Source organism: Hyla sarda, unplaced genomic scaffold, assembly GCF_029499605.1.
Source record: "Hyla sarda isolate aHylSar1 unplaced genomic scaffold, aHylSar1.hap1 scaffold_369, whole genome shotgun sequence".
Lineage (NCBI taxonomy): Eukaryota > Metazoa > Chordata > Amphibia > Anura > Hylidae > Hyla > Hyla sarda.
This window is the reverse complement of record NW_026610388.1, coordinates 1-122,032: the sequence shown is the minus strand read 5'-3', so window position 1 is coordinate 122,032 and position 122,032 is coordinate 1. Positions and strand designations below refer to the sequence as shown.

The following is a 122,032-nucleotide window of genomic DNA, read 5'->3' as shown; positions in this document are numbered from 1 at the left end:
AGATATTCTGCTCGAGCGTGCATTTCAGGGGTTTAAAAGCTCTAGAGGAAAAAATAAAATCGATTCTGGAGCTCACTCTTCCATTGGACCATGTGGCGCCCGGGTCCTCCGGCAAGAGATCCTTCCAGCAATCTTTCAAATTAAAATCATCAATAAAATTTTTAAGCAGGTAAGAAGTGCGGTCTTTACGATTAATATCCCCACCCTGCCGGTGTTCCCCATCACGTATGCAGTTAAAATCACCTCCCACCAGCAGGGGAGAAGACCCAACACAAAACAGTGGTAAAATTTCAAATAGTTCTGCCCGATCCTGTTTATCAGGAGGGGCATACACATTTAAAACACGAATTAAAAGTCCATTAAAATATAGATGAATTAAAAGAGCTCTGCCAGGCACAATCTCAGTTACTGTATGAATAGAAAAGGACTGGCCTCGGCAGAGCAGCCCAACACCCACAGAACGACAGTCATTTGCACCGGACCATATGGATGGGCCCAGCTTCCAGTCTTCTTTTAAGTCTTTATAGTCCATTTTACTAGGGATTCCACATTCTTGTAGCAGGCAAAGGTCAAAGTCACATGTCTCTAGATAAGAAAATAAAGCAGCCCTGCGATCAGGGCTCTTTAAGGACCTCACATTGAGTGAGGCAATTTTTACAGGGATAGGCATAGTTTATGGAGAGTCCGTGCTTGGAGAATCAAAGTCAATAATAAGCTGCGTACCGTCATCCCCCGCCTGCGGGGTCATCAGCTCCTTGATGTTCTGAGGGTCGGAGCTTGAGATCGATGATGCCCCGACCCTGAGCTCGCTCTCGTCCGAACTACGGCACGCCGCTTTCCTTTGAATGTCTTCCTCTTCTTCTTCTCTTTGTCTTTTAAATGTCACACTGCTGTCCATATCCTCTGTGTTGCTCTCACTCGATGTAATCTCTGGCCCCCGGCTGATGGATCTGCGTCTTCTTTCATCATTTGACGACTGGAACTGCTGCACAGGGGCCTGTGAGGCCTCTTTTCCGGAACCTTTGCCGCTACCTTGGGAAGTTTTCATCGCTTGTTCCCCAGCAAGCGTTGCTGAGGACTGTTGCTCCAACTTCCCCATCGATCGACGATGGCCAGTTTTACCCACCGGGTCCACTGCTGGCGGGGCAGCAAACCCTGGTTTGGCGCCACTTGTCTTCTTGGCCCTGTCCTGTATAGGCGGAGTAACAGGACCGGGCTCAGACCTGGCCACCTGGCTCCCCTTCCGGCGGGCTTTCACCGGGGCCTCTTCGTCCGGAGCAGGGCGACCCTGGGCCAAGCCAGTACCTGGCTTATGCTGCAATTTTGGGTCCACCTTTGCCCCCACCGAGGCCCGTCGGCTGCCACCCGCCACAGGTGAGCCCCCTTCAGAAGTTTCGGCGGGCTCTTGAGCCAGGTAGGAAGTCGATCGACGTCTTTCAATTTCCCGGGCAGTAAACTCGATTACCCGCCCGGGCTTCGTGGAATCCCCATGGCCTCCCCCTAGCACTACCACCGGTGGGCCCCCCGATGGAGCACCAGAGGTCTTGGGCCTGGACCCATCAGTACCTGCCATCTGGGGTTTGGGCATCTTAAAAAAGGACGTCTTTTGTCCTGTCCCCTCTTTGGGTGGGCCCAGCCTTGACCCACCCATCGTAGTTTTTGCTTTATGGGGACAGGAATTAAAATCGTGATTTTCCTCTCCGCAGAGGTTGCACCTTATCGTATGGCTACATCTTGAGGCTATGTGACCTTCTTGGCCACACCTATTGCAGCGAATCACACGCTCCGCGCCGCAGGTCTCCTGGGTGTGGCCAAACCTCAAGCAATTTCGGCAATACATAGGCATTTGAGGATAGAACAGGAAGCCCCGAACTCTCCCGATGGCAAAATTTGGGGGCGGATGGCAAAGACCCCCAATACCACCGGGATCCTTACGGAGCTTGACCCAGAACTTCCTCTTGCCGTTCCAGAACCGCACGGAGTTCAAGATTTTGTTTGCGAATCGCACCTCTTCGCAGTATCGCCGAAGAAAAGTGGCTATATCCTCCGTGGTCACATAAGGGCTGTGCATAGCCACCACCAACGGTATATGTTCCTCACCATAGAGGAACTGGAACGAAAGACCGTCGAGTCGATCGTCCCTCTGGTCCGCACCAGACAAGGTTGCATAGATGTTATCGCAACACGCCGTGGCCGTGAAGGTGACGGTATACAGGCCACGGCTTTCCTGGTCATTTAGACACAGGATGTCCTCCCTATTGAGGCGGAAGTAGTCAAGAAGAATCACCTCCGCAATGAAGCGGAGGTTCTTCAACTGACGATGGCTCTCCGACACCTCTATGCGGATGGTATTTCGCATCGACATTTCCCCAGAGGGGAAAGCCCAGGAGAACGGCATCTTCCACACCCAGGGACTAAGCCCCTTCCCCAATAGCAGCAGGGGCTCGGAATCCCGCTATAAAAGCGGAACCCTTACCCAAGGCAGAGGTCGGGGGTACCCTAGGTGCTTCCGAAGCTACAGGTAACGCTCAACGTACCGAAAAATGCCTTCTGAGACACAAGGTCCCAGAGACAGGGGGATCGCAACCCGTTGTCCGTGGACTAAGCCCGCTCCCCAATAGCAGCAAGGGGGTGAAGTCCCTCCGTAAGGAGAGACAATCCCCCAAGGCCGAGAAGCGGGGTACCACAGACACCTTCCGACCAGACCAAATGCAGATACTACACTTGATCTTAGCCAAAAGGCCGAGAAGCGATAACCGTGAAAGGGGCGGGCCCAACAAGGTGCCCTTCATGGGCACTATCACTGCTTGCTGTCAGGGAGGCTGCCAGACAATTTTCCATGCACACTCTGGGCTGGGGGGCAGTCAACCACCAGTACACACAGCAGAACCTAAACCCATACCATTATTGCTAAGCAGCAAGACAGGGGCCCATTGCACTCCCACGGGGCCTTTTTAAATGCAATCCATAACCCGGATTTGCCAGGAACCCTTCTTACTCCTCCTACTTGCATGTGACACTGGGCTTAGGATCTGCATAGGAAACACACACACAAGCACACACCTACCTTTGTTGCCTGCAGATGCCTCCTTGGCTGTCCCCAAACGGTATCAAACCAACACCCACGGGAAGCTGTAAGCATAGAGGACATGCCTGCACCCCATTGGACTTACCTGTGTGGGTTAAACCCGGGTTATTTGACAACCTATGGCGGTGATGGTTCTGCTCAGGCAGAGCAGTGCTGATGCTCCTCATAAAGCTGTCGCTGCTGTGAAGGTTCTAGGTGACATCACAAATCCCTATGGTTACATACACAACAAAGCTGGGTTGTTGTTGTTTACACTCTGCAAGGCCTGTGGAAGTGAGTGACATCATAGCACTGTAGTTCTGAGGGTTCTAGATGGATGCAACAATCTCCTGTTGCTTCTATGAAGGCCATAATAGACGACATCACCAAACAGCTCCATAGTCACATACACAGCAAAGGAGAGATGTTGTTTACACCTAGTGATGTCAGTGGTATTGAGTGACATCACAGCACAGTGCTAAGGCTCCTGGGCCTGGACACAGCAGCGGCTGCAATATCTCAACGGAGAATACGTTTATATATATGTGTGTGTGTGCGCGTATATATATATATATATATATATATATATATATATATATTTCTAAGCCGAAATCACTTTTAAACCCATTTCCACCTTTTTTTCCCTTCTCTTCCTCTTACTTTTTTTTCACGTTTTTTTACGTTTTTCTCCTTTTCGCCTCTTTTCTGGGCGTATTATTCTTCTTTTTCTTCTTTTTTTTCGTCTAATGCATACCCCATCAGTGCAGCAATGCTTATTCAATACCGCCAGCAGATGGAGACACTGGGGGATAATTTTCTAAGGATTTATACTGATTTTTCCTGTCTGAATTTGTCGCACAGAAAGTTGCAGGCCAAATATGTGTGACATTTCTGCGACTTTAGCTTCTAGAGCATTTTTACAACATTATACATAGGTGCTGAATACATAAAAAGCGACTGTTCAGCGACAGACAAGTCGCATCGGCTGAAAGTAGGCCAGAATGTCAGTCCATGTTGGAGCAGGTTTAGATACAGTCTAAAGTATAGATCTCAAAGTCTGTGCACAGAATTTAGCAAGGGCCTCGCACCTTCTGATGCATCAGGTAGGTGCACAATAGCATAGCCTAACCCTCTGTACTTTGGTCTATATTGATGCGGGACATAGACAGCCAGCTGATGACCAATCCATTAGTGCAAAGGATGGCTGGAAGCATTTGTCTTTGCCTTTGCAATACCACAGAAGCAATGCATGGTCAATGTACAGCAATGACACACCTGTGTGAACAGCCAGGAGACCCCCCCCCCCCCCCCCCCATGTTATGTTACATAGTTACATAGTTAGTACGGTCGAAAAAGACATATGTCCATCAAGTTCAACCAGGGAATTAAGGGGTAGGGGTGTGGCGCGATATTGGGGAAGGGATGAGATTTTATATTTCTTCATAAGCATTAATCTTATTTTGTCAATTAGGAACATTCAGCACCCACCCGCTATCAAGGCAGCTGCCTATCATGTCATGCCCTACCTGCACAGGTGTGCTGGCTACTCAAATGATCCAATTAAGGAGGCCATTTAGTCAGCAGCAGCAGAAGTCCTGTGCCTGGACGCTCCAACAGCGGCCAGACACAAGCAGAAGCAGAAGCAGCAGAAGCAGCAGCAGCACCACCTTTTGTTTTTTGGCTGCAGCAGCAGCAAGGCCCACAGGGCTGGCTAGCTGGCTAGCCAGCAAGCAGGTAGCAATGAAAGTAGGAATCTTTCTTTTTAACCCTGTAAGGGGGTGGTGCACTGTACCCGAAGATACTGCCATATCGGGTCAATGCATAGGGCGACGGAAGCAAGCTTCGAAATCGGCCCCCGTTCTCAAAAATCCATTTAATATATGGTCCCCAGATAGGGGACGTATCAGATATTAAACTGATAAGAACAGATAAGGTTTCAACAAAATTTTATTGAATAAAAAAGAAACCATACAAAATTTAAAATGCAACATAATAAAAGGTTCACAAAAGTTTTAAAATACAAATAATAAAACCAGTAATAAAAGGAGAAAAAATAAAAATGGCAGGATAAAACATTATACAAATGTCATAAAAACTGATTATACTGTTATTTCGTTCCATAGAGGCAGACACCACATGGATGCTGCCTCGCTGGCCCCCAACTGTTTCTTGTCTCTTAGGTAATAGATGTACATCTCACTCAGGGCCAGCTTTATACAGTTTTTAACATCAATAAAATCATGTTTAAAAAGTAAGATGTTCCTAACTTTCCAGATGGCATTTTTAAAACAATTAATAATCATCCAGCAGATCATCTGCTGTTTAAAATTGGGGCAGTTAAAAAGACCGTAAAAGACACATTCGTGATTAAAATATTTTAGGCCGCAGGCCCACTTCAAAAGTGGGCCTACCTTCCTCCAAAGCTCCCGTGCAAAAGGGCAGTTCCAAAACATGTGCAGCACCGTTTCGTCCACTTCGCAGCCATCTCTCGGGCACTTGGCTCTCGCCACCAGTCCTCGCCTGTGCTGGAACTCACGAGTAGGGAGGCACTGGTGGACGATTGCCCAGGCAAGATCCCTGTGTACATTCGCCAGAAACTTCCCGTACACGTTCCGCCATACCTTTTTGGATCTTGCCTGTGTGAAATTGGACACTGCCAGGGTAACCTCACTCCGCCTGAGGACCTTTGATACCTTTCTCTGGTCCCCCAGTATGTCAGGCTCCAAATCTTGGAGACCTAGGAGCCTGACTGTCTTTTCCAACACCACATAATGTTTTGGGGGACACAGAAGCACCGGAGCGTTCAGAGGGATGCGCAACCATCTTTTAAAAACCATGCCCGCAGCGTACCTTAAAAAGCAGCTAAAAATGCCATCGGATTTAATAATTTTAAAACAGAAACAGAAATACTTTATGTAAAAGAAAGTAAAAAGGTTAGGAACATCTTTCCCGCCATTATCTTTACTTTTGTACATAAAATCACGCTTTAATTTCTCCATTTTTGAACCCCATAAAAAAGAAAAAACAATTCTAGTTACTTTTTTAATGTATAAAATAGATGGAGGAAATACTATGGCAATGTATAGCATAATAGGGAGTAAAACCATCTTTATTATTAAAATCTTCCCCTCCATGGTAAGGTTTCTAAGATTCCACATTAAAATCTTCTTCTCCATCTTAGCTATAGCTGAATCCCAGTTAGGGCTCCCATCATTGACCTGGTTAAAAACAATACCTAAAACTTTAATTTGATCCTGTTGCATTGTGACTCCTGGGGTGATGGATGAATCCCAGGAGCCAATATAAAAACAGTCACATTTATCTGTGTTTAGCTTAAAACCAGAGACCTCGCAGAAATAGCTGGTGTTCCTCAATGCCCCCCTCATGGATGGAGAGTCCGGGCACAGTATGGTGACATCATCCATGTACCCCAACACCTTTAGATGGTTCCCTCCTCCACCAGGTATCGGTACGCCTCTTACTACCCGGTCTTTTCTGAGGAGGGCCATCAGTGGTTCGATTGCGCAAATAAAAAGGAGTGGGGACAGGGGGCAGCCCTGTTTGACACCTGATAAAAGAGGAACACCGCTGGTTAAAAAGCCATTAACAGAGACTTGACTAAAACAGGATCGGTATAAAAGCATGATTCGGCTTAAAATCGTTTCAGGCACTGCCATCTTTTTAAGAACTAAAAACAGGTATTCATGGGAGACCCTATCAAAGGCTTTTTCAAAGTCTAAGGATAAAATTGCTACAGTTTGATTTCTATCCTTAAAATACCATAAAACATCTCTTAAAATATTTAGGGATTCAGCTATAGACCTTCCAGGTACCCCACAAACCTGATTTGGGTGAATTAATTTATGAATAAAAGGTTTAAAACGGACAGCTAATAACTTGGCTAAAACTTTATAATCGACATTTAAAAGTGTGATGGGGCGCCAATTTTTTAGCATATCCTTTTCACCCTTTTTAAAAAGTAATGATACAATCCCCCTCCTCCAGGAAGGGGGAAGTTCATTAACAATAAAAGTTTCTTTATACAATAAAACCATATCATCCTTTAAAATATCCCAAAAAGCTAAATAAAATTCGATGGGTAAACCATCTTCCCCAGGGGCCTTCCCACTAGAAAAACTTTTAAAAACAAATAAAAGTTCATCTAAGTTAAGATCACGGGATAAAACCTCCTGGTCTAAAACATCTAGCTTAAAATCAAGGGAATTAAGAACATGTTCTAAAAAGGATGGATTAAGATCTTTCTTATTAAAAAGAAGCTGGTAGAAGTTAAAAACTGCATCTAACATGCCTTTTGGAGTGGATTCACCCTCAAGGTTTTGGATGATATCCCTCCTATTCATCACTTTTTTAAAAAAGAAACGGGAACATTTCTCGCCCTCCTCCAGGTGCTGCACATGTGAGTTAAAAATGATTTGTTTCCCTTTCTTTTCTATGGCATGTTTTATTTCAGTTTTAAGGTTTAAAATATCATTTTCTACATCCATACCAGCTTCTTTCAATTTAAAAAGTACATTTAAACGCATGTTAAGAACATAAAACCACTGTTTTTCCATTTTTGCCTTCTTCTTACCTGCTTTGATAAAAAAAAATCTGATTTTAGATTTGGTGCCCTCCCACCAGTGCAGCATAGGCTCGTGGGGTTTTCTTTGTGATTGCCAGCATTGGTAGGTCCGCACAAACTCCTCTTTTATCTCAGGGTCCTCTAGGAGTGTGGTGTTTAATCTCCAGAGGCCCCTTTTTGCTTTTTGCTCCCCCTCTAGCTCCAGGCCCACCAAGAGGAGCTTATGATCAGAGAAGATATTCTGCTCGAGCGTGCATTTCAGGGGTTTAAAAGCTCTAGAGGAAAAAATAAAATCGATTCTGGAGCTCACTCTTCCATTGGACCATGTGGCGCCTGGGTCCTCCGGCAAGAGATCCTTCCAGCAATCTTTCAAATTAAAATCATCAATAAAATTTTTAAGCAGGTAAGAAGTGCGGTCTTTACGATTAATATCCCCACCCTGCCGGTGTTCCCCATCACGTATGCAGTTAAAATCACCTCCCACCAGCAGGGGGGAAGACCCAACACAAAACAGTGGTAAAATTTCAAATAGTTCTGCCCGCTCCTGTTTATCAGGAGGGGCATACACATTTAAAACACGAATTAAAAGTCCATTAAAATATAGATGAATTAAAAGAGCTCTGCCAGGCACAATCTCAGTTACTGTATGAATAGAAAAGGACTGGCCTCGGCAGAGCAGCCCAACACCCACAGAACGACAGTCATTTGCACCGGACCATATGGATGGGCCCAGCTTCCAGTCTTCTTTTAAGTCTTTATAGTCCATTTTACTAGGGATTCCACATTCTTGTAGCAGGCAAAGGTCAAAGTCACATGTCTCTAGATAAGAAAATAAAGCAGCCCTGCGATCAGGGCTCTTTAAGGACCTCACATTGAGTGAGGCAATTTTTACAGGGATAGGCATAGTTTATGGAGAGTCCGTGCTTGGAGAATCAAAGTCAATAATAAGCTGCGTACCGTCATCCCCCGCCTGCGGGGTCATCAGCTCCTTGATGTTCTGAGGGTCGGAGCTTGAGATCGATGATGCCCCGACCCTGAGCTCGCTCTCGTCCGAACTACGGCACGCCGCTTTCCTTTGAATGTCTTCCTCTTCTTCTTCTCTTTGTCTTTTAAATGTCACACTGCTGTCCATATCCTCTGTGTTGCTCTCACTCGATGTAATCTCTGGCCCCCGGCTGATGGATCTGCGTCTTCTTTCATCATTTGACGACTGGAACTGCTGCACAGGGGCCTGTGAGGCCTCTTTTCCGGAACCTTTGCCGCTACCTTGGGAAGTTTTCATCGCTTGTTCCCCAGCAAGCGTTGCTGAGGACTGTTGCTCCAACTTCCCCATCGATCGACGATGGCCAGTTTTACCCACCGGGTCCACTGCTGGCGGGGCAGCAAACCCTGGTTTGGCGCCACTTGTCTTCTTGGCCCTGTCCTGTATAGGCGGAGTAACAGGACCGGGCTCAGACCTGGCCACCTGGCTCCCCTTCCGGCGGGCTTTCACCGGGGCCTCTTCGTCCGGAGCAGGGCGACCCTGGGCCAAGCCAGTACCTGGCTTATGCTGCAATTTTGGGTCCACTTTTGCCCCCACCGAGGCCCGTCGGCTGCCACCCGCCACAGGTGAGCCCCCTTCAGAAGTTTCGGCGGGCTCTTGAGCCAGGTAGGAAGTCGATCGACGTCTTTCAATTTCCCGGGCAGTAAACTCGATCACCCGCCCGGGCTTCGTGGAATCCCCATGGCCTCCCCCTAGCACTACCACCGGTGGGCCCCCCGATGGAGCACCAGAGGTCTTGGGCCTGGACCCATCAGTACCTGCCATCTGGGGTTTGGGCATCTTAAAAAAGGACGTCTTTTGTCCTGTCCCCTCTTTGGGTGGGCCCAGCCTTGACCCACCCATCGTAGTTTTTGCTTTATGGGGACAGGAATTAAAATCGTGATTTTCCTCTCCGCAGAGGTTGCACCTTATCGTATGGCTACATCTTGAGGCTATGTGACCTTCTTGGCCACACCTATTGCAGCGAATCACACGCTCCGCGCCGCAGGTCTCCTGGGTGTGGCCAAACCTCAAGCAATTTCGGCAATACATAGGCATTTGAGGATAGAACAGGAAGCCCCGAACTCTCCCAATGGCAAAATTTGGGGGCGGATGGCAAAGACCCCCAATACCACCGGGATCCTTACGGAGCTTGACCCAGAACTTCCTCTTGCCGTTCCAGAACCGCACGGAGTTCAAGATTTTGTTTGCGAATCGCACCTCTTCGCAGTATCGTCGAAGAAAAGTGGCTATATCCTCCGTGGTCACATGAGGGCTGTGCATAGCCACCACCAACGGTATATGTTCCTCACCATAGAGGAACTGGAACGAAAGACCGTCGAGTCGATCGTCCCTCTGGTCCGCACCAGACAAGGTTGCATAGATGTTATCGCAACACGCCGTGGCCGTGAAGGTGACGGTATACAGGCCACGGCTTTCCTGGTCATTTAGACACAGGATGTCCTCCCTATTGAGGCGGAAGTAGTCAAGAAGAATCACCTCCGCAATGAAGCGGAGGTTCTTCAACTGACGATGGCTCTCCGACACCTCTATGCGGATGGTATTTCGCATCGACATTTCCCCAGAGGGGAAAGCCCAGGAGAACGGCATCTTCCACACCCAGGGACTAAGCCCCTTCCCCAATAGCAGCAGGGGCTCGGAATCCCGCTATAAAAGCGGAACCCTTACCCAAGGCAGAGGTCGGGGGTACCCTAGGTGCTTCCGAAGCTACAGGTAACGCTCAACGTACCGAAAATGCCTTCTGAGACACAAGGTCCCAGAGACAGGGGGATCGCAACCCGTTGTCCGTGGACTAAGCCCGCTCCCCAATAGCAGCAAGGGGGTGAAGTCCCTCCGTAAGGAGAGACAATCCCCCAAGGCCGAGAAGCGGGGTACCACAGACACCTTCCGACCAGACCAAATGCAGATACTACACTTGATCTTAGCCAAAAGGCCGAGAAGCGATAACCGTGAAAGGGGCGGGCCCAACAAGGTGCCCTTCATGGGCACTATCACTGCTTGCTGTCAGGGAGGCTGCCAGACAATTTTCCATGCACACTCTGGGCTGGGGGGCAGTCAACCACCAGTACACACAGCAGAACCTAAACCCATACCATTATTGCTAAGCAGCAAGACAGGGGCCCATTGCACTCCCACGGGGCCTTTTTAGATGCAATCCATAACCCGGATTTGCCAGGAACCCTTCTTACTCCTCCTACTTGCATGTGACACTGGGCTTAGGATCTGCATAGGAAACACACACACAAGCACACACCTACCTTTGTTGCCTGCAGATGCCTCCTTGGCTGTCCCCAAACGGTATCAAACCAACACCCACGGGAAGCTGTAAGCATAGAGGACATGCCTGCACCCCATTGGACTTACCTGTGTGGGTTAAACCCGGGTTATTTGACAACCTATGGCGGTGATGGTTCTGCTCAGGCAGAGCAGTGCTGATGCTCCTCATAAAGCTGTCGCTGCTGTGAAGGTTCTAGGTGACATCACAAATCCCTATGGTTACATACACAACAAAGCTGGGTTGTTGTTGTTTACACTCTGCAAGGCCTGTGGAAGTGAGTGACATCATAGCACTGTAGTTCTGAGGGTTCTAGATGGATGCAACAATCTCCTGTTGCTTCTATGAAGGCCATAATAGACGACATCACCAAACAGCTCCATAGTCACATACACAGCAAAGGAGAGATGTTGTTTACACCTAGTGATGTCAGTGGTATTGAGTGACATCACAGCACAGTGCTAAGGCTCCTGGGCCTGGACACAGCAGCGGCTGCAATATCTCAACGGAGAATACGTTTATATATATGTGTGTGTGTGCGCGTATATATATATATATATATATATATATATATATATATATATATTTCTCCGCCGAAATCACTTTTAAACCCATTTCCACCTTTTTTTCCCTTCTCTTCCTCTTACTTTTTTTCACGTTTTTTTACGTTTTTCTCCTTTTCGCCTCTTTTCTGGGCGTATTATTCTTCTTTTTCTTCTTTTTTTTCGTCTAATGCATACCCCATCAGTGCAGCAATGCTTATTCAATACCGCCAGCAGATGGAGACACTGGGGGATAATTTTCTAAGGATTTATACTGATTTTTCCTGTCTGAATTTGTCGCACAGAAAGTTGCAGGCCAAATATGTGTGACATTTCTGCGACTTTAGCTTCTAGAGCATTTTTACAACATTATACATAGGTGCTGAATACATAAAAAGCGACTGTTCAGCGACAGACAAGTCGCATCGGCTGAAAGTAGGCCAGAATGTCAGTCCATGTTGGAGCAGGTTTAGATACAGTCTAAAGTATAGATCTCAAAGTCTGTGCACAGAATTTAGCAAGGGCCTCGCACCTTCTGATGCATCAGGTAGGTGCACAATAGCATAGCCTAACCCTCTGTACTTTGGTCTATATTGATGCGGGACATAGTCAGCCAGCTGATGACCAATCCATTAGTGCAATGGATGGCTGGAAGCATTTGTCTTTGCCTTTGCAATACCACAGAAGCAATGCATGGTCAATGTACAGCAATGACACACCTGTGTGAACAGCCAGGAGACCCCCCCCCCCCCCCCCATGTTATGTTACATAGTTACATAGTTAGTACGGTCGAAAAAAGACATATGTCCATCAAGTTCAACCAGGGAATTAAGGGGTAGGGGTGTGGCGCGATATTGGGGAAGGGATGAGATTTTATATTTCTTCATAAGCATTAATCTTATTTTGTCAATTAGGAACATTCAGCACCCACCCGCTATCAAGGCAGCTGCCTATCATGTCATGCCCTACCTGCACAGGTGTGCTGGCTACTCAAATGATCCAATTAAGGAGGCCATTTAGTCAGCAGCAGCAGAAGTCCTGTGCCTGGACGCTCCAACAGCGGCCAGACACAAGCAGAAGCAGAAGCAGCAGAAGCAGCAGCAGCACCACCTTTTGTTTTTTGGCTGCAGCAGCAGCAAGGCCCACAGGGCTGGCTAGCTGGCTAGCCAGCAAGCAGGTAGCAATGAAAGTAGGAATCTTTCTTTTTAACCCTGTAAGGGGGTGGTGCACTGTACCCGAAGATACTGCCATATCGGGTCAATGCATAGGGCGACGGAAGCAAGCTTCGAAATCGGCCCCCGTTCTCAAAAATCCATTTAATATATGGTCCCCAGATAGGGGACGTATCAGATATTAAACTGATAAGAACAGATACTACACTTGATCTTAGCCAAAAGGCCGAGAAGCGATAACCGTGAAAGGGGCGGGCCCAACAAGGTGCCCTTCATGGGCACTATCACTGCTTGCTGTCAGGGAGGCTGCCAGACAATTTTCCATGCACACTCTGGGCTGGGGGGCAGTCAACCACCAGTACACACAGCAGAACCTAAACCCATACCATTATTGCTAAGCAGCAAGACAGGGGCCCATTGCACTCCCACGGGGCCTTTTTAAATGCAATCCATAACCCGGATTTGCCAGGAACCCTTCTTACTCCTCCTACTTGCATGTGACACTGGGCTTAGGATCTGCATAGGAAACACACACACAAGCACACACCTACCTTTGTTGCCTGCAGATGCCTCCTTGGCTGTCCCCAAACGGTATCAAACCAACACCCACGGGAAGCTGTAAGCATAGAGGACATGCCTGCACCCCATTGGACTTACCTGTGTGGGTTAAACCCGGGTTATTTGACAACCTATGGCGGTGATGGTTCTGCTCAGGCAGAGCAGTGCTGATGCTCCTCATAAAGCTGTCGCTGCTGTGAAGGTTCTAGGTGACATCACAAATCCCTATGGTTACATACACAACAAAGCTGGGTTGTTGTTGTTTACACTCTGCAAGGCCTGTGGAAGTGAGTGACATCATAGCACTGTAGTTCTGAGGGTTCTAGATGGATGCAACAATCTCCTGTTGCTTCTATGAAGGCCATAATAGACGACATCACCAAACAGCTCCATAGTCACATACACAGCAAAGGAGAGATGTTGTTTACACCTAGTGATGTCAGTGGTATTGAGTGACATCACAGCACAGTGCTAAGGCTCCTGGGCCTGGACACAGCAGCGGCTGCAATATCTCAACGGAGAATACGTTTATATATATGTGTGTGTGTGCGCGTATATATATATATATATATATATATATATATATATATATATATATATATATTTCTCCGCCGAAATCACTTTTAAACCCATTTCCACCTTTTTTTCCCTTCTCTTCCTCTTACTTTTTTTTCACGTTTTTTTACGTTTTTCTCCTTTTTGCCTCTTTTCTGGGCGTATTATTCTTCTTTTTCTTCTTTTTTTTCGTCTAATGCATACCCCATCAGTGCAGCAATGCTTATTCAATACCGCCAGCAGATGGAGACACTGGGGGATAATTTTCTAAGGATTTATACTGATTTTTCCTGTCTGAATTTGTCGCACAGAAAGTTGCAGGCCAAATATGTGTGACATTTCTGCGACTTTAGCTTCTAGAGCATTTTTACAACATTATACATAGGTGCTGAATACATAAAAAGCGACTGTTCAGCGACAGACAAGTCGCATCGGCTGAAAGTAGGCCAGAATGTCAGTCCATGTTGGAGCAGGTTTAGATACAGTCTAAAGTATAGATCTCAAAGTCTGTGCACAGAATTTAGCAAGGGCCTCGCACCTTCTGATGCATCAGGTAGGTGCACAATAGCATAGCCTAACCCTCTGTACTTTGGTCTATATTGATGCGGGACATAGACAGCCAGCTGATGACCAATCCATTAGTGCAATGGATGGCTGGAAGCATTTGTCTTTGCCTTTGCAATACCACAGAAGCAATGCATGGTCAATGTACAGCAATGACACACCTGTGTGAACAGCCAGGAGACCCCCCCCCCCCCCCCCCATGTTATGTTACATAGTTACATAGTTAGTACGGTCGAAAAAAGACATATGTCCATCAAGTTCAACCAGGGAATTAAGGGGTAGGGGTGTGGCGCGATATTGGGGAAGGGATGAGATTTTATATTTCTTCATAAGCATTAATCTTATTTTGTCAATTAGGAACATTCAGCACCCACCCGCTATCAAGGCAGCTGCCTATCATGTCATGCCCTACCTGCACAGGTGTGCTGGCTACTCAAATGATCCAATTAAGGAGGCCATTTAGTCAGCAGCAGCAGAAGTCCTGTGCCTGGACGCTCCAACAGCGGCCAGACACAAGCAGAAGCAGAAGCAGCAGAAGCAGCAGCAGCACCACCTTTTGTTTTTTGGCTGCAGCAGCAGCAAGGCCCACAGGGCTGGCTAGCTGGCTAGCCAGCAAGCAGGTAGCAATGAAAGTAGGAATCTTTCTTTTTAACCCTGTAAGGGGGTGGTGCACTGTACCCGAAGATACTGCCATATCGGGTCAATGCATAGGGCGACGGAAGCAAGCTTCGAAATCGGCCCCCGTTCTCAAAAATCCATTTAATATATGGTCCCCAGATAGGGGACGTATCAGATATTAAACTGATAAGAACAGATACTACACTTGATCTTAGCCAAAAGGCCGAGAAGCGATAACCGTGAAAGGGGCGGGCCCAACAAGGTGCCCTTCATGGGCACTATCACTGCTTGCTGTCAGGGAGGCTGCCAGACAATTTTCCATGCACACTCTGGGCTGGGGGGCAGTCAACCACCAGTACACACAGCAGAACCTAAACCCATACCATTATTGCTAAGCAGCAAGACAGGGGCCCATTGCACTCCCACGGGGCCTTTTTAAATGCAATCCATAACCCGGATTTGCCAGGAACCCTTCATACTCCTCCTACTTGCATGTGACACTGGGCTTAGGATCTGCATAGGAAACACACACACAAGCACACACCTACCTTTGTTGCCTGCAGATGCCTCCTTGGCTGTCCCCAAACGGTATCAAACCAACACCCACGGGAAGCTGTAAGCATAGAGGACATGCCTGCACCCCATTGGACTTACCTGTGTGGGTTAAACGCGGGTTATTTGACAACCTATGGCGGTGATGGTTCTGCTCAGGCAGAGCAGTGCTGATGCTCCTCATAAAGCTGTCGCTGCTGTGAAGGTTCTAGGTGACATCACAAATCCCTATGGTTACATAAACAACAAAGCTGGGTTGTTGTTGTTTACACTCTGCAAGGCCTGTGGAAGTGAGTGACATCATAGCACTGTAGTTCTGAGGGTTCTAGATGGATGCAACAATCTCCTGTTGCTTCTATGAAGGCCATAATAGACGACATCACCAAACAGCTCCATAGTCACATACACAGCAAAGGAGAGATGTTGTTTACACCTAGTGATGTCAGTGGTATTGAGTGACATCACAGCACAGTGCTAAGGCTCCTGGGCCTGGACACAGCAGCGGCTGCAATATCTCAACGGAGAATACGTTTATATATATGTGTGTGTGCGCGTATATATATATATATATATATATATATATATATATATATATATATATATTTCTCCGCCGAAATCACTTTTAAACCCATTTCCACCTTTTTTTCCCTTCTCTTCCTCTTACTTTTTTTTCACGTTTTTTTACGTTTTTCTCCTTTTCGCCTCTTTTCTGGGCGTATTATTCTTCTTTTTCTTCTTTTTTTTCGTCTAATGCATACCCCATCAGTGCAGCAATGCTTATTCAATACCGCCAGCAGATGGAGACACTGGGGGATAATTTTCTAAGGATTTATACTGATTTTTCCTGTCTGAATTTGTCGCACAGAAAGTTGCAGGCCAAATATGTGTGACATTTCTGCGACTTTAGCTTCTAGAGCATTTTTACAACATTATACATAGGTGCTGAATACATAAAAAGCGACTGTTCAGCGACAGACAAGTCGCATCGGCTGAAAGTAGGCCAGAATGTCAGTCCATGTTGGAGCAGGTTTAGATACAGTCTAAAGTATAGATCTCAAAGTCTGTGCACAGAATTTAGCAAGGGCCTCGCACCTTCTGATGCATCAGGTAGGTGCACAATAGCATAGCCTAACCCTCTGTACTTTGGTCTATATTGATGCGGGACATAGACAACCAGCTGATGACCAATCCATTAGTGCAATGGATGGCTGGAAGCATTTGTCTTTGCCTTTGCAATACCACAGAAGCAATGCATGGTCAATGTACAGCAATGACACACCTGTGTGAACAGCCAGGAGACCCCCCCCCCCCCCATGTTATGTTACATAGTTACATAGTTAGTACGGTCGAAAAAAGACATATGTCCATCAAGTTCAACCAGGGAATTAAGGGGTAGGGGTGTGGCGCGATATTGGGGAAGGGATGAGATTTTATATTTCTTCATAAGCATTAATCTTATTTTGTCAATTAGGAACATTCAGCACCCACCCGCTATCAAGGCAGCTGCCTATCATGTCATGCCCTACCTGCACAGGTGTGCTGGCTACTCAAATGATCCAATTAAGGAGGCCATTTAGTCAGCAGCAGCAGAAGTCCTGTGCCTGGACGCTCCAACAGCGGCCAGACACAAGCAGAAGCAGAAGCAGCAGAAGCAGCACCTTTTGTTTTTTGGCTGCAGCAGCAGCAAGGCCCACAGGGCTGGCTAGCTGGCTAGCCAGCAAGCAGGTAGCAATGAAAGTAGGAATCTTTCTTTTTAACCCTGTAAGGGGGTGGTGCACTGTACCCGAAGATACTGCCATATCGGGTCAATGCATAGGGCGACGGAAGCAAGCTTCGAAATCGGCCCCCGTTCTCAAAAATCCATTTAATATATGGTCCCCAGATAGGGGACGTATCAGATATTAAACTGATAAGAACAGATACTACACTTGATCTTAGCCAAAAGGCCGAGAAGCGATAACCGTGAAAGGGGCGGGCCCAACAAGGTGCCCTTCATGGGCACTATCACTGCTTGCTGTCAGGGAGGCTGCCAGACAATTTTCCATGCACACTCTGGGCTGGGGGGCAGTCAACCACCAGTACACACAGCAGAACCTAAACCCATACCATTATTGCTAAGCAGCAAGACAGGGGCCCATTGCACTCCCACGGGGCCTTTTTAAATGCAATCCATAACCCGGATTTGCCAGGAACCCTTCTTACTCCTCCTACTTGCATGTGACACTGGGCTTAGGATCTGCATAGGAAACACACACACAAGCACACACCTACCTTTGTTGCCTGCAGATGCCTCCTTGGCTGTCCCCAAACGGTATCAAACCAACACCCACGGGAAGCTGTAAGCATAGAGGACATGCCTGCACCCCATTGGACTTACCTGTGTGGGTTAAACCCGGGTTATTTGACAACCTATGGCGGTGATGGTTCTGCTCAGGCAGAGCAGTGCTGATGCTCCTCATAAAGCTGTCGCTGCTGTGAAGGTTCTAGGTGACATCACAAATCCCTATGGTTACATACACAACAAAGCTGGGTTGTTGTTGTTTACACTCTGCAAGGCCTGTGGAAGTGAGTGACATCATAGCACTGTAGTTCTGAGGGTTCTAGATGGATGCAACAATCTCCTGTTGCTTCTATGAAGGCCATAATAGACGACATCACCAAACAGCTCCATAGTCACATACACAGCAAAGGAGAGATGTTGTTTACACCTAGTGATGTCAGTGGTATTGAGTGACATCACAGCACAGTGCTAAGGCTCCTGGGCCTGGACACAGCAGCGGCTGCAATATCTCAACGGAGAATACGTTTATATATATGTGTGTGTGTGCGCGTATATATATATATATATATATATATATATATATATATATATATATTTCTCCGCCGAAATCACTTTTAAACCCATTTCCACCTTTTTTTCCCTTCTCTTCCTCTTACTTTTTTTTCACGTTTTTTTACGTTTTTCTCCTTTTCGCCTCTTTTCTGGGCGTATTATTCTTCTTTTTCTTCTTTTTTTTCGTCTAATGCATACCCCATCAGTGCAGCAATGCTTATTCAATACCGCCAGCAGATGGAGACACTGGGGGATAATTTTCTAAGGATTTATACTGATTTTTCCTGTCTGAATTTGTCGCACAGAAAGTTGCAGGCCAAATATGTGTGACATTTCTGCGACTTTAGCTTCTAGAGCATTTTTACAACATTATACATAGGTGCTGAATACATAAAAAGCGACTGTTCAGCGACAGACAAGTCGCATCGGCTGAAAGTAGGCCAGAATGTCAGTCCATGTTGGAGCAGGTTTAGATACAGTCTAAAGTATAGATCTCAAAGTCTGTGCACAGAATTTAGCAAGGGCCTCGCACCTTCTGATGCATCAGGTAGGTGCACAATAGCATAGCCTAACCCTCTGTACTTTGGTCTATATTGATGCGGGACATAGACAGCCAGCTGATGACCAATCCATTAGTGCAATGGATGGCTGGAAGCATTTGTCTTTGCCTTTGCAATACCACAGAAGCAATGCATGGTCAATGTACAGCAATGACACACCTGTGTGAACAGCCAGGAGACCCCCCCCCCCCCCCATGTTATGTTACATAGTTACATAGTTAGTACGGTCGAAAAAAGACATATGTCCATCAAGTTCAACCAGGGAATTAAGGGGTAGGGGTGTGGCGCGATATTGGGGAAGGGATGAGATTTTATATTTCTTCATAAGCATTAATCTTATTTTGTCAATTAGGAACATTCAGCACCCACCCGCTATCAAGGCAGCTGCCTATCATGTCATGCCCTACCTGCACAGGTGTGCTGGCTACTCAAATGATCCAATTAAGGAGGCCATTTAGTCAGCAGCAGCAGAAGTCCTGTGCCTGGACGCTCCAACAGCGGCCAGACACAAGCAGAAGCAGAAGCAGCAGAAGCAGCACCTTTTGTTTTTTGGCTGCAGCAGCAGCAAGGCCCACAGGGCTGGCTAGCTGGCTAGCCAGCAAGCAGGTAGCAATGAAAGTAGGAATCTTTCTTTTTAACCCTGTAAGGGGGTGGTGCACTGTACCCGAAGATACTGCCATATCGGGTCAATGCATAGGGCGACGGAAGCAAGCTTCGAAATCGGCCCCCGTTCTCAAAAATCCATTTAATATATGGTCCCCAGATAGGGGACGTATCAGATATTAAACTGATAAGAACAGATACTACACTTGATCTTAGCCAAAAGGCCGAGAAGCGATAACCGTGAAAGGGGCGGGCCCAACAAGGTGCCCTTCATGGGCACTATCACTGCTTGCTGTCAGGGAGGCTGCCAGACAATTTTCCATGCACACTCTGGGCTGGGGGGCAGTCAACCACCAGTACACACAGCAGAACCTAAACCCATACCATTATTGCTAAGCAGCAAGACAGGGGCCCATTGCACTCCCACGGGGCCTTTTTAAATGCAATCCATAACCCGGATTTGCCAGGAACCCTTCTTACTCCTCCTACTTGCATGTGACACTGGGCTTAGGATCTGCATAGGAAACACACACACAAGCACACACCTACCTTTGTTGCCTGCAGATGCCTCCTTGGCTGTCCCCAAACGGTATCAAACCAACACCCACGGGAAGCTGTAAGCATAGAGGACATGCCTGCACCCCATTGGACTTACCTGTGTGGGTTAAACCCGGGTTATTTGACAACCTATGGCGGTGATGGTTCTGCTCAGGCAGAGCAGTGCTGATGCTCCTCATAAAGCTGTCGCTGCTGTGAAGGTTCTAGGTGACATCACAAATCCCTATGGTTACATACACAACAAAGCTGGGTTGTTGTTGTTTACACTCTGCAAGGCCTGTGGAAGTGAGTGACATCATAGCACTGTAGTTCTGAGGGTTCTAGATGGATGCAACAATCTCCTGTTGCTTCTATGAAGGCCATAATAGACGACATCACCAAACAGCTCCATAGTCACATACACAGCAAAGGAGAGATGTTGTTTACACCTAGTGATGTCAGTGGTATTGAGTGACATCACAGCACAGTGCTAAGGCTCCTGGGCCTGGACACAGCAGCGGCTGCAATATCTCAACGGAGAATACGTTTATATATATGTGTGTGTGTGCGCGTATATATATATATATATATATATATATATATATATATATATATTTCTCCGCCGAAATCACTTTTAAACCCATTTCCACCTTTTTTTCCCTTCTCTTCCTCTTACTTTTTTTTCACGTTTTTTTACGTTTTTCTCCTTTTCGCCTCTTTTCTGGGCGTATTATTCTTCTTTTTCTTCTTTTTTTTCGTCTAATGCATACCCCATCAGTGCAGCAATGCTTATTCACTACCGCCAGCAGATGGAGACACTGGGGGATAATTTTCTAAGGATTTATACTGATTTTTCCTGTCTGAATTTGTCGCACAGAAAGTTGCAGGCCAAATATGTGTGACATTTCTGCGACTTTAGCTTCTAGAGCATTTTTACAACATTATACATAGGTGCTGAATACATAAAAAGCGACTGTTCAGCGACAGACAAGTCGCATCGGCTGAAAGTAGGCCAGAATGTCAGTCCATGTTGGAGCAGGTTTAGATACAGTCTAAAGTATAGATCTCAAAGTCTGTGCACAGAATTTAGCAAGGGCCTCGCACCTTCTGATGCATCAGGTAGGTGCACAATAGCATAGCCTAACCCTCTGTACTTTGGTCTATATTGATGCGGGACATAGACAGCCAGCTGATGACCAATCCATTAGTGCAATGGATGGCTGGAAGCATTTGTCTTTGCCTTTGCAATACCACAGAAGCAATGCATGGTCAATGTACAGCAATGACACACCTGTGTGAACAGCCAGGAGACCCCCCCCCCCCCCCCCCATGTTATGTTACATAGTTACATAGTTAGTACGGTCGAAAAAAGACATATGTCCATCAAGTTCAACCAGGGAATTAAGGGGTAGGGGTGTGGCGCGATATTGGGGAAGGGATGAGATTTTATATTTCTTCATAAGCATTAATCTTATTTTGTCAATTAGGAACATTCAGCACCCACCCGCTATCAAGGCAGCTGCCTATCATGTCATGCCCTACCTGCACAGGTGTGCTGGCTACTCAAATGATCCAATTAAGGAGGCCATTTAGTCAGCAGCAGCAGAAGTCCTGTGCCTGGACGCTCCAACAGCGGCCAGACACAAGCAGAAGCAGAAGCAGCAGAAGCAGCAGCAGCACCACCTTTTGTTTTTTGGCTGCAGCAGCAGCAAGGCCCACAGGGCTGGCTAGCTGGCTAGCCAGCAAGCAGGTAGCAATGAAAGTAGGAATCTTTCTTTTTAACCCTGTAAGGGGGTGGTGCACTGTACCCGAAGATACTGCCATATCGGGTCAATGCATAGGGCGACGGAAGCAAGCTTCGAAATCGGCCCCCGTTCTCAAAAATCCATTTAATATATGGTCCCCAGATAGGGGACGTATCAGATATTAAACTGATAAGAACAGATACTACACTTGATCTTAGCCAAAAGGCCGAGAAGCGATAACCGTGAAAGGGGCGGGCCCAACAAGGTGCCCTTCATGGGCACTATCACTGCTTGCTGTCAGGGAGGCTGCCAGACAATTTTCCATGCACACTCTGGGCTGGGGGGCAGTCAACCACCAGTACACACAGCAGAACCTAAACCCATACCATTATTGCTAAGCAGCAAGACAGGGGCCCATTGCACTCCCACGGGGCCTTTTTAAATGCAATCCATAACCCGGATTTGCCAGGAACCCTTCTTACTCCTCCTACTTGCATGTGACACTGGGCTTAGGATCTGCATAGGAAACACACACACAAGCACACACCTACCTTTGTTGCCTGCAGATGCCTCCTTGGCTGTCCCCAAACGGTATCAAACCAACACCCACGGGAAGCTGTAAGCATAGAGGACATGCCTGCACCCCATTGGACTTACCTGTGTGGGTTAAACCCGGGTTATTTGACAACCTATGGCGGTGATGGTTCTGCTCAGGCAGAGCAGTGCTGATGCTCCTCATAAAGCTGTCGCTGCTGTGAAGGTTCTAGGTGACATCACAAATCCCTATGGTTACATACACAACAAAGCTGGGTTGTTGTTGTTTACACTCTGCAAGGCCTGTGGAAGTGAGTGACATCATAGCACTGTAGTTCTGAGGGTTCTAGATGGATGCAACAATCTCCTGTTGCTTCTATGAAGGCCATAATAGACGACATCACCAAACAGCTCCATAGTCACATACACAGCAAAGGAGAGATGTTGTTTACACCTAGTGATGTCAGTGGTATTGAGTGACATCACAGCACAGTGCTAAGGCTCCTGGGCCTGGACACAGCAGCGGCTGCAATATCTCAACGGAGAATACGTTTATATATATGTGTGTGTGTGCGCGTATATATATATATATATATATATATATATATATATATATATATATATATATATATTTCTCCGCCGAAATCACTTTTAAACCCATTTCCACCTTTTTTTCCCTTCTCTTCCTCTTACTTTTTTTTCACGTTTTTTTACGTTTTTCTCCTTTTCGCCTCTTTTCTGGGCGTATTATTCTTCTTTTTCTTCTTTTTTTTCGTCTAATGCATACCCCATCAGTGCAGCAATGCTTATTCAATACCGCCAGCAGATGGAGACACTGGGGGATAATTTTCTAAGGATTTATACTGATTTTTCCTGTCTGAATTTGTCGCACAGAAAGTTGCAGGCCAAATATGTGTGACATTTCTGCGACTTTAGCTTCTAGAGCATTTTTACAACATTATACATAGGTGCTGAATACATAAAAAGCGACTGTTCAGCGACAGACAAGTCGCATCGGCTGAAAGTAGGCCAGAATGTCAGTCCATGTTGGAGCAGGTTTAGATACAGTCTAAAGTATAGATCTCAAAGTCTGTGCACAGAATTTAGCAAGGGCCTCGCACCTTCTGATGCATCAGGTAGGTGCACAATAGCATAGCCTAACCCTCTGTACTTTGGTCTATATTGATGCGGGACATAGACAGCCAGCTGATGACCAATCCATTAGTGCAATGGATGGCTGGAAGCATTTGTCTTTGCCTTTGCAATACCACAGAAGCAATGCATGGTCAATGTACAGCAATGACACACCTGTGTGAACAGCGAGGAGACCCCCCCCCCCCCCCCCCATGTTATGTTACATAGTTACATAGTTAGTACGGTCGAAAAAAGACATATGTCCATCAAGTTCAACCAGGGAATTAAGGGGTAGGGGTGTGGCGCGATATTGGGGAAGGGATGAGATTTTATATTTCTTCATAAGCATTAATCTTATTTTGTCAATTAGGAACATTCAGCACCCACCCGCTATCAAGGCAGCTGCCTATCATGTCATGCCCTACCTGCACAGGTGTGCTGGCTACTCAAATGATCCAATTAAGGAGGCCATTTAGTCAGCAGCAGCAGAAGTCCTGTGCCTGGACGCTCCAACAGCGGCCAGACACAAGCAGAAGCAGAAGCAGCAGAAGCAGCAGCAGCACCACCTTTTGTTTTTTGGCTGCAGCAGCAGCAAGGCCCACAGGGCTGGCTAGCTGGCTAGCCAGCAAGCAGGTAGCAATGAAAGTAGGAATCTTTCTTTTTAACCCTGTAAGGGGGTGGTGCACTGTACCCGAAGATACTGCCATATCGGGTCAATGCATAGGGCGACGGAAGCAAGCTTCGAAATCGGCCCCCGTTCTCAAAAATCCATTTAATATATGGTTCCCAGATAGGGGACGTATCAGATATTAAACTGATAAGAACAGATACTACACTTGATCTTAGCCAAAAGGCCGAGAAGCGATAACCGTGAAAGGGGCGGGCCCAACAAGGTGCCCTTCATGGGCACTATCACTGCTTGCTGTCAGGGAGGCTGCCAGACAATTTTCCATGCACACTCTGGGCTGGGGGGCAGTCAACCACCAGTACACACAGCAGAACCTAAACCCATACCATTATTGCTAAGCAGCAAGACAGGGGCCCATTGCACTCCCACGGGGCCTTTTTAAATGCAATCCATAACCCGGATTTGCCAGGAACCCTTCTTACTCCTCCTACTTGCATGTGACACTGGGCTTAGGATCTGCATAGGAAACACACACACAAGCACACACCTACCTTTGTTGCCTGCAGATGCCTCCTTGGCTGTCCCCAAACGGTATCAAACCAACACCCACGGGAAGCTGTAAGCATAGAGGACATGCCTGCACCCCATTGGACTTACCTGTGTGGGTTAAACCCGGGTTATTTGACAACCTATGGCGGTGATGGTTCTGCTCAGGCAGAGCAGTGCTGATGCTCCTCATAAAGCTGTCGCTGCTGTGAAGGTTCTAGGTGACATCACAAATCCCTATGGTTACATACACAACAAAGCTGGGTTGTTGTTGTTTACACTCTGCAAGGCCTGTGGAAGTGAGTGACATCATAGCACTGTAGTTCTGAGGGTTCTAGATGGATGCAACAATCTCCTGTTGCTTCTATGAAGGCCATAATAGACGACATCACCAAACAGCTCCATAGTCACATACACAGCAAAGGAGAGATGTTGTTTACACCTAGTGATGTCAGTGGTATTGAGTGACATCACAGCACAGTGCTAAGGCTCCTGGGCCTGGACACAGCAGCGGCTGCAATATCTCAACGGAGAATACGTTTATATATATGTGTGTGTGTGCGCGTATATATATATATATATATATATATATATATATATTTCTCCGCCGAAATCACTTTTAAACCCATTTCCACCTTTTTTTCCCTTCTCTTCCTCTTACTTTTTTTTCACGTTTTTTTACGTTTTTCTCCTTTTCGCCTCTTTTCTGGGCGTATTATTCTTCTTTTTCTTCTTTTTTTTCGTCTAATGCATACCCCATCAGTGCAGCAATGCTTATTCAATACCGCCAGCAGATGGAGACACTGGGGGATAATTTTCTAAGGATTTATACTGATTTTTCCTGTCTGAATTTGTCGCACAGAAAGTTGCAGGCCAAATATGTGTGACATTTCTGCGACTTTAGCTTCTAGAGCATTTTTACAACATTATACATAGGTGCTGAATACATAAAAAGCGACTGTTCAGCGACAGACAAGTCGCATCGGCTGAAAGTAGGCCAGAATGTCAGTCCATGTTGGAGCAGGTTTAGATACAGTCTAAAGTATAGATCTCAAAGTCTGTGCACAGAATTTAGCAAGGGCCTCGCACCTTCTGATGCATCAGGTAGGTGCACAATAGCATAGCCTAACCCTCTGTACTTTGGTCTATATTGATGCGGGACATAGACAGCCAGCTGATGACCAATCCATTAGTGCAATGGATGGCTGGAAGCATTTGTCTTTGCCTTTGCAATACCACAGAAGCAATGCATGGTCAATGTACAGCAATGACACACCTGTGTGAACAGCCAGGAGACCCCCCCCCCCCCCCCATGTTATGTTACATAGTTACATAGTTAGTACGGTCGAAAAAAGACATATGTCCATCAAGTTCAACCAGGGAATTAAGGGGTAGGGGTGTGGCGCGATATTGGGGAAGGGATGAGATTTTATATTTCTTCATAAGCATTAATCTTATTTTGTCAATTAGGAACATTCAGCACCCACCCGCTATCAAGGCAGCTGCCTATCATGTCATGCCCTACCTGCACAGGTGTGCTGGCTACTCAAATGATCCAATTAAGGAGGCCATTTAGTCAGCAGCAGCAGAAGTCCTGTGCCTGGACGCTCCAACAGCAGCCAGACACAAGCAGAAGCAGAAGCAGCAGAAGCAGCAGCAGCACCACCTTTTGTTTTTTGGCTGCAGCAGCAGCAAGGCCCACAGGGCTGGCTAGCTGGCTAGCCAGCAAGCAGGTAGCAATGAAAGTAGGAATCTTTCTTTTTAACCCTGTAAGGGGGTGGTGCACTGTACCCGAAGATACTGCCATATCGGGTCAATGCATAGGGCGACGGAAGCAAGCTTCGAAATCGGCCCCCGTTCTCAAAAATCCATTTAATATATGGTCCCCAGATAGGGGACGTATCAGATATTAAACTGATAAGAACAGATACTACACTTGATCTTAGCCAAAAGGCCGAGAAGCGATAACCGTGAAAGGGGCGGGCCCAACAAGGTGCCCTTCATGGGCACTATCACTGCTTGCTGTCAGGGAGGCTGCCAGACAATTTTCCATGCACACTCTGGGCTGGGGGGCAGTCAACCACCAGTACACACAGCAGAACCTAAACCCATACCATTATTGCTAAGCAGCAAGACAGGGGCCCATTGCACTCCCACGGGGCCTTTTTAAATGCAATCCATAACCCGGATTTGCCAGGAACCCTTCTTACTCCTCCTACTTGCATGTGACACTGGGCTTAGGATCTGCATAGGAAACACACACACAAGCACACACCTACCTTTGTTGCCTGCAGATGCCTCCTTGGCTGTCCCCAAACGGTATCAAACCAACACCCACGGGAAGCTGTAAGCATAGAGGACATGCCTGCACCCCATTGGACTTACCTGTGTGGGTTAAACGCGGGTTATTTGACAACCTATGGCGGTGATGGTTCTGCTCAGGCAGAGCAGTGCTGATGCTCCTCATAAAGCTGTCGCTGCTGTGAAGGTTCTAGGTGACATCACAAATCCCTATGGTTACATACACAACAAAGCTGGGTTGTTGTTGTTTACACTCTGCAAGGCCTGTGGAAGTGAGTGACATCATAGCACTGTAGTTCTGAGGGTTCTAGATGGATGCAACAATCTCCTGTTGCTTCTATGAAGGCCATAATAGACGACATCACCAAACAGCTCCATAGTCACATACACAGCAAAGGAGAGATGTTGTTTACACCTAGTGATGTCAGTGGTATTGAGTGACATCACAGCACAGTGCTAAGGCTCCTGGGCCTGGACACAGCAGCGGCTGCAATATCTCAACGGAGAATACGTTTATATATATGTGTGTGTGTGCGCGTATATATATATATATATATATATATATATATATATATATATATTTCTCCGCCGAAATCACTTTTAAACCCATTTCCACCTTTTTTTCCCTTCTCTTCCTCTTACTTTTTTTTCACGTTTTTTTACGTTTTTCTCCTTTTCGCCTCTTTTCTGGGCGTATTATTCTTCTTTTTCTTCTTTTTTTTCGTCTAATGCATACCCCATCAGTGCAGCAATGCTTATTCACTACCGCCAGCAGATGGAGACACTGGGGGATAATTTTCTAAGGATTTATACTGATTTTTCCTGTCTGAATTTGTCGCACAGAAAGTTGCAGGCCAAATATGTGTGACATTTCTGCGACTTTAGCTTCTAGAGCATTTTTACAACATTATACATAGGTGCTGAATACATAAAAAGCGACTGTTCAGCGACAGACAAGTCGCATCGGCTGAAAGTAGGCCAGAATGTCAGTCCATGTTGGAGCAGGTTTAGATACAGTCTAAAGTATAGATCTCAAAGTCTGTGCACAGAATTTAGCAAGGGCCTCGCACCTTCTGATGCATCAGGTAGGTGCACAATAGCATAGCCTAACCCTCTGTACTTTGGTCTATATTGATGCGGGACATAGACAGCCAGCTGATGACCAATCCATTAGTGCAATGGATGGCTGGAAGCATTTGTCTTTGCCTTTGCAATACCACAGAAGCAATGCATGGTCAATGTACAGCAATGACACACCTGTGTGAACAGCCAGGAGACCCCCCCCCCCCCCCCATGTTATGTTACATAGTTACATAGTTAGTACGGTCGAAAAAAGACATATGTCCATCAAGTTCAACCAGGGAATTAAGGGGTAGGGGTGTGGCGCGATATTGGGGAAGGGATGAGATTTTATATTTCTTCATAAGCATTAATCTTATTTTGTCAATTAGGAACATTCAGCACCCACCCGCTATCAAGGCAGCTGCCTATCATGTCATGCCCTACCTGCACAGGTGTGCTGGCTACTCAAATGATCCAATTAAGGAGGCCATTTAGTCAGCAGCAGCAGAAGTCCTGTGCCTGGACGCTCCAACAGCGGCCAGACACAAGCAGAAGCAGCAGCAGCACCACCTTTTGTTTTTTGGCTGCAGCAGCAGCAAGGCCCACAGGGCTGGCTAGCTGGCTAGCCAGCAAGCAGGTAGCAATGAAAGTAGGAATCTTTCTTTTTAACCCTGTAAGGGGGTGGTGCACTGTACCCGAAGATACTGCCATATCGGGTCAATGCATAGGGCGACGGAAGCAAGCTTCGAAATCGGCCCCCGTTCTCAAAAATCCATTTAATATATGGTCCCCAGATAGGGGACGTATCAGATATTAAACTGATAAGAACAGATACTACACTTGATCTTAGCCAAAAGGCCGAGAAGCGATAACCGTGAAAGGGGCGGGCCCAACAAGGTGCCCTTCATGGGCACTATCACTGCTTGCTGTCAGGGAGGCTGCCAGACAATTTTCCATGCACACTCTGGGCTGGGGGGCAGTCAACCACCAGTACACACAGCAGAACCTAAACCCATACCATTATTGCTAAGCAGCAAGACAGGGGCCCATTGCACTCCCACGGGGCCTTTTTAAATGCAATCCATAACCCGGATTTGCCAGGAACCCTTCTTACTCCTCCTACTTGCATGTGACACTGGGCTTAGGATCTGCATAGGAAACACACACACAAGCACACACCTACCTTTGTTGCCTGCAGATGCCTCCTTGGCTGTCCCCAAACGGTATCAAACCAACACCCACGGGAAGCTGTAAGCATAGAGGACATGCCTGCACCCCATTGGACTTACCTGTGTGGGTTAAACCCGGGTTATTTGACAACCTATGGCGGTGATGGTTCTGCTCAGGCAGAGCAGTGCTGATGCTCCTCATAAAGCTGTCGCTGCTGTGAAGGTTCTAGGTGACATCACAAATCCCTATGGTTACATACACAACAAAGCTGGGTTGTTGTTGTTTACACTCTGCAAGGCCTGTGGAAGTGAGTGACATCATAGCACTGTAGTTCTGAGGGTTCTAGATGGATGCAACAATCTCCTGTTGCTTCTATGAAGGCCATAATAGACGACATCACCAAACAGCTCCATAGTCACATACACAGCAAAGGAGAGATGTTGTTTACACCTAGTGATGTCAGTGGTATTGAGTGACATCACAGCACAGTGCTAAGGCTCCTGGGCCTGGACACAGCAGCGGCTGCAATATCTCAACGGAGAATACGTTTATATATATGTGTGTGTGTGCGCGTATATATATATATATATATATATATATATATATATATATATATATATATTTCTCCGCCGAAATCACTTTTAAACCCATTTCCACCTTTTTTTCCCTTCTCTTCCTCTTACTTTTTTTTCACGTTTTTCTCCTTTTCGCCTCTTTTCTGGGCGTATTATTCTTCTTTTTCTTCTTTTTTTTCGTCTAATGCATACCCCATCAGTGCAGCAATGCTTATTCAATACCGCCAGCAGATGGAGACACTGGGGGATAATTTTCTAAGGATTTATACTGATTTTTCCTGTCTGAATTTGTCGCACAGAAAGTTGCAGGCCAAATATGTGTGACATTTCTGCGACTTTAGCTTCTAGAGCATTTTTACAACATTATACATAGGTGCTGAATACATAAAAAGCGACTGTTCAGCGACAGACAAGTCGCATCGGCTGAAAGTAGGCCAGAATGTCAGTCCATGTTGGAGCAGGTTTAGATACAGTCTAAAGTATAGATCTCAAAGTCTGTGCACAGAATTTAGCAAGGGCCTCGCACCTTCTGATGCATCAGGTAGGTGCACAATAGCATAGCCTAACCCTCTGTACTTTGGTCTATATTGATGCGGGACATAGACAGCCAGCTGATGACCAATCCATTAGTGCAATGGATGGCTGGAAGCATTTGTCTTTGCCTTTGCAATACCACAGAAGCAATGCATGGTCAATGTACAGCAATGACACACCTGTGTGAACAGCCAGGAGACCCCCCCCCCCCCCCATGTTATGTTACATAGTTACATAGTTAGTACGGTCGAAAAAAGACATATGTCCATCAAGTTCAACCAGGGAATTAAGGGGTAGGGGTGTGGCGCGATATTGGGGAAGGGATGAGATTTTATATTTCTTCATAAGCATTAATCTTATTTTGTCAATTAGGAACATTCAGCACCCACCCGCTATCAAGGCAGCTGCCTATCATGTCATGCCCTACCTGCACAGGTGTGCTGGCTACTCAAATGATCCAATTAAGGAGGCCATTTAGTCAGCAGCAGCAGAAGTCCTGTGCCTGGACGCTCCAACAGCGGCCAGACACAAGCAGAAGCAGAAGCAGCAGAAGCAGCAGCAGCAGCACCACCACCTTTTGTTTTTTGGCTGCAGCAGCAGCAAGGCCCACAGGGCTGGCTAGCTGGCTAGCCAGCAAGCAGGTAGCAATGAAAGTAGGAATCTTTCTTTTTAACCCTGTAAGGGGGTGGTGCACTGTACCCGAAGATACTGCCATATCGGGTCAATGCATAGGGCGACGGAAGCAAGCTTCGAAATCGGCCCCCGTTCTCAAAAATCCATTTAATATATGGTCCCCAGATAGGGGACGTATCAGATATTAAACTGATAAGAACAGATACTACACTTGATCTTAGCCAAAAGGCCGAGAAGCGATAACCGTGAAAGGGGCGGGCCCAACAAGGTGCCCTTCATGGGCACTATCACTGCTTGCTGTCAGGGAGGCTGCCAGACAATTTTCCATGCACACTCTGGGCTGGGGGGCAGTCAACCACCAGTACACACAGCAGAACCTAAACCCATACCATTATTGCTAAGCAGCAAGACAGGGGCCCATTGCACTCCCACGGGGCCTTTTTAAATGCAATCCATAACCCGGATTTGCCAGGAACCCTTCTTACTCCTCCTACTTGCATGTGACACTGGGCTTAGGATCTGCATAGGAAACACACACACAAGCACACACCTACCTTTGTTGCCTGCAGATGCCTCCTTGGCTGTCCCCAAACGGTATCAAACCAACACCCACGGGAAGCTGTAAGCATAGAGGACATGCCTGCACCCCATTGGACTTACCTGTGTGGGTTAAACCCGGGTTATTTGACAACCTATGGCGGTGATGGTTCTGCTCAGGCAGAGCAGTGCTGATGCTCCTCATAAAGCTGTCGCTGCTGTGAAGGTTCTAGGTGACATCACAAATCCCTATGGTTACATACACAACAAAGCTGGGTTGTTGTTGTTTACACTCTGCAAGGCCTGTGGAAGTGAGTGACATCATAGCACTGTAGTTCTGAGGGTTCTAGATGGATGCAACAATCTCCTGTTGCTTCTATGAAGGCCATAATAGACGACATCACCAAACAGCTCCATAGTCACATACACAGCAAAGGAGAGATGTTGTTTACACCTAGTGATGTCAGTGGTATTGAGTGACATCACAGCACAGTGCTAAGGCTCCTGGGCCTGGACACAGCAGCGGCTGCAATATCTCAACGGAGAATACGTTTATATATATGTGTGTGTGTGCGCGTATATATATATATATATATATATATATATATATATATATATATATTTCTCCGCCGAAATCACTTTTAAACCCATTTCCACCTTTTTTTCCCTTCTCTTCCTCTTACTTTTTTTTCACGTTTTTTTACGTTTTTCTCCTTTTCGCCTCTTTTCTGGGCGTATTATTCTTCTTTTTCTTCTTTTTTTTCGTCTAATGCATACCCCATCAGTGCAGCAATGCTTATTCAATACCGCCAGCAGATGGAGACACTGGGGGATAATTTTCTAAGGATTTATACTGATTTTTCCTGTCTGAATTTGTCGCACAGAAAGTTGCAGGCCAAATATGTGTGACATTTCTGCGACTTTAGCTTCTAGAGCATTTTTACAACATTATACATAGGTGCTGAATACATAAAAAGCGACTGTTCAGCGACAGACAAGTCGCATCGGCTGAAAGTAGGCCAGAATGTCAGTCCATGTTGGAGCAGGTTTAGATACAGTCTAAAGTATAGATCTCAAAGTCTGTGCACAGAATTTAGCAAGGGCCTTGCACCTTCTGATGCATCAGGTAGGTGCACAATAGCATAGCCTAACCCTCTGTACTTTGGTCTATATTGATGCGGGACATAGACAGCCAGCTGATGACCAATCCATTAGTGCAATGGATGGCTGGAAGCATTTGTCTTTGCCTTTGCAATACCACAGAAGCAATGCATGGTCAATGTACAGCAATGACACACCTGTGTGAACAGCCAGGAGACCCCCCCCCCCCCATGTTATGTTACATAGTTACATAGTTAGTACGGTCGAAAAAAGACATATGTCCATCAAGTTCAACCAGGGAATTAAGGGGTAGGGGTGTGGCGCGATATTGGGGAAGGGATGAGATTTTATATTTCTTCATAAGCATTAATCTTATTTTGTCAATTAGGAACATTCAGCACCCACCCGCTATCAAGGCAGCTGCCTATCATGTCATGCCCTACCTGCACAGGTGTGCTGGCTACTCAAATGATCCAATTAAGGAGGCCATTTAGTCAGCAGCAGCAGAAGTCCTGTGCCTGGACGCTCCAACAGCGGCCAGACACAAGCAGAAGCAGCAGAAGCAGCAGCAGCACCACCTTTTGTTTTTTGGCTGCAGCAGCAGCAAGGCCCACAGGGCTGGCTAGCTGGCTAGCCAGCAAGCAGGTAGCAATGAAAGTAGGAATCTTTCTTTTTAACCCTGTAAGGGGGTGGTGCACTGTACCCGAAGATACTGCCATATCGGGTCAATGCATAGGGCGACGGAAGCAAGCTTCGAAATCGGCCCCCGTTCTCAAAAATCCATTTAATATATGGTCCCCAGATAGGGGACGTATCAGATATTAAACTGATAAGAACAGATACTACACTTGATCTTAGCCAAAAGGCCGAGAAGCGATAACCGTGAAAGGGGCGGGCCCAACAAGGTGCCCTTCATGGGCACTATCACTGCTTGCTGTCAGGGAGGCTGCCAGACAATTTTCCATGCACACTCTGGGCTGGGGGGCAGTCAACCACCAGTACACACAGCAGAACCTAAACCCATACCATTATTGCTAAGCAGCAAGACAGGGGCCCATTGCACTCCCACGGGGCCTTTTTAAATGCAATCCATAACCCGGATTTGCCAGGAACCCTTCTTACTCCTCCTACTTGCATGTGACACTGGGCTTAGGATCTGCATAGGAAACACACACACAAGCACACACCTACCTTTGTTGCCTGCAGATGCCTCCTTGGCTGTCCCCAAACGGTATCAAACCAACACCCACGGGAAGCTGTAAGCATAGAGGACATGCCTGCACCCCATTGGACTTACCTGTGTGGGTTAAACCCGGGTTATTTGACAACCTATGGCGGTGATGGTTCTGCTCAGGCAGAGCAGTGCTGATGCTCCTCATAAAGCTGTCGCTGCTGTGAAGGTTCTAGGTGACATCACAAATCCCTATGGTTACATACACAACAAAGCTGGGTTGTTGTTGTTTACACTCTGCAAGGCCTGTGGAAGTGAGTGACATCATAGCACTGTAGTTCTGAGGGTTCTAGATGGATGCAACAATCTCCTGTTGCTTCTATGAAGGCCATAATAGACGACATCACCAAACAGCTCCATAGTCACATACACAGCAAAGGAGAGATGTTGTTTACACCTAGTGATGTCAGTGGTATTGAGTGACATCACAGCACAGTGCTAAGGCTCCTGGGCCTGGACACAGCAGCGGCTGCAATATCTCAACGGAGAATACGTTTATATATATGTGTGTGTGTGCGCGTATATATATATATATATATATATATATATATATATATATATATTTCTCCGCCGAAATCACTTTTAAACCCATTTCCACCTTTTTTTCCCTTCTCTTCCTCTTACTTTTTTTTCAAGTTTTTTTACGTTTTTCTCCTTTTCGCCTCTTTTCTGGGCGTATTATTCTTCTTTTTCTTCTTTTTTTTCGTCTAATGCATACCCCATCAGTGCAGCAATGCTTATTCAATACCGCCAGCAGATGGAGACACTGGGGGATAATTTTCTAAGGATTTATACTGATTTTTCCTGTCTGAATTTGTCGCACAGAAAGTTGCAGGCCAAATATGTGTGACATTTCTGCGACTTTAGCTTCTAGAGCATTTTTACAACATTATACATAGGTGCTGAATACATAAAAAGCGACTGTTCAGCGACAGACAAGTCGCATCGGCTGAAAGTAGGCCAGAATGTCAGTCCATGTTGGAGCAGGTTTAGATACAGTCTAAAGTATAGATCTCAAAGTCTGTGCACAGAATTTAGCAAGGGCCTCGCACCTTCTGATGCATCAGGTAGGTGCACAATAGCATAGCCTAACCCTCTGTACTTTGGTCTATATTGATGCGGGACATAGACAGCCAGCTGATGACCAATCCATTAGTGCAATGGATGGCTGGAAGCATTTGTCTTTGCCTTTGCAATACCACAGAAGCAATGCATGGTCAATGTACAGCAATGACACACCTGTGTGAACAGCCAGGAGACCCCCCCCCCCCCATGTTATGTTACATAGTTACATAGTTAGTACGGTCGAAAAAAGACATATGTCCATCAAGTTCAACCAGGGAATTAAGGGGTAGGGGTGTGGCGCGATATTGGGGAAGGGATGAGATTTTATATTTCTTCATAAGCATTAATCTTATTTTGTCAATTAGGAACATTCAGCACCCACCCGCTATCAAGGCAGCTGCCTATCATGTCATGCCCTACCTGCACAGGTGTGCTGGCTACTCAAATGATCCAATTAAGGAGGCCATTTAGTCAGCAGCAGCAGAAGTCCTGTGCCTGGACGCTCCAACAGCGGCCAGACACAAGCAGAAGCAGCACCACCTTTTGTTTTTTGGCTGCAGCAGCAGCAAGGCCCACAGGGCTGGCTAGCTGGCTAGCCAGCAAGCAGGTAGCAATGAAAGTAGGAATCTTTCTTTTTAACCCTGTAAGGGGGTGGTGCACTGTACCCGAAGATACTGCCATATCGGGTCAATGCATAGGGCGACGGAAGCAAGCTTCGAAATCGGCCCCCGTTCTCAAAAATCCATTTAATATATGGTCCCCAGATAGGGGACGTATCAGATATTAAACTGATAAGAACAGATACTACACTTGATCTTAGCCAAAAGGCCGAGAAGCGATAACCGTGAAAGGGGCGGGCCCAACAAGGTGCCCTTCATGGGCACTATCACTGCTTGCTGTCAGGGAGGCTGCCAGACAATTTTCCATGCACACTCTGGGCTGGGGGGCAGTCAACCACCAGTACACACAGCAGAACCTAAACCCATACCATTATTGCTAAGCAGCAAGACAGGGGCCCATTGCACTCCCACGGGGCCTTTTTAAATGCAATCCATAACCCGGATTTGCCAGGAACCCTTCTTACTCCTCCTACTTGCATGTGACACTGGGCTTAGGATCTGCATAGGAAACACACACACAAGCACACACCTACCTTTGTTGCCTGCAGATGCCTCCTTGGCTGTCCCCAAACGGTATCAAACCAACACCCACGGGAAGCTGTAAGCATAGAGGACATGCCTGCACCCCATTGGACTTACCTGTGTGGGTTAAACCCGGGTTATTTGACAACCTATGGCGGTGATGGTTCTGCTCAGGCAGAGCAGTGCTGATGCTCCTCATAAAGCTGTCGCTGCTGTGAAGGTTCTAGGTGACATCACAAATCCCTATGGTTACATACACAACAAAGCTGGGTTGTTGTTGTTTACACTCTGCAAGGCCTGTGGAAGTGAGTGACATCATAGCACTGTAGTTCTGAGGGTTCTAGATGGATGCAACAATCTCCTGTTGCTTCTATGAAGGCCATAATAGACGACATCACCAAACAGCTCCATAGTCACATACACAGCAAAGGAGAGATGTTGTTTACACCTAGTGATGTCAGTGGTATTGAGTGACATCACAGCACAGTGCTAAGGCTCCTGGGCCTGGACACAGCAGCGGCTGCAATATCTCAACGGAGAATACGTTTATATATATGTGTGTGTGTGCGCGTATATATATATATATATATATATATATATATATATATATATATTTCTCCGCCGAAATCACTTTTAAACCCATTTCCACCTTTTTTTCCCTTCTCTTCCTCTTACTTTTTTTTCACGTTTTTTTACGTTTTTCTCCTTTTCGCCTCTTTTCTGGGCGTATTATTCTTCTTTTTCTTCTTTTTTTTCGTCTAATGCATACCCCATCAGTGCAGCAATGCTTATTCAATACCGCCAGCAGATGGAGACACTGGGGGATAATTTTCTAAGGATTTATACTGATTTTTCCTGTCTGAATTTGTCGCACAGAAAGTTGCAGGCCAAATATGTGTGACATTTCTGCGACTTTAGCTTCTAGAGCATTTTTACAACATTATACATAGGTGCTGAATACATAAAAAGCGACTGTTCAGCGACAGACAAGTCGCATCGGCTGAAAGTAGGCCAGAATGTCAGTCCATGTTGGAGCAGGTTTAGATACAGTCTAAAGTATAGACCTCAAAGTCTGTGCACAGAATTTAGCAAGGGCCTCGCACCTTCTGATGCATCAGGTAGGTGCACAATAGCATAGCCTAACCCTCTGTACTTTGGTCTATATTGATGCGGGACATAGACAGCCAGCTGATGACCAATCCATTAGTGCAATGGATGGCTGGAAGCATTTGTCTTTGCCTTTGCAATACCACAGAAGCAATGCATGGTCAATGTACAGCAATGACACACCTGTGTGAACAGCCAGGAGACCCCCCCCCCCCCATGTTATGTTACATAGTTACATAGTTAGTACGGTCGAAAAAAGACATATGTCCATCAAGTTCAACCAGGGAATTAAGGGGTAGGGGTGTGGCGCGATATTGGGGAAGGGATGAGATTTTATATTTCTTCATAAGCATTAATCTTATTTTGTCAATTAGGAACATTCAGCACCCACCCGCTATCAAGGCAGCTGCCTATCATGTCATGCCCTACCTGCACAGGTGTGCTGGCTACTCAAATGATCCAATTAAGGAGGCCATTTAGTCAGCAGCAGCAGAAGTCCTGTGCCTGGACGCTCCAACAGCGGCCAGACACAAGCAGAAGCAGAAGCAGCAGAAGCAGCAGCAGCACCACCTTTTGTTTTTTGGCTGCAGCAGCAGCAAGGCCCACAGGGCTGGCTAGCTGGCTAGCCAGCAAGCAGGTAGCAATGAAAGTAGGAATCTTTCTTTTTAACCCTGTAAGGGGGTGGTGCACTGTACCCGAAGATACTGCCATATCGGGTCAATGCATAGGGCGACGGAAGCAAGCTTCGAAATCGGCCCCCGTTCTCAAAAATCCATTTAATATATGGTCCCCAGATAGGGGACGTATCAGATATTAAACTGATAAGAACAGATACTACACTTGATCTTAGCCAAAAGGCCGAGAAGCGATAACCGTGAAAGGGGCGGGCCCAACAAGGTGCCCTTCATGGGCACTATCACTGCTTGCTGTCAGGGAGGCTGCTAGACAATTTTCCATGCACACTCTGGGCTGGGGGGCAGTCAACCACCAGTACACACAGCAGAACCTAAACCCATACCATTATTGCTAAGCAGCAAGACAGGGGCCCATTGCACTCCCACGGGGCCTTTTTAAATGCAATCCATAACCCGGATTTGCCAGGAACCCTTCTTACTCCTCCTACTTGCATGTGACACTGGGCTTAGGATCTGCATAGGAAACACACACACAAGCACACACCTACCTTTGTTGCCTGCAGATGCCTCCTTGGCTGTCCCCAAACGGTATCAAACCAACACCCACGGGAAGCTGTAAGCATAGAGGACATGCCTGCACCCCATTGGACTTACCTGTGTGGGTTAAACCCGGGTTATTTGACAACCTATGGCGGTGATGGTTCTGCTCAGGCAGAGCAGTGCTGATGCTCCTCATAAAGCTGTCGCTGCTGTGAAGGTTCTAGGTGACATCACAAATCCCTATGGTTACATACACAACAAAGCTGGGTTGTTGTTGTTTACACTCTGCAAGGCCTGTGGAAGTGAGTGACATCATAGCACTGTAGTTCTGAGGGTTCTAGATGGATGCAACAATCTCCTGTTGCTTCTATGAAGGCCATAATAGACGACATCACCAAACAGCTCCATAGTCACATACACAGCAAAGGAGAGATGTTGTTTACACCTAGTGATGTCAGTGGTATTGAGTGACATCACAGCACAGTGCTAAGGCTCCTGGGCCTGGACACAGCAGCGGCTGCAATATCTCAACGGAGAATACGTTTATATATATGTGTGTGTGTGCGCGTATATATATATATATATATATATATATATATATATATATATATATATATTTCTCCGCCGAAATCACTTTTAAACCCATTTCCACCTTTTTTTCCCTTCTCTTCCTCTTACTTTTTTTTCACGTTTTTTTACGTTTTTCTCCTTTTCGCCTCTTTTCTGGGCGTATTATTCTTCTTTTTCTTCTTTTTTTTCGTCTAATGCATACCCCATCAGTGCAGCAATGCTTATTCAATACCGCCAGCAGATGGAGACACTGGGGGATAATTTTCTAAGGATTTATACTGATTTTTCCTGTCTGAATTTGTCGCACAGAAAGTTGCAGGCCAAATATGTGTGACATTTCTGCGACTTTAGCTTCTAGAGCATTTTTACAACATTATACATAGGTGCTGAATACATAAAAAGCGACTGTTCAGCGACAGACAAGTCGCATCGGCTGAAAGTAGGCCAGAATGTCAGTCCATGTTGGAGCAGGTTTAGATACAGTCTAAAGTATAGATCTCAAAGTCTGTGCACAGAATTTAGCAAGGGCCTCGCACCTTCTGATGCATCAGGTAGGTGCACAATAGCATAGCCTAACCCTCTGTACTTTGGTCTATATTGATGCGGGACATAGACAGCCAGCTGATGACCAATCCATTAGTGCAATGGATGGCTGGAAGCATTTGTCTTTGCCTTTGCAATACCACAGAAGCAATGCATGGTCAATGTACAGCAATGACACACCTGTGTGAACAGCCAGGAGACCCCCCCCCCCCCCATGTTATGTTACATAGTTACATAGTTAGTACGGTCGAAAAAAGACATATGTCCATCAAGTTCAACCAGGGAATTAAGGGGTAGGGGTGTGGCGCGATATTGGGGAAGGGATGAGATTTTATATTTCTTCATAAGCATTAATCTTATTTTGTCAATTAGGAACATTCAGCACCCACCCGCTATCAAGGCAGCTGCCTATCATGTCATGCCCTACCTGCACAGGTGTGCTGGCTACTCAAATGATCCAATTAAGGAGGCCATTTAGTCAGCAGCAGCAGAAGTCCTGTGCCTGGACGCTCCAACAGCGGCCAGACACAAGCAGAAGCAGAAGCAGCAGAAGCAGCAGCAGCACCACCTTTTGTTTTTTGGCTGCAGCAGCAGCAAGGCCCACAGGGCTGGCTAGCTGGCTAGCCAGCAAGCAGGTAGCAATGAAAGTAGGAATCTTTCTTTTTAACCCTGTAAGGGGGTGGTGCACTGTACCCGAAGATACTGCCATATCGGGTCAATGCATAGGGCGACGGAAGCAAGCTTCGAAATCGGCCCCCGTTCTCAAAAATCCATTTAATATATGGTCCCCAGATAGGGGACGTATCAGATATTAAACTGATAAGAACAGATACTACACTTGATCTTAGCCAAAAGGCCGAGAAGCGATAACCGTGAAAGGGGCGGGCCCAACAAGGTGCCCTTCATGGGCACTATCACTGCTTGCTGTCAGGGAGGCTGCCAGACAATTTTCCATGCACACTCTGGGCTGGGGGGCAGTCAACCACCAGTACACACAGCAGAACCTAAACCCATACCATTATTGCTAAGCAGCAAGACAGGGGCCCATTGCACTCCCACGGGGCCTTTTTAAATGCAATCCATAACCCGGATTTGCCAGGAACCCTTCTTACTCCTCCTACTTGCATGTGACACTGGGCTTAGGATCTGCATAGGAAACACACACACAAGCACACACCTACCTTTGTTGCCTGCAGATGCCTCCTTGGCTGTCCCCAAACGGTATCAAACCAACACCCACGGGAAGCTGTAAGCATAGAGGACATGCCTGCACCCCATTGGACTTACCTGTGTGGGTTAAACCCGGGTTATTTGACAACCTATGGCGGTGATGGTTCTGCTCAGGCAGAGCAGTGCTGATGCTCCTCATAAAGCTGTCGCTGCTGTGAAGGTTCTAGGTGACATCACAAATCCCTATGGTTACATACACAACAAAGCTGGGTTGTTGTTGTTTACACTCTGCAAGGCCTGTGGAAGTGAGTGACATCATAGCACTGTAGTTCTGAGGGTTCTAGATGGATGCAACAATCTCCTGTTGCTTCTATGAAGGCCATAATAGACGACATCACCAAACAGCTCCATAGTCACATACACAGCAAAGGAGAGATGTTGTTTACACCTAGTGATGTCAGTGGTATTGAGTGACATCACAGCACAGTGCTAAGGCTCCTGGGCCTGGACACAGCAGCGGCTGCAATATCTCAACGGAGAATACGTTTATATATATGTGTGTGTGTGCGCGTATATATATATATATATATATATATATATATATATATATATATTTCTCCGCCGAAATCACTTTTAAACCCATTTCCACCTTTTTTTCCCTTCTCTTCCTCTTACTTTTTTTTCACGTTTTTTTACGTTTTTCTCCTTTTCGCCTCTTTTCTGGGCGTATTATTCTTCTTTTTCTTCTTTTTTTTCGTCTAATTCATACCCCATCAGTGCAGCAATGCTTATTCAATACCGCCAGCAGATGGAGACACTGGGGGATAATTTTCTAAGGATTTATACTGATTTTTCCTGTCTGAATTTGTCGCACAGAAAGTTGCAGGCCAAATATGTGTGACATTTCTGCGACTTTAGCTTCTAGAGCATTTTTACAACATTATACATAGGTGCTGAATACATAAAAAGCGACTGTTCAGCGACAGACAAGTCGCATCGGCTGAAAGTAGGCCAGAATGTCAGTCCATGTTGGAGCAGGTTTAGATACAGTCTAAAGTATAGATCTCAAAGTCTGTGCACAGAATTTAGCAAGGGCCTCGCACCTTCTGATGCATCAGGTAGGTGCACAATAGCATAGCCTAACCCTCTGTACTTTGGTCTATATTGATGCGGGACATAGACAGCCAGCTGATGACCAATCCATTAGTGCAATGGATGGCTGGAAGCATTTGTCTTTGCCTTTGCAATACCACAGAAGCAATGCATGGTCAATGTACAGCAATGACACACCTGTGTGAACAGCCAGGAGACCCCCCCCCCCCCCCCCCCATGTTATGTTACATAGTTACATAGTTAGTACGGTCGAAAAAAGACATATGTCCATCAAGTTCAACCAGGGAATTAAGGGGTAGGGGTGTGGCGCGATATTGGGGAAGGGATGAGATTTTATATTTCTTCATAAGCATTAATCTTATTTTGTCAATTAGGAACATTCAGCACCCACCCGCTATCAAGGCAGCTGCCTATCATGTCATGCCCTACCTGCACAGGTGTGCTGGCTACTCAAATGATCCAATTAAGGAGGCCATTTAGTCAGCAGCAGCAGAAGTCCTGTGCCTGGACGCTCCAACAGCGGCCAGACACAAGCAGAAGCAGAAGCAGCAGCAGCACCACCTTTTGTTTTTTGGCTGCAGCAGCAGCAAGGCCCACAGGGCTGGCTAGCTGGCTAGCCAGCAAGCAGGTAGCAATGAAAGTAGGAATCTTTCTTTTTAACCCTGTAAGGGGGTGGTGCACTGTACCCGAAGATACTGCCATATCGGGTCAATGCATAGGGCGACGGAAGCAAGCTTCGAAATCGGCCCCCGTTCTCAAAAATCCATTTAATATATGGTCCCCAGATAGGGGACGTATCAGATATTAAACTGATAAGAACAGATACTACACTTGATCTTAGCCAAAAGGCCGAGAAGCGATAACCGTGAAAGGGGCGGGCCCAACAAGGTGCCCTTCATGGGCACTATCACTGCTTGCTGTCAGGGAGGCTGCCAGACAATTTTCCATGCACACTCTGGGCTGGGGGGCAGTCAACCACCAGTACACACAGCAGAACCTAAACCCATACCATTATTGCTAAGCAGCAAGACAGGGGCCCATTGCACTCCCACGGGGCCTTTTTAAATGCAATCCATAACCCGGATTTGCCAGGAACCCTTCTTACTCCTCCTACTTGCATGTGACACTGGGCTTAGGATCTGCATAGGAAACACACACACAAGCACACACCTACCTTTGTTGCCTGCAGATGCCTCCTTGGCTGTCCCCAAACGGTATCAAACCAACACCCACGGGAAGCTGTAAGCATAGAGGACATGCCTGCACCCCATTGGACTTACCTGTGTGGGTTAAACCCGGGTTATTTGACAACCTATGGCGGTGATGGTTCTGCTCAGGCAGAGCAGTGCTGATGCTCCTCATAAAGCTGTCGCTGCTGTGAAGGTTCTAGGTGACATCACAAATCCCTATGGTTACATACACAACAAAGCTGGGTTGTTGTTGTTTACACTCTGCAAGGCCTGTGGAAGTGAGTGACATCATAGCACTGTAGTTCTGAGGGTTCTAGATGGATGCAACAATCTCCTGTTGCTTCTATGAAGGCCATAATAGACGACATCACCAAACAGCTCCATAGTCACATACACAGCAAAGGAGAGATGTTGTTTACACCTAGTGATGTCAGTGGTATTGAGTGACATCACAGCACAGTGCTAAGGCTCCTGGGCCTGGACACAACAGCGGCTGCAATATCTCAACGGAGAATACGTTTATATATATGTGTGTGTGTGCGCGTATGTATATATATATATATATATATATATATATATATATATATATATATATATATATATTTCTCCGCCGAAATCACTTTTAAACCCATTTCCACCTTTTTTTCCCTTCTCTTCCTCTTACTTTTTTTTCACGTTTTTTTACGTTTTTCTCCTTTTCGCCTCTTTTCTGGGCGTATTATTCTTCTTTTTCTTATTTTTTTTCGTCTAATGCATACCCCATCAGTGCAGCAATGCTTATTCAATACCGCCAGCAGATGGAGACACTGGGGGATAATTTTCTAAGGATTTATACTGATTTTTCCTGTCTGAATTTGTCGCACAGAAAGTTGCAGGCCAAATATGTGTGACATTTCTGCGACTTTAGCTTCTAGAGCATTTTTACAACATTATACATAGGTGCTGAATACATAAAAAGCGACTGTTCAGCGACAGACAAGTCGCATCGGCTGAAAGTAGGCCAGAATGTCAGTCCATGTTGGAGCAGGTTTAGATACAGTCTAAAGTATAGATCTCAAAGTCTGTGCACAGAATTTAGCAAGGGCCTCGCACCTTCTGATGCATCAGGTAGGTGCACAATAGCATAGCCTAACCCTCTGTACTTTGGTCTATATTGATGCGGGACATAGACAGCCAGCTGATGACCAATCCATTAGTGCAATGGATGGCTGGAAGCATTTGTCTTTGCCTTTGCAATACCACAGAAGCAATGCATGGTCAATGTACAGCAATGACACACCTGTGTGAACAGCCAGGAGACCCCCCCCCCCATGTTATGTTACATAGTTACATAGTTAGTACGGTCGAAAAAAGACATATGTCCATCAAGTTCAACCAGGGAATTAAGGGGTAGGGGTGTGGCGCGATATTGGGGAAGGGATGAGATTTTATATTTCTTCATAAGCATTAATCTTATTTTGTCAATTAGGAACATTCAGCACCCACCCGCTATCAAGGCAGCTGCCTATCATGTCATGCCCTACCTGCACAGGTGTGCTGGCTACTCAAATGATCCAATTAAGGAGGCCATTTAGTCAGCAGCAGCAGAAGTCCTGTGCCTGGACGCTCCAACAGCGGCCAGACACAAGCAGAAGCAGAAGCAGCAGAAGCAGCAGCAGCACCACCTTTTGTTTTTTGGCTGCAGCAGCAGCAAGGCCCACAGGGCTGGCTAGCTGGCTAGCCAGCAAGCAGGTAGCAATGAAAGTAGGAATCTTTCTTTTTAACCCTGTAAGGGGGTGGTGCACTGTACCCGAAGATACTGCCATATCGGGTCAATGCATAGGGCGACGGAAGCAAGCTTCGAAATCGGCCCCCGTTCTCAAAAATCCATTTAATATATGGTCCCCAGATAGGGGACGTATCAGATATTAAACTGATAAGAACAGATACTACACTTGATCTTAGCCAAAAGGCCGAGAAGCGATAACCGTGAAAGGGGCGGGCCCAACAAGGTGCCCTTCATGGGCACTATCACTGCTTGCTGTCAGGGAGGCTGCCAGACAATTTTCCATGCACACTCTGGGCTGGGGGGCAGTCAACCACCAGTACACACAGCAGAACCTAAACCCATATCATTATTGCTAAGCAGCAAGACAGGGGCCCATTGCACTCCCACGGGGCCTTTTTAAATGCAATCCATAACCCGGATTTGCCAGGAACCCTTCTTACTCCTCCTACTTGCATGTGACACTGGGCTTAGGATCTGCATAGGAAACACACACACAAGCACACACCTACCTTTGTTGCCTGCAGATGCCTCCTTGGCTGTCCCCAAACGGTATCAAACCAACACCCACGGGAAGCTGTAAGCATAGAGGACATGCCTGCACCCCATTGGACTTACCTGTGTGGGTTAAACCCGGGTTATTTGACAACCTATGGCGGTGATGGTTCTGCTCAGGCAGAGCAGTGCTGATGCTCCTCATAAAGCTGTCGCTGCTGTGAAGGTTCTAGGTGACATCACAAATCCCTATGGTTACATACACAACAAAGCTGGGTTGTTGTTGTTTACACTCTGCAAGGCCTGTGGAAGTGAGTGACATCATAGCACTGTAGTTCTGAGGGTTCTAGATGGATGCAACAATCTCCCGTTGCTTCTATGAAGGCCATAATAGACGACATCACCAAACAGCTCCATAGTCACATACACAGCAAAGGAGAGATGTTGTTTACACCTAGTGATGTCAGTGGTATTGAGTGACATCACAGCACAGTGCTAAGGCTCCTGGGCCTGGACACAGCAGCGGCTGCAATATCTCAACGGAGAATACGTTTATATATATGTGTGTGTGTGCGCGTATATATATATATATATATATATATATATATATATATATATATATTTCTCCGCCGAAATCACTTTTAAACCCATTTCCACCTTTTTTTCCCTTCTCTTCCTCTTACTTTTTTTTCACGTTTTTTTACGTTTTTCTCCTTTTCGCCTCTTTTCTGGGCGTATTATTCTTCTTTTTCTTCTTTTTTTTCGTCTAATGCATACCCCATCAGTGCAGCAATGCTTATTCAATACCGCCAGCAGATGGAGACACTGGGGGATAATTTTCTAAGGATTTATACTGATTTTTCCTGTCTGAATTTGTCGCACAGAAAGTTGCAGGCCAAATATGTGTGACATTTCTGCGACTTTAGCTTCTAGAGCATTTTTACAACATTATACATAGGTGCTGAATACATAAAAAGCGACTGTTCAGCGACAGACAAGTCGCATCGGCTGAAAGTAGGCCAGAATGTCAGTCCATGTTGGAGCAGGTTTAGATACAGTCTAAAGTATAGATCTCAAAGTCTGTGCACAGAATTTAGCAAGGGCCTTGCACCTTCTGATGCATCAGGTAGGTGCACAATAGCATAGCCTAACCCTCTGTACTTTGGTCTATATTGATGCGGGACATAGACAGCCAGCTGATGACCAATCCATTAGTGCAATGGATGGCTGGAAGCATTTGTCTTTGCCTTTGCAATACCACAGAAGCAATGCATGGTCAATGTACAGCAAAGACACACCTGTGTGAACAGCCAGGAGACCCCCCCCCCCCCCATGTTATGTTACATAGTTACATAGTTAGTACGGTCGAAAAAAGACATATGTCCATCAAGTTCAACCAGGGAATTAAGGGGTAGGGGTGTGGCGCGATATTGGGGAAGGGATGAGATTTTATATTTCTTCATAAGCATTAATCTTATTTTGTCAATTAGGAACATTCAGCACCCACCCGCTATCAAGGCAGCTGCCTATCATGTCATGCCCTACCTGCACAGGTGTGCTGGCTACTCAAATGATCCAATTAAGGAGGCCATTTAGTCAGCAGCAGCAGAAGTCCTGTGCCTGGACGCTCCAACAGCGGCCAGACACAAGCAGAAGCAGAAGCAGCAGAAGCAGCAGCAGCACCACCTTTTGTTTTTTGGCTGCAGCAGCAGCAAGGCCCACAGGGCTGGCTAGCTGGCTAGCCAGCAAGCAGGTAGCAATGAAAGTAGGAATCTTTCTTTTTAACCCTGTAAGGGGGTGGTGCACTGTACCCGAAGATACTGCCATATCGGGTCAATGCATAGGGCGACGGAAGCAAGCTTCGAAATCGGCCCCCGTTCTCAAAAATCCATTTAATATATGGTCCCCAGATAGGGGACGTATCAGATATTAAACTGATAAGAACAGATACTACACTTGATCTTAGCCAAAAGGCCGAGAAGCGATAACCGTGAAAGGGGCGGGCCCAACAAGGTGCCCTTCATGGGCACTATCATTGCTTGCTGTCAGGGAGGCTGCCAGACAATTTTCCATGCACACTCTGGGCTGGGGGGCAGTCAACCACCAGTACACACAGCAGAACCTAAACCCATACCATTATTGCTAAGCAGCAAGACAGGGGCCCATTGCACTCCCACGGGGCCTTTTTAAATGCAATCCATAACCCGGATTTGCCAGGAACCCTTCTTACTCCTCCTACTTGCATGTGACACTGGGCTTAGGATCTGCATAGGAAACACACACACAAGCACACACCTACCTTTGTTGCCTGCAGATGCCTCCTTGGCTGTCCCCAAACGGTATCAAACCAACACCCACGGGAAGCTGTAAGCATAGAGGACATGCCTGCACCCCATTGGACTTACCTGTGTGGGTTAAACCCGGGTTATTTGACAACCTATGGCGGTGATGGTTCTGCTCAGGCAGAGCAGTGCTGATGCTCCTCATAAAGCTGTCGCTGCTGTGAAGGTTCTAGGTGACATCACAAATCCCTATGGTTACATACACAACAAAGCTGGGTTGTTGTTGTTTACACTCTGCAAGGCCTGTGGAAGTGAGTGACATCATAGCACTGTAGTTCTGAGGGTTCTAGATGGATGCAACAATCTCCTGTTGCTTCTATGAAGGCCATAATAGACGACATCACCAAACAGCTCCATAGTCACATACACAGCAAAGGAGAGATGTTGTTTACACCTAGTGATGTCAGTGGTATTGAGTGACATCACAGCACAGTGCTAAGGCTCCTGGGCCTGGACACAGCAGCGGCTGCAATATCTCAACGGAGAATACGTTTATATATATGTGTGTGTGTGCGCGTATATATATATATATATATATATATATGTATATATATATATATATATATTTCTCCGCCGAAATCACTTTTAAACCCATTTCCACCTTTTTTTCCCTTCTCTTCCTCTTACTTTTTTTTCACGTTTTTTTACGTTTTTCTCCTTTTCGCCTCTTTTCTGGGCGTATTATTCTTCTTTTTCTTCTTTTTTTTCGTCTAATGCATACCCCATCAGTGCAGCAATGCTTATTCAATACCGCCAGCAGATGGAGACACTGGGGGATAATTTTCTAAGGATTTATACTGATTTTTCCTGTCTGAATTTGTCGCACAGAAAGTTGCAGGCCAAATATGTGTGACATTTCTGCGACTTTAGCTTCTAGAGCATTTTTACAACATTATACATAGGTGCTGAATACATAAAAAGCGACTGTTCAGCGACAGACAAGTCGCATCGGCTGAAAGTAGGCCAGAATGTCAGTCCATGTTGGAGCAGGTTTAGATACAGTCTAAAGTATAGATCTCAAAGTCTGTGCACAGAATTTAGCAAGGGCCTCGCACCTTCTGATGCATCAGGTAGGTGCACAATAGCATAGCCTAACCCTCTGTACTTTGGTCTATATTGATGCGGGACATAGACAGCCAGCTGATGACCAATCCATTAGTGCAATGGATGGCTGGAAGCATTTGTCTTTGCCTTTGCAATACCACAGAAGCAATGCATGGTCAATGTACAGCAATGACACACCTGTGTGAACAGCCAGGAGACCCCCCCCCCCCCCCATGTTATGTTACATAGTTACATAGTTAGTACGGTCGAAAAAAGACATATGTCCATCAAGTTCAACCAGGGAATTAAGGGGTAGGGGTGTGGCGCGATATTGGGGAAGGGATGAGATTTTATATTTCTTCATAAGCATTAATCTTATTTTGTCAATTAGGAACATTCAGCACCCACCCGCTATCAAGGCAGCTGCCTATCATGTCATGCCCTACCTGCACAGGTGTGCTGGCTACTCAAATGATCCAATTAAGGAGGCCATTTAGTCAGCAGCAGCAGAAGTCCTGTGCCTGGACGCTCCAACAGCGGCCAGACACAAGCAGAAGCAGAAGCAGCAGAAGCAGCAGCAGCACCACCTTTTGTTTTTTGGCTGCAGCAGCAGCAAGGCCCACAGGGCTGGCTAGCTGGCTAGCCAGCAAGCAGGTAGCAATGAAAGTAGGAATCTTTCTTTTTAACCCTGTAAGGGGGTGGTGCACTGTACCCGAAGATACTGCCATATCGGGTCAATGCATAGGGCGACGGAAGCAAGCTTCGAAATCGGCCCCCGTTCTCAAAAATCCATTTAATATATGGTCCCCAGATAGGGGACGTATCAGATATTAAACTGATAAGAACAGATTTTTTTTTTAAGTTTCCCTCAGAACTAAATCATAGTTCTAAGATCTCATATGAACTAGATTTTTGTGCTCATCAACAGGTAACTTTTTTTTTTTTTTTTTTTTTAATTTATTTCCAGAATAAAACAAATTAAAACAACAAAACAACTAACAACAATAACTCAAATAAACCTTATTCCAAAATGAAACCCTTTCTCCATGCGAAAACTGCCAAATAATCAATTAAACCGAATTGAAGAGCTCCACTCTTCAAAGCTTCTTTGACAGGGACTGCCAACCATGGTGACACTTGGTAGGTCGCCATGAAGCGCCTTACATCAGGCTTCATGGACTGCATTATTTTTCCCCTCACAGTTTCAAGCCGGGTATTCACTTTTATTTTAAATTTTACTAGGTCTTGAACAAATATTTCTTTTTCTTCCTTTGGGGCTTGGTCTAGCACCTCACCCAAATATCCAGAAAAATACTCACTGAGAATTATTTTCTTTAATTCCTCTGTTGGCTCCCCTTCAGAAGCCTCACTTACGCTTTCTTCTTCCATTTCTTTTCCTGTGTCCAACTTTTCTTTGCTCTTGCCAGAAACTTTTTTGGCCTCTGGAACTATATTCTCTTCTTTTGTCTTCCTCTTCAATTTCACCCCAACTTCCATAGCCTCAGATTTTTCCGGGCAGTCTTTAAAGAAATGCCCAGTCTTTTTACAGGCCCTGCAGGTCTTACTTTGACCACACTCAGAAAAGACATGACCTTCCTTTAGACATTTGGTACATATTATCTTTCCACAACTTTCATGCCCGTATTGTTTGCAGTTTTTGCAGAAAGTTCCCATCTCTGGGAAAAATAAATCCCCTGTGTCCTTCCCTATTTTAAACCGAGCTGGTGGGAGCAACAATCTTCCGGGCGCCCCCGCATCCTCTTTCAGTCTGCACAAGAACTTCCATTTTCCTGTCCAAAGCTGGTGTTGGTTAAGGACTTTACCTCTTTCCTCTACTTCCACACAAAATTCCTGCAAAAAGAGCTTGATGTCACTTTCTTTCGCGTATGGCGAGTACATCTTAACTGTGAACAGCTTGGTATTGTCCACAAAGTGCTCAACCAATTTTATGCCTTCCATCTTTGGATGATTCCGGGTTTTCTCCAAGGTTTCCAAAAATTTTCTGTAGAAAGACTTGCTGTTGAAAGTAACATCATAGACCCCCTTTCGAGGGTAATCCATGACTGTCAAGATCTCCATTCTTGGCACTTGGAACAGACCAAACAAGATCTCCACAATTAAGAAGTCCAGATTCTTTTCTCCTCTGGCTTGCTCCTCCACGATAAATCGAACAGCATTTTGGACCCGAGCATATTCAGGTATATCCGCCATGTCTGTTCAGCTGCCGAGATCTTCTTCCGTCCTCTGTTTGCAACCAGGCGACCCAGTGGCTGCCTGGTGATCACTTCTCGTTTCCTGGGGAGTAAGCCGTAACCCCAAAAGCAGCAAGGGGGTGAAGCTCCACCAAATAGGTAGAGCGATCCCCCAAGGCCAAGGCACGGGTACCCCAGGAACCTTCCAGCCAGACCAAGTGAGCAGATACTACACTTGATCTTAGCCAAAAGGCCGAGAAGCGATAACCGTGAAAGGGGCGGGCCCAACAAGGTGCCCTTCATGGGCACTATCATTGCTTGCTGTCAGGGAGGCTGCCAGACAATTTTCCATGCACACTCTGGGCTGGGGGGCAGTCAACCACCAGTACACACAGCAGAACCTAAACCCATACCATTATTGCTAAGCAGCAAGACAGGGGCCCATTGCACTCCCACGGGGCCTTTTTAAATGCAATCCATAACCCGGATTTGCCAGGAACCCTTCTTACTCCTCCTACTTGCATGTGACACTGGGCTTAGGATCTGCATAGGAAACACACACACAAGCACACACCTACCTTTGTTGCCTGCAGATGCCTCCTTGGCTGTCCCCAAACGGTATCAAACCAACACCCACGGGAAGCTGTAAGCATAGAGGACATGCCTGCACCCCATTGGACTTACCTGTGTGGGTTAAACCCGGGTTATTTGACAACCTATGGCGGTGATGGTTCTGCTCAGGCAGAGCAGTGCTGATGCTCCTCATAAAGCTGTCGCTGCTGTGAAGGTTCTAGGTGACATCACAAATCCCTATGGTTACATACACAACAAAGCTGGGTTGTTGTTGTTTACACTCTGCAAGGCCTGTGGAAGTGAGTGACATCATAGCACTGTAGTTCTGAGGGTTCTAGATGGATGCAACAATCTCCTGTTGCTTCTATGAAGGCCATAATAGACGACATCACCAAACAGCTCCATAGTCACATACACAGCAAAGGAGAGATGTTGTTTACACCTAGTGATGTCAGTGGTATTGAGTGACATCACAGCACAGTGCTAAGGCTCCTGGGCCTGGACACAGCAGCGGCTGCAATATCTCAACGGAGAATACGTTTATATATATGTGTGTGTGTGCGCGTATATATATATATATATATATATATATATATATATATTTCTCCGCCGAAATCACTTTTAAACCCATTTCCACCTTTTTTTCCCTTCTCTTCCTCTTACTTTTTTTTCACGTTTTTTTTACGTTTTTCTCCTTTTCGCCTCTTTTCTGGGCGTATTATTCTTCTTTTTCTTCTTTTTTTTCGTCTAATGCATACCCCATCAGTGCAGCAATGCTTATTCAATACCGCCAGCAGATGGAGACACTGGGGGATAATTTTCTAAGGATTTATACTGATTTTTCCTGTCTGAATTTGTCGCACAGAAAGTTGCAGGCCAAATATGTGTGACATTTCTGCGACTTTAGCTTCTAGAGCATTTTTACAACATTATACATAGGTGCTGAATACATAAAAAGCGACTGTTCAGCGACAGACAAGTCGCATCGGCTGAAAGTAGGCCAGAATGTCAGTCCATGTTGGAGCAGGTTTAGATACAGTCTAAAGTATAGATCTCAAAGTCTGTGCACAGAATTTAGCAAGGGCCTCGCACCTTCTGATGCATCAGGTAGGTGCACAATAGCATAGCCTAACCCTCTGTACTTTGGTCTATATTGATGCGGGACATAGACAGCCAGCTGATGACCAATCCATTAGTGCAATGGATGGCTGGAAGCATTTGTCTTTGCCTTTGCAATACCACAGAAGCAATGCATGGTCAATGTACAGCAATGACACACCTGTGTGAACAGCCAGGAGACCCCCCCCCCCCCCATGTTATGTTACATAGTTACATAGTTAGTACGGTCGAAAAAAGACATATGTCCATCAAGTTCAACCAGGGAATTAAGGGGTAGGGGTGTGGCGCGATATTGGGGAAGGGATGAGATTTTATATTTCTTCATAAGCATTAATCTTATTTTGTCAATTAGGAACATTCAGCACCCACCCGCTATCAAGGCAGCTGCCTATCATGTCATGCCCTACCTGCACAGGTGTGCTGGCTACTCAAATGATCCAATTAAGGAGGCCATTTAGTCAGCAGCAGCAGAAGTCCTGTGCCTGGACGCTCCAACAGCGGCCAGACACAAGCAGAAGCAGAAGCAGCAGAAGCAGCAGCAGCACCACCTTTTGTTTTTTGGCTGCAGCAGCAGCAAGGCCCACAGGGCTGGCTAGCTGGCTAGCCAGCAAGCAGGTAGCAATGAAAGTAGGAATCTTTCTTTTTAACCCTGTAAGGGGGTGGTGCACTGTACCCGAAGATACTGCCATATCGGGTCAATGCATAGGGCGACGGAAGCAAGCTTCGAAATCGGCCCCCGTTCTCAAAAATCCATTTAATATATGGTCCCCAGATAGGGGACGTATCAGATATTAAACTGATAAGAACAGATACTACACTTGATCTTAGCCAAAAGGCCGAGAAGCGATAACCGTGAAAGGGGCGGGCCCAACAAGGTGCCCTTCATGGGCACTATCACTGCTTGCTGTCAGGGAGGCTGCCAGACAATTTTCCATGCACACTCTGGGCTGGGGGGCAGTCAACCACCAGTACACACAGCAGAACCTAAACCCATACCATTATTGCTAAGCAGCAAGACAGGGGCCCATTGCACTCCCACGGGGCCTTTTTAAATGCAATCCATAACCCGGATTTGCCAGGAACCCTTCTTACTCCTCCTACTTGCATGTGACACTGGGCTTAGGATCTGCATAGGAAACACACACACAAGCACACACCTACCTTTGTTGCCTGCAGATGCCTCCTTGGCTGTCCCCAAACGGTATCAAACCAACACCCACGGGAAGCTGTAAGCATAGAGGACATGCCTGCACCCCATTGGACTTACCTGTGTGGGTTAAACCCGGGTTATTTGACAACCTATGGCGGTGATGGTTCTGCTCAGGCAGAGCAGTGCTGATGCTCCTCATAAAGCTGTCGCTGCTGTGAAGGTTCTAGGTGACATCACAAATCCCTATGGTTACATACACAACAAAGCTGGGTTGTTGTTGTTTACACTCTGCAAGGCCTGTGGAAGTGAGTGACATCATAGCACTGTAGTTCTGAGGGTTCTAGATGGATGCAACAATCTCCTGTTGCTTCTATGAAGGCCATAATAGACGACATCACCAAACAGCTCCATGGTCACATACACAGCAAAGGAGAGATGTTGTTTACACCTAGTGATGTCAGTGGTATTGAGTGACATCACAGCACAGTGCTAAGGCTCCTGGGCCTGGACACAGCAGCGGCTGCAATATCTCAACGGAGAATACGTTTATATATATGTGTGTGTGTGCGCGTATATATATATATATATATATATATATATATATATATATATATTTCTCCGCCGAAATCACTTTTAAACCCATTTCCACCTTTTTTTCCCTTCTCTTCCTCTTACTTTTTTTTCACGTTTTTTTACGTTTTTCTCCTTTTCGCCTCGTTTCTGGGCGTATTATTCTTCTTTTTCTTCTTTTTTTTCGTCTAATGCATACCCCATCAGTGCAGCAATGCTTATTCAATACCGCCAGCAGATGGAGACACTGGGGGATAATTTTCTAAGGATTTATACTGATTTTTCCTGTCTGAATTTGTCGCACAGAAAGTTGCAGGCCAAATATGTGTGACATTTCTGCGACTTTAGCTTCTAGAGCATTTTTACAACATTATACATAGGTGCTGAATACATAAAAAGCGACTTTTCAGCGACAGACAAGTCGCATCGGCTGAAAGTAGGCCAGAATGTCAGTCCATGTTGGAGCAGGTTTAGATACAGTCTAAAGTATAGATCTCAAAGTCTGTGCACAGAATTTAGCAAGGGCCTCGCACCTTCTGATGCATCAGGTAGGTGCACAATAGCATAGCCTAACCCTCTGTACTTTGGTCTATATTGATGCGGGACATAGACAGCCAGCTGATGACCAATCCATTAGTGCAATGGATGGCTGGAAGCATTTGTCTTTGCCTTTGCAATACCACAGAAGCAATGCATGGTCAATGTACAGCAATGACACACCTGTGTGAACAGCCAGGAGACCCCCCCCCCCCCCATGTTATGTTACATAGTTACATAGTTAGTACGGTCGAAAAAAGACATATGTCCATCAAGTTCAACCAGGGAATTAAGGGGTAGGGGTGTGGCGCGATATTGGGGAAGGGATGAGATTTTATATTTCTTCATAAGCATTAATCTTATTTTGTCAATTAGGAACATTCAGCACCCACCCGCTATCAAGGCAGCTGCCTATCATGTCATGCCCTACCTGCACAGGTGTGCTGGCTACTCAAATGATCCAATTAAGGAGGCCATTTAGTCAGCAGCAGCAGAAGTCCTGTGCCTGGACGCTCCAACAGCGGCCAGACACAAGCAGAAGCAGAAGCAGCAGAAGCAGCAGCAGCACCACCTTTTGTTTTTTGGCTGCAGCAGCAGCAAGGCCCACAGGGCTGGCTAGCTGGCTAGCCAGCAAGCAGGTAGCAATGAAAGTAGGAATCTTTCTTTTTAACCCTGTAAGGGGGTGGTGCACTGTACCCGAAGATACTGCCATATCGGGTCAATGCATAGGGCGACGGAAGCAAGCTTCGAAATCGGCCCCCGTTCTCAAAAATCCATTTAATATATGGTCCCCAGATAGGGGACGTATCAGATATTAAACTGATAAGAACAGATACTACACTTGATCTTAGCCAAAAGGCCGAGAAGCGATAACCGTGAAAGGGGCGGGCCCAACAAGGTGCCCTTCATGGGCACTATCACTGCTTGCTGTCAGGGAGGCTGCCAGACAATTTTCCATGCACACTCTGGGCTGGGGGGCAGTCAACCACCAGTACACACAGCAGAACCTAAACCCATACCATTATTGCTAAGCAGCAAGACAGGGGCCCATTGCACTCCCACGGGGCCTTTTTAAATGCAATCCATAACCCGGATTTGCCAGGAACCCTTCTTACTCCTCCTACTTGCATGTGACACTGGGCTTAGGATCTGCATAGGAAACACACACACAAGCACACACCTACCTTTGTTGCCTGCAGATGCCTCCTTGGCTGTCCCCAAACGGTATCAAACCAACACCCACGGGAAGCTGTAAGCATAGAGGACATGCCTGCACCCCATTGGACTTACCTGTGTGGGTTAAACCCGGGTTATTTGACAACCTATGGCGGTGATGGTTCTGCTCAGGCAGAGCAGTGCTGATGCTCCTCATAAAGCTGTCGCTGCTGTGAAGGTTCTAGGTGACATCACAAATCCCTATGGTTACATACACAACAAAGCTGGGTTGTTGTTGTTTACACTCTGCAAGGCCTGTGGAAGTGAGTGACATCATAGCACTGTAGTTCTGAGGGTTCTAGATGGATGCAACAATCTCCTGTTGCTTCTATGAAGGCCATAATAGACGACATCACCAAACAGCTCCATAGTCACATACACAGCAAAGGAGAGATGTTGTTTACACCTAGTGATGTCAGTGGTATTGAGTGACATCACAGCACAGTGCTAAGGCTCCTGGGCCTGGACACAGCAGCGGCTGCAATATCTCAACGGAGAATACGTTTATATATATGTGTGTGTGTGCGCGTATATATATATATATATATATATGTATATATATATATATATATATTTCTCCGCCGAAATCACTTTTAAACCCATTTCCACCTTTTTTTCCCTTCTCTTCCTCTTACTTTTTTTTCACGTTTTTTTACGTTTTTCTCCTTTTCGCCTCTTTTCTGGGCGTATTATTCTTCTTTTTCTTCTTTTTTTTCGTCTAATGCATACCCCATCAGTGCAGCAATGCTTATTCAATACCGCCAGCAGATGGAGACACTGGGGGATAATTTTCTAAGGATTTATACTGATTTTTCCTGTCTGAATTTGTCGCACAGAAAGTTGCAGGCCAAATATGTGTGACATTTCTGCGACTTTAGCTTCTAGAGCATTTTTACAACATTATACATAGGTGCTGAATACATAAAAAGCGACTGTTCAGCGACAGACAAGTCGCATCGGCTGAAAGTAGGCCAGAATGTCAGTCCATGTTGGAGCAGGTTTAGATACAGTCTAAAGTATAGATCTCAAAGTCTGTGCACAGAATTTAGCAAGGGCCTCGCACCTTCTGATGCATCAGGTAGGTGCACAATAGCATAGCCTAACCCTCTGTACTTTGGTCTATATTGATGCGGGACATAGACAGCCAGCTGATGACCAATCCATTAGTGCAATGGATGGCTGGAAGCATTTGTCTTTGCCTTTGCAATACCACAGAAGCAATGCATGGTCAATGTACAGCAATGACACACCTGTGTGAACAGCCAGGAGACCCCCCCCCCCCCCCATGTTATGTTACATAGTTACATAGTTAGTACGGTCGAAAAAAGACATATGTCCATCAAGTTCAACCAGGGAATTAAGGGGTAGGGGTGTGGCGCGATATTGGGGAAGGGATGAGATTTTATATTTCTTCATAAGCATTAATCTTATTTTGTCAATTAGGAACATTCAGCACCCACCCGCTATCAAGGCAGCTGCCTATCATGTCATGCCCTACCTGCACAGGTGTGCTGGCTACTCAAATGATCCAATTAAGGAGGCCATTTAGTCAGCAGCAGCAGAAGTCCTGTGCCTGGACGCTCCAACAGCGGCCAGACACAAGCAGAAGCAGAAGCAGCAGAAGCAGCAGCAGCACCACCTTTTGTTTTTTGGCTGCAGCAGCAGCAAGGCCCACAGGGCTGGCTAGCTGGCTAGCCAGCAAGCAGGTAGCAATGAAAGTAGGAATCTTTCTTTTTAACCCTGTAAGGGGGTGGTGCACTGTACCCGAAGATACTGCCATATCGGGTCAATGCATAGGGCGACGGAAGCAAGCTTCGAAATCGGCCCCCGTTCTCAAAAATCCATTTAATATATGGTCCCCAGATAGGGGACGTATCAGATATTAAACTGATAAGAACAGATACTACACTTGATCTTAGCCAAAAGGCCGAGAAGCGATAACCGTGAAAGGGGCGGGCCCAACAAGGTGCCCTTCATGGGCACTATCACTGCTTGCTGTCAGGGAGGCTGCCAGACAATTTTCCATGCACACTCTGGGCTGGGGGGCAGTCAACCACCAGTACACACAGCAGAACCTAAACCCATACCATTATTGCTAAGCAGCAAGACAGGGGCCCATTGCACTCCCACGGGGCCTTTTTAAATGCAATCCATAACCCGGATTTGCCAGGAACCCTTCTTACTCCTCCTACTTGCATGTGACACTGGGCTTAGGATCTGCATAGGAAACACACACACAAGCACACACCTACCTTTGTTGCCTGCAGATGCCTCCTTGGCTGTCCCCAAACGGTATCAAACCAACACCCACGGGAAGCTGTAAGCATAGAGGACATGCCTGCACCCCATTGGACTTACCTGTGTGGGTTAAACCCGGGTTATTTGACAACCTATGGCGGTGATGGTTCTGCTCAGGCAGAGCAGTGCTGATGCTCCTCATAAAGCTGTCGCTGCTGTGAAGGTTCTAGGTGACATCACAAATCCCTATGGTTACATACACAACAAAGCTGGGTTGTTGTTGTTTACACTCTGCAAGGCCTGTGGAAGTGAGTGACATCATAGCACTGTAGTTCTGAGGGTTCTAGATGGATGCAACAATCTCCTGTTGCTTCTATGAAGGCCATAATAGACGACATCACCAAACAGCTCCATAGTCACATACACAGCAAAGGAGAGATGTTGTTTACACCTAGTGATGTCAGTGGTATTGAGTGACATCACAGCACAGTGCTAAGGCTCCTGGGCCTGGACACAGCAGCGGCTGCAATATCTCAACGGAGAATACGTTTATATATATGTGTGTGTGTGCGCGTATATATACATATATATATATATATATATATATATATATATATATATTTCTCCGCCGAAATCACTTTTAAACCCATTTCCACCTTTTTTTCCCTTCTCTTCCTCTTACTTTTTTTTCACGTTTTTTTACGTTTTTCTCCTTTTCGCCTCTTTTCTGGGCGTATTATTCTTCTTTTTCTTCTTTTTTTTCGTCTAATGCATACCTCATCAGTGCAGCAATGCTTATTCAATACCGCCAGCAGATGGAGACACTGGGGGATAATTTTCTAAGGATTTATACTGATTTTTCCTGTCTGAATTTGTCGCACAGAAAGTTGCAGGCCAAATATGTGTGACATTTCTGCGACTTTAGCTTCTAGAGCATTTTTACAACATTATACATAGGTGCTGAATACATAAAAAGCGACTGTTCAGCGACAGACAAGTCGCATCGGCTGAAAGTAGGCCAGAATGTCAGTCCATGTTGGAGCAGGTTTAGATACAGTCTAAAGTATAGATCTCAAAGTCTGTGCACAGAATTTAGCAAGGGCCTCGCACCTTCTGATGCATCAGGTAGGTGCACAATAGCATAGCCTAACCCTCTGTACTTTGGTCTATATTGATGCGGGACATAGACAGCCAGCTGATGACCAATCCATTAGTGCAATGGATGGCTGGAAGCATTTGTCTTTGCCTTTGCAATACCACAGAAGCAATGCATGGTCAATGTACAGCAATGACACACCTGTGTGAACAGCCAGGAGACCCCCCCCCCCCCATGTTATGTTACATAGTTACATAGTTAGTACGGTCGAAAAAAGACATATGTCCATCAAGTTCAACCAGGGAATTAAGGGGTAGGGGTGTGGCGCGATATTGGGGAAGGGATGAGATTTTATATTTCTTCATAAGCATTAATCTTATTTTGTCAATTAGGAACATTCAGCACCCACCCGCTATCAAGGCAGCTGCCTATCATGTCATGCCCTACCTGCACAGGTGTGCTGGCTACTCAAATGATCCAATTAAGGAGGCCATTTAGTCAGCAGCAGCAGAAGTCCTGTGCCTGGACGCTCCAACAGCGGCCAGACACAAGCAGAAGCAGAAGCAGCAGAAGCAGCAGCAGCACCACCTTTTGTTTTTTGGCTGCAGCAGCAGCAAGGCCCACAGGGCTGGCTAGCTGGCTAGCCAGCAAGCAGGTAGCAATGAAAGTAGGAATCTTTCTTTTTAACCCTGTAAGGGGGTGGTGCACTGTACCCGAAGATACTGCCATATCGGGTCAATGCATAGGGCGACGGAAGCAAGCTTCGAAATCGGCCCCCGTTCTCAAAAATCCATTTAATATATGGTCCCCAGATAGGGGACGTATCAGATATTAAACTGATAAGAACAGATACTACACTTGATCTTAGCCAAAAGGCCGCGAAGCGATAACCGTGAAAGGGGCGGGCCCAACAAGGTGCCCTTCATGGGCACTATCACTGCTTGCTGTCAGGGAGGCTGCCAGACAATTTTCCATGCACACTCTGGGCTGGGGAGCAGTCAACCACCAGTACACACAGCAGAACCTAAACCCATACCATTATTGCTAAGCAGCAAGACAGGGGCCCATTGCACTCCCACGGGGCCTTTTTAAATGCAATCCATAACCCGGATTTGCCAGGAACCCTTCTTACTCCTCCTACTTGCATGTGACACTGGGCTTAGGATCTGCATAGGAAACACACACACAAGCACACACCTACCTTTGTTGCCTGCAGATGCCTCCTTGGCTGTCCCCAAACGGTATCAAACCAACACCCACGGGAAGCTGTAAGCATAGAGGACATGCCTGCACCCCATTGGACTTACCTGTGTGGGTTAAACCCGGGTTATTTGACAACCTATGGCGGTGATGGTTCTGCTCAGGCAGAGCAGTGCTGATGCTCCTCATAAAGCTGTCGCTGCTGTGAAGGTTCTAGGTGACATCACAAATCCCTATGGTTACATACACAACAAAGCTGGGTTGTTGTTGTTTACACTCTGCAAGGCCTGTGGAAGTGAGTGACATCATAGCACTGTAGTTCTGAGGGTTCTAGATGGATGCAACAATCTCCTGTTGCTTCTATGAAGGCCATAATAGACGACATCACCAAACAGCTCCATAGTCACATACACAGCAAAGGAGAGATGTTGTTTACACCTAGTGATGTCAGTGGTATTGAGTGACATCACAGCACAGTGCTAAGGCTCCTGGGCCTGGACACAGCAGCGGCTGCAATATCTCAACGGAGAATACGTTTATATATATGTGTGTGTGTGCGCGTATATATATATATATATATATATATATATATATATATATATATATATTTCTCCGCCGAAATCACTTTTAAACCCATTTCCACCTTTTTTTCCCTTCTCTTCCTCTTACTTTTTTTTCACGTTTTTTTACGTTTTTCTCCTTTTCGCCTCTTTTCTGGGCGTATTATTCTTCTTTTTCTTCTTTTTTTTCGTCTAATGCATACCCCATCAGTGCAGCAATGCTTATTCAATACCGCCAGCAGATGGAGACACTGGGGGATAATTTTCTAAGGATTTATACTGATTTTTCCTGTCTGAATTTGTCGCACAGAAAGTTGCAGGCCAAATATGTGTGACATTTCTGCGACTTTAGCTTCTAGAGCATTTTTACAACATTATACATAGGTGCTGAATACATAAAAAGCGACTGTTCAGCGACAGACAAGTCGCATCGGCTGAAAGTAGGCCAGAATGTCAGTCCATGTTGGAGCAGGTTTAGATACAGTCTAAAGTATAGATCTCAAAGTCTGTGCACAGAATTTAGCAAGGGCCTCGCACCTTCTGATGCATCAGGTAGGTGCACAATAGCATAGCCTAACCCTCTGTACTTTGGTCTATATTGATGCGGGACATAGACAGCCAGCTGATGACCAATCCATTAGTGCAATGGATGGCTGGAAGCATTTGTCTTTGCCTTTGCAATACCACAGAAGCAATGCATGGTCAATGTACAGCAATGACACACCTGTGTGAACAGCCAGGAGACCCCCCCCCCCCCCCCATGTTATGTTACATAGTTACATAGTTAGTACGGTCGAAAAAAGACATATGTCCATCAAGTTCAACCAGGGAATTAAGGGGTAGGGGTGTGGCGCGATATTGGGGAAGGGATGAGATTTTATATTTCTTCATAAGCATTAATCTTATTTTGTCAATTAGGAACATTCAGCACCCACCCGCTATCAAGGCAGCTGCCTATCATGTCATGCCCTACCTGCACAGGTGTGCTGGCTACTCAAATGATCCAATTAAGGAGGCCATTTAGTCAGCAGCAGCAGAAGTCCTGTGCCTGGACGCTCCAACAGCGGCCAGACACAAGCAGAAGCAGAAGCAGCAGAAGCAGCAGAAGCAGCAGCAGCACCACCTTTTGTTTTTTGGCTGCAGCAGCAGCAAGGCCCACAGGGCTGGCTAGCTGGCTAGCCAGCAAGCAGGTAGCAATGAAAGTAGGAATCTTTCTTTTTAACCCTGTAAGGGGGTGGTGCACTGTACCCGAAGATACTGCCATATCGGGTCAATGCATAGGGCGACGGAAGCAAGCTTCGAAATCGGCCCCCGTTCTCAAAAATCCATTTAATATATGGTCCCCAGATAGGGGACGTATCAGATATTAAACTGATAAGAACAGATACTACACTTGATCTTAGCCAAAAGGCCGAGAAGCGATAACCGTGAAAGGGGCGGGCCCAACAAGGTGCCCTTCATGGGCACTATCACTGCTTGCTGTCAGGGAGGCTGCCAGACAATTTTCCATGCACACTCTGGGCTGGGGGGCAGTCAACCACCAGTACACACAGCAGAACCTAAACCCATACCATTATTGCTAAGCAGCAAGACAGGGGCCCATTGCACTCCCACGGGGCCTTTTTAAATGCAATCCATAACCCGGATTTGCCAGGAACCCTTCTTACTCCTCCTACTTGCATGTGACACTGGGCTTAGGATCTGCATAGGAAACACACACACAAGCACACACCTACCTTTGTTGCCTGCAGATGCCTCCTTGGCTGTCCCCAAACGGTATCAAACCAACACCCACGGGAAGCTGTAAGCATAGAGGACATGCCTGCACCCCATTGGACTTACCTGTGTGGGTTAAACCCGGGTTATTTGACAACCTATGGCGGTGATGGTTCTGCTCAGGCAGAGCAGTGCTGATGCTCCTCATAAAGCTGTCGCTGCTGTGAAGGTTCTAGGTGACATCACAAATCCCTATGGTTACATACACAACAAAGCTGGGTTGTTGTTGTTTACACTCTGCAAGGCCTGTGGAAGTGAGTGACATCATAGCACTGTAGTTCTGAGGGTTCTAGATGGATGCAACAATCTCCTGTTGCTTCTATGAAGGCCATAATAGACGACATCACCAAACAGCTCCATAGTCACATACACAGCAAAGGAGAGATGTTGTTTACACCTAGTGATGTCAGTGGTATTGAGTGACATCACAGCACAGTGCTAAGGCTCCTGGGCCTGGACACAGCAGCGGCTGCAATATCTCAACGGAGAATACGTTTATATATATGTGTGTGTGTGCGCGTATATATATATATATATATATATATATATATATATATATTCTCCGCCGAAATCACTTTTAAACCCATTTCCACCTTTTTTTCCCTTCTCTTCCTCTTACTTTTTTTTCACGTTTTTTTACGTTTTTCTCCTTTTCGCCTCTTTTCTGGGCGTATTATTCTTCTTTTTCTTCTTTTTTTTCGTCTAATGCATACCCCATCAGTGCAGCAATGCTTATTCAATACCGCCAGCAGATGGAGACACTGGGGGATAATTTTCTAAGGATTTATACTGATTTTTCCTGTCTGAATTTGTCGCACAGAAAGTTGCAGGCCAAATATGTGTGACATTTCTGCGACTTTAGCTTCTAGAGCATTTTTACAACATTATACATAGGTGCTGAATACATAAAAAGCGACTGTTCAGCGACAGACAAGTCGCATCGGCTGAAAGTAGGCCAGAATGTCAGTCCATGTTGGAGCAGGTTTAGATACAGTCTAAAGTATAGATCTCAAAGTCTGTGCACAGAATTTAGCAAGGGCCTCGCACCTTCTGATGCATCAGGTAGGTGCACAATAGCATAGCCTAACCCTCTGTACTTTGGTCTATATTGATGCGGGACATAGACAGCCAGCTGATGACCAATCCATTAGTGCAATGGATGGCTGGAAGCATTTGTCTTTGCCTTTGCAATACCACAGAAGCAATGCATGGTCAATGTACAGCAATGACACACCTGTGTGAACAGCCAGGAGACCCCCCCCCCCCATGTTATGTTACATAGTTACATAGTTAGTACGGTCGAAAAAAGACATATGTCCATCAAGTTCAACCAGGGAATTAAGGGGTAGGGGTGTGGCGCGATATTGGGGAAGGGATGAGATTTTATATTTCTTCATAAGCATTAATCTTATTTTGTCAATTAGGAACATTCAGCACCCACCCGCTATCAAGGCAGCTGCCTATCATGTCATGCCCTACCTGCACAGGTGTGCTGGCTACTCAAATGATCCAATTAAGGAGGCCATTTAGTCAGCAGCAGCAGAAGTCCTGTGCCTGGACGCTCCAACAGCGGCCAGACACAAGCAGAAGCAGAAGCAGCAGAAGCAGCAGCAGCACCACCTTTTGTTTTTTGGCTGCAGCAGCAGCAAGGCCCACAGGGCTGGCTAGCTGGCTAGCCAGCAAGCAGGTAGCAATGAAAGTAGGAATCTTTCTTTTTAACCCTGTAAGGGGGTGGTGCACTGTACCCGAAGATACTGCCATATCGGGTCAATGCATAGGGCGACGGAAGCAAGCTTCGAAATCGGCCCCCGTTCTCAAAAATCCATTTAATATATGGTCCCCAGATAGGGGACGTATCAGATATTAAACTGATAAGAACAGATACTACACTTGATCTTAGCCAAAAGGCCGAGAAGCGATAACCGTGAAAGGGGCGGGCCCAACAAGGTGCCCTTCATGGGCACTATCACTGCTTGCTGTCAGGGAGGCTGCCAGACAATTTTCCATGCACACTCTGGGCTGGGGGGCAGTCAACCACCAGTACACACAGCAGAACCTAAACCCATACCATTATTGCTAAGCAGCAAGACAGGGGCCCATTGCACTCCCACGGGGCCTTTTTAAATGCAATCCATAACCCGGATTTGCCAGGAACCCTTCTTACTCCTCCTACTTGCATGTGACACTGGGCTTAGGATCTGCATAGGAAACACACACACAAGCACACACCTACCTTTGTTGCCTGCAGATGCCTCCTTGGCTGTCCCCAAACGGTATCAAACCAACACCCACGGGAAGCTGTAAGCATAGAGGACATGCCTGCACCCCATTGGACTTACCTGTGTGGGTTAAACCCGGGTTATTTGACAACCTATGGCGGTGATGGTTCTGCTCAGGCAGAGCAGTGCTGATGCTCCTCATAAAGCTGTCGCTGCTGTGAAGGTTCTAGGTGACATCACAAATCCCTATGGTTACATACACAACAAAGCTGGGTTGTTGTTGTTTACACTCTGCAAGGCCTGTGGAAGTGAGTGACATCATAGCACTGTAGTTCTGAGGGTTCTAGATGGATGCAACAATCTCCTGTTGCTTCTATGAAGGCCATAATAGACGACATCACCAAACAGCTCCATAGTCACATACACAGCAAAGGAGAGATGTTGTTTACACCTAGTGATGTCAGTGGTATTGAGTGACATCACAGCACAGTGCTAAGGCTCCTGGGCCTGGACACAGCAGCGGCTGCAATATCTCAACGGAGTATACGTTTATATATATGTGTGTGTGTGCGCGTATATATATATATATATATATATATATATATATATATATATATATTTCTCCGCCGAAATCACTTTTAAACCCATTTCCACCTTTTTTTCCCTTCTCTTCCTCTTACTTTTTTTTCACGTTTTTTTACGTTTTTCTCCTTTTCGCCTCTTTTCTGGGCGTATTATTCTTCTTTTTCTTCTTTTTTTTCGTCTAATGCATACCCCATCAGTGCAGCAATGCTTATTCAATACCGCCAGCAGATGGAGACACTGGGGGATAATTTTCTAAGGATTTATACTGATTTTTCCTGTCTGAATTTGTCGCACAGAAAGTTGCAGGCCAAATATGTGTGACATTTCTGCGACTTTAGCTTCTAGAGCATTTTTACAACATTATACATAGGTGCTGAATACATAAAAAGCGACTGTTCAGCGACAGACAAGTCGCATCGGCTGAAAGTAGGCCAGAATGTCAGTCCATGTTGGAGCAGGTTTAGATACAGTCTAAAGTATAGATCTCAAAGTCTGTGCACAGAATTTAGCAAGGGCCTCGCACCTTCTGATGCATCAGGTAGGTGCACAATAGCATAGCCTAACCCTCTGTACTTTGGTCTATATTGATGCGGGACATAGACAGCCAGCTGATGACCAATCCATTAGTGCAATGGATGGCTGGAAGCATTTGTCTTTGCCTTTGCAATACCACAGAAGCAATGCATGGTCAATGTACAGCAATGACACACCTGTGTGAACAGCCAGGAGACCCCCCCCCCCCCCATGTTATGTTACATAGTTACATAGTTAGTACGGTCGAAAAAAGACATATGTCCATCAAGTTCAACCAGGGAATTAAGGGGTAGGGGTGTGGCGCGATATTGGGGAAGGGATGAGATTTTATATTTCTTCATAAGCATTAATCTTATTTTGTCAATTAGGAACATTCAGCACCCACCCGCTATCAAGGCAGCTGCCTATCATGTCATGCCCTACCTGCACAGGTGTGCTGGCTACTCAAATGATCCAATTAAGGAGGCCATTTAGTCAGCAGCAGCAGAAGTCCTGTGCCTGGACGCTCCAACAGCGGCCAGACACAAGCAGAAGCAGAAGCAGCAGAAGCAGCAGCAGCAGCACCACCACCTTTTGTTTTTTGGCTGCAGCAGCAGCAAGGCCCACAGGGCTGGCTAGCTGGCTAGCCAGCAAGCAGGTAGCAATGAAAGTAGGAATCTTTCTTTTTAACCCTGTAAGGGGGTGGTGCACTGTACCCGAAGATACTGCCATATCGGGTCAATGCATAGGGCGACGGAAGCAAGCTTCGAAATCGGCCCCCGTTCTCAAAAATCCATTTAATATATGGTCCCCAGATAGGGGACGTATCAGATATTAAACTGATAAGAACAGATACTACACTTGATCTTAGCCAAAAGGCCGAGAAGCGATAACCGTGAAAGGGGCGGGCCCAACAAGGTGCCCTTCATGGGCACTATCACTGCTTGCTGTCAGGGAGGCTGCCAGACAATTTTCCATGCACACTCTGGGCTGGGGGGCAGTCAACCACCAGTACACACAGCAGAACCTAAACCCATACCATTATTGCTAAGCAGCAAGACAGGGGCCCATTGCACTCCCACGGGGCCTTTTTAAATGCAATCCATAACCCGGATTTGCCAGGAACCCTTCTTACTCCTCCTACTTGCATGTGACACTGGGCTTAGGATCTGCATAGGAAACACACACACAAGCACACACCTACCTTTGTTGCCTGCAGATGCCTCCTTGGCTGTCCCCAAACGGTATCAAACCAACACCCACGGGAAGCTGTAAGCATAGAGGACATGCCTGCACCCCATTGGACTTACCTGTGTGGGTTAAACCCGGGTTATTTGACAACCTATGGCGGTGATGGTTCTGCTCAGGCAGAGCAGTGCTGATGCTCCTCATAAAGCTGTCGCTGCTGTGAAGGTTCTAGGTGACATCACAAATCCCTATGGTTACATACACAACAAAGCTGGGTTGTTGTTGTTTACACTCTGCAAGGCCTGTGGAAGTGAGTGACATCATAGCACTGTAGTTCTGAGGGTTCTAGATGGATGCAACAATCTCCTGTTGCTTCTATGAAGGCCATAATAGACGACATCACCAAACAGCTCCATAGTCACATACACAGCAAAGGAGAGATGTTGTTTACACCTAGTGATGTCAGTGGTATTGAGTGACATCACAGCACAGTGCTAAGGCTCCTGGGCCTGGACACAGCAGCGGCTGCAATATCTCAACGGAGTATACGTTTATATATATGTGTGTGTGTGCGCGTATATATATATATATATATATATATATATATATATATATATTCTCCGCCGAAATCACTTTTAAACCCATTTCCACCTTTTTTTCCCTTCTCTTCCTCTTACTTTTTTTTCACGTTTTTTTACGTTTTTCTCCTTTTCGCCTCTTTTCTGGGCGTATTATTCTTCTTTTTCTTCTTTTTTTTCGTCTAATGCATACCCCATCAGTGCAGCAATGCTTATTCAATACCGCCAGCAGATGGAGACACTGGGGGATAATTTTCTAAGGATTTATACTGATTTTTCCTGTCTGAATTTGTCGCACAGAAAGTTGCAGGCCAAATATGTGTGACATTTCTGCGACTTTAGCTTCTAGAGCATTTTTACAACATTATACATAGGTGCTGAATACATAAAAAGCGACTGTTCAGCGACAGACAAGTCGCATCGGCTGAAAGTAGGCCAGAATGTCAGTCCATGTTGGAGCAGGTTTAGATACAGTCTAAAGTATAGATCTCAAAGTCTGTGCACAGAATTTAGCAAGGGCCTCGCACCTTCTGATGCATCAGGTAGGTGCACAATAGCATAGCCTAACCCTCTGTACTTTGGTCTATATTGATGCGGGACATAGACAGCCAGCTGATGACCAATCCATTAGTGCAATGGATGGCTGGAAGCATTTGTCTTTGCCTTTGCAATACCACAGAAGCAATGCATGGTCAATGTACAGCAATGACACACCTGTGTGAACAGCCAGGAGACCCCCCCCCCCCCCCATGTTATGTTACATAGTTACATAGTTAGTACGGTCGAAAAAAGACATATGTCCATCAAGTTCAACCAGGGAATTAAGGGGTAGGGGTGTGGCGCGATATTGGGGAAGGGATGAGATTTTATATTTCTTCATAAGCATTAATCTTATTTTGTCAATTAGGAACATTCAGCACCCACCCGCTATCAAGGCAGCTGCCTATCATGTCATGCCCTACCTGCACAGGTGTGCTGGCTACTCAAATGATCCAATTAAGGAGGCCATTTAGTCAGCAGCAGCAGAAGTCCTGTGCCTGGACGCTCCAACAGCGGCCAGACACAAGCAGAAGCAGAAGCAGCAGAAGCAGCAGCAGCACCACCTTTTGTTTTTTGGCTGCAGCAGCAGCAAGGCCCACAGGGCTGGCTAGCTGGCTAGCCAGCAAGCAGGTAGCAATGAAAGTAGGAATCTTTCTTTTTAACCCTGTAAGGGGGTGGTGCACTGTACCCGAAGATACTGCCATATCGGGTCAATGCATAGGGCGACGGAAGCAAGCTTCGAAATCGGCCCCCGTTCTCAAAAATCCATTTAATATATGGTCCCCAGATAGGGGACGTATCAGATATTAAACTGATAAGAACAGATACTACACTTGATCTTAGCCAAAAGGCCGAGAAGCGATAACCGTGAAAGGGGCGGGCCCAACAAGGTGCCCTTCATGGGCACTATCACTGCTTGCTGTCAGGGAGGCTGCCAGACAATTTTCCATGCACACTCTGGGCTGGGGGGCAGTCAACCACCAGTACACACAGCAGAACCTAAACCCATACCATTATTGCTAAGCAGCAAGACAGGGGCCCATTGCACTCCCACGGGGCCTTTTTAAATGCAATCCATAACCCGGATTTGCCAGGAACCCTTCTTACTCCTCCTACTTGCATGTGACACTGGGCTTAGGATCTGCATAGGAAACACACACACAAGCACACACCTACCTTTGTTGCCTGCAGATGCCTCCTTGGCTGTCCCCAAACGGTATCAAACCAACACCCACGGGAAGCTGTAAGCATAGAGGACATGCCTGCACCCCATTGGACTTACCTGTGTGGGTTAAACCCGGGTTATTTGACAACCTATGGCGGTGATGGTTCTGCTCAGGCAGAGCAGTGCTGATGCTCCTCATAAAGCTGTCGCTGCTGTGAAGGTTCTAGGTGACATCACAAATCCCTATGGTTACATACACAACAAAGCTGGGTTGTTGTTGTTTACACTCTGCAAGGCCTGTGGAAGTGAGTGACATCATAGCACTGTAGTTCTGAGGGTTCTAGATGGATGCAACAATCTCCTGTTGCTTCTATGAAGGCCATAATAGACGACATCACCAAACAGCTCCATAGTCACATACACAGCAAAGGAGAGATGTTGTTTACACCTAGTGATGTCAGTGGTATTGAGTGACATCACAGCACAGTGCTAAGGCTCCTGGGCCTGGACACAGCAGCGGCTGCAATATCTCAACGGAGAATACGTTTATATATATGTGTGTGTGTGCGCGTATATATATATATATATATATATATATATATATATATATATTTCTCCGCCGAAATCACTTTTAAACCCATTTCCACCTTTTTTTCCCTTCTCTTCCTCTTACTTTTTTTTCACGTTTTTTTACGTTTTTCTCCTTTTCCCCTCTTTTCTGGGCGTATTATTCTTCTTTTTCTTCTTTTTTTTCGTCTAATGCATACCCCATCAGTGCAGCAATGCTTATTCAATACCGCCAGCAGATGGAGACACTGGGGGATAATTTTCTAAGGATTTATACTGATTTTTCCTGTCTGAATTTGTCGCACAGAAAGTTGCAGGCCAAATATGTGTGACATTTCTGCGACTTTAGCTTCTAGAGCATTTTTACAACATTATACATAGGTGCTGAATACATAAAAAGCGACTGTTCAGCGACAGACAAGTCGCATCGGCTGAGGAGCAATTGATGACATTCTTTCAGTTTCTTAATCAAATTGATGATGACATTAAATTTACCAAAGTGGTTTCCCAGACAGGCCTACAATTCTTGGACACCTGGGTTTATATGGAAGGTAACAACTTAAGGACAGATCTGTATGTAAAAGATACTGACCGTAATAGTTTACTACATTATGACAGCCTACACCCGAGGAGGATGATACGCTCCTTACCCTATAGTCAGTTCTTGCGGGTAAGGAGGATCGTAGAGAGCCCCACTAACCTAGAAAAGAGGTTGAATAACATGGGTCAAAAATTTATGGAGAGGGGATACCCCAGGAAATTGATACGAGAACAGAGACAGAAGGCTGTTAGCAAACATAGAAGTGAACTACTTAATCCTGTCCACAGATCCACTGCACAAAATCGCATACCTTTCATTTCCACCTTTAATGTGTACAGCACGGATGTCGCTAGAATTTTACATAAACACTGGCCTGTCATTTCACATACCTACAGTCAGATACCGGAACTGAGTGTTCCTCCACTGTTATCTTACAGGAGAGTGGCCAACCTGGGGGACAGGTTAGTGAAATCTGATATTACATTGAGAAAACCTGATTTATCCACACAGTTGAAGCCGGGCTGTTACCCCTGCCTGGGTTGTGATAGTTGTGGCCTGATGATGAAGGGGGATATTTTCATACACCCGGTCACACAGATTAAATACAAAATTAGACAACACATGACCTGTAGGACGGACTTCGCAATTTATGTGATCTGTTGCCCCTGTAATCTTTTATATATCGGCGAGACAACAAATGAAGTAAGAATTAGGTTAAACAACCACAAGTCTTCCATTAGGACCAGGAAAGTAGAACTACCAATACCTCGTCATTTTCTGGAGCATGGTCACAAGATCAGTGACCTCAGATTCAGTGTCCTGGAACATGTCCCAGTTCCTAAGAGAGGGGGGGACAGAACCAGGTTACTGAAGCAGAAAGAAATTATATGGATCCACAAGTTAGATACCTTAAGCCCCAAAGGTTTAAATATTGACTTCCCAGTCAGGGTGTTTTTTTGAGGCATGCAAGTTGGAGACGTACTCGGGGATTTGACTCCCCTCTCACACCAGGATTTACCTTGTCGACTTATTGGTAGTAGCATGTTTTTTGTATCAGGAGGTATTAAATACCAATAGAGTGATATTTTTATATTTTTGTATACTCACAAAAGTTTTTTTCACCTACAGACACGTAACATGAGATCCGGTTGAAGATGGGCGAGTCGGTCAACTGAGGCGTGGACTGCGATCATCCCCCATTTCTTTGACCAACAGCCACCACTTTCTTGAACAACAGCCACCACTATGAGTATAATCAGCTATCACCACTTTGTGTATAACCTCTTTCCCCCTGTACGGTTTCTGTGCCTTCCTCCCCCCTTTTTTTTCAGGAGAAGGGATGGTAGTGATTTGTTGTTAAAACGGTCAGGATGTATTTTCTTTGGAAGGACAGATTGACAGGACAGGCCCGGTCATTGGGTGATGGAATCTTTGCTCTACCGTAGAGGCCCATACCTGATGGTTTGAGGACAACAGGGGATTACCCTGAGAACCCTACAAGGGGTCGGTATGGTACATGTCCCTCTTTAGGTCCCTTCCACAAATGCAGGACGAGAAGAATGGACACCGTCCACGGTTAGTGGAACCATCACAAGAGGTAGCGGGACCTGGTGAGCGGTCACCCTGGTGCTCTTTTAAAGATATGCAATACGGCCCCTGTCTATCTGTCCATAGTTTCATAAATGAGTAGATTGGGCTATGGGTGTATGGAGTTTAATTGTTATTTAATCTATTAGCCGACCGTTTATAGATATATGGCCAGATATCCCTTCTCCTGAAAAATGAAAAATGAAAAAGTTAAAAGAAAGGAGGTAAAGAGTGGGGGATTTCATGTGGGCAAGATTGCCCATTTGTAACATGGCAGCCTGAGACACTGTGAATCCTAATGAGCAAGCGCAAAGAGGTGTGGCCAAGATACAGGACCGTGACGAGTTCTCTGATCCAGCGATGTGGGTTGGCTGTTGATGCGGACTGACGACTTCCGGTTTGGCAGGAAGTTGCGATCCGGGACTTGCGCATTCAGTTTGTTTACAAACGAAGGGAATGAAGTGAACAACCATGCGCCATGGGAGGAGTGACGCAGCCAGCAACAGCTGATGACCGCCCACTACACCGGAGATCATGAATATAGGTACACAATCGGGCATTGGAATGGGCATAATTTGTCACTTTTTAGTGGGATTTTGCACTAAATGACTATTGAAAGATGCTTTTTGCTGTATTTGTAATTTTATACACTTACAGATCACTGTGAGTGAGATTGTTTTATCACTGTTTATTATATGACGTCACGGGATTGTGACAGTGTTTGACACCTCCCCCTCATCAATGTGTGCTAATTGAGGGGCTTATGTATATTGTGCATTTTCACTTGTATTTGTGCTTGAGAAAGGCTCTATTGAGGAGCCGAAACGTTGCGCTTTTCTACAGATGTGTGAATAAATACACCCGCACGGGGTTACACGTACTTGGAGTGCCGCTCTCCTTGCTTCGTTTGGTATATATATATATATATATATATATATATATATATATATATTTCTCCGCCGAAATCACTTTTAAACCCATTTCCACCTTTTTTTCCCTTCTCTTCCTCTTACTTTTTTTTCACGTTTTTTTACGTTTTTCTCCTTTTCGCCTCTTTTCTGGGCGTATTATTCTTCTTTTTCTTCTTTTTTTTCGTCTAATGCATACCCCATCAGTGCAGCAATGCTTATTCAATACCGCCAGCAGATGGAGACACTGGGGGATAATTTTCTAAGGATTTATACTGATTTTTCCTGTCTGAATTTGTCGCACAGAAAGTTGCAGGCCAAATATGTGTGACATTTCTGCGACTTTAGCTTCTAGAGCATTTTTACAACATTATACATAGGTGCTGAATACATAAAAAGCGACTGTTCAGCGACAGACAAGTCGCATCGGCTGAAAGTAGGCCAGAATGTCAGTCCATGTTGGAGCAGGTTTAGATACAGTCTAAAGTATAGATCTCAAAGTCTGTGCACAGAATTTAGCAAGGGCCTCGCACCTTCTGATGCATCAGGTAGGTGCACAATAGCATAGCCTAACCCTCTGTACTTTGGTCTATATTGATGCGGGACATAGACAGCCAGCTGATGACCAATCCATTAGTGCAATGGATGGCTGGAAGCATTTGTCTTTGCCTTTGCAATACCACAGAAGCAATGCATGGTCAATGTACAGCAATGACACACCTGTGTGAACAGCCAGGAGACCCCCCCCCCCCCCATGTTATGTTACATAGTTACATAGTTAGTACGGTCGAAAAAAGACATATGTCCATCAAGTTCAACCAGGGAATTAAGGGGTAGGGGTGTGGCGCGATATTGGGGAAGGGATGAGATTTTATATTTCTTCATAAGCATTAATCTTATTTTGTCAATTAGGAACATTCAGCACCCACCCGCTATCAAGGCAGCTGCCTATCATGTCATGCCCTACCTGCACAGGTGTGCTGGCTACTCAAATGATCCAATTAAGGAGGCCATTTAGTCAGCAGCAGCAGAAGTCCTGTGCCTGGACGCTCCAACAGCGGCCAGACACAAGCAGAAGCAGAAGCAGCAGAAGCAGCAGCAGCACCACCACCTTTTGTTTTTTGGCTGCAGCAGCAGCAAGGCCCACAGGGCTGGCTAGCTGGCTAGCCAGCAAGCAGGTAGCAATGAAAGTAGGAATCTTTCTTTTTAACCCTGTAAGGGGGTGGTGCACTGTACCCGAAGATACTGCCATATCGGGTCAATGCATAGGGCGACGGAAGCAAGCTTCGAAATCGGCCCCCGTTCTCAAAAATCCATTTAATATATGGTCCCCAGATAGGGGACGTATCAGATATTAAACTGATAAGAACAGATACTACACTTGATCTTAGCCAAAAGGCCGAGAAGCGATAACCGTGAAAGGGGCGGGCCCAACAAGGTGCCCTTCATGGGCACTATCACTGCTTGCTGTCAGGGAGGCTGCCAGACAATTTTCCATGCACACTCTGGGCTGGGGGGCAGTCAACCACCAGTACACACAGCAGAACCTAAACCCATACCATTATTGCTAAGCAGCAAGACAGGGGCCCATTGCACTCCCACGGGGCCTTTTTAAATGCAATCCATAACCCGGATTTGCCAGGAACCCTTCTTACTCCTCCTACTTGCATGTGACACTGGGCTTAGGATCTGCATAGGAAACACACACACAAGCACACACCTACCTTTGTTGCCTGCAGATGCCTCCTTGGCTGTCCCCAAACGGTATCAAACCAACACCCACGGGAAGCTGTAAGCATAGAGGACATGCCTGCACCCCATTGGACTTACCTGTGTGGGTTAAACCCGGGTTATTTGACAACCTATGGCGGTGATGGTTCTGCTCAGGCAGAGCAGTGCTGATGCTCCTCATAAAGCTGTCGCTGCTGTGAAGGTTCTAGGTGACATCACAAATCCCTATGGTTACATACACAACAAAGCTGGGTTGTTGTTGTTTACACTCTGCAAGGCCTGTGGAAGTGAGTGACATCATAGCACTGTAGTTCTGAGGGTTCTAGATGGATGCAACAATCTCCTGTTGCTTCTATGAAGGCCATAATAGACGACATCACCAAACAGCTCCATAGTCACATACACAGCAAAGGAGAGATGTTGTTTACACCTAGTGATGTCAGTGGTATTGAGTGACATCACAGCACAGTGCTAAGGCTCCTGGGCCTGGACACAGCAGCGGCTGCAATATCTCAACGGAGAATACGTTTATATATATGTGTGTGTGTGCGCGTATATATATATATATATATATATATATATATATATATATATATATATATTCTCCGCCGAAATCACTTTTAAACCCATTTCCACCTTTTTTTCCCTTCTCTTCCTCTTACTTTTTTTTCACGTTTTTTTACGTTTTTCTCCTTTTCGCCTCTTTTCTGGGCGTATTATTCTTCTTTTTCTTCTTTTTTTTCGTCTAATGCATACCCCATCAGTGCAGCAATGCTTATTCAATACCGCCAGCAGATGGAGACACTGGGGGATAATTTTCTAAGGATTTATACTGATTTTTCCTGTCTGAATTTGTCGCACAGAAAGTTGCAGGCCAAATATGTGTGACATTTCTGCGACTTTAGCTTCTAGAGCATTTTTACAACATTATACATAGGTGCTGAATACATAAAAAGCGACTGTTCAGCGACAGACAAGTCGCATCGGCTGAAAGTAGGCCAGAATGTCAGTCCATGTTGGAGCAGGTTTAGATACAGTCTAAAGTATAGATCTCAAAGTCTGTGCACAGAATTTAGCAAGGGCCTCGCACCTTCTGATGCATCAGGTAGGTGCACAATAGCATAGCCTAACCCTCTGTACTTTGGTCTATATTGATGCGGGACATAGACAGCCAGCTGATGACCAATCCATTAGTGCAATGGATGGCTGGAAGCATTTGTCTTTGCCTTTGCAATACCACAGAAGCAATGCATGGTCAATGTACAGCAATGACACACCTGTGTGAACAGCCAGGAGACCCCCCCCCCCCCCATGTTATGTTACATAGTTACATAGTTAGTACGGTCGAAAAAAGACATATGTCCATCAAGTTCAACCAGGGAATTAAGGGGTAGGGGTGTGGCGCGATATTGGGGAAGGGATGAGATTTTATATTTCTTCATAAGCATTAATCTTATTTTGTCAATTAGGAACATTCAGCACCCACCCGCTATCAAGGCAGCTGCCTATCATGTCATGCCCTACCTGCACAGGTGTGCTGGCTACTCAAATGATCCAATTAAGGAGGCCATTTAGTCAGCAGCAGCAGAAGTCCTGTGCCTGGACGCTCCAACAGCGGCCAGACACAAGCAGAAGGAAGCAGAAGCAGCAGAAGCAGCAGCAGCACCACCTTTTGTTTTTTGGCTGCAGCAGCAGCAAGGCCCACAGGGCTGGCTAGCTGGCTAGCCAGCAAGCAGGTAGCAATGAAAGTAGGAATCTTTCTTTTTAACCCTGTAAGGGGGTGGTGCACTGTACCCGAAGATACTGCCATATCGGGTCAATGCATAGGGCGACGGAAGCAAGCTTCGAAATCGGCCCCCGTTCTCAAAAATCCATTTAATATATGGTCCCCAGATAGGGGACGTATCAGATATTAAACTGATAAGAACAGATACTACACTTGATCTTAGCCAAAAGGCCGAGAAGCGATAACCGTGAAAGGGGCGGGCCCAACAAGGTGCCCTTCATGGGCACTATCACTGCTTGCTGTCAGGGAGGCTGCCAGACAATTTTCCATGCACACTCTGGGCTGGGGGGCAGTCAACCACCAGTACACACAGCAGAACCTAAACCCATACCATTATTGCTAAGCAGCAAGACAGGGGCCCATTGCACTCCCACGGGGCCTTTTTAAATGCAATCCATAACCCGGATTTGCCAGGAACCCTTCTTACTCCTCCTACTTGCATGTGACACTGGGCTTAGGATCTGCATAGGAAACACACACACAAGCACACACCTACCTTTGTTGCCTGCAGATGCCTCCTTGGCTGTCCCCAAACGGTATCAAACCAACACCCACGGGAAGCTGTAAGCATAGAGGACATGCCTGCACCCCATTGGACTTACCTGTGTGGGTTAAACCCGGGTTATTTGACAACCTATGGCGGTGATGGTTCTGCTCAGGCAGAGCAGTGCTGATGCTCCTCATAAAGCTGTCGCTGCTGTGAAGGTTCTAGGTGACATCACAAATCCCTATGGTTACATACACAACAAAGCTGGGTTGTTGTTGTTTACACTCTGCAAGGCCTGTGGAAGTGAGTGACATCATAGCACTGTAGTTCTGAGGGTTCTAGATGGATGCAACAATCTCCTGTTGCTTCTATGAAGGCCATAATAGACGACATCACCAAACAGCTCCATAGTCACATACACAGCAAAGGAGAGATGTTGTTTACACCTAGTGATGTCAGTGGTATTGAGTGACATCACAGCACAGTGCTAAGGCTCCTGGGCCTGGACACAGCAGCGGCTGCAATATCTCAACGGAGAATACGTTTATATATATGTGTGTGTGTGCGCGTATATATATATATATATATATATATATATATATATATATATATATATTTCTCCGCCGAAATCACTTTTAAACCCATTTCCACCTTTTTTTCCCTTCTCTTCCTCTTACTTTTTTTTCACGTTTTTTTACGTTTTTCTCCTTTTCGCCTCTTTTCTGGGCGTATTATTCTTCTTTTTCTTCTTTTTTTTCGTCTAATGCATACCCCATCAGTGCAGCAATGCTTATTCAATACCGCCAGCAGATGGAGACACTGGGGGATAATTTTCTAAGGATTTATACTGATTTTTCCTGTCTGAATTTGTCGCACAGAAAGTTGCAGGCCAAATATGTGTGACATTTCTGCGACTTTAGCTTCTAGAGCATTTTTACAACATTATACATAGGTGCTGAATACATAAAAAGCGACTGTTCAGCGACAGACAAGTCGCATCGGCTGAAAGTAGGCCAGAATGTCAGTCCATGTTGGAGCAGGTTTAGATACAGTCTAAAGTATAGATCTCAAAGTCTGTGCACAGAATTTAGCAAGGGCCTCGCACCTTCTGATGCATCAGGTAGGTGCACAATAGCATAGCCTAACCCTCTGTACTTTGGTCTATATTGATGCGGGACATAGACAGCCAGCTGATGACCAATCCATTAGTGCAATGGATGGCTGGAAGCATTTGTCTTTGCCTTTGCAATACCACAGAAGCAATGCATGGTCAATGTACAGCAATGACACACCTGTGTGAACAGCCAGGAGACCCCCCCCCCCCCATGTTATGTTACATAGTTACATAGTTAGTACGGTCGAAAAAAGACATATGTCCATCAAGTTCAACCAGGGAATTAAGGGGTAGGGGTGTGGCGCGATATTGGGGAAGGGATGAGATTTTATATTTCTTCATAAGCATTAATCTTATTTTGTCAATTAGGAACATTCAGCACCCACCCGCTATCAAGGCAGCTGCCTATCATGTCATGCCCTACCTGCACAGGTGTGCTGGCTACTCAAATGATCCAATTAAGGAGGCCATTTAGTCAGCAGCAGCAGAAGTCCTGTGCCTGGACGCTCCAACAGCGGCCAGACACAAGCAGAAGCAGAAGCAGCAGAAGCAGCAGCAGCACCACCTTTTGTTTTTTGGCTGCAGCAGCAGCAAGGCCCACAGGGCTGGCTAGCTGGCTAGCCAGCAAGCAGGTAGCAATGAAAGTAGGAATCTTTCTTTTTAACCCTGTAAGGGGGTGGTGCACTGTACCCGAAGATACTGCCATATCGGGTCAATGCATAGGGCGACGGAAGCAAGCTTCGAAATCGGCCCCCGTTCTCAAAAATCCATTTAATATATGGTCCCCAGATAGGGGACGTATCAGATATTAAACTGATAAGAACAGATACTACACTTGATCTTAGCCAAAAGGCCGAGAAGCGATAACCGTGAAAGGGGCGGGCCCAACAAGGTGCCCTTCATGGGCACTATCACTGCTTGCTGTCAGGGAGGCTGCCAGACAATTTTCCATGCACACTCTGGGCTGGGGGGCAGTCAACCACCAGTACACACAGCAGAACCTAAACCCATACCATTATTGCTAAGCAGCAAGACAGGGGCCCATTGCACTCCCACGGGGCCTTTTTAAATGCAATCCATAACCCGGATTTGCCAGGAACCCTTCTTACTCCTCCTACTTGCATGTGACACTGGGCTTAGGATCTGCATAGGAAACACACACACAAGCACACACCTACCTTTGTTGCCTGCAGATGCCTCCTTGGCTGTCCCCAAACGGTATCAAACCAACACCCACGGGAAGCTGTAAGCATAGAGGACATGCCTGCACCCCATTGGACTTACCTGTGTGGGTTAAACCCGGGTTATTTGACAACCTATGGCGGTGATGGTTCTGCTCAGGCAGAGCAGTGCTGATGCTCCTCATAAAGCTGTCGCTGCTGTGAAGGTTCTAGGTGACATCACAAATCCCTATGGTTACATACACAACAAAGCTGGGTTGTTGTTGTTTACAGTCTGCAAGGCCTGTGGAAGTGAGTGACATCATAGCACTGTAGTTCTGAGGGTTCTAGATGGATGCAACAATCTCCTGTTGCTTCTATGAAGGCCATAATAGACGACATCACCAAACAGCTCCATAGTCACATACACAGCAAAGGAGAGATGTTGTTTACACCTAGTGATGTCAGTGGTATTGAGTGACATCACAGCACAGTGCTAAGGCTCCTGGGCCTGGACACAGCAGCGGCTGCAATATCTCAACGGAGAATACGTTTATATATATGTGTGTGTGTGCGCGTATATATATATATATATATATATATATATATATATATATATATTTCTCCGCCGAAATCACTTTTAAACCCATTTCCACCTTTTTTTCCCTTCTCTTCCTCTTACTTTTTTTTCACGTTTTTTTACGTTTTTCTCCTTTTCGCCTCTTTTCTGGGCGTATTATTCTTCTTTTTCTTCTTTTTTTTTCGTCTAATGCATACCCCATCAGTGCAGCAATGCTTATTCAATACCGCCAGCAGATGGAGACACTGGGGGATAATTTTCTAAGGATTTATACTGATTTTTCCTGTCTGAATTTGTCGCACAGAAAGTTGCAGGCCAAATATGTGTGACATTTCTGCGACTTTAGCTTCTAGAGCATTTTTACAACATTATACATAGGTGCTGAATACATAAAAAGCGACTGTTCAGCGACAGACAAGTCGCATCGGCTGAAAGTAGGCCAGAATGTCAGTCCATGTTGGAGCAGGTTTAGATACAGTCTAAAGTATAGATCTCAAAGTCTGTGCACAGAATTTAGCAAGGGCCTCGCACCTTCTGATGCATCAGGTAGGTGCACAATAGCATAGCCTAACCCTCTGTACTTTGGTCTATATTGATGCGGGACATAGACAGCCAGCTGATGACCAATCCATTAGTGCAATGGATGGCTGGAAGCATTTGTCTTTGCCTTTGCAATACCACAGAAGCAATGCATGGTCAATGTACAGCAATGACACACCTGTGTGAACAGCCAGGAGACCCCCCCCCCCCCCCCATGTTATGTTACATAGTTACATAGTTAGTACGGTCGAAAAAAGACATATGTCCATCAAGTTCAACCAGGGAATTAAGGGGTAGGGGTGTGGCGCGATATTGGGGAAGGGATGAGATTTTATATTTCTTCATAAGCATTAATCTTATTTTGTCAATTAGGAACATTCAGCACCCACCCGCTATCAAGGCAGCTGCCTATCATGTCATGCCCTACCTGCACAGGTGTGCTGGCTACTCAAATGATCCAATTAAGGAGGCCATTTAGTCAGCAGCAGCAGAAGTCCTGTGCCTGGACGCTCCAACAGCGGCCAGACACAAGCAGAAGCAGAAGCAGCAGAAGCAGCAGCAGCACCACCACCTTTTGTTTTTTGGCTGCAGCAGCAGCAAGGCCCACAGGGCTGGCTAGCTGGCTAGCCAGCAAGCAGGTAGCAATGAAAGTAGGAATCTTTCTTTTTAACCCTGTAAGGGGGTGGTGCACTGTACCCGAAGATACTGCCATATCGGGTCAATGCATAGGGCGACGGAAGCAAGCTTCGAAATCGGCCCCCGTTCTCAAAAATCCATTTAATATATGGTCCCCAGATAGGGGACGTATCAGATATTAAACTGATAAGAACAGATACTACACTTGATCTTAGCCAAAAGGCCGAGAAGCGATAACCGTGAAAGGGGCGGGCCCAACAAGGTGCCCTTCATGGGCACTATCACTGCTTGCTGTCAGGGAGGCTGCCAGACAATTTTCCATGCACACTCTGGGCTGGGGGGCAGTCAACCACCAGTACACACAGCAGAACCTAAACCCATACCATTATTGCTAAGCAGCAAGACAGGGGCCCATTGCACTCCCACGGGGCCTTTTTAAATGCAATCCATAACCCGGATTTGCCAGGAACCCTTCTTACTCCTCCTACTTGCATGTGACACTGGGCTTAGGATCTGCATAGGAAACACACACACAAGCACACACCTACCTTTGTTGCCTGCAGATGCCTCCTTGGCTGTCCCCAAACGGTATCAAACCAACACCCACGGGAAGCTGTAAGCATAGAGGACATGCCTGCACCCCATTGGACTTACCTGTGTGGGTTAAACCCGGGTTATTTGACAACCTATGGCGGTGATGGTTCTGCTCAGGCAGAGCAGTGCTGATGCTCCTCATAAAGCTGTCGCTGCTGTGAAGGTTCTAGGTGACATCACAAATCCCTATGGTTACATACACAACAAAGCTGGGTTGTTGTTGTTTACACTCTGCAAGGCCTGTGGAAGTGAGTGACATCATAGCACTGTAGTTCTGAGGGTTCTAGATGGATGCAACAATCTCCTGTTGCTTCTATGAAGGCCATAATAGACGACATCACCAAACAGCTCCATAGTCACATACACAGCAAAGGAGAGATGTTGTTTACACCTAGTGATGTCAGCGGTATTGAGTGACATCACAGCACAGTGCTAAGGCTCCTGGGCCTGGACACAGCAGCGGCTGCAATATCTCAACGGAGAATACGTTTATATATATGTGTGTGTGTGCGCGTATATATATATATATATATATATATATATATATATATATATATATATATTTCTCCGCCGAAATCACTTTTAAACCCATTTCCACCTTTTTTCCCTTCTCTTCCTCTTACTTTTTTTTCACGTTTTTTTACGTTTTTCTCCTTTTCGCCTCTTTTCTGGGCGTATTATTCTTCTTTTTCTTCTTTTTTTTCGTCTAATGCATACCCCATCAGTGCAGCAATGCTTATTCAATACCGCCAGCAGATGGAGACACTGGGGGATAATTTTCTAAGGATTTATACTGATTTTTCCTGTCTGAATTTGTCGCACAGAAAGTTGCAGGCCAAATATGTGTGACATTTCTGCGACTTTAGCTTCTAGAGCATTTTTACAACATTATACATAGGTGCTGAATACATAAAAAGCGACTGTTCAGCGACAGACAAGTCGCATCGGCTGAAAGTAGGCCAGAATGTCAGTCCATGTTGGAGCAGGTTTAGATACAGTCTAAAGTATAGATCTCAAAGTCTGTGCACAGAATTTAGCAAGGGCCTCGCACCTTCTGATGCATCAGGTAGGTGCACAATAGCATAGCCTAACCCTCTGTACTTTGGTCTATATTGATGCGGGACATAGACAGCCAGCTGATGACCAATCCATTAGTGCAATGGATGGCTGGAAGCATTTGTCTTTGCCTTTGCAATACCACAGAAGCAATGCATGGTCAATGTACAGCAATGACACACCTGTGTGAACAGCCAGGAGACCCCCCCCCCCCCATGTTATGTTACATAGTTACATAGTTAGTACGGTCGAAAAAAGACATATGTCCATCAAGTTCAACCAGGGAATTAAGGGGTAGGGGTGTGGCGCGATATTGGGGAAGGGATGAGATTTTATATTTCTTCATAAGCATTAATCTTATTTTGTCAATTAGGAACATTCAGCACCCACCCGCTATCAAGGCAGCTGCCTATCATGTCATGCCCTACCTGCACAGGTGTGCTGGCTACTCAAATGATCCAATTAAGGAGGCCATTTAGTCAGCAGCAGCAGAAGTCCTGTGCCTGGACGCTCCAACAGCGGCCAGACACAAGCAGAAGCAGAAGCAGCAGAAGCAGCAGCAGCACCACCACCTTTTGTTTTTTGGCTGCAGCAGCAGCAAGGCCCACAGGGCTGGCTAGCTGGCTAGCCAGCAAGCAGGTAGCAATGAAAGTAGGAATCTTTCTTTTTAACCCTGTAAGGGGGTGGTGCACTGTACCCGAAGATACTGCCATATCGGGTCAATGCATAGGGCGACGGAAGCAAGCTTCGAAATCGGCCCCCGTTCTCAAAAATCCATTTAATATATGGTCCCCAGATAGGGGACGTATCAGATATTAAACTGATAAGAACAGATACTACACTTGATCTTAGCCAAAAGGCCGAGAAGCGATAACCGTGAAAGGGGCGGGCCCAACAAGGTGCCCTTCATGGGCACTATCACTGCTTGCTGTCAGGGAGGCTGCCAGACAATTTTCCATGCACACTCTGGGCTGGGGGGCAGTCAACCACCAGTACACACAGCAGAACCTAAACCCATACCATTATTGCTAAGCAGCAAGACAGGGGCCCATTGCACTCCCACGGGGCCTTTTTAAATGCAATCCATAACCCGGATTTGCCAGGAACCCTTCTTACTCCTCCTACTTGCATGTGACACTGGGCTTAGGATCTGCATAGGAAACACACACACAAGCACACACCTACCTTTGTTGCCTGCAGATGCCTCCTTGGCTGTCCCCAAACGGTATCAAACCAACACCCACGGGAAGCTGTAAGCATAGAGGACATGCCTGCACCCCATTGGACTTACCTGTGTGGGTTAAACCCGGGTTATTTGACAACCTATGGCGGTGATGGTTCTGCTCAGGCAGAGCAGTGCTGATGCTCCTCATAAAGCTGTCGCTGCTGTGAAGGTTCTAGGTGACATCACAAATCCCTATGGTTACATACACAACAAAGCTGGGTTGTTGTTGTTTACACTCTGCAAGGCCTGTGGAAGTGAGTGACATCATAGCACTGTAGTTCTGAGGGTTCTAGATGGATGCAACAATCTCCTGTTGCTTCTATGAAGGCCATAATAGACGACATCACCAAACAGCTCCATAGTCACATACACAGCAAAGGAGAGATGTTGTTTACACCTAGTGATGTCAGTGGTATTGAGTGACATCACAGCACAGTGCTAAGGCTCCTGGGCCTGGACACAGCAGCGGCTGCAATATCTCAACGGAGAATACGTTTATATATATGTGTGTGTGTGCGCGTATATATATATATATATATATATATATATATATATATATATATATATTTCTCCGCCGAAATCACTTTTAAACCCATTTCCACCTTTTTTCCCTTCTCTTCCTCTTACTTTTTTTTCACGTTTTTTTACGTTTTTCTCCTTTTCGCCTCTTTTCTGGGCGTATTATTCTTCTTTTTCTTCTTTTTTTTCGTCTAATGCATACCCCATCAGTGCAGCAATGCTTATTCAATACCGCCAGCAGATGGAGACACTGGGGGATAATTTTCTAAGGATTTATACTGATTTTTCCTGTCTGAATTTGTCGCACAGAAAGTTGCAGGCCAAATATGTGTGACATTTCTGCGACTTTAGCTTCTAGAGCATTTTTACAACATTATACATAGGTGCTGAATACATAAAAAGCGACTGTTCAGCGACAGACAAGTCGCATCGGCTGAAAGTAGGCCAGAATGTCAGTCCATGTTGGAGCAGGTTTAGATACAGTCTAAAGTATAGATCTCAAAGTCTGTGCACAGAATTTAGCAAGGGCCTCGCACCTTCTGATGCATCAGGTAGGTGCACAATAGCATAGCCTAACCCTCTGTACTTTGGTCTATATTGATGCGGGACATAGACAGCCAGCTGATGACCAATCCATTAGTGCAATGGATGGCTGGAAGCATTTGTCTTTGCCTTTGCAATACCACAGAAGCAATGCATGGTCAATGTACAGCAATGACACACCTGTGTGAACAGCCAGGAGACCCCCCCCCCCCCCCCCATGTTATGTTACATAGTTACATAGTTAGTACGGTCGAAAAAAGACATATGTCCATCAAGTTCAACCAGGGAATTAAGGGGTAGGGGTGTGGCGCGATATTGGGGAAGGGATGAGATTTTATATTTCTTCATAAGCATTAATCTTATTTTGTCAATTAGGAACATTCAGCACCCACCCGCTATCAAGGCAGCTGCCTATCATGTCATGCCCTACCTGCACAGGTGTGCTGGCTACTCAAATGATCCAATTAAGGAGGCCATTTAGTCAGCAGCAGCAGAAGTCCTGTGCCTGGACGCTCCAACAGCGGCCAGACACAAGCAGAAGCAGAAGCAGCAGAAGCAGCAGCAGCACCACCTTTTGTTTTTTGGCTGCAGCAGCAGCAAGGCCCACAGGGCTGGCTAGCTGGCTAGCCAGCAAGCAGGTAGCAATGAAAGTAGGAATCTTTCTTTTTAACCCTGTAAGGGGGTGGTGCACTGTACCCGAAGATACTGCCATATCGGGTCAATGCATAGGGCGACGGAAGCAAGCTTCGAAATCGGCCCCCGTTCTCAAAAATCCATTTAATATATGGTCCCCAGATAGGGGACGTATCAGATATTAAACTGATAAGAACAGATACTACACTTGATCTTAGCCAAAAGGCCGAGAAGCGATAACCGTGAAAGGGGCGGGCCCAACAAGGTGCCCTTCATGGGCACTATCACTGCTTGCTGTCAGGGAGGCTGCCAGACAATTTTCCATGCACACTCTGGGCTGGGGGGCAGTCAACCACCAGTACACACAGCAGAACCTAAACCCATACCATTATTGCTAAGCAGCAAGACAGGGGCCCATTGCACTCCCACGGGGCCTTTTTAAATGCAATCCATAACCCGGATTTGCCAGGAACCCTTCTTACCCTTCTTACTCCTCCTACTTGCATGTGACACTGGGCTTAGGATCTGCATAGGAAACACACACACAAGCACACACCTACCTTTGTTGCCTGCAGATGCCTCCTTGGCTGTCCCCAAACGGTATCAAACCAACACCCACGGGAAGCTGTAAGCATAGAGGACATGCCTGCACCCCATTGGACTTACCTGTGTGGGTTAAACCCGGGTTATTTGACAACCTATGGCGGTGATGGTTCTGCTCAGGCAGAGCAGTGCTGATGCTCCTCATAAAGCTGTCGCTGCTGTGAAGGTTCTAGGTGACATCACAAATCCCTATGGTTACATACACAACAAAGCTGGGTTGTTGTTGTTTACACTCTGCAAGGCCTGTGGAAGTGAGTGACATCATAGCACTGTAGTTCTGAGGGTTCTAGATGGATGCAACAATCTCCTGTTGCTTCTATGAAGGCCATAATAGACGACATCACCAAACAGCTCCATAGTCACATACACAGCAAAGGAGAGATGTTGTTTACACCTAGTGATGTCAGTGGTATTGAGTGACATCACAGCACAGTGCTAAGGCTCCTGGGCCTGGACACAGCAGCGGCTGCAATATCTCAACGGAGAATACGTTTATATATATGTGTGTGTGTGCGCGTATATATATATATATATATATATATATATATATATATATATATTTCTCCGCCGAAATCACTTTTAAACCCATTTCCACCTTTTTTTCCCTTCTCTTCCTCTTACTTTTTTTTCACGTTTTTTTACGTTTTTCTCCTTTTCGCCTCTTTTCTGGGCGTATTATTCTTCTTTTTTTTCGTCTAATGCATACCCCATCAGTGCAGCAATGCTTATTCAATACCGCCAGCAGATGGAGACACTGGGGGATAATTTTCTAAGGATTTATACTGATTTTTCCTGTCTGAATTTGTCGCACAGAAAGTTGCAGGCCAAATATGTGTGACATTTCTGCGACTTTAGCTTCTAGAGCATTTTTACAACATTATACATAGGTGCTGAATACATAAAAAGCGACTGTTCAGCGACAGACAAGTCGCATCGGCTGAAAGTAGGCCAGAATGTCAGTCCATGTTGGAGCAGGTTTAGATACAGTCTAAAGTATAGATCTCAAAGTCTGTGCACAGAATTTAGCAAGGGCCTCGCACCTTCTGATGCATCAGGTAGGTGCACAATAGCATAGCCTAACCCTCTGTACTTTGGTCTATATTGATGCGGGACATAGACAGCCAGCTGATGACCAATCCATTAGTGCAATGGATGGCTGGAAGCATTTGTCTTTGCCTTTGCAATACCACAGAAGCAATGCATGGTCAATGTACAGCAATGACACACCTGTGTGAACAGCCAGGAGACCCCCCCCCCCCCCCATGTTATGTTACATAGTTACATAGTTAGTACGGTCGAAAAAAGACATATGTCCATCAAGTTCAACCAGGGAATTAAGGGGTAGGGGTGTGGTGCGATATTGGGGAAGGGATGAGATTTTATATTTCTTCATAAGCATTAATCTTATTTTGTCAATTAGGAACATTCAGCACCCACCCGCTATCAAGGCAGCTGCCTATCATGTCATGCCCTACCTGCACAGGTGTGCTGGCTACTCAAATGATCCAATTAAGGAGGCCATTTAGTCAGCAGCAGCAGAAGTCCTGTGCCTGGACGCTCCAACAGCGGCCAGACACAAGCAGAAGCAGAAGCAGCAGAAGCACCACCTTTTGTTTTTTGGCTGCAGCAGCAGCAAGGCCCACAGGGCTGGCTAGCTGGCTAGCCAGCAAGCAGGTAGCAATGAAAGTAGGAACCTTTCTTTTTAACCCTGTAAGGGGGTGGTGCACTGTACCCGAAGATACTGCCATATCGGGTCAATGCATAGGGCGACGGAAGCAAGCTTCGAAATCGGCCCCCGTTCTCAAAAATCCATTTAATATATGGTCCCCAGATAGGGGACGTATCAGATATTAAACTGATAAGAACAGATACTACACTTGATCTTAGCCAAAAGGCCGAGAAGCGATAACCGTGAAAGGGGCGGGCCCAACAAGGTGCCCTTCATGGGCACTATCACTGCTTGCTGTCAGGGAGGCTGCCAGACAATTTTCCATGCACACTCTGGGCTGGGGGGCAGTCAACCACCAGTACACACAGCAGAACCTAAACCCATACCATTATTGCTAAGCAGCAAGACAGGGGCCCATTGCACTCCCACGGGGCCTTTTTAAATGCAATCCATAACCCGGATTTGCCAGGAACCCTTCTTACTCCTCCTACTTGCATGTGACACTGGGCTTAGGATCTGCATAGGAAACACACACACAAGCACACACCTACCTTTGTTGCCTGCAGATGCCTCCTTGGCTGTCCCCAAACGGTATCAAGCAACACCCACGGGAAGCTGTAAGCATAGAGGACATGCCTGCACCCCATTGGACTTACCTGTGTGGGTTAAACCCGGGTTATTTGACAACCTATGGCGGTGATGGTTCTGCTCAGGCAGAGCAGTGCTGATGCTCCTCATAAAGCTGTCGCTGCTGTGAAGGTTCTAGGTGACATCACAAATCCCTATGGTTACATACACAACAAAGCTGGGTTGTTGTTGTTTACACTCTGCAAGGCCTGTGGAAGTGAGTGACATCATAGCACTGTAGTTCTGAGGGTTCTAGATGGATGCAACAATCTCCTGTTGCTTCTATGAAGGCCATAATAGACGACATCACCAAACAGCTCCATAGTCACATACACAGCAAAGGAGAGATGTTGTTTACACCTAGTGATGTCAGTGGTATTGAGTGACATCACAGCACAGTGCTAAGGCTCCTGGGCCTGGACACAGCAGCGGCTGCAATATCTCAACGGAGAATACGTTTATATATATGTGTGTGTGTGCGCGTATAAATATATATATATATATATATATATATATATATATATATATATATATATATTTCTCCGCCGAAATCACTTTTAAACCCATTTCCACCTTTTTTTCCCTTCTCTTCCTCTTACTTTTTTTTCACGTTTTTTTACGTTTTTCTCCTTTTCGCCTCTTTTCTGGGCGTATTATTCTTCTTTTTCTTCTTTTTTTTCGTCTAATGCATACCCCATCAGTGCAGCAATGCTTATTCAATACCGCCAGCAGATGGAGACACTGGGGGATAATTTTCTAAGGATTTATACTGATTTTTCCTGTCTGAATTTGTCGCACAGAAAGTTGCAGGCCAAATATGTGTGACATTTCTGCGACTTTAGCTTCTAGAGCATTTTTACAACATTATACATAGGTGCTGAATACATAAAAAGCGACTGTTCAGCGACAGACAAGTCGCATCGGCTGAAAGTAGGCCAGAATGTCAGTCCATGTTGGAGCAGGTTTAGATACAGTCTAAAGTATAGATCTCAAAGTCTGTGCACAGAATTTAGCAAGGGCCTCGCACCTTCTGATGCATCAGGTAGGTGCACAATAGCATAGCCTAACCCTCTGTACTTTGGTCTATATTGATGCGGGACATAGACAGCCAGCTGATGACCAATCCATTAGTGCAATGGATGGCTGGAAGCATTTGTCTTTGCCTTTGCAATACCACAGAAGCAATGCATGGTCAATGTACAGCAATGACACACCTGTGTGAACAGCCAGGAGACCCCCCCCCCCCCCCATGTTATGTTACATAGTTACATAGTTAGTACGGTCGAAAAAAGACATATGTCCATCAAGTTCAACCAGGGAATTAAGGGGTAGGGGTGTGGCACGATATTGGGGAAGGGATGAGATTTTATATTTCTTCATAAGCATTAATCTTATTTTGTCAATTAGGAACATTCAGCACCCACCCGCTATCAAGGCAGCTGCCTATCATGTCATGCCCTACCTGCACAGGTGTGCTGGCTACTCAAATGATCCAATTAAGGAGGCCATTTAGTCAGCAGCAGCAGAAGTCCTGTGCCTGGACGCTCCAACAGCGGCCAGACACAAGCAGAAGCAGAAGCAGCAGAAGCAGCAGCAGCACCACCTTTTGTTTTTTGGCTGCAGCAGCAGCAAGGCCCACAGGGCTGGCTAGCTGGCTAGCCAGAAAGCAGGTAGCAATGAAAGTAGGAATCTTTCTTTTTAACCCTGTAAGGGGGTGGTGCACTGTACCCGAAGATACTGCCATATCGGGTCAATGCATAGGGCGACGGAAGCAAGCTTCGAAATCGGCCCCCGTTCTCAAAAATCCATTTAATATATGGTCCCCAGATAGGGGACGTATCAGATATTAAACTGATAAGAACAGATACTACACTTGATCTTAGCCAAAAGGCCGAGAAGCGATAACCGTGAAAGGGGCGGGCCCAACAAGGTGCCCTTCATGGGCACTATCACTGCTTGCTGTCAGGGAGGCTGCCAGACAATTTTCCATGCACACTCTGGGCTGGGGGGCAGTCAACCACCAGTACACACAGCAGAACCTAAACCCATACCATTATTGCTAAGCAGCAAGACAGGGGCCCATTGCACTCCCACGGGGCCTTTTTAAATGCAATCCATAACCCGGATTTGCCAGGAACCCTTCTTACTCCTCCTACTTGCATGTGACACTGGGCTTAGGATCTGCATAGGGAAAACACACACACAAGCACACACCTACCTTTGTTGCCTGCAGATGCCTCCTTGGCTGTCCCCAAACGGTATCAAACCAACACCCACGGGAATCTGTAAGCATAGAGGACATGCCTGCACCCCATTGGACTTACCTGTGTGGGTTAAACCCGGGTTATTTGACAACCTATGGCGGTGATGGTTCTGCTCAGGCAGAGCAGTGCTGATGCTCCTCATAAAGCTGTCGCTGCTGTGAAGGTTCTAGGTGACATCACAAATCCCTATGGTTACATACACAACAAAGCTGGGTTGTTGTTGTTTACACTCTGCAAGGCCTGTGGAAGTGAGTGACATCATAGCACTGTAGTTCTGAGGGTTCTAGATGGATGCAACAATCTCCTGTTGCTTCTATGAAGGCCATAATAGACGACATCACCAAACAGCTCCATAGTCACATACACAGCAAAGGAGAGATGTTGTTTACACCTAGTGATGTCAGTGGTATTGAGTGACATCACAGCACAGTGCTAAGGCTCCTGGGCCTGGACACAGCAGCGGCTGCAATATCTCAACGGAGAATACGTTTATATATATGTGTGTGTGTGCGCGTATATATATATATATATATATATATATATATATATATATTTCTCCGCCGAAATCACTTTTAAACCCATTTCCACCTTTTTTTCCCTTCTCTTCCTCTTACTTTTTTTTCACGTTTTTTTACGTTTTTCTCCTTTTCGCCTCTTTTCTGGGCGTATTATTCTTCTTTTTCTTCTTTTTTTTCGTCTAATGCATACCCCATCAGTGCAGCAATGCTTATTCAATACCGCCAGCAGATGGAGACACTGGGGGATAATTTTCTAAGGATTTATACTGATTTTTCCTGTCTGAATTTGTCGCACAGAAAGTTGCAGGCCAAATATGTGTGACATTTCTGCGACTTTAGCTTCTAGAGCATTTTTACAACATTATACATAGGTGCTGAATACATAAAAAGCGACTGTTCAGCGACAGACAAGTCGCATCGGCTGAAAGTAGGCCAGAATGTCAGTCCATGTTGGAGCAGGTTTAGATACAGTCTAAAGTATAGATCTCAAAGTCTGTGCACAGAATTTAGCAAGGGCCTCGCACCTTCTGATGCATCAGGTAGGTGCACAATAGCATAGCCTAACCCTCTGTACTTTGGTCTATATTGATGCGGGACATAGACAGCCAGCTGATGACCAATCCATTAGTGCAATGGATGGCTGGAAGCATTTGTCTTTGCCTTTGCAATACCACAGAAGCAATGCATGGTCAATGTACAGCAATGACACACCTGTGTGAACAGCCAGGAGACCCCCCCATGTTATGTTACATAGTTACATAGTTAGTACGGTCGAAAAAAGACATATGTCCATCAAGTTCAACCAGGGAATTAAGGGGTAGGGGTGTGGCGCGATATTGGGGAAGGGATGAGATTTTATATTTCTTCATAAGCATTAATCTTATTTTGTCAATTAGGAACATTCAGCACCCACCCGCTATCAAGGCAGCTGCCTATCATGTCATGCCCTACCTGCACAGGTGTGCTGGCTACTCAAATGATCCAATTAAGGAGGCCATTTAGTCAGCAGCAGCAGAAGTCCTGTGCCTGGACGCTCCAACAGCGGCCAGACACAAGCAGAAGCAGAAGCAGCAGAAGCAGCAGCAGCACCACCTTTTGTTTTTTGGCTGCAGCAGCAGCAAGGCCCACAGGGCTGGCTAGCTGGCTAGCCAGCAAGCAGGTAGCAATGAAAGTAGGAATCTTTCTTTTTAACCCTGTAAGGGGGTGGTGCACTGTACCCGAAGATACTGCCATATCGGGTCAATGCATAGGGCGACGGAAGCAAGCTTCGAAATCGGCCCCCGTTCTCAAAAATCCATTTAATATATGGTCCCCAGATAGGGGACGTATCAGATATTAAACTGATAAGAACAGATACTACACTTGATCTTAGCCAAAAGGCCGAGAAGCGATAACCGTGAAAGGGGCGGGCCCAACAAGGTGCCCTTCATGGGCACTATCACTGCTTGCTGTCAGGGAGGCTGCCAGACAATTTTCCATGCACACTCTGGGCTGGGGGGCAGTCAACCACCAGTACACACAGCAGAACCTAAACCCATACCATTATTGCTAAGCAGCAAGACAGGGGCCCATTGCACTCCCACGGGGCCTTTTTAAATGCAATCCATAACCCGGATTTGCCAGGAACCCTTCTTACTCCTCCTACTTGCATGTGACACTGGGCTTAGGATCTGCATAGGAAACACACACACAAGCACACACCTACCTTTGTTGCCTGCAGATGCCTCCTTGGCTGTCCCCAAACGGTATCAAACCAACACCCACGGGAAGCTGTAAGCATAGAGGACATGCCTGCACCCCATTGGACTTACCTGTGTGGGTTAAACCCGGGTTATTTGACAACCTATGGCGGTGATGGTTCTGCTCAGGCAGAGCAGTGCTGATGCTCCTCATAAAGCTGTCGCTGCTGTGAAGGTTCTAGGTGACATCACAAATCCCTATGGTTACATACACAACAAAGCTGGGTTGTTGTTGTTTACACTCTGCAAGGCCTGTGGAAGTGAGTGACATCATAGCACTGTAGTTCTGAGGGTTCTAGATGGATGCAACAATCTCCTGTTGCTTCTATGAAGGCCATAATAGACGACATCACCAAACAGCTCCATAGTCACATACACAGCAAAGGAGAGATGTTGTTTACACCTAGTGATGTCAGTGGTATTGAGTGACATCACAGCACAGTGCTAAGGCTCCTGGGCCTGGACACAGCAGCGGCTGCAATATCTCAACGGAGAATACGTTTATATATATGTGTGTGTGTGCGCGTATATATATATATATATATATATATATATATATATATATATATATTTCTCCGCCGAAATCACTTTTAAACCCATTTCCACCTTTTTTTCCCTTCTCTTCCTCTTACTTTTTTTTCACGTTTTTTTACGTTTTTCTCCTTTTCGCCTCTTTTCTGGGCGTATTATTCTTCTTTTTCTTCTTTTTTTTCGTCTAATGCATACCCCATCAGTGCAGCAATGCTTATTCAATACCGCCAGCAGATGGAGACACTGGGGGATAATTTTCTAAGGATTTATACTGATTTTTCCTGTCTGAATTTGTCGCACAGAAAGTTGCAGGCCAAATATGTGTGACATTTCTGCGACTTTAGCTTCTAGAGCATTTTTACAACATTATACATAGGTGCTGAATACATAAAAAGCGACTGTTCAGCGACAGACAAGTCGCATCGGCTGAAAGTAGGCCAGAATGTCAGTCCATGTTGGAGCAGGTTTAGATACAGTCTAAAGTATAGATCTCAAAGTCTGTGCACAGAATTTAGCAAGGGCCTCGCACCTTCTGATGCATCAGGTAGGTGCACAATAGCATAGCCTAACCCTCTGTACTTTGGTCTATATTGATGCGGGACATAGACAGCCAGCTGATGACCAATCCATTAGTGCAATGGATGGCTGGAAGCATTTGTCTTTGCCTTTGCAATACCACAGAAGCAATGCATGGTCAATGTACAGCAATGACACACCTGTGTGAACAGCCAGGAGACCCCCCCCCCCCCCATGTTATGTTACATAGTTACATAGTTAGTACGGTCGAAAAAAGACATATGTCCATCAAGTTCAACCAGGGAATTAAGGGGTAGGGGTGTGGCGCGATATTGGGGAAGGGATGAGATTTTATATTTCTTCATAAGCATTAATCTTATTTTGTCAATTAGGAACATTCAGCACCCACCCGCTATCAAGGCAGCTGCCTATCATGTCATGCCCTACCTGCACAGGTGTGCTGGCTACTCAAATGATCCAATTAAGGAGGCCATTTAGTCAGCAGCAGCAGAAGTCCTGTGCCTGGACGCTCCAACAGCGGCCAGACACAAGCAGAAGCAGAAGCAGCAGAAGCAGCAGCAGCACCACCTTTTGTTTTTTGGCTGCAGCAGCAGCAAGGCCCACAAAGCTGGCTAGCTGGCTAGCCAGCAAGCAGGTAGCAATGAAAGTAGGAATCTTTCTTTTTAACCCTGTAAGGGGGTGGTGCACTGTACCCGAAGATACTGCCATATCGGGTCAATGCATAGGGCGACGGAAGCAAGCTTCGAAATCGGCCCCCGTTCTCAAAAATCCATTTAATATATGGTCCCCAGATAGGGGACGTATCAGATATTAAACTGATAAGAACAGATACTACACTTGATCTTAGCCAAAAGGCCGAGAAGCGATAACCGTGAAAGGGGCGGGCCCAACAAGGTGCCCTTCATGGGCACTATCACTGCTTGCTGTCAGGGAGGCTGCCAGACAATTTTCCATGCACACTATGGGCTGGGGGGCAGTCAACCACCAGTACACACAGCAGAACCTAAACCCATACCATTATTGCTAAGCAGCAAGACAGGGGCCCATTGCACTCCCACGGGGCCTTTTTAAATGCAATCCATAACCCGGATTTGCCAGGAACCCTTCTTACTCCTCCTACTTGCATGTGACACTGGGCTTAGGATCTGCATAGGAAACACACACACAAGCACACACCTACCTTTGTTGCCTGCAGATGCCTCCTTGGCTGTCCCCAAACGGTATCAAACCAACACCCACGGGAAGCTGTAAGCATAGAGGACATGCCTGCACCCCATTGGACTTACCTGTGTGGGTTAAACCCGGGTTATTTGACAACCTATGGCGGTGATGGTTCTGCTCAGGCAGAGCAGTGCTGATGCTCCTCATAAAGCTGTCGCTGCTGTGAAGGTTCTAGGTGACATCACAAATCCCTATGGTTACATACACAACAAAGCTGGGTTGTTGTTGTTTACACTCTGCAAGGCCTGTGGAAGTGAGTGACATCATAGCACTGTAGTTCTGAGGGTTCTAGATGGATGCAACAATCTCCTGTTGCTTCTATGAAGGCCATAATAGACGACATCACCAAACAGCTCCATAGTCACATACACAGCAAAGGAGAGATGTTGTTTACACCTAGTGATGTCAGTGGTATTGAGTGACATCACAGCACAGTGCTAAGGCTCCTGGGCCTGGACACAGCAGCGGCTGCAATATCTCAACGGAGAATACGTTTATATATATGTGTGTGTGTGCGCGTATATATATATATATATATATATATATATATATATATATATATATATTTCTCCGCCGAAATCACTTTTAAACCCATTTCCACCTTTTTTTCCCTTCTCTTCCTCTTACTTTTTTTTCACGTTTTTTTACGTTTTTCTCCTTTTCGCCTCTTTTCTGGGCGTATTCTTCTTCTTTTTCTTCTTTTTTTTCGTCTAATGCATACCCCATCAGTGCAGCAATGCTTATTCAATACCGCCAGCAGATGGAGACACTGGGGGATCATTTTCTAAGGATTTATACTGATTTTTCCTGTCTGAATTTGTCGCACAGAAAGTTGCAGGCCAAATATGTGTGACATTTCTGCGACTTTAGCTTCTAGAGCATTTTTACAACATTATACATAGGTGCTGAATACATAAAAAGCGACTGTTCAGCGACAGACAAGTCGCATCGGCTGAAAGTAGGCCAGAATGTCAGTCCATGTTGGAGCAGGTTTAGATACAGTCTAAAGTATAGATCTCAAAGTCTGTGCACAGAATTTAGCAAGGGCCTCGCACCTTCTGATGCATCAGGTAGGTGCACAATAGCATAGCCTAACCCTCTGTACTTTGGTCTATATTGATGCGGGACATAGACAGCCAGCTGATGACCAATCCATTAGTGCAATGGATGGCTGGAAGCATTTGTCTTTGCCTTTGCAATACCACAGAAGCAATGCATGGTCAATGTACAGCAATGACACACCTGTGTGAACAGCCAGGAGACCCCCCCCCCCCCCCATGTTATGTTACATAGTTACATAGTTAGTACGGTCGAAAAAAGACATATGTCCATCAAGTTCAACCAGGGAATTAAGGGGTAGGGGTGTGGCGCGATATTGGGGAAGGGATGAGATTTTATATTTCTTCATAAGCATTAATCTTATTTTGTCAATTAGGAACATTCAGCACCCACCCGCTATCAAGGCAGCTGCCTATCATGTCATGCCCTACCTGCACAGGTGTGCTGGCTACTCAAATGATCCAATTAAGGAGGCCATTTAGTCAGCAGCAGCAGAAGTCCTGTGCCTGGACGCTCCAACAGCGGCCAGACACAAGCAGAAGCAGAAGCAGCAGAAGCAGCAGCAGCACCACCTTTTGTTTTTTGGCTGCAGCAGCAGCAAGGCCCACAGGGCTGGCTAGCTGGCTAGCCAGCAAGCAGGTAGCAATGAAAGTAGGAATCTTTCTTTTTAACCCTGTAAGGGGGTGGTGCACTGTACCGGAAGATACTGCCATATCGGGTCAATGCATAGGGCGACGGAAGCAAGCTTCGAAATCGGCCCCCGTTCTCAAAAATCCATTTAATATATGGTCCCCAGATAGGGGACGTATCAGATATTAAACTGATAAGAACAGATACTACACTTGATCTTAGCCAAAAGGCCGAGAAGCGATAACCGTGAAAGGGGCGGGCCCAACAAGGTGCCCTTCATGGGCACTATCACTGCTTGCTGTCAGGGAGGCTGCCAGACAATTTTCCATGCACACTCTGGGCTGGGGGGCAGTCAACCACCAGTACACACAGCAGAACCTAAACCCATACCATTATTGCTAAGCAGCAAGACAGGGGCCCATTGCACTCCCACGGGGCCTTTTTAAATGCAATCCATAACCCGGATTTGCCAGGAACCCTTCTTACTCCTCCTACTTGCATGTGACACTGGGCTTAGGATCTGCATAGGAAACACACACACAAGCACACACCTACCTTTGTTGCCTGCAGATGCCTCCTTGGCTGTCCCCAAACGGTATCAAACCAACACCCACGGGAAGCTGTAAGCATAGAGGACATGCCTGCACCCCATTGGACTTACCTGTGTGGGTTAAACCCGGGTTATTTGACAACCTATGGCGGTGATGGTTCTGCTCAGGCAGAGCAGTGCTGATGCTCCTCATAAAGCTGTCGCTGCTGTGAAGGTTCTAGGTGACATCACAAATCCCTATGGTTACATACACAACAAAGCTGGGTTGTTGTTGTTTACACTCTGCAAGGCCTGTGGAAGTGAGTGACATCATAGCACTGTAGTTCTGAGGGTTCTAGATGGATGCAACAATCTCCTGTTGCTTCTATGAAGGCCATAATAGACGACATCACCAAACAGCTCCATAGTCACATACACAGCAAAGGAGAGATGTTGTTTACACCTAGTGATGTCAGTGGTATTGAGTGACATCACAGCACAGTGCTAAGGCTCCTGGGCCTGGACACAGCAGCGGCTGCAATATCTCAACGGAGAATACGTTTATATATATGTGTGTGTGTGCGCGTATATATATATATATATATATATATATATATATATTTCTCCGCCGAAATCACTTTTAAACCCATTTCCACCTTTTTTTCCCTTCTCTTCCTCTTACTTTTTTTTCACGTTTTTTTACGTTTTTCTCCTTTTCGCCTCTTTTCTGGGCGTATTATTCTTCTTTTTCTTCTTTTTTTTCGTCTAATGCATACCCCATCAGTGCAGCAATGCTTATTCAATACCGCCAGCAGATGGAGACACTGGGGGATAATTTTCTAAGGATTTATACTGATTTTTCCTGTCTGAATTTGTCGCACAGAAAGTTGCAGGCCAAATATGTGTGACATTTCTGCGACTTTAGCTTCTAGAGCATTTTTACAACATTAGACATAGGTGCTGAATACATAAAAAGCGACTGTTCAGCGACAGACAAGTCGCATCGGCTGAAAGTAGGCCAGAATGTCAGTCCATGTTGGAGCAGGTTTAGATACAGTCTAAAGTATAGATCTCAAAGTCTGTGCACAGAATTTAGCAAGGGCCTCGCACCTTCTGATGCATCAGGTAGGTGCACAATAGCATAGCCTAACCCTCTGTACTTTGGTCTATATTGATGCGGGACATAGACAGCCAGCTGATGACCAATCCATTAGTGCAATGGATGGCTGGAAGCATTTGTCTTTGCCTTTGCAATACCACAGAAGCAATGCATGGTCAATGTACAGCAATGACACACCTGTGTGAACAGCCAGGAGACCCCCCCCCCCCCCCCCATGTTATGTTACATAGTTACATAGTTAGTACGGTCGAAAAAAGACATATGTCCATCAAGTTCAACCAGGGAATTAAGGGGTAGGGGTGTGGCGCGATATTGGGGAAGGGATGAGATTTTATATTTCTTCATAAGCATTAATCTTATTTTGTCAATTAGGAACATTCAGCACCCACCCGCTATCAAGGCAGCTGCCTATCATGTCATGCCCTACCTGCACAGGTGTGCTGGCTACTCAAATGATCCAATTAAGGAGGCCATTTAGTCAGCAGCAGCAGAAGTCCTGTGCCTGGACGCTCCAACAGCGGCCAGACACAAGCAGAAGCAGAAGCAGCAGAAGCAGCAGCAGCACCACCTTTTGTTTTTTGGCTGCAGCAGCAGCAAGGCCCACAGGGCTGGCTAGCTGGCTAGCCAGCAAGCAGGTAGCAATGAAAGTAGGAATCTTTCTTTTTAACCCTGTAAGGGGGTGGTGCACTGTACCCGAAGATACTGCCATATCGGGTCAATGCATAGGGCGACAGAAGCAAGCTTCGAAATCGGCCCCCGTTCTCAAAAATCCATTTAATATATGGTCCCCAGATAGGGGACGTATCAGATATTAAACTGATAAGAACAGATAAGGTTTCAACAAAATTTTATTGAATAAATAAGAAACCATACAAAATTTAAAATGCAAAATAATAAAAGGTTCACAAAAGTTTTAAAATACAAATAATAAAACCAGTAATAAAAGGAGAAAAAATAAAAATGGCAGGATAAAACATTATACAAATGTCATAAAAACTGATTATATTGTTATTTCGTTCCATAGAGGCAGACACCACATGGATGCTGCCTCGCTGGCCCCCAACTGTTTCTTGTCTCTTAGGTAATAGATGTACATCTCACTCAGGGCCAGCTTTATACAGTTTTTAACATCAATAAAATCATGTTTAAAAAGTAAGATGTTCCTAACTTTCCAGATGGCATTTTTAAAACAATTAATAATCATCCAGCAGATCATCTGCTGTTTAAAATTGGGGCAGTTAAAAAGACCGTAAAAGACACATTCGTGATTAAAATCTTTTAGGCCGCAGGCCCACTTCAAAAGTGGGCCTACCTTCCTCCAAAGCTCCCGTGCAAAAGGGCAGTTCCAAAATATGTGCAGCACCGTTTCGTCCACTCCGCAGCCATCTCTCGGGCACTTGGCTCTCGCCACCAGTCCTCGCCTGTGCTGGAACTCACGAGTAGGGAGGCACTGGTGGACGATTGCCCAGGCAAGATCCCTGTGTACATTCGCCAGAAACTTCCCGTACACGTTCCGCCATACCTTTTTGGATCTTGCCTGTGTGAAATTGGACACTGCCAGGGTAACCTCACTCCGCCTGAGGACCTTTGATACCTTTCTCTGGTCCCCCAGTATGTCAGGCTCCAAATCTTGGAGACCTAGGAGCCTGACTGTCTTTTCCAACACCACATAATGTTTTGGGGGACACAGAAGCACCGGAGCGTTCAGAGGGATGCGCAACCATCTTTTAAAAACCATGCCCGCAGCGTACCTTAAAAAGCAGCTAAAAATGCCATCGGATTTAATAATTTTAAAACAGAAACAGAAATACTTTATGTAAAAGAAAGTAAAAAAGTTAGGAACATCTTTCCCGCCATTATCTTTACTTTTGTACATAAAATCACGCTTTAATTTCTCCATTTTTGAACCCCATAAAAAAGTAAAAACAATTCTAGTTACTTTTTTAATGTATAAAATAGATGGAGGAAATACCATGGCAATGTATAGCATAATAGGGAGTAAAACCATCTTTATTATTAAAATCTTCCCCTCCATGGTAAGGTTTCTAAGATTCCACATTAAAATCTTCTTCTCCATCTTAGCTATAGCTGAATCCCAGTTAGGGCTCCCATCATTGACCTGGTTAAAAACAATACCTAAAACTTTAATTTGATCCTGTTGCATTGTAACTCCTGGGGTGATGGATGAATCCCAGGAGCCAATATAAAAACAGTCACATTTATCTGTGTTTAGCTTAAAACCAGAGACCTCGCAGAAATAGCTGGTGTTCCTCAATGCCCCCCTCATGGATGGAGAGTCCGGGCACAGTATGGTGACATCATCCATGTACCCCAACACCTTTAGATGGGTCCCTCCTCCACCAGGTATCGGTACGCCTCTTACTACCCGGTCTTTTCTGAGGAGGGCCATCAGTGGTTCGATTGCGCAAATAAAAAGGAGTGGGGACAGGGGGCAGCCCTGTTTGACACCTGATAAAAGAGGAACACCGCTGGTTAAAAAGCCATTAACAGAGACTTGACTAAAACAGGATCGGTATAAAAGCATGATTCGGCTTAAAATCGTTTCAGGCACTGCCATCTTTTTAAGAACTAAAAACAGGTATTCATGGGAGACCCTATCAAAGGCTTTTTCAAAGTCTAAGGATAAAATTGCTACAGTTTGATTTCTATCCTTAAAATACCATAAAACATCTCTTAAAATATTTAGGGATTCAGCTATAGACCTTCCAGGTACCCCACAAACCTGATTTGGGTGAATTAATTTATGAATAAAAGGTTTAAAACGGACAGCTAATAACTTGGCTAAAACTTTATAATCGACATTTAAAAGTGTGATGGGGCGCCAATTTTTTAGCATATCCTTTTCACCCTTTTTAAAAAGTAATGATACAATCCCCCTCCTCCAGGAAGGGGGAAGTTCATTAACAATAAAAGTTTCTTTATACAATAAAACCATATCATCCTTTAAAATATCCCAAAAAGCTAAATAAAATTCGATGGGTAAACCATCTTCCCCAGGGGCCTTCCCACTAGAAAAACTTTTAAAAACAAATAAAAGTTCATCTAAGTTAAGATCACGGGATAAAACCTCCTGGTCTAAAACATCTAGCTTAAAATCAAGGGAATTAAGAACATGTTCTAAAAAGGATGGATTAAGATCTTTCTTATTAAAAAGAAGCTGGTAGAAGTTAAAAACTGCATCTAACATGCCTTTTGGAGTGGATTCACCCTCAAGGTTTTGGATGATATCCCTCCTATTCATCACTTTTTTAAAAAAGAAACGGGAACATTTCTCGCCCTCCTCCAGGTGCTGCACATGTGAGTTAAAAATGATTTGTTTCCCTTTCTTTTCTATGGCATGTTTTATTTCAGTTTTAAGGTTTAAAATATCATTTTCTACATCCATACCAGCTTCTTTCAATTTAAAAAGTACATTTAAACGCATGTTAAGAACATAAAACCACTGTTTTTCCATTTTTGCCTTCTTCTTACCTGCTTTGATAAAAAAAAATCTGATTTTAGATTTGGTGCCCTCCCACCAGTGCAGCATAGGCTCATGGGGTTTTCTTTGTGATTGCCAGCATTGGTAGGTCCGCACAAACTCCTCTTTTATCTCAGGGTCCTCTAGGAGTGTGGTGTTTAATCTCCAGAGGCCCCTTTTTGCTTTTTGCTCCCCCTCTAGCTCCAGGCCCACCAAGAGGAGCTTATGATCAGAGAAGATATTCTGCTCGAGCGTGCATTTCAGGGGTTTAAAAGCTCTAGAGGAAAAAATAAAATCGATTCTGGAGCTCACTCTTCCATTGGACCATGTGGCGCCCGGGTCCTCCGGCAAGAGATCCTTCCAGCAATCTTTCAAATTAAAATCATCAATAAAATTTTTAAGCAGGTAAGAAGTGCGGTCTTTACGATTAATATCCCCACCCTGCCGGTGTTCCCCATCACGTATGCAGTTAAAATCACCTCCCACCAGCAGGGCGGAAGACCCAACACAAAACAGTGGTAAAATTTCAAATAGTTCTGCCCGCTCCTGTTTATCAGGAGGGGCATACACATTTAAAACACGAATTAAAAGTCCATTAAAATATAGATGAATTAAAAGAGCTCTGCCAGGCACAATCTCAGTTACTGTATGAATAGAAAAGGACTGGCCTCGGCAGAGCAGCCCAACACCCACAGAACGACAGTCATTTGCACCGGACCATATGGATGGGCCCAGCTTCCAGTCTTCTTTTAAGTCTTTATAGTCCATTTTACTAGGGATTCCACATTCTTGTAGCAGGCAAAGGTCAAAGTCACATGTCTCTAGATAAGAAAATAAAGCAGCCCTGCGATCAGGGCTCTTTAAGGACCTCACATTGAGTGAGGCAATTTTTACAGGGATAGGCATAGTTTATGGAGAGTCCGTGCTTGGAGAATCAAAGTCAATAATAAGCTGCGTACCGTCATCCCCCGCCTGCGGGGTCATCAGCTCCTTGATGTTCTGAGGGTCGGAGCTTGAGATCGATGATGCCCCGACCCTGAGCTCGCTCTCGTCCGAACTACGGCACGCCGCTTTCCTTTGAATGTCTTCCTCTTCTTCTTCTCTTTGTCTTTTAAATGTCACACTGCTGTCCATATCCTCTGTGTTGCTCTCACTCGATGTAATCTCTGGCCCCCGGCTGATGGATCTGCGTCTTCTTTCATCTTTTGACGACTGGAACTGCTGCACAGGGGCCTGTGAGGCCTCTTTTCCGGAACCTTTGCCGCTACCTTGGGAAGTTTTCATCGCTTGTTCCCCAGCAAGCGTTGCTGAGGACTGTTGCTCCAACTTCCCCATCGATCGACGATGGCCAGTTTTACCCACCGGGTCCACTGCTGGCGGGGCAGCAAACCCTGGTTTGGCGCCACTTGTCTTCTTGGCCCTGTCCTGTATAGGCGGAGTAACAGGACCGGGCTCAGACCTGGCCACCTGGCTCCCCTTCCGGCGGGCTTTCACCGGGGCCTCTTCGTCCGGAGCAGGGCGACCCTGGGCCAAGCCAGTACCTGGCTTATGCTGCAATTTTGGGTCCACCTCTGCCCCCACCGAGGCCCGTCGGCTGCCACCCGCCACAGGTGAGCCCCCTTCAGAAGTTTTGGCGGGCTCTTGAGCCAGGTAGGAAGTCGATCGACGTCTTTCAATTTCCCGGGCAGTAAACTCGATCACCCGCCCGGGCTTCGTGGAATCCCCATGGCCTCCCCCTAGCACTACCACCGGTGGGCCCCCCGATGGAGCACCAGAGGTCTTGGGCCTGGACCCATCAGTACCTGCCATCTGGGGTTTGGGCATCTTAAAAAAGGACGTCTTTTGTCCTGTCCCCTCTTTGGGTGGGCCCAGCCTTGACCCACCCATCGTAGTTTTTGCTTTATGGGGACAGGAATTAAAATCGTGATTTTCCTCTCCGCAGAGGTTGCACCTTATCGTATGGCTACATCTTGAGGCTATGTGACCTTCTTGGCCACACCTATTGCAGCGAATCACACGCTCCGCGCCGCAGGTCTCCTGGGTGTGGCCAAACCTCAAGCAATTTCGGCAATACATAGGCATTTGAGGATAGAACAGGAAGCCCCGAACTCTCCCGATGGCAAAATTTGGGGGCGGATGGCAAAGACCCCCAATACCACCGGGATCCTTACGGAGCTTGACCCAGAACTTCCTCTTGCCGTTCCAGAACCGCACGGAGTTCAAGATTTTGTTTGCGAATCGCACCTCTTCGCAGTATCGTCGAAGAAAAGTGGCTATATCCTCCGTGGTCACATGAGGGCTGTGCATAGCCACCACCAACGGTATATGTTCCTCACCATAGAGGAACTGGAACGAAAGACCGTCGAGTCGATCGTCCCTCTGGTCCGCACCAGACAAGGTTGCATAGATGTTATCGCAACACGCCGTGGCCGTGAAGGTGACGGTATACAGGCCACGGCTTTCCTGGTCATTTAGACACAGGATGTCCTCCCTATTGAGGCGGAAGTAGTCAAGAAGAATCACCTCCGCAATGAAGCGGAGGTTCTTCAACTGACGATGGCTCTCCGACACCTCTATGCGGATGGTATTTCGCATCGACATTTCCCCAGAGGGGAAAGCCCAGGAGAACGGCATCTTCCACACCCAGGGACTAAGCCCCTTCCCCAATAGCAGCAGGGGCTCGGAATCCCGCTATAAAAGCGGAACCCTTACCCAAGGCAGAGGTCGGGGGTACCCTAGGTGCTTCCGAAGCTACAGGTAACGCTCAACGTACCGAAAATGCCTTCTGAGACACAAGGTCCCAGAGACAGGGGGATCGCAACCCGTTGTCTGTGGACTAAGCCCGCTCCCCAATAGCAGCAAGGGGGTGAAGTCCCTCCGTAAGGAGAGACAATCCCCCAAGGCCGAGAAGCGGGGTACCACAGACACCTTCCGACCAGACCAAATGCAGATACTACACTTGATCTTAGCCAAAAGGCCGAGAAGCGATAACCGTGAAAGGGGCAGGCCCAACAAGGTGCCCTTCATGGGCACTATCACTGCTTGCTGTCAGGGAGGCTGCCAGACAATTTTCCATGCACACTCTGGGCTGGGGGGCAGTCAACCACCAGTACACACAGCAGAACCTAAACCCATACCATTATTGCTAAGCAGCAAGACAGGGGCCCATTGCACTCCCACGGGGCCTTTTTAAATGCAATCCATAACCCGGATTTGCCAGGAACCCTTCTTACTCCTCCTACTTGCATGTGACACTGGGCTTAGGATCTGCATAGGAAACACACACACAAGCACACACCTACCTTTGTTGCCTGCAGATGCCTCCTTGGCTGTCCCCAAACGGTATCAAACCAACACCCACGGGAAGCTGTAAGCATAGAGGACATGCCTGCACCCCATTGGACTTACCTGTGTGGGTTAAACCCGGGTTATTTGACAACCTATGGCGGTGATGGTTCTGCTCAGGCAGAGCAGTGCTGATGCTCCTCATAAAGCTGTCGCTGCTGTGAAGGTTCTAGGTGACATCACAAATCCCTATGGTTACATACACAACAAAGCTGGGTTGTTGTTGTTTACACTCTGCAAGGCCTGTGGAAGTGAGTGACATCATAGCACTGTAGTTCTGAGGGTTCTAGATGGATGCAACAATCTCCTGTTGCTTCTATGAAGGCCATAATAGACGACATCACCAAACAGCTCCATAGTCACATACACAGCAAAGGAGAGATGTTGTTTAGAAAGAATTTTCGTAAAGGGAACCTTTAAAATATTGCTTTTAATTTATCCTTTAAAAAATGTACAAAAAACAAAAAACAAAATAATGAATGAAAGATTTTTTTGGAAAAAAAATTTTTTTGAAAAATTATTTTCTTAACCGCCACCAGTGTATATGATTAACTTGTGTTCAAACAATGTTCATAATTCCGTAATAATTCTGAGAGTTCAAACAATGTTCATAAGTTCCTGTGTGTTAAAGGTCTATCGATCAATCTCAGTATCGGTGCCTATTCACATAGGTAGCCGCTGTGCCTGCGTTATTCTCCTTTTCTTATTTCGGTATGTAATAAGCGCATCCACATTGGAATACCAGTACAATACAACAACAATTCCGTAATATATTGCTCATAGTGCTGTGTTTAATTGCAATTAATCCCATATTGCTATATGCTTGTTCACATTCATGCCGGTTGCGATATATTGGTCGTACTCCACATGAGTGTGTTCATTGGTACACAGGGTTAATCACCATCCCGGGTGTGTATCCAACACCTTGTATGTGCGCTTGTTCACACTCCTCCTAATGGATCGTCAATCTGGGTATATGTACGAACCCCTATGTATGTGTTTGTTCACACTGCTGCCGGTTGATTGCCCTTCTGGGCGTATGTCCAACACCTTATATTGGTGCTTATTCACACTCCTACTGGTTGTGATATTTGAATAGTTTACAGATTAAAGTTCTTAAATAAATCGTTTTATCACCGGCTGAGGCATATATCCTCCACTGTATAACACTCTCCGATTGGGATTAATTTAATTCACATATGAATATATACGGTCCTAGTTGTTCGTCCTCGTATTTGTTTTATTTTTGTAGTTCTAATATCCACTCTGCGTTATTAGGTTTTAGCTTTCTGTTCACATTGATGTATTCATGTCCCAGCCTTTTTGAACCCTCTACATGAGACATTCGCAGTCACCACAGCACCTCATTCATACAGTGTTATCTGTTCATTATTATTATACTGAGGTGTATATATTCACTGCACTGTGGAGCTCTATATAGTGAATACTCAGGGTGTAATTCATACACCTCGATTCTTCACTATTACTTGTAGTGAGTATATTACTATGTATGTGAACCCATCAATCATCATAATACCAATAAATCACCACATGCATATTTCACACACTTTGTAGCCTTTCTGTTACTCATGCACAAATAGATTCAGGTATGATTGGACGATTGCATATAAACCTCTGAGTACGTAAAGACTCTATTCACATTGTATTGCGGTCACACATATTGTTCAGCATATATGGAGCCAATTGCAGATATGAGGATATTATCCAGTTTAATAATTTGTAGAGTTCAAACGTTAGTAGTCATTAATTGTAGTTGTATTTAGTATGCACAGTCTATAATGCGATTGTCAGCAACTTATGACCTTTATCATATTGATATATTTAAATATGCACTTATTTCTTTTTGTTATCCATTTGCATATTTGATATATTTTATACAAGTGTTCCGTAATTATTATTCACTTAGTATCATATTTCCTTTCCCACAGGAATCCATTTACACTTTGCATGCATGCATTGCCTTATATCTTGTTTTAGAGAGGTCAATAGAAAAAAGTGCAAATGGAAAGAAAAACCTGGTGTAGATCAAGGATGCAGTTCACATTGTCTAGGTTCGACGCGTTTCTTTTGCCAGGTCTTCAGGAACCATATTAGGCCATTTTCTTTCATCAAAAGTATAGAGCCATGTTGTTTGATGTCCGACACTGATGGCGGTCAGCACCAAATGCCGCCATTGTATCTTCTTTAAATAGGACGTCATTCCCACTCCACCCTCCTTCCTTTCTGGTTCTACCTATCACTGCTTGCTACGTCAGTTACCTGTCGTGTCTATGTGCAGAGAAGGTGATTGGGACCAGGTGTATGGGGGAGTGTGTTCTGGTCAGGGTTAGGGTATTGCTACACGTTCTAACCAATCTGTCAGTTTTTGTTTAGATGGATTTATTGAGGCTGCAATGATATATTAATACGGAGATTCGCATTGTTACCGAGAAGCTGCAAATTCATTGACCGATCCAATATAACTATGAAAAATTATATATTTATTATTTACTTTATTTTGTTGGTCTTTCTTACTTTGTAGGGAGTATATTAGGGACGTTGGGGGAGGGATTATTTATTTCTCATTTAAATGAAGCTTGAAAATGCTATGAATTCATTCAATCCCTTGGGTCTGACTGAATCCATAAGAAATGTCCATTTAGCTTCTACCTGCAAGAGAATTTTATCCCAATTCCCCCCTCTGGCTGGGGGCTTAACCACTTCCAGTACCTGTACCTTAAGTTTTCTAGGGTCACCGTCGTGGCTACATGAGAAGTGATTTCCTACTGGGGTGTCTCTTCGATGCCTTATATCAGCCAAATGTTCCTGTACCCTATTTTTCAATGTTCTAAATGTTTTACCTACATAGTTGACCGGGCACGGACAACTCAACACATAGACCACCCCTTTCGTGTTGCAATTTGCCCAATGCTTCAGGGGAAATGACTTTTGATTAGTAGCACTCACACAGTGATTACCCCTTTTGATATGTGGGCATACAGTGCATCCACTACATGGATAGGTACCTTTTGCTCCCGTTTTTAGCCAGGTCTCCTGGTTTGTTTCTGGTTCCAAATTGCTTCTAATGAGTCTATCTTTTAAACTTCTACCTCTTCGATATGTTATAGAGGGATCTTCTGGTAGCACTGTTGCCAGTGTCTTATCTGCCTTCAGGATCTCCCAATATTTTTGGAAAATTTCTTTTACCTCCCTCGATTTAACATCATAGTTGCCTATTATTCTGAGAATCTCCTCTCCCTCCTGTTTAGGTTTTGGAATCAAAAGTTCTGTCCTAGGGCTATTCAGGGCCCTATGATAGGCTTTTTTCAGGACTTTATTGGGGTATCCCCTTTCCCTCAATCGCTGTCTTAACTCCATAGCTTTGGTTTGAAATTCCGAAAGACTTGAGCAGTTACGCTTTACCCGTAGGTATTGTCCTGTCGGTATACCCTTCCTCAGGGGGAGAGGGTGATGACTCTCCCACCGGAGAAGGGTATTAGTGGCTGTCTCTTTCCTATGAAGCGTGGTCTCAATATTGTTATTAGTTGTCAATTTTATTTTAATGTCCAAAAATTCAATTTCATATTGACTAATTGTGTGGGTAAATCTAAGATTCAATGCGTTTTTGTTCAGACTTTGCACAAACTCTTCAAATTTGCTTTTGGATGACGTCCAAATTAGCAGGATATCATCTATAAATCGTATCCATAAACTGATATGTTGTGTCCATTCAATCATTTCGTCTCCGAATACGGTTTGGTCCTCCCACCAGCCTAAATATAGATTAGCGTAACTGGGGGCGCAGGGGCTCCCCATAGCTGTTCCACGCTGCTGGTGGAAGGACCTCCCCTCGAAGACAAAATAGTTTTTAGTAAGGACAAATGATAGCAATTGGATGACAAAATCATTGTGTGGAGTGTATTGAAGTCCCCTAGTTTTTAGGAAGGACTCTGTGGCTTGAAGCCCCAAGTCATGTGGGATGCTCGAGTATAGCGCCTCTACGTCCAAAGACGCCAAATAGGACCCTTCCTCAAGCACTAACCCCTCGAGTCTTCTCAGTACATCCATTGTATCCCGTACATATGATGGTAATGAGTATACAAATGGTCTAAGTACTTGGTCCACATATTGACTTGGGGCTTGCGTCAAATTATCCACTCCTGACACAATGGGTCTTCCCTTCAGTGGGGGGTACCCTTTGTGTATCTTGGGAATAGTATAAAAGCATGCTGTTTGTGGCATGTCTGGTTTTAGATATTCATATTCGGCATTACTTATCAATTTCTCTGTTTTAGCTTCATTCAATATCTGTAATAGCTCAGCACTAAATTTTTTAGTAGGATTTTCCGGCAGACGCTGATAGCATTGCCTGTCATCTAGTAGATCGAGGCACATCCTTTTATATTCATCCCTGGTCATCAATACAATGTTTCCCCCTTTGTCCGAGGGTTTGATGACCAGGGAGGAATCCCGCTCCAGGGTTCTCAGTGCCTGTTCTTCTGCCCTAGTAAGATTTTGTGGTACACTGGACCTTAGGTCCAGGGATCTCAGGGCTTTAGTCACAACATCTGTAAACACTTCTATATTGCTATAGTCTCCAATAGGGGCTGGTCTTGTACTCTTTTTATGTAATTTAGTGAATGGCCCCAATCCTTCACCCATCGATGCTTCTCTTGTTAGATCGACCATGTTGTGAAATAATGGTATGTCCTCTAATTCTAACCCCATTTCTCTACTTTGTTTTTGATCTTGTTGAAGGAAATATTTCCTCCATTTCAATTTTCTTGTAAACAAATTTAAATCTTTAACCCATATAAATGGGTCGAATTTTACTGTGGGAACAAAGGTGAGTCCTCTCGCTAGTAAATTCATTTCAGCCTCACTTAGTATTTTCCCTGATAAATTTATAACTTGCAGATCTTTTGAAGTGTTTGCACTATGTGTTGTACCTACTGTGTCCTGTATATTTATTGGGCCCCACTCCTGAGCAGGTAATTGGATATGTTCGACGGATTGTCTAAAAAACCACCTCGTCCTCCTCTTGATCCTCTGGGGCCTCTCGCTCCCCTCCTTCTACCTCTATTATATCCTCTATCTCTTGTACCTCTTGGAATATAATAATTGCTTTGTGGTCTCTCAGGGTCAGATTCCTCGCATTCAGAGGATGATATATCCGTTTCTTGAGGTTGAGCCCCGGAATTACGTAAAATTTCGTATTCTTGTTTATTTTTAAAGTCCTGAAGATCGCGTTTAAACTGTATATGTTTCCGCTCTTTTATATATGCCACAAATTTTGATACTGTTTCTTCTAATATTTTTTCTTTGTTTGAAAATGTAGAATCTTCTTTAAATATTTTTATATTCTCTATTGTTTGATTTAATTTAGCCGTTATTTGTTCAAATTGTATTTTCTCCTCTTCCAGAAGATGTTGTTTACACCTAGTGATGTCAGTGGTATTGAGTGACATCACAGCACAGTGCTAAGGCTCCTGGGCCTGGACACAGCAGCGGCTGCAATATCTCAACGGAGAATACGTTTATATATATGTGTGTGTGTGCGCGTATATATATATATATATATATATATATATATATATATTTCTCCGCCGAAATCACTTTTAAACCCATTTCCACCTTTTTTTCCCTTCTCTTCCTCTTACTTTTTTTTCACGTTTTTTTACGTTTTTCTCCTTTTCGCCTCTTTTCTGGGCGTATTCTTCTTCTTTTTCTTCTTTTTTTTCGTCTAATGCATACCCCATCAGTGCAGCAATGCTTATTCAATACCGCCAGCAGATGGAGACACTGGGGGATAATTTTCTAAGGATTTATACTGATTTTTCCTGTCTGAATTTGTCGCACAGAAAGTTGCAGGCCAAATATGTGTGACATTTCTGCGACTTTAGCTTCTAGAGCATTTTTACAACATTATACATAGGTGCTGAATACATAAAAAGCGACTGTTCAGCGACAGACAAGTCGCATCGGCTGAAAGTAGGCCAGAATGTCAGTCCATGTTGGAGCAGGTTTAGATACAGTCTAAAGTATAGATCTCAAAGTCTGTGCACAGAATTTAGCAAGGGCCTCGCACCTTCTGATGCATCAGGTAGGTGCACAATAGCATAGCCTAACCCTCTGTACTTTGGTCTATATTGATGCGGGACATAGACAGCCAGCTGATGACCAATCCATTAGTGCAATGGATGGCTGGAAGCATTTGTCTTTGCCTTTGCAATACCACAGAAGCAATGCATGGTCAATGTACAGCAATGACACACCTGTGTGAACAGCCAGGAGACCCCCCCCCCCCCCCATGTTATGTTACATAGTTACATAGTTAGTACGGTCGAAAAAAGACATATGTCCATCAAGTTCAACCAGGGAATTAAGGGGTAGGGGTGTGGCGCGATATTGGGGAAGGGATGAGATTTTATATTTCTTCATAAGCATTAATCTTATTTTATCAATTAGGAACATTCAGCACCCACCCGCTATCAAGGCAGCTGCCTATCATGTCATGCCCTACCTGCACAGGTGTGCTGGCTACTCAAATGATCCAATTAAGGAGGCCATTTAGTCAGCAGCAGCAGAAGTCCTGTGCCTGGACGCTCCAACAGCGGCCAGACACAAGCAGAAGCAGAAGCAGCAGAAGCAGCAGCAGCAGCACCACCTTTTGTTTTTTGGCTGCAGCAGCAGCAAGGCCCACAGGGCTGGCTAGCTGGCTAGCCAGCAAGCAGGTAGCAATGAAAGTAGGAATCTTTCTTTTTAACCCTGTAAGGGGGTGGTGCACTGTACCGGAAGATACTGCCATATCGGGTCAATGCATAGGGCGACGGAAGCAAGCTTCGAAATCGGCCCCCGTTCTCAAAAATCCATTTAATATATGGTCCCCAGATAGGGGACGTATCAGATATTAAACTGATAAGAACAGATACTACACTTGATCTTAGCCAAAAGGCCGAGAAGCGATAACCGTGAAAGGGGCGGGCCCAACAAGGTGCCCTTCATGGGCACTATCACTGCTTGCTGTCAGGGAGGCTGCCAGACAATTTTCCATGCACACTCTGGGCTGGGGGGCAGTCAACCACCAGTACACACAGCAGAACCTAAACCCATACCATTATTGCTAAGCAGCAAGACAGGGGCCCATTGCACTCCCACGGGGCCTTTTTAAATGCAATCCATAACCCGGATTTGCCAGGAACCCTTCTTACTCCTCCTACTTGCATGTGACACTGGGCTTAGGATCTGCATAGGAAACACACACACAAGCACACACCTACCTTTGTTGCCTGCAGATGCCTCCTTGGCTGTCCCCAAACGGTATCAAACCAACACCCACGGGAAGCTGTAAGCATAGAGGACATGCCTGCACCCCATTGGACTTACCTGTGTGGGTTAAACCCGGGTTATTTGACAACCTATGGCGGTGATGGTTCTGCTCAGGCAGAGCAGTGCTGATGCTCCTCATAAAGCTGTCGCTGCTGTGAAGGTTCTAGGTGACATCACAAATCCCTATGGTTACATACACAACAAAGCTGGGTTGTTGTTGTTTACACTCTGCAAGGCCTGTGGAAGTGAGTGACATCATAGCACTGTAGTTCTGAGGGTTCTAGATGGATGCAACAATCTCCTGTTGCTTCTATGAAGGCCATAATAGACGACATCACCAAACAGCTCCATAGTCACATACACAGCAAAGGAGAGATGTTGTTTACACCTAGTGATGTCAGTGGTATTGAGTGACATCACAGCACAGTGCTAAGGCTCCTGGGCCTGGACACAGCAGCGGCTGCAATATCTCAACGGAGAATACGTTTATATATATGTGTGTGTGTGCGCGTATATATATATATATATATATATATATATATATATATATATATTTCTCCGCCGAAATCACTTTTAAACCCATTTCCACCTTTTTTTCCCTTCTCTTCCTCTTACTTTTTTTTCACGTTTTTTTACGTTTTTCTCCTTTTCGCCTCTTTTCTGGGCGTATTATTCTTCTTTTTCTTCTTTTTTTTCGTCTAATGCATACCCCATCAGTGCAGCAATGCTTATTCAATACCGCCAGCAGATGGAGACACTGGGGGATAATTTTCTAAGGATTTATACTGATTTTTCCTGTCTGAATTTGTCGCACAGAAAGTTGCAGGCCAAATATGTGTGACATTTCTGCGACTTTAGCTTCTAGAGCATTTTTACAACATTAGACATAGGTGCTGAATACATAAAAAGCGACTGTTCAGCGACAGACAAGTCGCATCGGCTGAAAGTAGGCCAGAATGTCAGTCCATGTTGGAGCAGGTTTAGATACAGTCTAAAGTATAGATCTCAAAGTCTGTGCACAGAATTTAGCAAGGGCCTCGCACCTTCTGATGCATCAGGTAGGTGCACAATAGCATAGCCTAACCCTCTGTACTTTGGTCTATATTGATGCGGGACATAGACAGCCAGCTGATGACCAATCCATTAGTGCAATGGATGGCTGGAAGCATTTGTCTTTGCCTTTGCAATACCACAGAAGCAATGCATGGTCAATGTACAGCAATGACACACCTGTGTGAACAGCCAGGAGACCCCCCCCCCCCCCCCATGTTATGTTACATAGTTACATAGTTAGTACGGTCGAAAAAAGACATATGTCCATCAAGTTCAACCAGGGAATTAAGGGGTAGGGGTGTGGCGCGATATTGGGGAAGGGATGAGATTTTATATTTCTTCATAAGCATTAATCTTATTTTGTCAATTAGGAACATTCAGCACCCACCCGCTATCAAGGCAGCTGCCTATCATGTCATGCCCTACCTGCACAGGTGTGCTGGCTACTCAAATGATCCAATTAAGGAGGCCATTTAGTCAGCAGCAGCAGAAGTCCTGTGCCTGGACGCTCCAACAGCGGCCAGACACAAGCAGAAGCAGAAGCAGCAGAAGCAGCAGCAGCACCACCTTTTGTTTTTTGGCTGCAGCAGCAGCAAGGCCCACAGGGCTGGCTAGCTGGCTAGCCAGCAAGCAGGTAGCAATGAAAGTAGGAATCTTTCTTTTTAACCCTGTAAGGGGGTGGTGCACTGTACCCGAAGATACTGCCATATCGGGTCAATGCATAGGGCGACAGAAGCAAGCTTCGAAATCGGCCCCCGTTCTCAAAAATCCATTTAATATATGGTCCCCAGATAGGGGACGTATCAGATATTAAACTGATAAGAACAGATACTACACTTGATCTTAGCCAAAAGGCCGAGAAGCGATAACCGTGAAAGGGGCAGGCCCAACAAGGTGCCCTTCATGGGCACTATCACTGCTTGCTGTCAGGGAGGCTGCCAGACAATTTTCCATGCACACTCTGGGCTGGGGGGCAGTCAACCACCAGTACACACAGCAGAACCTAAACCCATACCATTATTGCTAAGCAGCAAGACAGGGGCCCATTGCACTCCCACGGGGCCTTTTTAAATGCAATCCATAACCCGGATTTGCCAGGAACCCTTCTTACTCCTCCTACTTGCATGTGACACTGGGCTTAGGATCTGCATAGGAAACACACACACAAGCACACACCTACCTTTGTTGCCTGCAGATGCCTCCTTGGCTGTCCCCAAACGGTATCAAACCAACACCCACGGGAAGCTGTAAGCATAGAGGACATGCCTGCACCCCATTGGACTTACCTGTGTGGGTTAAACCCGGGTTATTTGACAACCTATGGCGGTGATGGTTCTGCTCAGGCAGAGCAGTGCTGATGCTCCTCATAAAGCTGTCGCTGCTGTGAAGGTTCTAGGTGACATCACAAATCCCTATGGTTACATACACAACAAAGCTGGGTTGTTGTTGTTTACACTCTGCAAGGCCTGTGGAAGTGAGTGACATCATAGCACTGTAGTTCTGAGGGTTCTAGATGGATGCAACAATCTCCTGTTGCTTCTATGAAGGCCATAATAGACGACATCACCAAACAGCTCCATAGTCACATACACAGCAAAGGAGAGATGTTGTTTACACCTAGTGATGTCAGTGGTATTGAGTGACATCACAGCACAGTGCTAAGGCTCCTGGGCCTGGACACAGCAGCGGCTGCAATATCTCAACGGAGAATACGTTTATATATATGTGTGTGTGTGCGCGTATATATATATATATATATATATATATATATATATTTCTCCGCCGAAATCACTTTTAAACCCATTTCCACCTTTTTTTCCCTTCTCTTCCTCTTACTTTTTTTTCAAGTTTTTTTACGTTTTTCTCCTTTTCGCCTCTTTTCTGGGCGTATTATTCTTCTTTTTCTTCTTTTTTTTCGTCTAATGCATACCCCATCAGTGCAGCAATGCTTATTCAATACCGCCAGCAGATGGAGACACTGGGGGATAATTTTCTAAGGATTTATACTGATTTTTCCTGTCTGAATTTGTCGCACAGAAAGTTGCAGGCCAAATATGTGTGACATTTCTGCGACTTTAGCTTCTAGAGCATTTTTACAACATTATACATAGGTGCTGAATACATAAAAAGCGACTGTTCAGCGACAGACAAGTCGCATCGGCTGAAAGTAGGCCAGAATGTCAGTCCATGTTGGAGCAGGTTTAGATACAGTCTAAAGTATAGATCTCAAAGTCTGTGCACAGAATTTAGCAAGGGCCTCGCACCTTCTGATGCATCAGGTAGGTGCACAATAGCATAGCCTAACCCTCTGTACTTTGGTCTATATTGATGCGGGACATAGACAGCCAGCTGATGACCAATCCATTAGTGCAATGGATGGCTGGAAGCATTTGTCTTTGCCTTTGCAATACCACAGAAGCAATGCATGGTCAATGTACAGCAATGACACACCTGTGTGAACAGCCAGGAGACCCCCCCCCCCCCCCCCCCCATGTTATGTTACATAGTTACATAGTTAGTACGGTCGAAAAAAGACATATGTCCATCAAGTTCAACCAGGGAATTAAGGGGTAGGGGTGTGGCACGATATTGGGGAAGGGATGAGATTTTATATTTCTTCATAAGCATTAATCTTATTTTGTCAATTAGGAACATTCAGCACCCACCCGCTATCAAGGCAGCTGCCTATCATGTCATGCCCTACCTGCACAGGTGTGCTGGCTACTCAAATGATCCAATTAAGGAGGCCATTTAGTCAGCAGCAGCAGAAGTCCTGTGCCTGGACGCTCCAACAGCGGCCAGACACAAGCAGAAGCAGAAGCAGCAGAAGCAGCAGCAGCACCACCTTTTGTTTTTTGGCTGCAGCAGCAGCAAGGCCCACAGGGCTGGCTAGCTGGCTAGCCAGCAAGCAGGTAGCAATGAAAGTAGGAATCTTTCTTTTTAACCCTGTAAGGGGGTGGTGCACTGTACCCGAAGATACTGCCATATCGGGTCAATGCATAGGGCGACGGAAGCAAGCTTCGAAATCGGCCCCCGTTCTCAAAAATCCATTTAATATATGGTCCCCAGATAGGGGACGTATCAGATATTAAACTGATAAGAACAGATAAGGTTTCAACAAAATTTTATTGAATAAATAAGAAACCATACAAAATTTAAAATGCAAAATAATAAAAGGTTCACAAAAGTTTTAAAATACAAATAATAAAACCAGTAATAAAAGGAGAAAAAATAAAAATGGCAGGATAAAACATTATACAAATGTCATAAAAACTGATTATACTGTTATTTCGTTCCATAGAGGCAGACACCACATGGATGCTGCCTCGCTGGCCCCCAACTGTTTCTTGTCTCTTAGGTAATAGATGTACATCTCACTCAGGGCCAGCTTTATACAGTTTTTAACATCAATAAAATCATGTTTAAAAAGTAAGATGTTCCTAACTTTCCAGATGGCATTTTTAAAACAATTAATAATCATCCAGCAGATCATCTGCTGTTTAAAATTGGGGCAGTTAAAAAGACCGTAAAAGACACATTCGTGATTAAAATATTTTAGGCCGCAGGCCCACTTCAAAAGTGGGCCTACCTTCCTCCAAAGCTCCCGTGCAAAAGGGCAGTTCCAAAACATGTGCAGCACCGTTTCGTCCACTTCGCAGCCATCTCTCGGGCACTTGGCTCTCGCCACCAGTCCTCGCCTGTGCTGGAACTCACGAGTAGGGAGGCACTGGTGGACGATTGCCCAGGCAAGATCCCTGTGTACATTCGCCAGAAACTTCCCGTACACGTTCCGCCATACCTTTTTGGATCTTGCCTGTGTGAAATTGGACACTGCCAGGGTAACCTCACTCCGCCTGAGGACCTTTGATACCTTTCTCTGGTCCCCCAGTATGTCAGGCTCCAAATCTTGGAGACCTAGGAGCCTGACTGTCTTTTCCAACACCACATAATGTTTTGGGGGACACAGAAGCACCGGAGCGTTCAGAGGGATGCGCAACCATCTTTTAAAAACCATGCCCGCAGCGTACCTTAAAAAGCAGCTAAAAATGCCATCGGATTTAATAATTTTAAAACAGAAACAGAAATACTTTATGTAAAAGAAAGTAAAAAGGTTAGGAACATCTTTCCCGCCATTATCTTTACTTTTGTACATAAAATCACGCTTTAATTTCTCCATTTTTGAACCCCATAAAAAAGAAAAAACAATTCTAGTTACTTTTTTAATGTATAAAATAGATGGAGGAAATACCATGGCAATGTATAGCATAATAGGGAGTAAAACCATCTTTATTATTAAAATCTTCCCCTCCATGGTAAGGTTTCTAAGATTCCACATTAAAATCTTCTTCTCCATCTTAGCTATAGCTGAATCCCAGTTAGGGCTCCCATCATTGACCTGGTTAAAAACAATACCTAAAACTTTAATTTGATCCTGTTGCATTGTGACTCCTGGGGTGATGGATGAATCCCAGGAGCCAATATAAAAACAGTCACATTTATCTGTGTTTAGCTTAAAACCAGAGACCTCGCAGAAATAGCTGGTGTTCCTCAATGCCCCCCTCATGGATGGAGAGTCCGGGCACAGTATGGTGACATCATCCATGTACCCCAACACCTTTAGATGGTTCCCTCCTCCACCAGGTATCGGTACGCCTCTTACTACCCGGTCTTTTCTGAGGAGGGCCATCAGTGGTTCGATTGCGCAAATAAAAAGGAGTGGGGACAGGGGGCAGCCCTGTTTGACACCTGATAAAAGAGGAACACCGCTGGTTAAAAAGCCATTAACAGAGACTTGACTAAAACAGGATCGGTATAAAAGCATGATTCGGCTTAAAATCGTTTCAGGCACTGCCATCTTTTTAAGAACTAAAAACAGGTATTCATGGGAGACCCTATCAAAGGCTTTTTCAAAGTCTAAGGATAAAATTGCTACAGTTTGATTTCTATCCTTAAAATACCATAAAACATCTCTTAAAATATTTAGGGATTCAGCTATAGACCTTCCAGGTACCCCACAAACCTGATTTGGGTGAATTAATTTATGAATAAAAGGTTTAAAACGGACAGCTAATAACTTGGCTAAAACTTTATAATCGACATTTAAAAGTGTGATGGGGCGCCAATTTTTTAGCATATCCTTTTCACCCTTTTTAAAAAGTAATGATACAATCCCCCTCCTCCAGGAAGGGGGAAGTTCATTAACAATAAAAGTTTCTTTATACAATAAAACCATATCATCCTTTAAAATATCCCAAAAAGCTAAATAAAATTCGATGGGTAAACCATCTTCCCCAGGGGCCTTCCCACTAGAAAAACTTTTAAAAACAAATAAAAGTTCATCTAAGTTAAGATCACGGGATAAAACCTCCTGGTCTAAAACATCTAGCTTAAAATCAAGGGAATTAAGAACATGTTCTAAAAAGGATGGATTAAGATCTTTCTTATTAAAAAGAAGCTGGTAGAAGTTAAAAACTGCATCTAACATGCCTTTTGGAGTGGATTCACCCTCAAGGTTTTGGATGATATCCCTCCTATTCATCACTTTTTTAAAAAAGAAACGGGAACATTTCTCGCCCTCCTCCAGGTGCTGCACATGTGAGTTAAAAATGATTTGTTTCCCTTTCTTTTCTATGGCATGTTTTATTTCAGTTTTAAGGTTTAAAATATCATTTTCTACATCCATACCAGCTTCTTTCAATTTAAAAAGTACATTTAAACGCATGTTAAGAACATAAAACCACTGTTTTTCCATTTTTGCCTTCTTCTTACCTGCTTTGATAAAAAAAAATCTGATTTTAGATTTGGTGCCCTCCCACCAGTGCAGCATAGGCTCGTGGGGTTTTCTTTGTGATTGCCAGCATTGGTAGGTCCGCACAAACTCCTCTTTTATCTCAGGGTCCTCTAGGAGTGTGGTGTTTAATCTCCAGAGGCCCCTTTTTGCTTTTTGCTCCCCCTCTAGCTCCAGGCCCACCAAGAGGAGCTTATGATCAGAGAAGATATTCTGCTCGAGCGTGCATTTCAGGGGTTTAAAAGCTCTAGAGGAAAAAATAAAATCGATTCTGGAGCTCACTCTTCCATTGGACCATGTGGCGCCTGGGTCCTCCGGCAAGAGATCCTTCCAGCAATCTTTCAAATTAAAATCATCAATAAAATTTTTAAGCAGGTAAGAAGTGCGGTCTTTACGATTAATATCCCCACCCTGCCGGTGTTCCCCATCACGTATGCAGTTAAAATCACCTCCCACCAGCAGGGGGGAAGACCCAACACAAAACAGTGGTAAAATTTCAAATAGTTCTGCCCGCTCCTGTTTATCAGGAGGGGCATACACATTTAAAACACGAATTAAAAGTCCATTAAAATATAGATGAATTAAAAGAGCTCTGCCAGGCACAATCTCAGTTACTGTATGAATAGAAAAGGACTGGCCTCGGCAGAGCAGCCCAACACCCACAGAACGACAGTCATTTGCACCGGACCATATGGATGGGCCCAGCTTCCAGTCTTCTTTTAAGTCTTTATAGTCCATTTTACTAGGGATTCCACATTCTTGTAGCAGGCAAAGGTCAAAGTCACATGTCTCTAGATAAGAAAATAAAGCAGCCCTGCGATCAGGGCTCTTTAAGGACCTCACATTGAGTGAGGCAATTTTTACAGGGATAGGCATAGTTTATGGAGAGTCCGTGCTTGGAGAATCAAAGTCAATAATAAGCTGCGTACCGTCATCCCCCGCCTGCGGGGTCATCAGCTCCTTGATGTTCTGAGGGTCGGAGCTTGAGATCGATGATGCCCCGACCCTGAGCTCGCTCTCGTCCGAACTACGGCACGCCGCTTTCCTTTGAATGTCTTCCTCTTCTTCTTCTCTTTGTCTTTTAAATGTCACACTGCTGTCCATATCCTCTGTGTTGCTCTCACTCGATGTAATCTCTGGCCCCCGGCTGATGGATCTGCGTCTTCTTTCATCATTTGACGACTGGAACTGCTGCACAGGGGCCTGTGAGGCCTCTTTTCCGGAACCTTTGCCGCTACCTTGGGAAGTTTTCATCGCTTGTTCCCCAGCAAGCGTTGCTGAGGACTGTTGCTCCAACTTCCCCATCGATCGACGATGGCCAGTTTTACCCACCGGGTCCACTGCTGGCGGGGCAGCAAACCCTGGTTTGGCGCCACTTGTCTTCTTGGCCCTGTCCTGTATAGGCGGAGTAACAGGACCGGGCTCAGACCTGGCCACCTGGCTCCCCTTCCGGCGGGCTTTCACCGGGGCCTCTTCGTCCGGAGCAGGGCGACCCTGGGCCAAGCCAGTACCTGGCTTATGCTGCAATTTTGGGTCCACTTTTGCCCCCACCGAGGCCCGTCGGCTGCCACCCGCCACAGGTGAGCCCCCTTCAGAAGTTTCGGCGGGCTCTTGAGCCAGGTAGGAAGTCGATCGACGTCTTTCAATTTCCCGGGCAGTAAACTCGATCACCCGCCCGGGCTTCGTGGAATCCCCATGGCCTCCCCCTAGCACTACCACCGGTGGGCCCCCCGATGGAGCACCAGAGGTCTTGGGCCTGGACCCATCAGTACCTGCCATCTGGGGTTTGGGCATCTTAAAAAAGGACGTCTTTTGTCCTGTCCCCTCTTTGGGTGGGCCCAGCCTTGACCCACCCATCGTAGTTTTTGCTTTATGGGGACAGGAATTAAAATCGTGATTTTCCTCTCCGCAGAGGTTGCACCTTATCGTATGGCTACATCTTGAGGCTATGTGACCTTCTTGGCCACACCTATTGCAGCGAATCACACGCTCCGCGCCGCAGGTCTCCTGGGTGTGGCCAAACCTCAAGCAATTTCGGCAATACATAGGCATTTGAGGATAGAACAGGAAGCCCCGAACTCTCCCAATGGCAAAATTTGGGGGCGGATGGCAAAGACCCCCAATACCACCGGGATCCTTACGGAGCTTGACCCAGAACTTCCTCTTGCCGTTCCAGAACCGCACGGAGTTCAAGATTTTGTTTGCGAATCGCACCTCTTCGCAGTATCGCCGAAGAAAAGTGGCTATATCCTCCGT

At 45.7% G+C, this 122,032-nt stretch overlaps 41 non-coding genes and 4 pseudogenes across 41 annotated transcripts; all 45 read right to left on the bottom strand.

The window, feature by feature from the left end:
• Positions 1–2,675: 2,675 nt before the first annotated feature.
• LOC130332134 (U2 spliceosomal RNA) lies at positions 2,676–2,754 on the bottom strand (annotated as a pseudogene).
• Positions 2,755–4,843: 2,089 nt separating this feature from the next.
• On the bottom strand, positions 4,844–5,029 carry LOC130332115 (U2 spliceosomal RNA). Its single transcript, XR_008874865.1, has one exon. It is a non-coding gene; the product is annotated as a U2 spliceosomal RNA (small nuclear RNA).
• A 5,389-nt stretch (positions 5,030–10,418) lies between these two features.
• On the bottom strand, positions 10,419–10,636 carry LOC130332129 (U2 spliceosomal RNA; annotated as a pseudogene).
• Positions 10,637–12,727: 2,091 nt separating this feature from the next.
• Positions 12,728–12,918, bottom strand: LOC130332167 (U2 spliceosomal RNA). Its single transcript, XR_008874901.1, has one exon. It is a non-coding gene; the product is annotated as a U2 spliceosomal RNA (small nuclear RNA).
• A 2,101-nt stretch (positions 12,919–15,019) lies between these two features.
• LOC130332166 (U2 spliceosomal RNA) lies at positions 15,020–15,210 on the bottom strand. Its single transcript, XR_008874900.1, has one exon. It is a non-coding gene; the product is annotated as a U2 spliceosomal RNA (small nuclear RNA).
• Positions 15,211–17,294: 2,084 nt separating this feature from the next.
• Positions 17,295–17,485, bottom strand: LOC130332165 (U2 spliceosomal RNA). The gene has a single exon (XR_008874899.1). It is a non-coding gene; the product is annotated as a U2 spliceosomal RNA (small nuclear RNA).
• Positions 17,486–19,568: 2,083 nt separating this feature from the next.
• Positions 19,569–19,759, bottom strand: LOC130332164 (U2 spliceosomal RNA). The gene has a single exon (XR_008874898.1). It is a non-coding gene; the product is annotated as a U2 spliceosomal RNA (small nuclear RNA).
• Positions 19,760–21,852: 2,093 nt separating this feature from the next.
• Positions 21,853–22,043, bottom strand: LOC130332161 (U2 spliceosomal RNA). The gene has a single exon (XR_008874896.1). It is a non-coding gene; the product is annotated as a U2 spliceosomal RNA (small nuclear RNA).
• Positions 22,044–24,148: 2,105 nt separating this feature from the next.
• On the bottom strand, positions 24,149–24,339 carry LOC130332102 (U2 spliceosomal RNA). The gene has a single exon (XR_008874853.1). It is a non-coding gene; the product is annotated as a U2 spliceosomal RNA (small nuclear RNA).
• A 2,083-nt stretch (positions 24,340–26,422) lies between these two features.
• LOC130332160 (U2 spliceosomal RNA) lies at positions 26,423–26,613 on the bottom strand. The gene has a single exon (XR_008874895.1). It is a non-coding gene; the product is annotated as a U2 spliceosomal RNA (small nuclear RNA).
• A 2,076-nt stretch (positions 26,614–28,689) lies between these two features.
• On the bottom strand, positions 28,690–28,880 carry LOC130332159 (U2 spliceosomal RNA). Its single transcript, XR_008874894.1, has one exon. It is a non-coding gene; the product is annotated as a U2 spliceosomal RNA (small nuclear RNA).
• A 2,092-nt stretch (positions 28,881–30,972) lies between these two features.
• LOC130332158 (U2 spliceosomal RNA) lies at positions 30,973–31,163 on the bottom strand. Its single transcript, XR_008874893.1, has one exon. It is a non-coding gene; the product is annotated as a U2 spliceosomal RNA (small nuclear RNA).
• Positions 31,164–33,247: 2,084 nt separating this feature from the next.
• Positions 33,248–33,438, bottom strand: LOC130332157 (U2 spliceosomal RNA). The gene has a single exon (XR_008874892.1). It is a non-coding gene; the product is annotated as a U2 spliceosomal RNA (small nuclear RNA).
• Positions 33,439–35,505: 2,067 nt separating this feature from the next.
• On the bottom strand, positions 35,506–35,696 carry LOC130332156 (U2 spliceosomal RNA). The gene has a single exon (XR_008874891.1). It is a non-coding gene; the product is annotated as a U2 spliceosomal RNA (small nuclear RNA).
• A 2,088-nt stretch (positions 35,697–37,784) lies between these two features.
• LOC130332155 (U2 spliceosomal RNA) lies at positions 37,785–37,975 on the bottom strand. The gene has a single exon (XR_008874890.1). It is a non-coding gene; the product is annotated as a U2 spliceosomal RNA (small nuclear RNA).
• Positions 37,976–40,070: 2,095 nt separating this feature from the next.
• On the bottom strand, positions 40,071–40,261 carry LOC130332154 (U2 spliceosomal RNA). Its single transcript, XR_008874889.1, has one exon. It is a non-coding gene; the product is annotated as a U2 spliceosomal RNA (small nuclear RNA).
• Positions 40,262–42,346: 2,085 nt separating this feature from the next.
• LOC130332153 (U2 spliceosomal RNA) lies at positions 42,347–42,537 on the bottom strand. Its single transcript, XR_008874888.1, has one exon. It is a non-coding gene; the product is annotated as a U2 spliceosomal RNA (small nuclear RNA).
• A 2,102-nt stretch (positions 42,538–44,639) lies between these two features.
• Positions 44,640–44,830, bottom strand: LOC130332151 (U2 spliceosomal RNA). Its single transcript, XR_008874887.1, has one exon. It is a non-coding gene; the product is annotated as a U2 spliceosomal RNA (small nuclear RNA).
• A 2,091-nt stretch (positions 44,831–46,921) lies between these two features.
• LOC130332149 (U2 spliceosomal RNA) lies at positions 46,922–47,112 on the bottom strand. The gene has a single exon (XR_008874885.1). It is a non-coding gene; the product is annotated as a U2 spliceosomal RNA (small nuclear RNA).
• A 2,096-nt stretch (positions 47,113–49,208) lies between these two features.
• Positions 49,209–49,390, bottom strand: LOC130332119 (U2 spliceosomal RNA). The gene has a single exon (XR_008874868.1). It is a non-coding gene; the product is annotated as a U2 spliceosomal RNA (small nuclear RNA).
• Positions 49,391–50,816: 1,426 nt separating this feature from the next.
• LOC130332128 (U2 spliceosomal RNA) lies at positions 50,817–50,969 on the bottom strand (annotated as a pseudogene).
• A 2,084-nt stretch (positions 50,970–53,053) lies between these two features.
• Positions 53,054–53,244, bottom strand: LOC130332148 (U2 spliceosomal RNA). Its single transcript, XR_008874884.1, has one exon. It is a non-coding gene; the product is annotated as a U2 spliceosomal RNA (small nuclear RNA).
• Positions 53,245–55,333: 2,089 nt separating this feature from the next.
• LOC130332147 (U2 spliceosomal RNA) lies at positions 55,334–55,524 on the bottom strand. Its single transcript, XR_008874883.1, has one exon. It is a non-coding gene; the product is annotated as a U2 spliceosomal RNA (small nuclear RNA).
• A 2,092-nt stretch (positions 55,525–57,616) lies between these two features.
• LOC130332146 (U2 spliceosomal RNA) lies at positions 57,617–57,807 on the bottom strand. Its single transcript, XR_008874882.1, has one exon. It is a non-coding gene; the product is annotated as a U2 spliceosomal RNA (small nuclear RNA).
• Positions 57,808–59,899: 2,092 nt separating this feature from the next.
• LOC130332104 (U2 spliceosomal RNA) lies at positions 59,900–60,090 on the bottom strand. Its single transcript, XR_008874855.1, has one exon. It is a non-coding gene; the product is annotated as a U2 spliceosomal RNA (small nuclear RNA).
• A 2,104-nt stretch (positions 60,091–62,194) lies between these two features.
• LOC130332145 (U2 spliceosomal RNA) lies at positions 62,195–62,385 on the bottom strand. The gene has a single exon (XR_008874881.1). It is a non-coding gene; the product is annotated as a U2 spliceosomal RNA (small nuclear RNA).
• A 2,082-nt stretch (positions 62,386–64,467) lies between these two features.
• LOC130332144 (U2 spliceosomal RNA) lies at positions 64,468–64,658 on the bottom strand. Its single transcript, XR_008874880.1, has one exon. It is a non-coding gene; the product is annotated as a U2 spliceosomal RNA (small nuclear RNA).
• A 2,097-nt stretch (positions 64,659–66,755) lies between these two features.
• On the bottom strand, positions 66,756–66,946 carry LOC130332143 (U2 spliceosomal RNA). The gene has a single exon (XR_008874879.1). It is a non-coding gene; the product is annotated as a U2 spliceosomal RNA (small nuclear RNA).
• A 2,087-nt stretch (positions 66,947–69,033) lies between these two features.
• On the bottom strand, positions 69,034–69,224 carry LOC130332142 (U2 spliceosomal RNA). The gene has a single exon (XR_008874878.1). It is a non-coding gene; the product is annotated as a U2 spliceosomal RNA (small nuclear RNA).
• Positions 69,225–74,349: 5,125 nt separating this feature from the next.
• On the bottom strand, positions 74,350–74,540 carry LOC130332140 (U2 spliceosomal RNA). Its single transcript, XR_008874877.1, has one exon. It is a non-coding gene; the product is annotated as a U2 spliceosomal RNA (small nuclear RNA).
• A 2,098-nt stretch (positions 74,541–76,638) lies between these two features.
• Positions 76,639–76,829, bottom strand: LOC130332139 (U2 spliceosomal RNA). Its single transcript, XR_008874876.1, has one exon. It is a non-coding gene; the product is annotated as a U2 spliceosomal RNA (small nuclear RNA).
• Positions 76,830–78,921: 2,092 nt separating this feature from the next.
• Positions 78,922–79,112, bottom strand: LOC130332137 (U2 spliceosomal RNA). The gene has a single exon (XR_008874874.1). It is a non-coding gene; the product is annotated as a U2 spliceosomal RNA (small nuclear RNA).
• A 2,095-nt stretch (positions 79,113–81,207) lies between these two features.
• On the bottom strand, positions 81,208–81,398 carry LOC130332136 (U2 spliceosomal RNA). The gene has a single exon (XR_008874873.1). It is a non-coding gene; the product is annotated as a U2 spliceosomal RNA (small nuclear RNA).
• Positions 81,399–83,494: 2,096 nt separating this feature from the next.
• On the bottom strand, positions 83,495–83,685 carry LOC130332135 (U2 spliceosomal RNA). The gene has a single exon (XR_008874872.1). It is a non-coding gene; the product is annotated as a U2 spliceosomal RNA (small nuclear RNA).
• A 2,095-nt stretch (positions 83,686–85,780) lies between these two features.
• On the bottom strand, positions 85,781–85,971 carry LOC130332126 (U2 spliceosomal RNA). Its single transcript, XR_008874871.1, has one exon. It is a non-coding gene; the product is annotated as a U2 spliceosomal RNA (small nuclear RNA).
• A 2,081-nt stretch (positions 85,972–88,052) lies between these two features.
• Positions 88,053–88,243, bottom strand: LOC130332113 (U2 spliceosomal RNA). The gene has a single exon (XR_008874863.1). It is a non-coding gene; the product is annotated as a U2 spliceosomal RNA (small nuclear RNA).
• Positions 88,244–90,344: 2,101 nt separating this feature from the next.
• LOC130332101 (U2 spliceosomal RNA) lies at positions 90,345–90,535 on the bottom strand. Its single transcript, XR_008874852.1, has one exon. It is a non-coding gene; the product is annotated as a U2 spliceosomal RNA (small nuclear RNA).
• Positions 90,536–92,615: 2,080 nt separating this feature from the next.
• On the bottom strand, positions 92,616–92,806 carry LOC130332089 (U2 spliceosomal RNA). Its single transcript, XR_008874841.1, has one exon. It is a non-coding gene; the product is annotated as a U2 spliceosomal RNA (small nuclear RNA).
• Positions 92,807–94,897: 2,091 nt separating this feature from the next.
• Positions 94,898–95,088, bottom strand: LOC130332077 (U2 spliceosomal RNA). The gene has a single exon (XR_008874830.1). It is a non-coding gene; the product is annotated as a U2 spliceosomal RNA (small nuclear RNA).
• A 2,094-nt stretch (positions 95,089–97,182) lies between these two features.
• Positions 97,183–97,373, bottom strand: LOC130332100 (U2 spliceosomal RNA). The gene has a single exon (XR_008874851.1). It is a non-coding gene; the product is annotated as a U2 spliceosomal RNA (small nuclear RNA).
• Positions 97,374–99,457: 2,084 nt separating this feature from the next.
• On the bottom strand, positions 99,458–99,643 carry LOC130332111 (U2 spliceosomal RNA). The gene has a single exon (XR_008874861.1). It is a non-coding gene; the product is annotated as a U2 spliceosomal RNA (small nuclear RNA).
• A 5,389-nt stretch (positions 99,644–105,032) lies between these two features.
• LOC130332132 (U2 spliceosomal RNA) lies at positions 105,033–105,250 on the bottom strand (annotated as a pseudogene).
• Positions 105,251–112,382: 7,132 nt separating this feature from the next.
• LOC130332099 (U2 spliceosomal RNA) lies at positions 112,383–112,573 on the bottom strand. The gene has a single exon (XR_008874850.1). It is a non-coding gene; the product is annotated as a U2 spliceosomal RNA (small nuclear RNA).
• Positions 112,574–114,664: 2,091 nt separating this feature from the next.
• LOC130332053 (U2 spliceosomal RNA) lies at positions 114,665–114,855 on the bottom strand. The gene has a single exon (XR_008874807.1). It is a non-coding gene; the product is annotated as a U2 spliceosomal RNA (small nuclear RNA).
• Positions 114,856–116,942: 2,087 nt separating this feature from the next.
• LOC130332114 (U2 spliceosomal RNA) lies at positions 116,943–117,128 on the bottom strand. The gene has a single exon (XR_008874864.1). It is a non-coding gene; the product is annotated as a U2 spliceosomal RNA (small nuclear RNA).
• Positions 117,129–122,032: the final 4,904 nt, after the last annotated feature.